Source organism: Carica papaya, chromosome 2, assembly GCF_054855325.1.
Source record: "Carica papaya isolate Zhongbai chromosome 2, ASM5485532v1, whole genome shotgun sequence".
NCBI lineage: Eukaryota > Viridiplantae > Streptophyta > Magnoliopsida > Brassicales > Caricaceae > Carica > Carica papaya.
The window spans coordinates 31,631,834-31,770,097 of record NC_142310.1 but is presented as its reverse complement, the minus strand read 5'-3'; the positions used below and the strand labels follow the sequence as shown (position 1 = coordinate 31,770,097).

Below are 138,264 nucleotides of genomic sequence, written 5' to 3'. Positions count from 1 at the left end.
GTCACGGAGGTAAAGGTAGGTAGAAAACACAAAAAGACCAATGGAGCATAATTTACAACAAATCCTTTTATCAATAATAAAACCTTTACCATCCACTTACCTCGGTGAAATTCATAAAACAATATACGAAAGTAATAACATTATCATCATCATGAAATCATATAAACTGTATAACATAATACTTATCACGCTTTTTGTAATTCAATCATTACACAACATATTTTTTCTCTTCTACCAGCCTACTAGTATCCGTGGGGATCCATAAGGGTCCCGCTACCCGTGAACCTTTAACATTTACAACCTGATTCCAGGGCCGTCCCCATACCCCGTCCGGTATGGGTGCCAAAACACATAAGGTCTCCATACCCCGTCCGGTATGAGAGACCACAATCCTGGTAGGGTTCCCTACGGACCCGATCCGTCCACCATCTCCCAGGATATCTAGTCAGGCTGATCACATTATACAATTATCAATTTATATAACCTTTCATTCCCCTTTTCCTCAGTCAGCATCATCAATTCACACACAAACAAGCAAAACAGTAATTTATGCCAAATAAGACAACACACAGCATCGGTTACTCAGTCATCCAACCCATAATCAATAAAACAGTAAAATATGCACATAAAACTATGAAATGAAAACATCAGACCTCATACTGCATTTAAAACTGTAAAATAAGCCAAATAACAATTAACTGACAAACACACTAGACTTGGGCTCCATTAGCGACCTTAAGCAATTTCACACATTCGTTGATTCAAGAAATATCGTTTTATCATTATTGAACTTTAATACCGTGATAGAAAATATGGTGAGGGGTCCTTACTTGTTTCGGGGTCCGAACACGGCTCCACAGTGCGCCTACAGACTGTTCCCAATTTTCCCTGAATTTTTCCCAGGGAACTGAAACGCACTACTGATACCTGCACGTGTCCCAAAAAATTCTAAATTAGACCCAGGGCCCCTTTCGGCCAATATCGCAATTCCGGCACGGCGGCTCTGCCGTGCTCCGGCGACGATTCGCCTCGGGTTGGCCATTTTCAGCAGTTTTCGGTCGAATTCGGCCACACTTGCATCGGTCCCTGCGATAAAACAACCCTAGGGCCCTCGGGGGGCCAAAAAATTACGAAAAATCGAAGCTTACCGGCGGCGGTGCTCTCGGGTGCGGTGACTCTCCGGCGAGGTTCGTGTTTTAGTGATTCGGCTCCGATCAACCTGTAGAGAAAAGAATGGTGATCACGGTGATATAAAAATTGTATCAAACGGAGGCCGGGAAGGACCTCATCGGAGGCAAAAATCGAGGAGGGGCGCAGCGGCGCCGCTGGGTTTCAACCGTATTTTTCGGCCGTTTGACCGGGATTTTGGCTCCGATTTGGCCACAGGGGAACTCAGCATTGAAAAACGAGTCGGGAGTATGAAATTTACCTCAATCGGCGGTAAAAAAACTCCCCGGTGCGGCGGCGGGTGGCGGCGGCTGGCTCCTCCAGCGTCTGGTTCGTCTTCTCCGGCGAGGGCAGGTGGCTAGGGTTTTTGTGGTCAGGTGTGGGAGTTCTATTTATACCCTTTTGCCTTTTGATCTCAGCCGTCCATTTTGATTAAATCTGGGCCGTCCATTTTTTATTGAATCTGGGCCGTCCGTGTGCGTGCATCTGGGCCGTCCGTGCGATTGCATCTGGGCCGTCCGTGCGCACGCTTGATCTGGGCCGTCCGTGCGCGCGGGAACGCATCTGGGCCGTCCGATCGCGCGCACGCGGATCGCCCACGTGGTCCGTTCCCTGGTCGACATGGTCTTGCCACGCGGCAGGTCCTGGTTGGCAAGGGCTGCTGACTGGGCCGCTGACGTGGCTGCTGACGTGGCATTTTTTAAAAATTAAATTTAATAAATAAAATTAATAATATAATAACAAAAATACTCAAATTGTTTGGGCGTTACATTCAAGGCGTGGATAATAACGGTAAGTTCTAAGTCATTGGTGGGGTAATTCTTCTTATGACTCTTCAACTGTCTGGACCCATAAGTTACGACTTTCCCATGCTACATCATAACATAATCCAACCCCAGGTAGGAGGCATCACTATACACTGTGTATCCACCTGTCCCACTCGGTAGAACCAACATGGGTGCAGTAGTTAACCGTTTCTTGAGTTATGTAAAGCTCTTTTCGCAATTCTTATTTCACTCAAACTTGATGTTCTTCTTTGTAAGCCAGGTCAATAGAGCAGTTAGACTAGAAAATTCTTCAACAAACCTGCGGTAATAACATGCCATTCTCATAAAACTACAAATCTCCTTAACCAAGGTCAATTTCTCCCAACCAAGTACTGCCTCAACTTTTTTGGAGATCACTGATACTCTATCCTGTGATATGATGTGCTTTACGAAAGTAGTTTGCTTGAGATAGAACTCATACTTACTCAATTTTGTATACAATTTTTTTCCCTGAGAATCTGCAAAACTTGAATCAGGTGGAAAGCGTGTTCCTCTTTGCTTTTTGAATATATTAGGATATCATCGATAAACACAATGATGAACTGATCTAGAAATCGTCTGAAAATTCTGTTCATCAAGTCCATAAAAATGGCTGGTGCATTGGTTAGTCCAAATGGCATGACAAAGAACTCATAATGTATGTACCTGGTTCTGAATACTGTCTTAGGGATGTCTTTTGCCTTAATCTTTACCCGATGGTAACCCGAACACAAGTCTATTTTGGAGAAGACCTGTGCACCTTTCAACTAGTCAAAAAAGTCATCAATCCGAGGGAGGAGGTACTTGTTATTGATCGTGACTCTGTTCAATCTCCTATAGTCAATATATAATCTTAACGTTCAATCTCCCTTCCTTCCAAATGTGACTCTAACACCCCAAGGACACACTATGTCATATGAGCCTACTATCTTGTAATTTATTGATCTGTTTCCTCAGTTCTATTATCTCAACACAACTCATGCGGTAGGAGACAACCGAAATAGGTTGGGTGCCAAGTTAAAGTTTTATGATGAACTCAATTTTTTTGTCCACTGACAGTCCGGGTAGTTCATTAGTAAATACATCCGAAAAGACTCGGACTACCAGAATCTCTTGAATGAAAACTTTTTTTTTTTAGGTTTGCCTAATATAGAGAAGACAACCTAGTTAAAGTAGTATATAATAAGGAAATTATCATGAATTAATAATATTTAAAACTTTTATTAATTTGTAAATGGCTCTTCATTAAGAGATTTAAATATAAGTTTATTGTGGAAATAATCTGCAGTTGTGTGATACACTGCTAACCAATTATTTTTTAGAATTATATCAAAGTCCCCCGTGTCAATTTCTATCAGGTATGCACTCAGTTTTTTATATATTATATCTATGATACAAGATTTACATATAACCTCCCTTAGTAGTGTCCTACTTCCAATTGTGGACATAAATAGTACATAATCAAGTCTCTCAGATAATACATTCAAGTTTTATACAAAAACATGTGAGACAAATGAATGTGAAACACCAATATCAATCAAAATATGTGCAAGGTGATTAAAGATAATGTATGTACCATGTATCACGTTCGGGTTAGCTTCAGCATCCTGCTGGCTGAGGTTGTAAACTATGTCCTAGATAGGAGGTCTGGCATGATTCTGATTCCGCAGGGACTCTCGTGTGTAGTGTTGAGCACTCCTACATATGCTGTAATGCCTAAGTTTAAATTTAATGTAAATTAAATTTATCTAAATGCAATTTTTTAATTTTTTTAATCTTATTTTGGAGTGAAAATGAAATAATTTTGATGGAGGATGAAATTGAAAATAATTTCAGAAAAAATATGTGGAAATTTGGGTTCTTAGAGTATTTTTGAAAAAAAAAGAGAAACTGGGAGTTAAAATGCAGTTTAGAGAAGTTCTACCACGTCAGATGCCCAGTCAGAAGGGTTGATGAATCAGGACGCACCGCAAGGCAGCAGACGCTGATGCGGTGCCACGCGGGCGATCCACGTGCCCATGATCGAATAGCCCAGATGTGTTCCCGATCGAACGGTTCAGATTAGATCGCGATAGACGGTCTAGATTGGATCGCGATAAAGGTCTAAATTCACTCCATATTTAATTACGATCGGACGAGGTTACACCAAACACGATGGACGGTCCAGATCAAAAGCGGATGGATATAAATAACCCTCATCCACACTAAACCCTAACCTTAGCCGCCAGACCGCCTCACCGGAGAAGAAGACCCGGCCGTCGAGAAGGAGACTGTCGTCACCCGCCGCTGCATTAGAGCCCTTTCCGACTGCCAAAAAAGGTAAAAACTTTCTATTTTACTTAGAATTTAATTTTAAACACACCCATGACCAAAGCAGAATAAAAGAACCAGTCAATTGATCGAAAAACGAGGAAAAAGTCCGGCAGCACCGCCGCAGGAAATTTCACAAAATGCCTCCAACGAGCCTCTTCCCGATTCCTGTTCTACGTAATTTTTCTACCATTGTGATCACTATTTCCTTCTCTATAGGTTAATTGGAGCAAAACACCTAACTGCAACGTGAGTCGGAGGAGCTGCCGTACCGGAGAGCCCCACCGCCGATGAGTTTCAGTTTTTTGGATTTTTTTGGCCAACCAAGGCCCTTTAAAGTATTTTCTCACAGGAATTGATGCAGAATCGGCTGAATTCGACTGAAAATGATCGAAAACAGCCGACCCGAGGTAAACCGCCGTGCGAGAATTTTGAAATTGGCCAAGTGGACCTTAAGACTTATTTTGGATTTGTTTGGGATATTTGTAGGTACTATTAGCGTGTTTTAATTCTCGAAGAAAAATTCAGAGAACCCAGGAACCGTCCGTAGGCGTAGTCGAACAGTGTAGCTTTTCAGACATCGAACTGAGTAAGGATCCATCACCTTATTCCCTATAATAGAATTGAAGTCTAAATAAATAATAATACGGTATTTTATGTAAATTTAGAAAATGTGCAAAATTAATTATGGATTACTAATGGAGCCAAAACTGAAAATTATATACTGTTATTTTGTTAATTGTTTTTACAGCTTAAATGCATGATAGTACCTTATTAATTGATTTTATGACTTTGAATGCATGTATGGTTTATTCTATGTGTTTACTGCTAAATTGAAAAAAAAAAATGAAGGTTAAACGGTAAAAAAAATTATGTGATTAAGTGAATAGGTGAAAGGACAGCCTTACTGGATATCCTGAGAGATGGTGGATGGACTGGGTATATATTGAACCCTACCATGAACGTTGTCTAATACCGGATGGGGTATGGAGACTTGATAATTTGGCGCTCATACTGGATGGGGTATAGAGACAGTCCACTTCACACTCATACCGGACGGGGTATTGAGGTTTGGTAACTTGGCGCTCATACCGGACAAGGCATGGGGACGACCTGTAATTGAGAATGTTAAAGAAAAAGGTTCACGTGTAGCGATGACATCCCCATGAACCCCTATGGATACCAGCAAACTGGTAAAAAATAGTGATAGTTATTGTTTGATTTCTTGATGACGGATACATATTTATAATATGTGCATATTATTGATTATACGTGAAATCATGATCTACATAATATTATTGTCTGCATAGGTTATTTTTATAAATCCCACTACAGTAATTGGACGGTAAATAATTTTATAATCGGTAAATGAATTTGCTAAATTTAGTGCTCCATTGGTGGTTTTTGATTTTCTACCAACCTTTACTTCTCTATCGGTGATATAGTGTGATATCCTTACTGGAATAGTGTAGGTCATCCTTTATTTAACCATTTTAGATCAAGAGGATCAAGTTCCAGAGCTTGATCTGCAAGAGAATTGCGAGTAAATGCTAGTTTTCTTTATTACATTTATTTCCTTATTTCTTGTATTTTTTTTTTTGAAAAGACTGAATTCCGTAGCACTGTTTGATTCTTTAAGTTATTGTGTAAGGAATGTAAACCTTGAACATTCATTACACTTCCGCACTTAAATTATAATTTATTTTTTTGATATTTTTGAGGTCCTTATATATGCGGCAGGTATTATTGAGACAATAGCAGGGTCAGTTACTATGATCTTTGCCACAGTGCTGGTAAGTCCTGCCGCATTCTGTTGTTGGAGCATGAGGAGGAGCTTGAGTCACTAGTTTAGGCATCTTATTCTACTGAACCGGTATAGTGGGTCTAGGATTTTCCATTGCTGGAGGGAAGATACAAAGGTTCCTCTCTACTAACTCTGCCTTGGCCAAAATGACTAAATAGGTGTTGAACTCAGATACGTACAGTTGTTATATGATCTTAGGATGAAGACCCCTCTCGAACTTCGTTGCCTTCCTGCCTTCATCCATCATACTCTCAAAAGAATACTGGCCCAGCTCTATAAACTTTTGGGTATACTCCGACACAGTCATATCACCTTGGAGTAGATGTGCAAATTACATTTCTTTCAATTTTTTGAGGTGTTTTAGGAGGTACTCTGCATTGAAGACCATCAGAAACTATTCCCAAGTGTACGGAATGGGTAGGGTGACATGCTTGAGCAGTGCTACCAGCGACCTACCTTTCCCACGAGCATGTAGGTAGCGAGTACAACCTTCTATTCAGGAACCACCCCAAGAGTTGCGAATGCATTTTCTGTCTCAACTAACCAATACTTAGCTTCTTTGAAAAATGATGCCTCTGCAAAGGTAGATGAGTTTAGTCTTTTATATATTTTAATGTAATTTGGGTCCATCATGGGTAGAACTGGGTCCCATGGAAGAGAGATTGGATTGTGCTGAGGAGGGACCAGGTGGCCTTATGGCGATGATAGATGATACAGTGGAAGTACCAAATTGTATTGTAGCGGTACCGAATAATACGATGGAGGAGCATAATTGAACCTGAATGGTTTCAGATCTTCCCACTACAAGGGTAGCTCAAACTGTGATAGCAGGAAAGTGTCAAGTAGCTCCCTCCTCTCCTCCCGGGCCTGCTGGGCAGTGATGAGTCTCTCCAGCATCTCAAAGAGTCGATCAACATCCTCTCAAAGCAAAAACCGTCCAAGGCTACTCGGTTTAGTAGGGGCCTTCCTCTCCTCATATTCTTGTACCTGTATTTCACAATAAAGAGTTAAGCAATAATTTATATTTGGTGTTTTTAAGTTTTTTGTATTATAAATGGTTCCAAGGAACGCGGCTCTGATACCAACTGTAAAAGCCTGAAACTCAAATAAAATAAACTTATATTTTAAATGCGGAAGCGAACAATAAAGTTAAGGTTTACATTCATTATACAGTAAATTGGGATACTTAATATAGATATGAGAATGTCTCTTCTATATTATTTCATAAAAAGACAAAAGATAATTAAAAAAAATAAATAGATATCATAGGGGTTAATTCCACTAGCACTTGAAGGGAGTCCGGGATGTGCACTACTCACAACCCTTTTACTGATCGAGATTTGGATTTTGGTTTTCTTAATTTGAAATGGTTAATAAAAGGGTGAGCTACACTAGCGCAGTAAGAATATCACACTAATTACTGATACAAAAAACTAAATGTTGGTAAAAAAAAAGAAAACAACTAACGAAACCCTTACTTTAAGTAAATACATTTCACTTTAAAACGTTTTATTCAATACTTACTGCTACGATTTTTTCCAAAATCAACCTATAAAGATAAATAACCAAATGATATTTCAATTTTATGTATAGGATCAGCAATTTTGTTCTTTTCTAACCTACTTACTGGGACCTCTAGGGTCCATAGGGATATCCCTCTACTCGTAAATTCAATATCAAGACTTGACAATTAACCCGACTGTTCCTATACCCTGTCTGGTAATGGCTGCTAAAAACACTATCGCCTTAATACCCCGTCCAGTATGAGGGTGTACCATATCTCTCAATACTATTCTGGTATATGATTTTTTAGCCATGTCCAACTAAGGTAATGTCTACGATTGGATTCTTTATATACCAGGTCCGTCTACTCTTTCCCAAGATTCCCAGTAAGCTTTCATTTATTTAGATTCTTATCATCCAAACAATCACCAAAGCATACCAACGTCTCATTTTATATTCATCGATTTATTTAAACAATATTTAAGCAAGTGATATAGTTTAATATAACCGAATAATCAGGTAACTAGATAATTAGATAAACAATGCAGGAGGAACCAAATAAACCAAATAATCGAGAAAACTATAAAAACTATCAATTTAAATACGCACAATATGATAGTAAGCAGTTTAGGCAGTACAGAAAAATAAACAGGGAATCAGAACAAATGTGAACTAAGTGATTTCAGCTTCACTAGTAACATATAATTATTTTTAGAATTTTTGTAATTTTTCACAATACACACAGTTATCGATTATTAATCCTTAATTTACCGTAACAAATAATAGGGTAAGGGATCCTCACCCAGATCAGTATTTCGAAATATCGTACTATCTACTACGCCTTCTAACGGGTCCTGGGTTTTCTAAATTTTTTCTACTGGAATCAAAATATCCGCTACGTACCTAAAAATACCCAAAAAATCTAAAATCGGTGTTAAAAACATTTCCAGCCATTTTTAAGGTTCCAGCACGGCGTCAACACCATGCTCCAGCGTTGGCTCGCCTCAGCCTAGCCGATTTTGGTCCGTTTTAGCCAGTTTTGGTGGGTTTTAATCGGTTTTGACCAGTTTTATACGTATCCTTATAGAAAAACACGTTAGGGGCCTCGATTGAACAAAAAATCAAAAGAAAATAAACCTACCGGCAAGGGGATCTCTAGGTGCGGCGACTTTGCTGGTTCTCCTTTACGGCTGAAGTTTCTCCTTTAGCAAACCTATACAGAAAAGGACGATGAATACAATAGTGGAAAAATTATGTTAAACGGGAAATGGGGGCTCATCGGAGGAGTTTTAGGGTTTCAGCTGCGGCGGCTTCGTCGGGTTTTGCTTGCAGTTTTCAGCTCACCCGCCATTCCTTTTGCTCCGATAGGGAAACTCGAAATCAAATTTCGAGTGGGAAGGGGAAAATTTTTCATTTTTTTTACGGTTGGCTGTGGCGCCGGTGCGACGACGTCCAGGGGTCGGTCTCCTTCTTCGGCGTCACATTCTTATTCTCCGGCAGGGCAGGTGCGGCTAAGGTTAGGGTTCCCTGAGACGCAATGTTTAAATACCCATCCTGCGTTAATCTTGGCCGTCCATCCGCGTCGATACGGAGCGAGAAAAGTCGTCTGATCGTTGCTTGTTTAGGCTGATTGCGTGAACGAATCTAGATTATTCATTGCGATTGATCTCATCCATCCAATCGCGCATAAAGAGGGAATGCATCTGACCCGTCCGTGCGCGCAGGACGTGATTGTGACTGTCGGATCGCCAGGCACGCAGATCACCCGCATAACACCGATGTGAGCGTATTTTGCCACACAGTATGCTCTAGTTCGCCGTGGCTGCTGACTATGCTGTCCCACTTGGCCAATTTTTTTTGGTTGTAATTTTACTCTATGTTTTCTAGTTTTCTTTCAAAAGTACATCATTTGTTCAAATTTCACCTATTTTTAAAAAAATTATTTTTAATTTCATTCATATTTTATTTTTCTCAATAATTTGAATAAAATAACATTAAAATAAATAAATTAAATTATTTATATAATTTTTATAAAAAATATATATATATCCTAAACTAATTTTTAAGTCCGGATATTACACAAGATCAAGAGATCAACAACAAGATTTATTCATAACATGTTACAATTTGAGGAAAGGGATGAAAGAGAGGAAAAATATTTTTGTGTATTGAGTTGATCATGAAGATATACCTCTAAATATAACACTCGGCTCATCACGCAGATAATTAACAAAGCCTAAGCAAGAGTACTAAATTAATTTATAAACTAACTAATTTTATTATTATTGTCAGTATGTCAACTACTATATGGCGAAAAAGATACGTTTTCTTTGAAAAAAGAAAACGACATGCCAACTTATATATTTCACTATCAATAGCAAAATGTTATTTAGTTAAAGAATAATTGATAAAATCGATTTGATACTTAAATTTTTTCTTTTAGAATTTTAGACTAATAAATTATCAAGCTGTGTGTTAGAACTTTTATGAAAAAAATGTTTGACGGGTTTAGAATTTTAAGCAAAAAAAATTTAGTGAAGTGGTTAGGTACGTTATTTCTTGTAAATCATTAATATATTAGTCCCCAGTTAATATTTTTTTAAAAAAAAATTGGATGAGAATAAGATTCGAACTCGAGTCATTAAATTCAGTGAAGAATTATTACATGTGAAATGTTGAATAGCTTTAAAGAAGTGATTTAATCGAAAGCTCAAAATGAAAAATCTCACAGGTTGGATATTTCGAATATTCCTCCCCCTCACCCCAACACACAGGCTCAAGTTGACATTAATACAGTCATCAGAACTGATCAGCAGTCGGCCGAAGATCTCTTTTAAAATAACCAATTAAATGATGGCCACCTTCTAACGCCGAACATTCCCTTCATCCATTACTTATAATATATGTATATACACACGCACACGCGCCTGCTGCATTCAACAGACGACTAAAACCACAAAAAAAGAAAAAAAATATCAAGAGGGCATGAAAGATACCAATCGATATAAATATACAAATGTATTGAGGTAGTCAGAAAGAGAAGGAAATATCATGATCCATGCGAAACAACTTGGAAGAATAACATCATAAATTAATGACGATGATGATGCAACATTGTAAAATTGAAATAATAAAATTATAAATTAATCTACCAAATAAAATTTATTAGCTTCCAATCACCAGCACAAAATTTAATTTTCATAATTAAATTAAGGATAAATTATATTTTTAAAAATTTATCATTCAATTAAATTTCTTAAAAATAATTAATTTGTTCTTGGAAAAAAAAAACAAAAAACAAAAATTCATTTTTGTCAAGAAGAATACTTTTGCTTCTGCTTGTGCGGCGGAGGGGTATGATGGGCCGTGTCAGTAGCCCCATGAATGAGAAAATTGTGAAACTACGTCGTTTTTGTCTTGGGTTTAATGAAAGACTCAATTGCCTCCAAATTCTGGAGTAGGTGGGCCCCGGCTCCTTTCACCCTATCGTATTTATTCTGGGTAGTTGAGATGTTTAATTGGAACTCATAAAATAAGTACGTCAAAGTGACACGTGGATGTCAAATAATTATTAGATATTTAAATGTCAATTGTCAATCGTTTCATGAACAAATTATTTGGTATTTAAGCAGTATTATATGTATATATTTAAAGGAGAATTATTAAATTCACAAGGCAAAATGCACCATTTACAAGAAAATTATAAGCTACAGAAAAGTCAAAATCCAAGGCTGTTAGTTTTAATTAAAACGAAAATGGTTACGACATCCGACCCGACCCATTTCAAATAAACCAAACAGGACTGACTATATATATAATCTTACCAAGGCCATCAAAAAAGGTATTTACTTTAGAAATAAAATACAGATTCGTTGTGTTAAGCTACGATTAAAAAAGTAATTAGAAGTTTGAAATTTTTAATTACTGCGACACAATATTACCTGCCCTGGAAAGCAAGTCGTTGGGCAGTTGGCATGTCTCCCCCCACTCTCAACCAGTCCTTTTATGTGTTATTTAACCCAATGCTCTTGCTAGAAAGTTGATGGTTGGATTTTGAGTGTTATTCCATTAAAAGAAATTATATTTTTTAAATAAGTTAATAAATTAGTTTTTAAAGTTTAATTATTGTTAAAATCATTTAAACATGAATTAATTATTTTAATTTTTTTGTTAAAAAATAAAATTAAGTTGAATGTTTATTAATTAATATCCAAGTTAAAGATTAATTTAATAATTTACTATAATTAAAAAAGAATGAACAGAAACTAAAAAGAAAATCTTGCTACGTGAAATTGATGTCAGAGAAAAAAAAAAAAAAACAATTCAAATAGTTTGTTCGGGTCGGCTCCGTATGTTGTACTGTAATGGCGACCTGGTCAGGGTCAGCAGCCCACCAAACGCCCAGTTCCCGTTTTCTATCTTTTTAAACTTCAACCACCTCCATCACTCTTTTCATCATTTCTTGTCTTTCTCAGGAATTCAACGTTGTCTCTGGTATGTGGCTCTCTCTTCCTCGGTTTCCTTTTGACTTAATCTTGTTTCTTTACACAGTTTAATTGGTTATGCTTCCGTGCTTCGACTGCTTGCTCTATTTCTTTTTAATTTTCATTTTTAATTCTCTGCAACCCCCTGTTTGATTCACTTCTCCTCTGTTTTCAACTTTCTGATGGTTTCTGTTGTTTCTTATTTTCCTTAGGTAATTTGGTGTTGTTCGCTCTTAGCACGGGTAGTGCTTGGAAGCATAAAAGGTTTGCAGTTTTGGTGACTTAATGCATTCTTAGGATGATTATATCAAGGATAGGGGCACTTGGAGTTGTCTTGGTTGTGTGGTTATGCTGGTCTTCACTGCTTACAGGTGCCGAAGACCATATTACTGACCCGGTTGAAGGTGATTTTGCTTCGCTTTGTTGCTCTCTGCCAATCTGTTATTTTTTCTCTACAAGGTTTTTTAGCAAATTTGTTTTCAGAGCAGGCTTAGATTCGCTCTGCTGGTTTGTCTTCCCACTAGTTTTTTTTTTTTTTTAATAACTCTAGACGTGGTTTTGACTATTCATCATGTGGATGTATAGAGTCATTTTAGTAAAAGGCTTTTACTTTGGTTCTCCTATTTATTCCAAACGGAAATATTAGGAGCTCACAGCATCATTGGTGTTTTTCATTCTTCATGTTTGTTTAAACTTTATTGCTATTTGTAAAAATTTGCAGTGAGAGTATTGCGGGCCATAAGGAAAAGTTTGATTGATCCCAATAAGAATTTGAATAATTGGAATCGTGGAGATCCTTGTACTTCAAATTGGACAGGAGTTTTATGCTCCAATACTACACTGGACGATGAGTATCTACATGTTATAGAATTGTACGTTTCCTGTAACACTAATAATGTCAATTATTTGAACATCCTGTTTTGCTTGTATTAGTTTTCTCTTGGATAGCTAAATACATTTTATGGTAGTTTAAGTTAGGTCCATAACAGGTGGATAGTATCTGCTTGGACTTTATTTGTTCTGAAATTTATTTTCTATTTTAGCATTTGTCGCTTAGATATTCTGATAGGATATAAAAAGTGGTGATGCGGTTATCAATAAAAAAATTATATTCTTCATAAGTTATTGGCCCGGCTGTTTCATTCATTTAGATATTCACGAACCTGCTGTTGCTCAAAAATCTATGTGCTTATATTCCTGTATACTGTAACAATTCTGCATTGTGTTAAATATCTTTTGTACCATCTAAACTCCCTTTCTTAAATCAGGCATTTGAATCAATAGCTTTCTTATGGTGCTTACTTGTTTTCCTTCCCAAAATTGTTAGTAAGATTCATTTCAACATTATTTGCAGGCAACTACTGAATATGAATCTTTCAGGAACCTTATCACCGGAGATTGGCCGCTTATCCCATCTGAAAATATTGTGAGGCACAATACATTGATGCTAATTGTTCTCTTATGATCTCCATACTTCAAAAGATTTTGGAAATATTTTTCTCCTCACCATTCTTGAGAATGTGTTTTTTTCCATATAGTGATATGTTTGTTCTTGAAACCAATATGTTGTTCTGTACCATGTGTTAAGGGATTTTATGTGGAACAAAATAAGCGGAAGCATACCAAAGGAGATTGGTAATCTTACATCTTTAGAACTTTTGTAAGTTCCTTGCCTCTTAGTTTATATACTCAATGTTCGTCTTTTCATTTTATAGTTTGATGTAGTGATGCAAATATGCTCCTTACTGTGCATCTTTAGGTGTCTAGCTTTCAAATAATATATATTTGTGTCTACTAACTAATGTTATAGATTTATGTATTTTGCTTGCCCATATTGTGGCATTATGAATGTGCACTTTATATGCTTTGCTGCTCAGTCTATATTACTTATGTTCCAGGCTATTGAATGGGAATCGGTTAACAGGGTTGTTGCCTGAGGAGCTTGGTAATCTTCTAAACTTGGATAGAATACAAGTTGACGAGAATCATATATCAGGATCAATACCTAAATCATTTGCAAATTTAAGTAAAGCAAAGCATTTGTGAGTGTGTTTCTTTTTCTACTTAGCAACATTAATTAGACTGGTATACTGTTTACATAATTATGTTATCTCTTCTTTTCCTCATTTGTGATATACTTTTTTTTTTCCTTTCATGAAGTCATATGAATAATAATTCAATTAGTGGGCAAATCCCACCCGAGCTCTCCAAATTACCCAAGCTTGTTCACTTGTAAGTTGTTCTTTTAGATGGGATTTAAGTGTTGATTCGAGAAATGAGACAGAGACCTTCTTTTGTACTGCTTTCTTTTATGGTTGCTGTTAACAAAATGAATTTCTGCAGCCTTCTTGATAACAACAATTTATCAGGGTTTCTTCCACCAGAGTTCTCGGAACTGCCGAGTTTACTTATCCTGTACGTTTCTTTCTTTGCTGGACCTTTTGGATTATGTAACATTTCTGATTCCCAATTCTAAGAGGAAGATGATACACGTGACTTTTAACCATGTGCCTTTCTTTTATTTCTTTGTTTTTTCCTTTTAACAGGCACATATACATTAGCTTTTACTATGTTTTACTATGTTCTTTTCATTATAATATATATTTCTTTTATTAGCACTTTCAGATTTTTTTTTTTAAATTTTTGAATAAAATATATATGGCTAAAATAATCTTATGTGACACTTCAACTATAAGTATTGTTTATACTTCTATGCAAATGTTTCATTCTTATTTTTTCACAATAAGTTATCTTTTCAACTGTATTCTGATAAAACTTGCAACTCTTTTGGTGCAAATAATCTAGTTATGTACTCAGTTTTATCTTTAATCTTGAAATAATTTATGTCTTCCCTGATAATAAGCTAAATGAGGGCAGTTGTATTTTGTTTGCTCTTGAAAGATTGGAATTAGAAAGAAATGCACTTCTATTGAGTTATTTGGAGTTAAGTTATGGTTTTACTGATCTGTTGGTTTATAGGCAGACATTTGGTGTAACACAGGTGTGGCTTGCTCGAATGGGGTTGGATACAATATCTTTCTTTTTGCTCTTATAAAAAGTAGAATGGACAGTACAAGGTATAAAAATGATGAAGACCTTGATTTATTCATAAAACAGCAGGTATATATATACACAATGACTAATGTCAAGAGTAATGATAATGGAGCAATTTTAGGTTACTATATTTGATATTAAATCAAGCTAATAATTAAATGAAAGTCTGTTGACTAATCAACTATGATTAAAATAGTTCTGTATTTGGTATATATACACAATGAAGATTTTTAGAGAAAAATAAATTACTAATTTTTATTTGTTATATTTTGTGTTTATACTTAAAAGATAAATGTAGAATAGTTATTTTTGTTCTATTTGGACTCTAATTTTAAGATATAATTATACTATTAGAACTGTAAGTAATATAGTATTTTACTTGACATGAAATCTTTATCAACACTTCCTCTGAAATTGGCGTAAATATATCATACATGTCCAACTTCCAAATTAGGTTCTGAAGAGACTTATTGCATATTTTTTTACTGAAAATGTCAGATACCTGGTTGCCAGAACATACATGATATAAGTATAGAGAGCCACCAACCACCTTCTCTTTCATGAAATGTTGATCAATTTTAATGTATTTTGTCATGTCATGTTGAATTAAATTATGAGCAATGTTAATGGCTGTTTTATTAGCACAAAACATGGATAGTTTCTCATCTTTAAGCAGTTTTAACTCCCTCATTAGCTTTTGCAAATATAGTAATTCACATACTTTTTGAGCCACTACTCTATATTCTGCCTCAGCACTGGAGCGGACAACCACGCTTGGTTTATTACTTTTCCATGTAACTAAGTTGCCTTCTACAAATGTGCAATAACCTATAGTTGATCTTCTATTATCTAGAGATTTAATTCAATCAATATCTGTAAATGCTTCTATTTTAAGATGACCATGTTTAGAAAAAAGCAAACCTTTTACTGGTGCAAATTTCATATATCATAATATGTAAAAAACAACATGTAAATGAGTTTCACGAGAATCATGCATGTACTGGCTCACAAGACTAACTGTGTATGCTCTATAAAGTCTGGTATGTGAAAGATAAATGAGTCGTCCAACTAGTCTCTAACATCTTCCTAAGTCAACTGATGTACCACTATCTACTTGTAATTTGTGGTTACTTTCAATAGATGATTTTATTGGCTTGCAACCCATCATTCCAGTCTCTTTTAATAAGTTTAGGATATATTTCATTTGAGAAATGAAGATCCCTTTATTGGATCTGATAATTTCAATTCTCAAGAAGTATTGCAATTTTCTTAAATCTTTTATTTCAAACTCTTGAGCAAAAAGTTCCTTCAACCGAAGTATCTCCTTTATGTCATCATCTCTAGTCACTATAATATCATCCACATAAGTAATGAAAAAAATGACCTTACCCTCACGATGTTTGATAAACAGGGTATGATCAAAATTGGTTTGTTGATATCCAAAAGAGATTATAATTCTTTTAAACCGTTCAAACTATGCTCTTGAAGAATGTTTCAATCCGTATAAGGTATTTTTTAATTGGCAAACTTTTTTTGCGTCCTTTCATCTTTAAATTCAGATAGAATTTTCATGTACACCTCTTCCTCTAAATCTCCATGGAGAAATATATTTTTTATATAAAATTGCTGTAAATCCCAATCAAAAATAGCTGCACAAGACAAAAGTATTCTAATTGTGTTCATTTTTGCAACATGTGCAAATGTCTCCTGATAGTCAGTCTCATAGGTTTGGGTAAATCCTTTAGCCACCAATCTAGTTTTGTACCTTTTGATCGATCCATCTGCTTTGTGTTTTAAGGTAAACACCTACTTGCAACCAACTATCTTCTTTCCCTGTGGAGGTGAAATAAGTTCTCATGTTTCATTCTTTATTAATGCTCTCATTTCTTCAATTATGACTTTTTTCCGTTTGGGATCTCCTAGAACTTCTCTCCAGTCGTGTGGAATAGACATAGAAAAAACAGATAAAATAAAAACTCCATAGGAGGGAGATAGAGAGTCATAGGAAACAAAGTTAGATATAAGATGTTTAGTGCAAGTTCTCGTTCCCTTTCTAATAGTAATAGGTTTATCTGATAAATTACAAGAGAAAGATAACTCATCAGTATTTTCTAAAATCATATAAGATTCTTAACTTGGAACAGACTGCATGATAGTTTTTTCAGACTTCTCTCTCCTTGAATACTTTTCAAATTTGGTTTATCTAGACATCCAATATTATATTCTTGATTAAAACTTTCTGCAATAGAATTCTCCCTCTGAATATAATTCTAAATTGTTACCTAATTAGGTATCACTTCTTCCTTCTCACTCTTCTCCTAAAGAGGTGTTGGGTTTAAGTTAAAGTAAAACTTATTTTCTCTAATGGTAACATTCATAGTTAAAAAGTATTTTTTACATGGTGGATGATAACACTTGTAGCTTTTTTGGATAGAAAAATATCAAACAAATACACACTTAAGAGATTTAGGTTCTAACTTACCTCCATTTCTATCATGAATAAAACACACACATTCAAACACTAGTGATCGAATTATCTTCAGTATATGTCTGTTTTTTCTTTTAGTAATTCCATTTTGTTCACTGGTGTAGGCACAATTTATATGATGAATTATCCCATTTGACTTCAGGTAGACACGGAATCTACTATCCATATATTATGTACCATTGTCAGTTCGCAGAATCTTAATTTTAATACCAAACTGTATACATATCATTTTATGGAATGATTGAAAACATGAAAGTATAACACCTTATGCTTTTAACAGATAAATCCATGTTAATGTAGTACAACAGTCAATAAAAGTAACAAACCATCTATGACCAGAAAGAGAGATATTCTGAGTAGGTCCCCACACATAAGAGTGAATAGTCATAAAAGCATCAGTACTTCTGTTATTACTTAAATGATAAAAGCTTATCTTATGTTTAGTAAGTTCGCATGCATCACAAAATAAAAACGTTATAGAAGTTATTTTAAATAATTTAAGATATAATTTTTCTAAAATAAAAAAAAGAAAGATGTCCCAATCGTCAGTGCATTGTAGTATCTCTATATTGACTTCTTTATTTTCAATGGTTGCTTGATTCTAATTAAATTCATATGTTTATTCAAGACATATAAGCCATCTTGCAGTTTACCAGTGTCAATTCTCTTCCTAATTTGAAGATTTTGAAAAATGCAATGATTAGGAAAAAATTTAATTTTACAGTTGAGATTTTTAATTGACACTAATAGATAAAAAATTGTTAAAAAAATTAGACACATGTAAAATTGAAGAGTGTAATAGTAGAAGTACAAGTAATAGAACCTGTTCCTAACACAGACGTGTATAACCCATTTGCTATACGGATATTATCCCCTTCAGTGCATGAATAATAAGTTAAGAATTATTTAGAAGAGTCTGTCATGTGTTTGTTAGTTTCAGAGTGTATAATCCAATTATTAGGAGTGGAATATGATAGAGATGACCAATACCTGATTTTACCATATTTGATGTGCCAATAGTTGATGAAGCGTTAAGTTGACTCATAAGACGCTTCAAGTTTTGAATTTCTTATGTGGAAAATGCTCCAATGGATGGTGAATCAAGTACTTCACTGGTTTCAACAAAATTTATTTGAACTCTTGCAGTTCTACCTCTAGTTCTTCTCCGACCTCTAATTGGTCTTCTATGCAACTTCCAATAAGTTTTCCTAGTATGTTTTGACTTGCTATAATAGTTACATTTCCGTATATACCTGGATTGATCAGACTAAGCAATTTCTCAACTGGTGCAGTGTGAAGTATGACATTTCTTTTACTTTCTTCTTATTAGACATAAATATAAGTTTATTCTAATGAGGGAAAATGATCTTTACCAAGAACCTGAACCCATATTTGATCATATTCGGTATTCACACCAGGTAAGAAATCATAAATCCGCTCTCTTTCTATCAGTTTCTGAAATTTGACTGCATCGATAGGACAATCTGCTTGGAAATGTTAATAGTAATCTAACTCCTGCAATAATACATTTAGTTCAGAAAAATATTGAGAAATAGTCATATTTTCTTATTTTGTGCCATGAACTTTATTCCATAGTTCATAAATCTGAGTGTCATTACTCATCTGTGAATATGTAAGAAATGCTGCATTTCATATCTTTTCGACAGTGTTAAGTAACAGATATATTCTGGTAATAAGAAACATGATATTTCTTCTACTTTATTCTTACTCGACATAAGCATAAGTTTGTTTTAATGAGGGAAAATGATTTTTACCAAGCAGCTGAACCCGTATTTGACCATATTCGGTGTTCACACTAGGTAAGAAATTATAAATCCGCTTTCTTTATATCAATTTCTGAAATTTGACTGTATCGGCAGGACAATCTACTTGAAAATGTTGATAGGAATCTAACTCCTGCCATAATATATTCAGTTCAGAAAAATATTGAGAAATAGTCATATCTCCTTATTTTGTGGCATGAACTTTATTCCGTAGTTCATAATTCTGTGCGTCATTATCCATCTGTAAATATGTAAGAGATGTTGCATTCTATATCTTTTTAGCAGTATTAAGTAACAGATATGTTCTGCTCATATGAGGTTGCATGAAATTAATGAGTCATGACATTATCAAGAAGATCTCAGAGTCTCATCTATTATATTTTAAAGTAGCAACATTTGATTTTTTCATTTCATCAGTAATATAACCCTGCAATTCTTTAAATTTGATGAACAATAAATAAGATCTTGACCAAATGAGATAATTAGTTTCATTAAGTTTTACGGGACTAATTTGTAATGAAAAATTATCAAAACTAGTAACACTCACATTTTTTTCTTCTGTTATCTTGTAATGTTAAAAATAATGAGAAAAATACGCAATAAGAAAAGATGAACTTCCTAATATGTACCAAAATAGCCAAAAAATGGCCAGAAAGCGGAAAAAAAGCCAAAAAATCTAGAAATATATCTGGCTCGGTGGCAGCTCAGACGCAGGTAGCTCCGCTTAGGCGCGGAATGACCAGAATAAGTCGGTCTGGCGTGCAGAATGGCGAGATTGGATGTCCCTGTGCGCAGAAAGTTTGAGCGGGGTAGCGCGCAAGAGGTTTAGACGAGTTGCCTCAAGGTGCGGTTCAGGGGATCGGCTGAATGTGTGCAGCCGCATGAAATTCGGAATTTGGACGCGCAATGCGTGCTGGATCGCGTGTGAAACGCCAAAAAAGAGGCGGATCTTGGTGTGCGATGGCCATACGACACGATTCCAGCCGGAATGAGGTTATTTTTGACGGCACGTGGGGTTCACCCGCTTCCACTACTGGCGGCGCATGTGGCTTGCGCGACAGAGATTCCTCCGGTCTGGTGCCAGTGAACGGCGGCTCTGTCTTGGTGTTGGTGGGATTGGGTTTTTTGATAGGTGAGTACCAACTCAGCCTATTTTGCTATTTTAGAGTTTTGAGAAAACTTTAAAATTAAAATTCTAAAATTAGTCTTATTTTGACTCTAATATCATGAAGATTTTTAGAAAAAAATAAATTAATAATTTTTATTTCTTATGTTTTATTTTTACACTTAAAAGATATATATAGAGTAATTATTCTTATTTTAGTTGGATTTTAATTCTAAACTAATAATTATATTATTAGAACTCTAACTAATATAGTATTTTATTTAGTATAAAATCCTTATCAACGCTAATCAACTATAATTGAGACAGTTCAGCATTTGGTATATATACACAATGACTATTGTCAAGAGTAATGATGTGGAGATGATGGATTTTGATCATCGGGAGATTAAAGGAAATGAGAACTTGAGACAAGAGGCCCATAATTACTTCTATAACATGTACAGAGAGGAGTCATTTGGTGGTCAAAATTTGATGGTATTTCTTTCAGCACCCTTGATGAGTTGAGTTGGAAGACATTGGAAAATGACTTTACCGAAGAGGAGATCTATGAGGCTCTAAAACAGTGCAAGAATGACAAGACTCCTAGACCAGATGGTTTCAATGTGGGTTTCCTATAAAAGTTCTGGTACTTGATGAAAGACGATATAAAGGAGCTTCTTAAGGAAATGCATGAGGCAGATACTTTTGTGAAAGCTCTCAACTCAACTTTTCTAGTAGGTTATTGCCAAGGTGGAAGAGGCGAGGAATATTAAGGACTTTCAGCTTATTAGTTTAGTGGGATGTGTGTATATTCTTATTACTAAAGTGCTTGCAAGAGGTTGTCAAGAGTGTTGGGTAAAGTGGTTGGCACCTACCAGTATACATTCATTGAAGGAAGACAGATTGTGAATGCAGTCTTGATTGCTAATGAGATTTGGACAGTATTTTAATATGAAAAAAATATATGATCATGTTAGTTGAGATTTCATTGATTATATGCTTGCTATGATAGATTTTGGAGTGAAGTGGTGAAAATGGATCAAGGTGTGCATTTTTTTTTTGGTGGGATATGTGTATAATCTTATTGCTAAAGAACTTACTATGATGGATTGCTAATGAGGTTGTGGACAATATTCTAATATGAAAAAATATATGATCACGTTAGTTGAGATTTCATTGATTGTATGATTGCTATGATGGATTTTAGAGTGAAGTGGTGAAAATGGATCAAGGTGTGTATTTTTTTTCCTTTGCAGTCCTGGTGAATTGGGGACTTTTGAAGTTGTTTAAAACTTTCAGAAGTATCCGATAAAGAGATCTTTTATCCCCTTTCTTGTTTTTCATTGTTATAGAAACTTTAATAAATTGTTATTACACGTTAGAGAGTTGGAACTATTGAAATGCCTCATAGTTGGCAAGGGAGAGACAGTTAAGGAGATCTCTCATCTATTTTTAACTAATGATAACTAGGTGTTTTGTCAAGATGAAGTTTCTTTGTTAAACCTCCAATGCATATGTCAGGATATTAAGGGTAAAAAAAAGAGAAACAATAAAATGGGTAAATTAATTTTTTGCATGTATCAATTAGGGTTATGATTAGAGTTAATGTTTCCACTGTATTGATTCCGGCTGTGATAATAGCTGTTTTGATTGCTTATAGTTTATAAAAAATTCAATTTTTATGTTATAATCAATTAAGGAAAGAATAAGAATAAATTCATAGATTTCTCTTTCTATTTCTCTTCTATTTTTCTCTTATTCTTTCTTCTCTCTTCTCTCTTTCTTTCTTTTTTAAGATCAGACAATTATGTCAAATGCGATAAGGTGGTATCAGAGGTAGAAAATCCCGAGATGATCACTGTGAAGGAGGTCGACATGAAACTCTTCGCGTTAATGGATGAAATGCGTCAACAATTCAGCTTGATCCTGGATCTGCTCCGTGGTAGATCTGTCGACTGGATAGAAGAAAGGCAGACACGTCTAGAGGTCGAGATTCACAAAGGCGGATGCCTTTTGCCTCAATTGAAAGACAGCTAGCTATACCCCGAAAGATACGATGCCGACAGCTCAAGAGGTCGCACCTGATGGCCAATCAACGCCTTTTCCGCATGATGAAGAAGAAGACAAGATTTGAGATTCAGATAAAAAAATAAACTCTAAAATCGGTTCAGTTATTTAACTAGCCTAAACAATACAAACCAAATCAAGTTCCCTAACTTATCTGATTCGAGCTGGTACAGTCAACATTTTGAACCGAACCAGTTCTCTTGCTCCTCTCTTCTTTCTGTCTCAAACAACAGCGACCAAGAATGAAAACCCTAGAGGTCTTTGCCTCGTCCTCCTCGGTCAACTAGGTAGAAAGAGTTACCTCTTGTAACCTCTGCTTGGGTTCCGCCTTCATTCACACGAGGTAAAGATGGAAACTTGTAGGTCTCTTGTTCTTCAAATGGGTTCTAATATGGAAAAGAAGATGCAGAAGGAGAAGCGGAAGAAGAAGAGGTTACTACAATGACACGATTAGACTAACTGGCAATGGCTGCGTCGGTAATGTGGATAGGCCAATATGTGAAAATTTGATTTCATGGAGTGGAAGCAATAGAAAGCTGCTCAAAAAATATATATATATATATATACATTTATACATAATTAAAAAAAAATGATTTTCTGGGGAGTAGAAGCAATAGAAAATTGCTTCAGAAAAAAAAGATATATACATATATAATAATTAGCATATATATATAATCGCTTTAAGATATATATATATATAAAAAGGAACAAAACTTGCTTTAAAAATTATATATATCTATATATTTAATAATAATAATAATAAGGTATATTTTAACCTTGGGGACAAGGTTGATACTGAAAGGGAAAGTATTGTCCAGATATTAAGGGTAAAAAAGAGAAAAATAATAAAATGGGTAAATTAGTTCTTTGCATGTATCAATTAGGGTTAGGGTTGGAGTTAGAGTTAATATTTCTGCTACATTGATTCCGACCGTGATAGTGGTTGCTTTAATTTCTTAGAGTATATAAAAGACTCAATTTTTATGTTATAATCAATTAAAAAAAGAATAAGAATAAATTCACAGATTTTCCTCTCTATTTCTCTTCTATTTTTCTCTTCTTCTCTCTTCTCTCTTTCTTTCTTTCTCAAGATTAGAGAGCCATGTCAAAGGTTTCTGACAGCACCCTGCTGTATGTTCAAGCCATGTCAGGTGTGAATATTAATTTAGCAAAATCTGGACTAGTATTAATAGTGACAGATTGGCAAAAGTGATGGGATGTAAGGATGTCAAACTACCAATGAAATATTTAAGGCTTTCTTTGGATGCTACAACAAGGATATAAGGACGTAAGATCCAATTGTGACGAAATTTAAGGGAAGACTATACGGATGGAAGAGAAGTTTATCTGAAGGAGGTAGACTGACTCCCATAAAAAGCACTTTGTCCAATCTCTCGGTGTATCATACATCCCTAGTGAGAATGCATGCAAGTATTGTCAAGAAAGTGGAAGCTATGCAATGAAAATTCATGTGAGGTGATTCTGAAGAAAAAAAAATATCACTTGGTGGTCTTTAATGTAACTAAGAAACCTTTGAGTGAAGAAGGATCGAGTTGGAGATCAATTTTGGAGATGAATAAGGCTTTACAATAGAAATGGTTGTGGTGATTCATGAGGGAGAGAGATGCTTTGTGAAAGAGGATTATTGGGGTGAAGTTTGGCATGATAGAGAGAGGATTGTTCGTGAGAGTTGTGGCTTCTCCCCACGAGAGAGGGTTGGTGGATAAAAATGTACGAGGGTAAAGAGGGATTTCAGAGGTGTGTGCAATAGAGAGAGGGAGATGGGAGTAGAATTGGCTTTTGTTTAGATAGGTGGCTTGGAGATAGAACATTAAAATATAGTTTTTTAGAGATTTATGCCATAAGTTGTTACAAAGATATGCAATTTAGAAGGCTTATGGTAGTGATGAAGGTAGAAGTAATTGACATGTGGAAGTCACACAGAATCTTAATGATTGGAAAATTGATCAATGTGAAGCTCTATTGGATACTTTGGATTCAATCATGTTGATTGAAGAAGTTGACAAGTCAATGTGGACTCTTAATGCAATGGGAAGCTTTATGGTAAGATTTTTCTATAGATACTTGACCAAGAAAGTGACGCGGGGACCTCTAGGATAAAAAATATCTTGATCATGAAATCACTATACATTAGCATGCAGAAACTTAGCTTTTTAAGAAACTCTCCCTATTTGAACCACATTTAGCAATTTGAATGCAAATCAAGGATACTGAGAATTAAAAAGGAATAGAAAAGATGTCACGGTTTACCCGATAAGTTAATTCCGATTCTCCAATTTAATAGAATGGTTGAAGCAATATCCTTTGAATAACACTCACTATCAAATTAGTAATTTAGAAAGAAACAAACTAAATTTTTGTTCTGAATTCTCTAAGTTGTTTACAGCCTAATGGTGATGTCTTTATATAAACTCGAACACTTGAATTAAACTCAAACTCTATCTCACTCTAAACTTATCCTAATCTTAGGATTAAATACACTTAAAATAATTAATAAAATAATAGTCTATCATAATCTTGAATTTAAAATAATAATTAAACATTTTTAAAATAATACTCAAACACTTTAAAATAATAGAATATTACTTCAAGATAAGCTTGCCTTTGAATTATCCCATGTGATGAAATTCTTCTTCTTGTTGCAAAAAGGATAAAAACATGTGAGAAAATAAAGGAAGGAGTTTCCTTCTCGGATTCCACCTCTTCCCGCACAGATAAGGATCTTCTTCGGGATTGGGCTTGCCGCGTGGTCATCTTTCTTTAGAACTCTTCTCGTTGGCTTGTTTGGGTTCTTCATCCTTATCTTTAGCTGCACTCTCTTGTCCAAAAGGACTCTATAACTCGGCCAACAAGAAGGACTTGAATGAGGCGTTCCCTCATATGTGGTAGAATCCTGTGTGTTTGGGTCCCACTCATGCCCATGTCCTTGCCTGCACATGTGAGCTAGGATGCTCACATGCGCGGCATGTGATTGTGTGGTCCTCCCTTGGGCCTTAATACCTTATGGCCAAATGGGCCAAAGCCCCTTTATTTTAGGCCAAAACTTGGCCTTTCTTTTTGCTCGCGATCCGCCAAGCCCATGACATATTCTTCGGGTTTTTCTTTGAACAAATTTGGGCCTTTTTTTATGAAAGTCCGAATTAGGAAAGTGTTTAGAGGTGTAGGTGCTTTCCTCTTTAAAACAATCCATTTTAGGAAACAAAAAGAATCCGGATCTGCTTGCCTGTTTGGAATGGAACCCGTGGGAGTTCTTACAAGAAAGGGATTCTCCTTTTTCGCGGGCTTGCACCCGCACACTGTGCGGCGAGCATGCATGATGTCTTTGCACTTGTGCGCGCACGGCTCTTGTGCTGTATGATATGCGTTGTGTGCACTGCATGTCTTTCCCGTGTGGGCAAATGCCCGCGGATTGCATTCCCGCGGGATTTTGGTTTCTCCTAAGAGTCCTGCTTCAAGCGGGATTGTTGTGCTTTCCATAGTTGTCTTTTGTTGCTATCCATGCTCACATTGGAAAGAGCCTATAAATATGAGCTTTTCATTCAAACAAATCTAGAAGATGGAACCTCCACCAAAAATTACATTTTTTGCTCGGGAAGCAGGTTGGGGATGCATTTTGATGATTGATAAGCTTAACAGGGTTGTGACATAAATAGGTAGTGCCAGCATTATCACAGTAAATTGTAGATGTGGTAGATTGTGAAAAGTGGTTCTTGGACTAGATATTGAAGCCAATTTAATTTAGTAATAGTGGTAGCCACAGTGCGATATTCAATCTCAGTAGAAGAACGAGTAACAACGTGTTGCTTCTTTGATGACCAACTGACGGGATTGGCACCAAGAAAGTTGTAGTGAAGGGGCTGTCATCTGCATTACTAGCCTGGTCAGCATCAAATAAGACATAAAGCATCATAGATGAGAAGTATCAAAGTAAAAGACCATGATTAATGGTTTGGTTTAGGTAGCAAAGGACGTGTTTAGCAGAAGACGAATGAGTGGCAGTAGGACCATGCATGAATTGAGATAAACAGTTCACTGCATAAGAGGTGTTTAGCTACTATATAAAAGACATTGTTTCTACACAAAAAAAGGAAGAAACCCTAACACCTAGTTTGGATCGTGGAGAAAATCATGTTTACTTCAACTTCCAATGGCAGTAAACGGTATCCAGCTGGAAAATTTGGGATAAATTTTAAAACCAACGAATTGGTGGTATGTGACCGGCATGTTACTTTTTTTCCCTTATACCCCTATATAATATACTTAATTTTATTTTTATCCTCATAAATTATTATTTATTTTATTAAATAAAAAAATTTAATTTGATTATGTGTAATAATTATTTATTTAAATATAAATGTAATTATACTGGTAAACAATTTATTTTTTCCATTAGATACTTATATACCATTTACTATTACATAAAATAAGTTTGGGTAAATTAGTAATTTAACTGAAAATACAACCATACCATCCTATCATTCAAACAAAAATATGCCATTAACATACATTAATATACAATCATCCAAACATAAAACTTTTTTTCCATTCTCATCCTCTGTCTGGTGAAGGACAAATGTTGAAGGACACCAATGACTTGCCTGTATTTTGAAGGATTTGTGGCAGGTGAGCCATCTTGTAAGCACAATTTCTCTATGGTCGAGAGGCCTTTGAACTTCCTTGCCATCACTCATGTTATGCTTGTGAAGCAAGTTGACAAAACAATTACGTTGGGAGAGAATAACGCCATCATTGGTATCTAATGCTTCTATACCAAGGAAGAAGTTAGAGTCACCAAGGTCCATGAGGGAAAACTGATGAGCTAAAGACTGAATAACTTCATTGATCAAACTTGTGTTATTCCTGGTGATTATGATATTGTCAACATAGATTAGGAGAAAAAAAAGTGTCTTGCCAGAAGAGAGAATGAAAAGATAATGTCTGATTGAGAGTTGATAAAGCCACAAGAGAGGAGAAATTGTTTTAGCTCAGTATACCAGGTTCTTGGAGCTTGACAAAGGCCATAAGTAGCCTTCTACAGTCGGCAGGCATGATCAAGAAATTGACGATGAATGAAGCCTGGTGGTTGCTGTGTGTAGACTTCCGCAAACGGCTGACATGAAGAAAAGCGTTGTTGACATCTAATTGATGAAGTGGCCATAAAAATTGGGTGGCAATGGACAAAATCACACGAACTGTTGTGGGCTTGATGACCTGACTAAAAGTAGAGTGGAAACAATACCAGGTCGCTAAGTGAAGCACTTATCAACTAAGTGGGCCTTGTAACGACCAATCCTCCGATTGGGTTTGCACTTCATTCTGTAAATCCATTTGTAACCAACTATGTTTTGTCTATTAGAAGCAGGATTGGGTTTGCACTTCATTCTGTAAATCCATTTGTAACCAACTATGTTTTGTCTATTAGAAGCAGGAACTAATCCCATGTGTGATTATTTACATGGGCATTAAATTCATCTCTCATGGCAGAATGCTAATGAGCATGTTTTGTGGCTTTACTGTGTGTAGGGGTTCAAGAGGTCCTAAAACAGGAAGATAGTCAAAAATATTTTTAGGTTTGTATATGTTATTTTGGGACATTGTAATAATGGTGGGACCAGGAGATGGAGGGCTTACTACACTGAAGGAGATGAGTGTGAAGTTGTACTATTTAAGGCTATAGACGAGGAACCTGATGGAGTGGAGACAGGTAGTCGAGAAGTTGATGAAGTAGATAGCACTGGAGCTGTAGGTATTATAGGATAAGGAGATGGTGAAATTGGAGCATTAGGTGGTAAAACATTCGGGCTTGGTGACGAGACAGGAGTAGCTGCAGAAAAGTCAGGTAGAAGTGGTAACTTCTGTGACTTGAGGAGCTTGTAAGAATAGAGATTGAAAGGAAAATAAAATTTCAAGAAAGACAATATGGCAGGAGAGATATATACATGAGGTGTTGGGGTCGAGACATTGATAACAATGATGAGAGGTGGAATAGTCTAGAATAACACATGGTTGGGATTTAGGGTCTAATTTATGGCATTTGTGTGGTTTAAGCCAAGGGTGGCAGAGACACCCAAACACCTTGAATGTTAGGTAGTTTAGATTGTCAGGAAAAGAGTTTCAAAGGGAGATTTTTGCTGAAGAATAGGGGTTGGCATGCGACTTATGAGGTAAACAGCAGTTTGACCAGCTCCCGTCCAAAACTTGAGGGCAATTGAGGCCTAACACTTGAGAGTAAGAGCAGTTTCAAGGATATGACGATGCCTTCTTTCTGCAGTGGCAACATGTGGAGGTGTGTAAGGGGAGAATAAAGATGTTGAATGCCATGTTGACAGAGAAAATGATTAAGCCTTGATATTCTCTTCCTCCATTAGAGTATAGAGTGATAACGGGAAGTTGAAAATATTTCTTAACAAGAGTGTTTAAATTGCTCAAATACACTTGTAGTGTCATATTTTTGTCTAAAAGGGTATAGCCATGTGTATTTGGTAAAGTGGTCCACGAAGATGGCATAATATTTGAAATGAACAAAGGATGTAATGAGAGCAGGACTCCATACGTTTGTGTAGAGCAATTCAAGTGGTTGTAAGCTGTGAAGCGAAGACATACCAAATGATAACTTATGACTTTTATTGCAAAAGCAACAGTTACATAAACTCAAGGCAGTCTTTTGAGAGATAGGTAAATGAAATTTAGCATCCTTTTTATTTGGGTGACCTAAACCTTGATGCCAAAAAGATATAGCTGGATGTAATGTGGTGTTGCGGGTAGGTACATGATGAGTTTGAATGTGAGGAAAGAAAGATGCTTGATCAGATGATGGACACTTGTAGAGGTTCCCATTGCTCCAGCCACTGATGAACATTGCCCCCATTCTCAAATCCTTCACCACAAGGTAAGAAGTAAAGAATTCACTAGAAGTGTCAATACTTTTACAAAATTGTGAAACTAAGAGAAGATTTCTGGTGATGTGAGGTGCACACAAAATATTGTTAAGTGCAAATGAATTATTAGAGGTATTAAGCACGATGGAACCTGTATGTATGATAGGATTGTTGTTACCATTACCAACATGAATATCATCGCTGCTATTGTACTCAGAATGAGTAGCTAGGTTCTGGAAATTCAGAGGTCATGTGATGGAAGCTCCAGAAATCATGAGCCAACTTTTATTTGTTGTTGATGGAGTTCAAATAGAGAGGGGGCTTGAGGCTCAAATATCACCATTGACCTGCATTCATTGGCTGAGTAACCAAACTTGTTAGAGATCTGACATTGGATTTTACCTCCATTTAGGCTTGATGGAGATGGAAGTCAATTGGGATTGATGCCTTGGTTTTCTGGATTGTAATGCCCTTGCTGATTATGGGTACTTACTGTCCACCATTTAGGAAAAGTACTTCTTGTTTTGTTATTATTGTAGTTTCCTCCTTTGGATTTGTTAGAGTTGGTGAAATGCTGATTATATTATGTTGTGATGTTGATTGGTTCCTTCTTGCCGGCTTTATGTTTTAAGAATGTTTCATGGTCAACAAGTGTATCAAATAGTTCTTCGTCTGTTATTGGAATGTAACGGGCACGTATAGCAGCACTGATCTCCTTGTGCTTAGGTTCAAGGCCTGTGAGGATTGTTATCACCATTTCATCATTCACTAAGAGGAGATCCAGCCAGCAAGTTCATGGGCAATGGTTTGGATTTCTCTTTAAGTATTCGGCCACAGGTTTGGAGTTTTTTACCATGTTGGGTAGAGTTGTATGTAGGCCATAGATTCTGGTTTTTGATTTGTTGGCATATGGAGTAAAGAGATTGTCCCAGACTTGTTTGCAGTTTCTGCAGTTGCCATCATGTGGGCGCTTGTGCCATCAACTGAGGCCATGATAGGATTTTGAAGAAGGCTGTCTTGTCCCTCCATACCTTATACTCTGGTGAGTTTTAATTCTGTAGGACACGGATATGAGGCATCAATATAACCCGTTAGGTTGTATCCATGAACCAAGGTGATGATTTGCACTCTCCATGTTGGGTATGTATTGTTGCCTGTGAGTTTGAGTGGGATTTCAAGGCAATATTGAAGGTTATCAAGAAGTTGGCTTGAGATTATTTCCTGCTATGTGATATTGGTATTTTGGAATTCTGCAGCAGAGTTTTCTGCCACTGTAGGAATAGTTCAAGTTATGCTTGTTGGTTTTTTTTTTAACTCTGATACCATATAAAGGTATTGAAAATGATGAAGACCTTATTTTTTTCATAAACAGCATATATATTCACAATGACTATTTTCAAGAGTAATGATGATGGAGCAACTTTGGGTTCTATATTTGGTGCAAAATCAAGCTAATAATTAAATGAAAATCTGTCGACTAATCAACTATGATTAAAATAGATTGTGGGATTGTAACTTTTATAGATTGTTGACTAATCAACTGTGATTGGGGCATATTATATGGGATTGGAGCTGATATAGATTGTTTACTAATCAACTGTAATTGCGGCTGATTATGTGAGATTGGGGCTGATGATCTATTAGACAGAACTCTCTGGTAGAGCTCCATAGTTTTTCTAATCAATTCATGAGGCTTTTCATACCATCCAACCTGTACATTACTACTGTAAATATCATTCTCCTAAAAGTAAAAAGTATAAATGTTTCATGGAAGAATTTTGAAACTCTTGAAGGGGAACTTGTTGAAGCTAGTACTTGGATATAAAAAGGATTTTTAGAAGAATAGGAAATTGTATAATCTGAAGAGCTGGTTAGGGATACGATAATTTTAATGCTAATCTAATGTTGCAATGGTAAACGGAGTATTCCCAGGAACTAGACATTGTCGTGTTTTAATTTTACCATCTATTATCATTCTGATGGATGGTGAAGTCGACACGATACGGAAATACCAGCTAAAGTTCTGAACTGATTTTGGCTATTCAAGGAAATTTAGCATCTATTCTGATAACAAAATGTCCTGCTTCGCGGCCAGTAGATTATGTAGAATTGAATGGTTGTTCAAGTAAACTTTTGTTTGCATCAGTATAATTACTGAAACGGTTATGGTTAAAACTCAAATGTGATGCCAAACATTGGAATTCAACAGTGGGATGACTGTATGACTGGCAATTGTTGTTTGTAACTTGCTAAGGATGGAAACAATGATACTTTAATGGTCACTATATGTTCCAAGAAAAATAATGTTAAGGTAGAGCGAAGTAATAGAGATATATAGGATATGCTAAATGTGATGCTTAAAAGATGCTATATGTATAGTTGACAGTCATCTTTGCTAAAAATTCTCTTTGAGATTACATAATTTGTTTTCGTAGGTTACATTTTGTGATTATGTAATTACCTTTTCTCTACATATTTTTTTCATTTGTTTTTCTGTTTTCCACAGTCAACTGGATAACAACCACTTTGATGGTGCGACAATCCCAGCTTCATATGGAAACATGTCTACATTGCTGAAATTGTAAGTGCTTAAGAATTATTCATATATTTGCAACTAGGTCTTGGAGGCAGAGATATGGATTATAGAGTGACTTGCTGCTCCTATCATGTGTTTAATATTTCATGTGCGAAACACTAAAATCTGGTCCTTGAAAGTTGAAGCATGATATTCCATTTAGAGAGAGAGTACAGGAACAGTAAGATGTGGTGGAAAATGGGCATGGTTATTAATTACCTTAGAACTATTTTTTTTGAGTTGTTACTACTTGGAAGAAAAGAATCCATACAAAACATTCTCAAACCAATTCAGCTGGTTTGTATATTCAGTCCAGTTTTGCCATATTTTCCATACACCTTCAATTGTTTACTATTACTGGAATTATATTTATCAGTAGTTCAAATCTGAGCTGTTAAGGATTTTACAAAGTTTTTGATCTTAAAACCAGACAACTCTTTCTTTTTGCGTTTTCAGGAGTCTGAGGAACTGCAGCTTGGAGGGAGAGATCCCTGACATGAGCAGGATACCGAAGCTCGGTTATCTGTGAGTTTATATACTGAATGCTCCTTCATAAAATCATTTGACAGGATTGGATTTTTAATTGGATTTTGAATGTTTCTCTTTTAGCTATTATTTATAATCTATAGTGCATGATTTCAGAGACCTCAGTTTAAACAAGCTCAATGGATCTATACCTCCAGGCAGGCTTTCTGATAAAATCACAACTGTGTAAGAACTGCAAACTTCTTCTTTCTGCATTTCTTGCTTTACTCTGAACTCCTTGTCTTTTACAGTTTCTTTGACCTCTGATATTTACCATCAATTCATATGTGCAGCAACTTATCCAACAATAGTCTTACCGGAAATCTTCCTGCCAGCTTATCTGGTCTTTCTCACCTTCAAAACTTGTGAGCACTTTTTGGGCTTCTTTTTTGACGAGTCCTATGGTTTACCGATGTTTCTGTAAATTAAATGATTTAAGATAATAACAAAGCTGATTAAATTCAATGTTATGTATGAATGTCTTTGTTCATCTGCTTCCTCCTCCTAATTGCAGGTTACTGGCAAATAACAAATTGAGGGGCCCTATCATGTCTAGCATTTGGCAGAACAGGACATTGAAAGCAAATGAGACTTTCACCTTGTAAGACTTTTGAAGATAAATTATCAAATTTTCATTGACAGTGTGTGCACATTGATATTCAGGTTCTCGAGCATATAATCAAGGAACAGTTTATTCTCTTTGTTGTTTTAGGCTCATTTGTAATTTGATATATAGGTTGTTAGAAACAGAGTTTATAATTAATGTAATTCCTTGTCTTGTTGTACTCAGTGATTTGTGGCCTTTTGGTGTTGCAGGGATTTGGAAAACAATATGATTTCAAATATTTCAGGGAGTTCCAGTGTCCCTCAAAATGTCACTCTTCGGTTTGCTTCTATCCTTGTTTCTTGTGACTTCTAAACAAAATGTGAATCTGCCTACTGTTTTGTTATCTAAAATGAAATACGTTTTACAGTTCTGTTTACTTCCAAAAAAAGATACAATATTTGTTGCCAGCTTTATCTATTATGGTTGAACTCAAGTTACATTATGTAATGATGCTCATGGTTCTTTCATCACTATTATCTTAATTTCAGGCTTCGAGGCAATCCTTTATGCTCAAATGCAAATTCAGTGCATTTTTGTGGATTACAAATAGAGAAAGAAAATGCTAGTCACAGAACAGATTCTACTGATGGTTGTCCCCCAGATGCATGTCCCCCATCTTTCGAATTCTCCCCAGGATCTCCTGTACCTTGTCTTTGTTTTGCTCCTTTGCCTGTTGGATATAGATTGAAAAGTCCTGGATTCTCAAGTTTTGGTCCATATAAAAAGACATTTGAAGAGTTCTTAACCTCTGGTCTCAATCTGCATATTGATCAGATGCACATCGATTCCTTCCAATGGGAAAAAGGACCTCGACTAAGAATGTACTTGAAATTTTTTCCTTTACATGATCCTAACATCAGCAGTTCTCGTATCTTCAACAAGAGTGAGGTTCAACGAATTAGGCGGTTATTTATGGGATGGAATATTCATGATAGTGAAATATTTGGTCCCTATGAACTTCTAAACTTCACTCTGTCAGATGTTTACAAGGATGGTTTGTTCTCTAAACTTATCTTTTATATTTCTTGACAAAACTTTATGAGTGAGACTAAAAGCATATATCAATTTACTGATATGTTTTTCCTTCCCACCCTAAATGGAACATAAAGTTCAACGCCAGAATGTTACTCCCCTCCCCTGCTTTCTTCTACCTCCAGTTTTCACAAAGAAATAGTTACTTTAGGATGGCCATGATATATTTCGCACATTAATGAATTAGAAAACCTGCTGACTTTTCCTCCGTTATCAGCAGTTGAAGTTTGTCTTCACTTGTTTGCTTAAAATTTTTGGCTGAGACATTTACATGGATAGGTTCTAAGATTCCTCCTCGTATTGAAAAATGTGTTTAATTTCCTCTCTGGTCAGTAAAATTATATGCCTAAAATGCTTTGTGCTAGAAAAATAGTTTACAAAAAAATGGTAATCATGCTTGGGACTGTATTGCACACACATAAATGGTAATCATGTTTCTGGCCACGTTAATTTATTGTTGATTAACCTTGCTTTCAAGATGTTTTAGTCCAAGCACACGTGGTATCACTGCAGTGGCACTAAAAATCCTGTCTGTCAATTACTTTATCAGAGAGAATTGCCCTGTTCACTTTCTTGTCACTTTAAGATGATTTGATGTGTAAGAAAATTATTAAGCAGCTATCCTTTACTCAGCCAAAAGCAAAAGCTTTAAGCTGATGATAGTGTTACTTGATGATCCATTCACAGATGAGATATGAGCTGATTATCTCACCTTTTCTCGTCCATGTTTTGGAGATACATGATGATATTTCAATATAATTTCATGTATCTGTTTGATGTATATGATTTCCATACTACCTTAAATTATTTACACTTGCTGCTCTTGTGGATGTCAGTGTTTCCAAATTCAACATTCAATCTTAATAAGGGTGCACTAGCTGGGATAATACTTGGAGCTATTGCTTGTGCTGTCACATTATCTGCAATTGTCTCACTTATTATCTCAAGGTTCTACTTGAGAAGCCACCATGTACTTTCTAAACGAAAACAATGTGAGTATCTCAGAACATTGGAGATAAGATGCTCAGAGTGATACATCTACATCTAATGTTCCAGTGTGCTTTAACATTTCTCCCATATTTACATACAGCATCTAGGATCTCTGTTAAAATCGATGGAGTTAAGAGTTTCACTTACAGAGAAATGGCACTGGCTACAAACAATTTTAACAGCTCTGCCCAAGTTGGCCAAGGAGGTTATGGCAAAGTTTACAAAGGCATCTTGGCCAATGGCATGGTTGTTGCCATTAAAAGAGCACAAGAGGGCTCATTGCAGGGTGAAAAAGAGTTCCTGACGGAAATTGAGTTGTTGTCAAGATTGCATCACAGAAACCTTGTTTCTTTGATTGGTTATTGTGATGAAGAAGGTGAACAGGTGCTTCTTTTCTTCCCTTGCTAGCAATTAAATGCCCATAAGAATTATAATTCCTTTCTGGTAAGAGGTGTATGTAATCAGACAAAAAGATTTCAGAAAGCACTAAAGGACAAAGATGGAAGATGTGAATAATCTGGACAGCTGATTTCAACAATATTACATAAATAAAATATGAGATGCAAGAACTGAGATGTGACTTGGGTGTATGGATTCTTAATTTCTGTTAAAGGCCCCTGAAGGAGGATGTAGTTATGGTTTGTTAGGGAAGAGGGTAAAGATTCATTAAGAGAGGACTCTTTGATCTCTTAATGGTAAGGACTCATTAAGAGATAACTCTTTTGATCTATTTTTTAAGGGCCTGTTTAGAGAGAACACTTTGATATCTGATTTCAGGAAAGAAACTTGCATTTCTCAACGACAATTTCTGTTTTTTTTTTTTCATTACACAATTTTAGAGACAAGATAAATCTTATGGATAACTCCCAAACTGCCCTCAGACTGTCTGGTAACCTCTTCCATGTCTAAGAAAAAATAAAAAACTTACAGTTTAACCCAGAAATGACTAGGAAGTGTAGAAAATAAATCCTAGCAGAAAGTATCTAGGAACTGCAGAAAACTTAATCTACTCTTTTCATCTTGTCTCTATTTGTAAATCTTTTATAGACCAACTAAAATCCACTACTAACTTCATAATAAAATCTTTCTTTTAGCAGCATGTACTCTTGGTTAAAAAGATCATCTACCATGCTATGGTATTCTTAGAAACTACTAGTTGGATACTTATTTCTAGTTGTTGTGCATGCAGATGTTGGTGTATGAGTTTATGCCAAGTGGCACCCTGAGAGATCGTCTTTCTGGTATACTCTTGGTATTTGTCCTGTTAAGTTCATTTTTTAATCATCATATTGCCTTATTGTTTAGCAGGAAGAACAAACAAAACAACTTATTGTTCCTTTTTCTTAGTCTCATATGTAAATATAAATCTGAGGTTCTCATGGATATCAATAACCTTGCTTGGAAAATCTTTTTCTTGTTTGTTTCTTCTTTCCTTTTGGTGTTTCTTTTATGTAGGACATAATCATGATACTATAATTATATAAATGAGTTTCATGAGCTTACTTTCGTGGTTAATGTATATGCTGTCACAGCTAAGTCTAAAGAACCTCTGAATTTTGAGATGAGAATGAGAATTGCCTTGGGTTCGGCAAAGGGTATCCTCTACCTACATACAGAGGCTGATCCACCAATATTCCACAGAGATATTAAGGCTAGCAACATATTACTGAATTCTAAGTTCACTGCAAAAGTTGCTGATTTTGGCCTTTCAAGACTTGCCCCAGTTCCCAATATTGAAGGGTCTGTACCTGGTCATATATCCACAGTTGTGAAGGGGACACCGGTAAGGCTTTTATGGCATTTATATTCCCAAAATAATAATAGGCTTCATGAAGAAATTGGTTGTTTATGATATTTAGTCATGCAAAGAGCCTCGACTTTAAATTTCAGTATCCATCTTGTTCTGCCATCAGTCTTTTCCATGGTGGCTCAAGCTTTTTATTTGTACTAGTTTTATTTCTTATGGATGTAAAGCTTACTGCCGATATGACTAGTTTTAAAATGTTAAAAGAATTCACAAAAGAAATTCTATTCAAGTAACATAGATATAGCGGAATATGTTTCTCTGCCCAAAGCCATTCTTTTGTAGTAGCTGCATGTTTCAAAACTTGAAATCTTACTCTCTCACTAAAGTGGGAGAGAACTCCTAGTCTATTGCCCAGGGTTTGAGAAAGCCATTTGGTTTGGTGGCCTGTTACTCCCCTTCAGAGTCCGGTGGCTTGCTTAGGTTCTAATGCATTATCTATCACCTTGCCCTGAGGGTTCTCCCTCAAGTAATGGGCTATTAACCAAGAAAAGTTAACATTTAGATCTTCCTTTTCTCTTTGCAGGGTTACCTTGATCCGGAGTACTTCTTAACTCATAAATTGACAGACAAAAGTGATGTCTATAGCCTTGGAGTTGTATTTCTAGAGCTTCTGACTGGGATGCACCCAATCTCGCATGGCAAAAACATAGTTCGAGAGGTGAACGAAACATATTATCAGCTCCTATTAGTTAAATTTCATCCTATCCACATTTTGCTTAAGCTACATTTCACTTGAGTGTTGTTACATCCACATTTTCAATAGGATATTGTTAGATAAAAAAGTGAAGAATGATTGAACCATTGTCACTGCAATCTGCATCATTTGACTTACCTTATTGTCCTCCTTAGTTAAAAAAAAAAAAAGAGGTGCTTTTTCTTTTTCTTCTTCCTCCTTGTCCTTCTTCCCTTCGACACACTTTCTTTTGGGTGCACATGGATACGAATGTTTGTGGGAGTCTGGTTATATGCTGCATGCGATCAGTATCCCAATCATCTTAAATTGAGTCTGATCTTATTTGTGTTTATATATGTTGATGAACTTCAGGTTAATGTTGCATATCAAACCGGTATGATCTTCTCGGTCATTGACAGTCGAATGGGCTGTTATCCCTCTGAATGCGTGGAAAGGTTTGTAAATTTAGCCCTGAACTGTTGCCAAGAAGAAACCAATGCAAGACCTTCAATGGCAGAGGTGGTCCGGGAACTTGAAGATATATGGTTCATGATGCCTGAGTCTGACAGCAAAACGGAAGAATCAGTAGACACCGAGTCTGGAAATATTGTAACTCCACCATCATCATCTGTGATGAAGAATCCTTATCTCTCAACTGATGTCTCTGGTAGTGACCTTGTTAGTGACGTAATTCCCTCCATAAGACCTAGATGAAGAAATACTATGAGACCCAAAAAAAAATAAGAGTTGCTGACTTCTAATACAAACTATAGTTTTGTTAGATAATTAGAACTTACATATCCCTTGTTGAGGATGTAGATTCGAGTTTGTTGGCTGTTGGTTCTTATCATATAGTAACTAATAAAAACATAAAATATTTGTATAGTTTTTTTTTTATTATAAAAAAATAATATGTACTAGTAACAAAGTTGTAAGATATTGTGTTGTTTTAACACGAAATACTATTGTACATATAAATATTATCAATTTAGTGTATTAATTTGAATAAAATTAGTCAAGTGATTAAAAAGAAATGAAAGAAAAAAAAAATAAAAGGAAAGCAAAATATTTATTTCTATTTAAATGAGTAGAAATTCGTTAATATTTTAAAATTTATCCTATTTCTGTTTATAACAAAAAATAATAATTAATTATAAAAAGTTGTTAACACCTCTTGATAATACAATAATTACATATGTAAAAATAAAGAATGAAATTATAATTATTTAAAATTAATAAAAATTTTGAGAATGAAAAATTCTAAGTGTACAAATGTGACTGTTATGATTTTTTAATACAATAAAATATTATTTGATTTTTAAAAAAAATGTAAATAATTGTTAATGAGAATTTTATGATTTGCAGAGCATTCCAGTAAATAAATTTATAAAATATACAATTTATATATATATGTTAAGAATTTCAATAATTATGTAAATTTAGTAATGAAATTTATCTTTTAGCGCCAAAAGTGGAAATCGGACCGGGTTTATTAAAGTTTTAGAAATTGGACCGGGTCGTCTTTTAGAAGGGCCTAGAACTTACAACTTCAAAATTTATGGGCCCATCAACAAAACGCACACGCAATCGCATACGCGCAAACGTTTTAGGGTTTCCCGTCTATATATACGCCAGCCTCTCTGGTCATTTCTCCTCATTTAGGGTTTGTTTACAGAGTCTCCGGTTCAGAAGAACGCGGCGTCATGGGACGAAGTAAGTTTTATGAATGCAATTCCTGCTTGCTTCTATCATTCTATCTGTTTTGTTTGGATGATCTTTCATATGTTTCTTACTCTTGTGTTATCTCATGGAGCGAGATGACGAATCTCGAGCTAATGCATTTTTGTTAACATATTTTTGTGATTTGAATCGTTTGTTAAGGGTCCAAACTATTTCAGGTTTTATTGTTATGATTATTATGATTATTATTGTTATTATCATTGTGCGTACCTTTCCTCTTATGTTTGATGTCCGAATGGGAGTTTAACCCTGGAAAGCTCCATGCCTTTTACCAACTTTAATTGGGATACGCTTTGACGACTTATGAACCTTTTTGTTTCTGAGATATAAGAAGTCATTTGAATTGATATGGAAGTGTCTATAACTGGCTGATGACTTCATCCTTTCATTAAATTTTATATCTAAACGGTTGTCGTGGTATTTGTAGGACCTGCAAGGTGCTATCGCCAAATTAAGAATAAGCCCTACCCCAAATCGCGGTACTGTCGCGGTGTTCCTGATCCCAAGATCAGGATCTATGATGTGGGTATGAAGAAGAAGGGTGTGGACGAATTCCCTTTCTGTGTTCATTTGGTTTCATGGGAGAAGGAAAACGTGTCCAGTGAAGCCCTCGAGGCCGCACGTATTGCCTGCAACAAGTACATGGCCAAGTATGCTGGAAAGGATGCCTTCCATTTGAGGGTCCGAGTCCATCCTTTCCATGTTCTGCGTATCAACAAAATGTTGTCTTGTGCTGGGGCTGACAGGCTCCAGACTGGCATGAGGGGGGCTTTTGGCAAGCCACAGGGAACTTGTGCCAGGGTTGCTATTGGCCAGGTTCTTCTGTCTGTTCGCTGCAAGGATAGTAACAGCCACCACGCTCAGGAGGCACTTCGCCGTGCAAAGTTCAAATTTCCTGGTCGTCAAAAGATTATTGTCAGCAGGAAGTGGTATGTTGACATGTTTATATGTTCGTGTGAATATGTTCAAAGTATTAGAAGATTGTTAATTTAATGTGTCACTTTGCATTTCCTGACATAGAAATTTTTGTGGGTTAAGAAATATAACTTAGGTGGTGTTTCTATAACTTGTATGTTTTTGGACTTTGAAACTATTGTTTTTAATATCGATGTCTAAAGGCTATAAAGTTAGGACGCATAATTAATGGTTACAGTAATTGATGTTATGAGCTTGTTCTTAATGTAATATTCTCCTGTAACATTCTGCTGTGCAAAGTTAGAGTTTCATGGTGTCCAAAAGATTGTCATCAGCTGGAAGTGGTCTGTTGATACACCTATATGCATGTATGGATATGCTCAAGATGATAAAAGATTGTTAATTTAATGTGTGTTACTGTGTTTTTTTTGACATTGAAATTTTTATGGGTTAAGAAATATAACTTAGGTGGAGTTTCTGTAAGTAGAATGTTTCTGAACTTTGAAACTATTGTTTTTAAAATCAATATCTAAAGGCTAGAAAGTTGGGACGGATAATTAATGGTTTCATTAATCTATGTTTTGAGCTTGTTCTTAATGTAACATTCTCCTGTCTTTTGTTTGTCTCTGCCATGAATGATATCTCTTAATTTTTCTCTATAAATAGGTAATTTGTCTGGTTAGTTTCCTTAGAATGAGAGAGTGTTTTCCCTTTGCCTAGTACTAGTTTTATGTTAGTTGATGATAATGGCTGTGTTGGATGGTTTCACTCTAATTCCTTTTTCTTAATTTTCCTTTTCATTTTGTTCTCCTGATTATAAGAAAAGTAATTTGTTCATACACAAGTTTGTATGTTGAATCTGTTATCTGAGTCTAGTATTGGTGAAGGTCACCATTTCTTTCCAAGTTCTTGTCTCATGATGATGATAAATGTTTATTTGTTTTCAGGGGATTTACCAAATTCAGCCGCTCTGATTATTTGAAATATAAGTCAGAGAACAGGATTGTCCCCGATGGTGTTAATGCTAAGGTTTGTATTTCATAGTTCAACTTTGTGTTTTGTAATTTACTTAAAGCAATTGATCAGCATTTTTGCTTTGGCTGATGGGCGAGTTTTGTTTTCACTTTCTTGATTTAGCAGTTTGAACAACCAGGACTAACTATATAAAGTTGTTTATGCAGCTTCTTGGATGCCATGGACCCTTGGCAAATCGTGAACCTGGAAGGGCATTTTTGCCAGCTACAGCTTAAATGTGATGGATCAGAATCATAGATGTTATAGTCATCTGTAGCCTTGGAAGGATTTATTTTGTTGATCAGCGTTTTTTGTTTTGTGTTTGAGAACTACCTATCACCCAAGTCATTGAATACTAGTACTACATCTGTTAAGAGATTTTTCTGAATTGTTAATTTTTCGTTCTTAATTCTTATGGTTTTGAGTAACTATGTGGTATCTTTTAAATTTATGTTTATGCTTTTATTTGAGCTCCTGATTCCAAAGTGTCCGCCCATAGTCGTCTGAGTTACAGTAAATTTCATGGATTGCTGCTTCATCCCGAAAAATGAATGGGCTATTGATATTTAGGTTATATTTTCGTAATCTTAATTCCTGGATTGAAGGTTCTATTTTGATCACTGCAGGACTGATAATCTGAAACATATTTCTGAAAGTTGCTTGATAATAATAATACAAGGATTGCATATTAGCCCTCGTGTATGCATATTTCTAACAAACCACTTGAATTGCCAAAGCATCCTAACTATTTTGAGACCTGGTCTTTCAGGTCGAGTATTCTTATCATTGAAGAGTGTGTAGTTTTATTTTTTTCTATCCAGGAGCAGGGTTGTCTTAAGCACATTTTCATAGTTCTGATTTTTGACTAAATTGTTTATTAATAGTCAGAAAAACAATACAAATCCGTAGAAACTATATTTCCTAGTCAATTAACAGAGCTGTTTGGATTGTTCAATGGTTGTAATAAACTTTTTACGGGATAAACAAAGAAATTTTAGTCATCACTAAATCAGTTGATGATAATCATGGAAAGCATAAAACAATAGTTTCAAGAAAAGTAATATTATCTTTAATTCTCTTGAATTTACGATCTTGCAGCAGTCAAAAACTAAAAACTTCTACATATAATTGTTCCTGAAGAACGAGTTTCAATATAATTTCTGTCGTTGAGAGAGAGAGAATGCCTTCTTCAAGGTTTAACAATTTCCAACTGTGGTTGCTATTAAATATTTGGGGAAGGCCCTGCCAGAGACTAATACAACGTACTTTCTTCATTTCTATGATCTTTTTTGTAAATATCGGGGAGCTGGTTTTCTTCTGGGCTTAAAAGCAACAGTAGCATTCTTGCCCAGACCTAATCCTTTCTTAGTTGATTCACTGCCATTTTCAGGAACAAATTCTTTCTTTTCCTTTAGATCATCAATCAACAATTCTCCTTCAGTTACTTCTACATTTCTTCGTTTGCACTTTTGATTCTTTTTAAGGATTGTAGGTTGCTCTGCCTTCTCTGTCTGATCCGACTCCAAGTCAGGTTTTATGGCCGGCATCTTTCTCTTTCTGGCATGAGTGGCCGGTTCTTGATCAGTGCTGCTAAGTGGGACAATTGTGGTATGTAGTTGACTTGAAAGCAACGATACTCTAAATATGTAAATCTGCAGTGATGTCACACATCTAGTTATCTGGTTTGTTCAAGTTTTGAGCAAGTGAAGAACACAAGACAAGATTAGCATAAAGGTTCACTGTAAACTAGATCACATGAGTGAACTCAGGAAATGGCAGAGAAACAAATCGAGTAAACCGTTGTAACTTTGATTATATTAAAGTTGTATGTAAACGGTGGGTGAATGCTTTTACCTTTACACAAGTAACATTACTGGCGTAGACATACCTTAAATCTGTTTGATTCAATCAATTCAAACACCAGTCCGTCACCATCGTCTAACTTATGTTCCAAAGCAAAGGCCCTCCAGCCACCACTAAGCCCGGTCCTTCTACCAATGTAGATAGCATCAAATTCTTTGCCATCTTCATCCTCTAATACCATATCCACTGTTGATTTTGGAAGAAAATCCACGCAGAACTTTGTTGGTAGTCCCTTGCAATTATAACACATCAAGTATCCTCTCTATCAGAGAATTAAGCCAGAATTTGCAGTGAACTTAACCAAGAAAAAGAATCGAAGTGATACAAGAAGAGTTGAAGACAGAAGAGAAAATGGAAATAGCAGAGAGAAACAATATAGAGAATTTAGAAAGAGAAATATATATTTAACAAAGAGAGAGAAAAGTAGAAAAGAAAGGAGAAAGCAGAGATAATTCTAATTTATCCAGATGATTCATTCCACCTTAATGGCCCTTGCATGTGACCAAGCCAAACTAACTACTCAACTAACTGGTTACCAGATATGAATACGTTTCCCCTAAAAGTCACACTGTCCTCAAGATGGACAATGAATTTATAGATCCTACTAGTCAAACTAGAAGCCGTTGTCCATTTCATGCGGCAGCAAGTTCTTATATGACTGCCATTATGCGTATAGGAGGATTACAAGTTATGTTGATGAGCATTTGTTTCACTTTGCTCAGTTCTTAATCTGATATTTTCTCCAAAGCACTAACTTGTTTGGCAACTTCTTCAAGTCTCTTTGACTCTTCAGCTCTTACGTTTCCAGAGACCAACATGGTCCCAGTACTATGACTCTCATACAAGTGATGCGGTAAGATTTGGAGGTACAAGAACAAAGGGAAACATTATAGAGAGAGAGAGAGAGAGAGAGAGAGAGAGATTACATTGAGAATCCAGAAAGAGAGAGATCAATTTAACAGAAGCATAGAGAAGAGACGGCAGAGAGGTTTCTGATTTCATTCACTAATGCCCTACAAGATGGTTAGTTTCTCTTTAATAGCCCTAGCCTGTACCTAAGCTAACTAACCACCTAATTGTTTCCCACATATCAGAGAGCATCTTAAGTTATGAAGTCCATATTCCTAAATGCACTTGTTTCCATGTAACTTACCAACCAAAAGCAGCTATAAACATGAGACCGAACCATTGATTTGGTAAAAGATGGATTTCCCGATTGGAGACTGCTTTTGAAATCGTCTGCAACCTTTAAAGCTTGAGCCCTCTCTTCAAAAGAAGCAGTTCTACACTCATCCAGGGGCCGGGCAATATAGCTGAAAAACGTGAAGAATTGCAGCTAACATCCACAGACGGCAAACCTAATTCTAATGCTTGAAAAAAAAACAGTAAACTCCACCTTGCCCATGACGATGTACTTGATCTTGACCTCCGCGAACATGGAAGTTCTACGTCCAACTGAGGTGGAAGCAACAAAAAAAAATTACAAAATCAATTAGCAACAGGAGTTTTAACAACTCCCCACAAGAAAAGATCCACAGCGGTGCCTATTATTCATTAGACAATTTTACCACAATAACAAACAAGCATTTATCACTCTTGGTAAGCAGAAAATAGAACTAGTCAATCATCAGAAAGAAGAAAACCAAAACACCCGATAACATCACCTGTTATTTACATTTAAGTACCCAGTGGAGGGCATGGATACTTACATCCTCCCGATAAGAAGGAACGGGGTTTCGGGCACGGGAAGACCGCCTTGATTCCATGGCATAGACTGTCTTTTGTTTGGGTTTTGAAAGACGTTGCTGGAAAATGATACAAGAACATACAACCAAGATAAGTAAACTAATTCAGCATCTAAATGAACAAGACGGGAATCGCCAAGCTTTGGCATTTTTTCTTGTTGGGATAAATAAAATTATACCGGAGACTTCTTCTCCGGGTTAGAAAGCTGTTGCAAGCTCTTTGAAATCTTCGCAATTCCCAAATCCTGGAGTCAAATAAACAGCCCAAGTGAACAGCATATGTTCGTAAAGATAAATATGATAAAAGCCACAAGAGACTTGTCCTAACTGACCTCGAATCTCTTCCTATTTTCCTCCAGTCGTTGTTTCCGAATCTCTTCATAACTGTTGGTGATGCAGTTGTCTGCCATATCTGGAGTATGGAGCGAACCAAGAGTGGCGAGAAGAAGAGAGAGGGATAGAATCGGTAAGAGGCAGAAAGACAGAATCCTTATGGTGAAGAAAGAGGAAGTCGGTTTCACTTTCAACTTATTGGCATGTTGTATGAAACCCACTTCGTGTATCTGTATATATATTTATATAAACCGCCGTAACTAATAGAGTAGGGAAGGAGAAAATCAATGCACAGAAATAGAATCAGAAACAAGTACCAGTAAGGTATGAAAAAATGATTTCTTACGCTACTAACAATAAGGGCCCCCCTAATCTAGTACAACAGATACAACCAGGTAGGAGAAGCTGCAGCGGGGTGCAATTTCAAAAGCGATTACAGTGCAGAGTTTTGAAGGAATAGAAGAAAAAAGGAAACATTGTTGGGACGAAGAAGAATGGGTACTCACCTCTAATGAAGTAGCAACTGGCAAAGCTTCACTACGACAGGAGATGGCGCCCTTTACAATTTCGAATTTCTTCCTCGATGCGCAGCTGACTGCCGAGCTCATCATGGTACGACACCGTTTGATTTATTTATTTATTTTACCAAGGATAAATATGCTCATTAGCAATTGAGGATTTTTACTTTCAATTTAATTTAAATGATTTAGTTGAGCATCAAGCCATCGTATTTTTGGGTAAATAAATCCTTATTCATGGAGTAAATTGCATTTTCCCAGTAAATAATTGTTGTTAATTAATAGGTCAATAATCAAAGAGTATTTTTTGTAATAAAATAAAATCAAAAAATATTTTTTATTACATTTTAAATTAAGAATACATTAAATCACCCATCTTTTGTACGGCTAAATACAAAGACATGATAAAAGGATGCACCAAATCTTTACCTGAATTTACGCCAGAAATTACCGGGTCTCTTTATTTCCAGCAACACAACATCTAGTTTATCTATAAATGGAAAGATCAAACAAATCTTTCCTGACCAGCAGTTTAATATTCCAGAACATAACTCTCTGCCTTGTCTCAGTTTAATATTTCAGTATCAGAAATCTTAAAACTTATAATGCTTGATCCTCCTAACAAGACAACAAAGCTTTCTAATCCTGTTGGTAATGGAATTGCAATCCATTTGAAAATGTTGTATCAAACCCAATGGTGAATAAATAACACATTTGGAACTCAAAATATTTTGTAATTTGCGAGGCAACTAGTTACAGGCCAATTCCGAGCACGGGCCAGATTATGAATCAACAACTGCTTTTACAATTCACTGTTGTGTAATCCAAAGTCACTGACTTTAGACATCAACTTTCAACTTCGGGCATGAAAATGATAAAACACAGACATCTGACCATCAAATCTCGGATAAACCCACAATAGTTTAAACAAAGATTAGCAACAAATTTAAATTTCTTTTGTCCTACGGAAGAAACAGTATCAATATTTTGATGATCACAAGTTTAGTTGATCAAGTAACACAGATTATTTGCATGTAGAAGAAAGAAAAATATAAACTCCAAAACAAAAATAGACAGCTCTTGGCTACAAGGCATTGCCTTAATATCGATGAGCCAACTTCTCCTTTTCCTTGTAGTTCTGGACATACCTGCAGCAATTAGAAGACAAAAACAGTCAGAGAGAGAAGTTTATCTTAAATCATCATTGAGACTCTTGTAAGGACAAGTAATAAATGATAGCAGATGAATCTTCAAAATCTCTTATTACTGATTTGGTCTACTTCAAGTCCTATCCCATTAAAATTTAATCAGTAATGTTATGTGTAAAATGGATACATGTTCTAGTAAAAAAATAGTAATCAAACTGAACCAAATGATGCATTAATGATTTTTCAGTTTTGCACAGTCATGAATCATCCGCCAGTTTCCTTCAATCAAACTCCAAAGAAACCTACATTTCCCCTCTTTCACTTGAATTAAAGGCTAAAGTTTGATACCACTGGATCCATTAAAAAAACTGAGATGACAGTTCAATAATTTGCTTTCTTTTTACTTGATAGCTCAAATTTGGTTAGTGTCAACCTAAAAATTTATATGATTTCCCACTGAGATATCAAAAAAGTCATAAACTTAATCATAGACTGTTCTAGAAAAGAGAATTAATAAAAGACATAAAAAATAGTAATCTGTTTACAGGTTCTATAGTTGGTGAAAAATGCAATAACCATCAAGCAACTGTCTCATTCAGGCAACAAGCTTCAGGAGAGATGGTATGCTTTGCCTCTTTTTGGGGCACACAGGTTTAGGTAATTCCTTTATCCATGCTTCCACGAAATTGAAATGCTATTTGTGTTGACACAATTTGTTTTCCTTTTGGTTTTTTTTCCTCTCTTTCTAAACCGCAGTTTTGTTTTCTATTTTTGACAAACTTTGTTCATTAAAAAGAAAAGAAGTATTCTGCCAGTGCTCCTGAAATTTTGCTACTTCATTTCCTGTTCACATGGCATCCGTAAAACAACAGTTACTCAGACCCATGTATATGCAAGGAGTGGATGTGAAATTGCAGCTATATTAAGATGTACAAGTAAAACCTTCCTATGACATTAGGATATACAAGGAAAACCCTCATGTTGGAAATCACTTGCTTAACAAGCAGCCGCATGAAAATTGATCGTCTTGGCATCCTCTCTTTTTCACAATCTTCTTAACAAGCAGGAAACAGGAAAATGAAGACATAGAGGAAAAGTCCTATAGATTACATATATAAAACTGCTACTCAGCACCATTTTTATTTTCAAACAAAAATTTTCCTATAACCAATAGAACATAAAGCAGTAAAAAAATTTCCTATAATCAATACAACATAAAGCAATAAACAGTCAAGGGCGGATAGTATAGATCGAATCGGAGAAAAACCAAAACGAGGGTTTAGAGCTCTAGATCCGTAAGAAAAATACGAACCAATAATCAGACAAGAAAGAAACTAAAAACGAAAATTTATCGGAAAAGAAGCAAAAAAGAAAGTCTTACGTGTATGTGCCGATAAGGGGACCAAGAAGGAGAGTGGCGCTAATCCAGTTGTCAGAGACCTTGTGGCTGATCTTACTGGGAAGATCCTTCCAAAGGCCGGGCATCACCTTCTGCTGGAAAGGAGACAGAGCGTACACCACGGCCTTCATCCTCACCGGCTGCTTCCCCATCTTGGATTTTACTGACTTTGATTGCCTTTCTTCTTCTTCTTCTTCTTTTTCTTCTTCTTCGAGTTCCCCCTCGCGTTGTTTCTGGAACCAAACCCTCGTGTCTAATTCGTCAAAGTTCAATATATTGGGCTCTCCATTCACTTAGGCCAGCCATCCAGCCCAATTCCCATAACCTTGGCCCAATCTTTTTTAGTTAAAATCATAAAATTTTATATAAATATATCAAATAGCATTAATAAAATAATTAAAAATAAGAACTTGTAATATTTTATTATGAATTCATAAAAAAAAAAAAAGTAAAAGAAAATTTTATTTAAAGATAGTAATATTTTTTCATAAGTATAAAATACTTGAATTTTAATGAAATTTATCGTTTTATAAGATCATTTTTACATATTTTGTAAATTTTTTAGTTAGTAGTTCGATTAGAATATAAAATTATTTTCATTAATAATAAAGTATGTAATATGAATACTTATTTATTTTTTGAAAACACGATCCCAATATTTTGTTTATCAAATTTAATTCTACTATTACTTAGGTTGATTTTGTTCTCAGTTTTTAAAATTTTGTCCTATTTATTCATCACCTACTTGTCTTTCTTCGTATTGATAATATAATCACAATGGGTGATGATTATACTTATATTTTTTTTCAGAATTATAATAATATTTTGATTAATGAAGATCTTGGTTCCCTTAATTATTTTTTAAAACTTAAAGTTGTGTTTAATAATTATTAGTATTCTCTTTTAAACCTAATTTGCTTTCTCTTGTGGGTACCATAATCAACAGAAGTCTCTTTACTCCCTTATAGCCCTATTAATTATCCTACCCTATAAGTGTGACTGGGAGCCTTGTATCTTTTATTGTAATTCGATGTGACATCGCATTAATAAATTAATTTAAGATTTCGTTATATTTATGTCACTCTTCTACAAATTTTAAATTATTTAAGTACGATTAAATGAATTTTTTTTTTAATATAGTCTCTATTAATGATATTTACTTATTATAGTGTTGATTGGGTAAAACATTATACTATTACTCTATGACTATTGACACAATAAAAAATAAGCTATATAGTTTGCTCTAATATAAAATTTAATTATTCTAAATAACAAATATCATTTCTGTATTACTTTGACAATTTGGGGGAGTACCTTACTACTATTACATTGTGTTTAGTTGAAACAAGTTTTATACTTATTCAATTACTAAATTTTAGTTATTTGCTATATACACGATAATTATAATTTGTACATCTAATGCATAAATAAATTAATTTCTTTTTTATCTTCATTTTTATAAGCATTGATTTTGCATTGTCACATGCCAATGAACAAATCACATAAACAGTTAATTTTGAATTGGATATGAGATTTTGAAATTAATTGTTACATTCGTTCGAATTAAATGACATTTCAATTGTGTTTTTATTCTTATTTTATAAAATTAAAATTTAAATGAGACTTAATATTATTATATAATTCTTGATTGTTCTAATAAATTATTTCGTAAATAAATAACAACTTATAGCACAGTAAATAAAAACCAATAATACAAATTATTAATCGTTAACATCAAGTATCAGATAATGAAAATATCACATACATAATGCACAGACACAATAAGCATTGTGACGAACACAATCAACTCAAAATATGTCTGGCAGAAAGACAAAGATCAGCCCTTTCATCCAGCAGATTCCCGCTGGGAACGAACACAAGATGCCGACTTGGAATTAGTCATTCAAACCCCTCCAATTGACATATATTTCATTTCACTACCAACAAAGAGTTTTTATGTTCCCACAAAGAAAAGATCAAAGGTTGATTACAGAACAAATTTAGAATAACCCCTACTTTTACTACTGCAACCAACTACATTCACAAAAGCTTGTAATAAATGAATTTATCTTTAGTCTCGTGTTAACACTCATGCAACTCAATCGAAGCTCATCGTGCCATGTTACCTACCTGGCCTCTCTTTATAGCTGTACAGATTACAAAGAGCTGATAAATAGCTAATAGTCATCTGGAAATGCATATCATTATTGACCTGTTTTGGCACGCTTCATCCCGATGGAATTAAAAGGAGATATGCTCCCACTTGGTCCCGGGCTCTCCTCTCTTATATTGGAGTTGAGCATAGCTAGTTCTCTCAACTGCTGCCTCTTGTATATGTCCTGTGATTCATCCTGCAATTCGAAAGATGGAAAATCATGAGTACCAGTGGCCATCAGGTATGGGAAAATATTGATAGATTGAGCATGTAATTGAAACAAATATCCTCTGAAAGCTTAGAATCATGAATGATAATGAGGAAAAATCAATATGGTAGAATCAATACCACAGGCTTGAGCAATTCTCCGATGATTTCCTGAGCTTGTCGCAATCGAATATCAACGATATCGACTGGGAATTCAGCCTCAATTAAGATGTGGAGCGGTTCACTCAGATGCTCATAGCCTGGGCGTCCCATCAAAGATTCCTCCTTGAGAAACAAATAAGGGTGAACGCAACCAAAATTGTCAGGGAGGCAATAACATATTACAGCAATATGGAACAAAGATTTGATACTCAAACATACTGCAAAATTTGAATGAGAAAAGCATGTTTTGCAATTGAAATCCCCAATCACTTCCATGTTAATAGTTAATTCAACATGTTCTTGGATTGAGCATATTCAGTCAACATATGGGACAATAACTCAAAACTTCTTACCTTTTCCGAGTCTTTTATTGAACCTTTTCCTCTAATGTAGATACGACACCCTGTAGTAGCTTCCACCCTCTTCAGTGAGTTGCCTCTGGGTCCTAGGAGCCGACCAACAAAATTGAACTAAAAGTTCCAGAGCAAAACATGAAAATTTAGTTCTTCTAAGTTCTACACGAATAACAAAACTTGAAATAGCATTTTTTTGCTAAAGATAAAATTATAGAGAAACTAGAAACTCAATTCAAACTAAGCAAATCAACCTAAAGTTACACATAAAGCTCACATTTGGGAAAGTATCCACAGGAATCTCAAGCCGCAGTATTTTCTTCATGACATGTGAACTTGGACTCAGCGTTGCTGCTTGCCAATCCATGGTCAAGCCCTGTTGTCCTCCTACTCTCTGTTACACAATGAATTTATGGTCTTACTAGCATGAGCACCAGAGAGCATCTTTACAGAAGAACACCAATAAAAGAGAAGGGAAATGAAACACATATTCAACAGAGTAAAATGAGTAAAGGAGATAATGCAAACCTCTTTTGAACCTAAACATATCTATGTTAAGTGTCTCAATGTGCGAAATACAAAGCAAGTTAAAACAAAGGGGAAGTAGAACACATGAATGGGGACAAAAACATGATTGTCCTCATAAAGCTGCAATAGATCCAAATTTCTTGAGGGCACAATTTATAATATAATGGAAAATACATTGTTAGGTTTCCTAGGAAAATTAACTAAACTTTTTCCATCTTCACGTCTGGATCTATTTTGATCAATCTCAATGACAGGCCAAATAACCTGCAGTGAACTTTATATTAACATGGAAAGATCCAGATTAAAGACTAAATATAAATGGGTAAGTAGCCTCTCCATACCACCCAGGCAACCCAACTCCTTATGAGGAAAAAAAAAAAATCACCCATCAGTCTCAGCCAAAATTGTGAACTCTATAATGGCAAAATATATTTATTTCCAGTTACAATCAAGATTCCAATTTTCAAGATCAGTAGAATGCTACATTTAGTTTCAGATATTACATTTGAAGAACCATTCTCCAGTACATCTATCAGTTCTTTGAACTTTGGCTACCTCACTTTAACATTTGGTGGTTAAGATGGAGCTTTGTGCCATAACTTGGTTCAAAGTCATGGCACCTGAGGACATTTATGGAGTCTATTAGCAGGTATACTCTGATCTATGAACGCAACCTGGAGCACAAAATTTCAATAAAATCAAGTGTAAGCCTATTCAATATTTGAGCTGCTTCTTGAACCCCATTCAATGGCCAAGCTTTTAGCCTTTGTCAATGGCTGTAGATGGCATTGAATACAGATTATAGTGTCAACCCCTCTTCTGACAGGCATCTCTACGCAGTGCGCAGGAATAGTTCATCCGCACTTGTAAGCATAAATCTTCCAGGGAAAGCATTGTCAAAACAAGAATGGCATGCAGATTAAGATACATACAAAAGTGAAATTCAGATATGGAATGTGCATAGACATAATTACCTCACGTAGCAGGCCATTCCAGCCATTGAAGCTCAGTCCTCGATTAATTGACATCATTTCTGAGGAGATCATCGGGCCAGGAGTAGGACTTCCACGCTGCAATCGGTCTAAATCACAAAACCCTTGAGGACTCATTGCAGATACCCGGAGGATTTCTGAACAAAAATTTCTCCATCAGTACTGTCACATAAAATTGGTGCATACACTACACAGGGCATACATGAAGTTGTAAAATTACTAGTGACGTAATAGAAGGATACAACTTGAAGAAATCAACTTGTACCATGTGTTCAATGAGGTTGCATTTATATCTTATACCTACTCTTTAGTGGGCGTCAAAGACATCCAACCAAAGTCTTTTGGGTTGAAAATTGGCAAGACATATGCGAATTGATATCAACTGCCATTGTCAGGCTTAATATCTGTTTCAGACGAATGAAACATGACCTCTAGTTGCCAACTTGCCATATCCTAATATTGTTTGATGTTTTTCTCTTTTTCTTCAATTCATTTCCCAAAATTCATTAATAGAAACCATTTATAGTTTTCATTGAATAATTCAAAAGGCAGCAAGATGAGCTTATTTAAATCCAGAATTCACTAAAACGCAATTCAAAGTGCCCTCTCTAAGACTTGAAGACGGCAATATAGAAAAATTAATACAAACAACTACCAAGCCAATGGGGAATTCGATTTTTTTTTTTTTAACAAAAAAATGAAGAAGGCAAAAGATATAACCTTGATTGAGGAGCCGGCTGCATATGGGGAGGACTTGTACAAAAGGCCCGAGCTTTTGATACTCTGCTAATAGCTCTGACAAATACTGCCCACTACAGATAACCAAAAAAAGGAAACAAAACAAAAACCCAGCAACAAAATCAGACAAAAGAAAAGAATCATCAGAAGTAAAATTTGTTTGAAAGTTATATAAGGCATACCTCTCAGCATCAGGGGTGGTTCTTATTTGTGGGGATAGAGCTCTCGAAGGGGAGAAATTATGTGTATACAAACCAGACATGAGTTATATTAACACAACAAGAAGAACCCAGAAAAATAAAAAGAAAAGTTTTCTCAAGGGAATCAAATCAAACCAACTGCCTCGAAAGAAGCAAAGGAAAAACTGATCGCTTCCAAAGAAGAAGAAGAAGAAGAAGAAGAAATGGAGAGTGATTGGCTTTTCGTTTTATTTCTTAAATAAATTAAAAATATATATAATTTGTAGAGATGAAAGTAATAAATGGTAGGGGTGAATGAGCAAAAGGCTTAAATGGTGCCTTACTCAAACCTGCCGTCTATACTTTTATGTGATGTTGGTAGGAGAAGAAAGAGAAGTTAGAAAACCTGAAAGACGACCAGCCAAAAACAAAAACAGATACTCCCCTTTTTCTTTTATTAATATTTATTTATTAATTTACTATACTTTTCAATTATATGCATAATTATTATAATTTTATATGGTGTAAAGATTTTTAGATTGACACCCTGATTCTAGCAGAAACAATGCCATTTTTGCGCTAACCATCCACCACTCGCAAATCAACGCGTGCGTTATTCCGCCGTTATATTTTGGAGAGATATTCCCCCACGCTCCTCTCCATGGGTGAGTATCGATTTTTTTGAATATTCGCATCCGTTACGGTAAGACCGCAGCAGAGGATCTAATCTCTCCAAACATCAGAATTCAATGTACTGCAGCATTTCACTGAAATTAATTAAATGTTTATATAACTTAAATTCATAGAATGAAATTACTTAATATTTTGTAAAAGGTAATACATTGAAACAATTGATTTGAACATTTTATATAAACCACCTATATTAATTAGTCATTAATAAAATCTTAAGAAAAAACAAGTATGTATTTATAATAATTCCATAATAATCACCATATTAGTTTATATTTATTATTAATTAATTATTTATTTATTTATTTAACACCTACCAAAATGAAAAGGTTCGAGTTAGCTGCTGGGGAAAGCTGGCGGCTTTCCAGTTGGACCTCATTGATCGCCGCTTCTAACTCCTCCTTTCCCTACCACAATATTTGACATGATTTAATTTTTGTTGTCACATGAAATTAATATATATATATACAATATATTATGCGTAGTATTTATATACATTATATTGTAGGTATAGGTAGATATAATTTTGTATATATATACATACACTGAAAGAGAGTAGTGAGATTAAATGGGTTTAGGGAGAGAAGGTGTGTGGCGTGATTATAATAATTGGGAGCGACGTTGTGATCCACACATTGCTGTCTCCGATCTAATGTGCACTGCTCTGTACATTTCGTGGGAATCCTATGCCAATTTTTCTATTTTTTTTTTTCATTATATTCCATATATATTATATACACACATGCAATAGATGAAAAAAAAATAATAATAATAAAGGATAAAGAATTTTGGACACTACCCTACAACATTTATACAATGTGGGAGCATTGCATATATAGTTCTCGGGACATGACAATGAGTGTATGTATAGTTCTCCCACATTTGTATAGTTCTTGCTAACATGAACATGAGTATTTAGATGTGGTTCAAATATATATATATATAACACATATTCTGATTATAAAGAATCTATAAGTTAATTTTCTTTTAAAGAATTTTTAGCAAGTATATTTGAATAGTCTTTCTTAACAATAGAATTTTAGAAACCTCTCTTAATTATCTTCTTTTGGAATTTATGAATTCTTGTAATATAATTATACTATAAGTGTAGTAAACTGATAAACATTAATAAATTATGTTCAGAACACGAACACAAATAATTAAGATTGGAGAAAATATATGCATTTTTTTGAGATACTAAATAATTTGTTCATAACACATTTGCTTTTTTAATCTTAAAACATATTCAAAAGTTACCTAAAATTAAACAATTTTTCTATTGATTATCATAAAATAAAGTTTATTGAAATTAAATACATATATAATATGTATGCATTTAAGTATAATTTTCTGTATTACTTAAGAAAAACACAATTCCATCACGGTTTTGGCCTCTGCCTTCTTATATCTATGCTCAGCGTCATAATCATTGTTGACTTTTTTTAAAGAACGCTTGAATGTTGACCTTGACCATTGAAAACGACACTTTGCCTAGCTATGATCTTAACATAGTAATGATTTCTTTGCAAAGCTCTGTAATGTTTTATTACAATTACACACACACACATATATATATATATATATGCTTACCTTCTGATTAATGGTATAATTAGAGAATTAATACTTGATTTTCGAAAAAATTATCAGGAGCATAAATAAGTAAAAAAAATTCCATTATAATTAATAGAAATAAACTTTGTGTTCTAAAATTTCCCAACGACAATTTAAGATGAACCAATAATTAAAACACTCGATAACGTTAATTAAGTGGTTTAAAAAATAATTTTCACTTTGATAATTCGCGTGACAATAATTTTACTGCTAAAATAAAATAATTAATATATATATATATATATAATGAGTCCAAGTATAGTGGACCCCATTTTATGATTAGCAAATTCAAAGACATACCGACACTATGCTTGCTACAACCTTTCCGGAGAAAAATTATTACATGATTGACTGACTTCCTTCTTGTTCAAAATGACATATACATATTACCATATGTAAGTTAATAATTTTAAAAATTTTATTAATTAAGTGATAATACACATTAATAATATTATAAAAATGTATTATATACCCGGAAAGGTCATTTTAATTAACCCATAATTTGGATTAAAAAAATCCATACACGATCCTAACAGTTGAAAAGACTTTCGAGTACTGGATCCAAACCCAGATCATCAAAAGCTACCTGATGGGAAGTTCCAGTTAAGGGTTTAACTTGTGGTGTGTAGAGCTGACGGTCGGAAGAAATATCTAGCAGGTGAGTAGGTAAACCTTAAATAACAGTTACGGACGTTGAGTCAGAATTTGGACGTCGATGTATATAGATATATATCGTTTGTTAAAAAGGTTTGAAAAAATGCAGGGAGTTTGATGGGAAAGAAATTGATGATAATAATTGAGGTGAGGGTGAAACGTGGTTGGTTGGTTTCAATGAATTGTCACCCGAAGAATGATCGTCAATTCATTATTGCCAACCATATAATGCTGATCACAGTTCTGGTCCCATATGATGTTGCTGCTTTGAAATCACATCAATGATCAAAATCTATTTTTGAATAATTTTATAATTTCTGCAACAACGGGTTGATCCTAATAAAATAAAGTAATTGAGATTCACGTGGAGGAAAAAATAATAATAATAATAACTAGTGGGATAAAGCTTTGTTATAATCACTCTGTTTCCCCAGTGGACTCACGGCTCTCTTTCATTCTCCTCCTCCATAAACTTGCACGGCAGTTTATACTTCCAGTGTCTTGAAGCCTGTTTTAACCTATATATGAATTTACGTAACTTACAAATCAGCTTTATATTACAAGAAACCTTCCTCTTTCCTTCAGTAGCTGAGTGGTAAATTCATGTAAACCTCCTCAAAGGGATCACAATTAAAGAAATCATTACCATCCAGTAAAGTAAAAGATCGAAACTAGAAAAACCAAGTTAAGACAGAGGATCTTCTAACTGAATATTTATAGATTCTTGATTATGGAATAGAAAAACATTTTCTTAAAAAAAATCAATCCCTGCAAATTCACATGCTATGAATGTATATTTTTGTCAAGAACCGTGTATCTTCTGTAGGGGTTATCATGATTTTATTACACATGCATTCTCAAATTCTGTTTCATTCATGTAAGGTTTAATTTGAATTTCCATGGTCATATGCTTGAAATGTTAACAGTATGGTTTTAGGTTTGGGTGAGAACATGTCCATTATGCAGGGCTTTGGTCAAATTAATAGGCATCAACTTGTACTGTGAGGCTTTCCCAAATAAAAAAAAAAAAAAAAAGTCATACAGTAATGTTCCATTAGCTTGTTTTTCCAGTTATTTTGAAAGACATTCTACTTCCCCAACATACAAGATTATCAGGAGCCTTTGACATGTACTCCAGTGAGGATTAGGTAAGAAAATCCAGAAGGTTTACAGAAGATAACCCAGAGTGAAAGAATAGAGAGATACAAAAGAGAATTAAGAAAGAAGATACGGAGAAAATTCTGCAAATTCACTAAGAACCGTTGAATTTTGATAGATTCGAATTTAGTAGACTTCATATGCATGAGGACCACGCTACAACTCCCACATATCCTTCCACGTGAAATTTTTGAAAAAAATATATATATATATATATAATGAAATCTTATCAAAACAGCTATAGCAGAATGGAAATGGACTAACTAAATTGCAGTATGGTAACCATTTATTTTCATACGTTCTCTGTCAAACCTGGACAACCAGCCACATCATATTCCCTTTGCTTGGCGCTCATAGACCAAAAGAGGCTTGGATCCCTTGCTCCCGATATCATCTACTCAGTTTTTCTCGTGAGTTATGACAAAGATCTTCCAGGTTGAAACTATAAGGCATTTCATATTCCAATCCTTTTACATATGTTCATATCCTCTAATAAAATGAATAAATAATGCAATAAAATTATTGTTCTATTAGCTAAGATCATATTGAAAATCCCAAATAACAAACTGAGCAAGTATTTTTATCCTGATCATCAACACTGCTTCACAAACTATAGAAGAGAGTAAAGAGCAACAAGAATCGGCCAGATAAATTACAGTTTCAAACATCATATTCTATCGGGACAGTGAAACAAATAAATAAATGAACTTTCGTCTCTATGGCTATCATATTGACATACATAATAAGAAAAAAGTAAACCTAATCAGGTGTAATATTATATGTCTACTTAATCAGGTATAATATTATATGTCTAAATGACGAACCCAAGGGCTTCAAATACACAATGGAAGATACAAGTAGTGCCATATCAGCCAAGGAGACCTTTGCCCAAAAAACAATACCCCAAAAAATAAAGGACAATACCGTATATTGCAACAAACATTTGGTGGTGGTAAGGCATGATATGGTATAATGCCACTCAAACAGAAGGATCCGGATGTTTTTTTGCATCCTGTGCACTCATTCCTGGAAGATACAAACTTGGTTTAGCAGAATTTTGAGAAACTTCAGCAGGTTCGGGAAAAACCAAGGGATGAGGAGAGGCCTCTGGGGTTGCTAGAAAACCTCTGTCGTTTGACACTTCAGGAGGTAGTGAAGAGGACAGGGATAGAGATGTAGTTGGAATTAAGTGTGGATTAGAAACCGTGGATACCTTAATAGGGTAAACTTCAGTGACTTCTTCAGTGCCCTCATCCAAGTATACAACATCCTGCATCGTGAGCTGGTGGAATTCAACAACCTCTCTTAGGAAGCGATTCTCACGTGCATAGATTGAATTCTCATGTGCCAATCGGGCCTTCTCTGCTAAGAGTGTTTCCAGTTGAAGCCGTATCTGAAATAGAAACTAGGGAATCAGAATATATAATTGGTGGAAGGGGGTAAGTTTCAAGGTGCTTCATTCGTCTTTCCAAAAAGACACGTAAAACTTGGTCAATGCAGTGATAATTACATAGAAGATTGCAGACTATCCAACAGGATGTCTTTTAGATTGTAAATCTCAGTCTAAAGATCCTTTTAATAGGGGATCAAAAAAGAATCCTGATTGGAATGAGAATTTGCACATTCCAAGCCACCCCACTACGGTGGGGCTTGGACTGGGGATTGAATAAAATAGATTTTGGGTTTTGGATATCTTAAGCTGCTGACCTGCCCCACATATATATACACTTAACGATGATATCTAGAAAATTTCAAATATTAAACATGTATATATATTTTCTGTTACGTTTTCATATTTATTTTTATATACTTATTTTTTCATAGAGACAACTAGGGAAAATGACAAGGGACAGAGAAGTGAGTTTCAGAACAATGTGGAGCAAAAAAATTTCCATCCTGAACTAGGGAGAGATCAATGACCAGTGAATACTAATTCATAGCACGGAGGCAGAGATGGAAAAACCAAACATCTATCCTGAACTCACTTAGTTTATTACCATAGCTAATGCCTAATCCTTGAAAAGAGAAAAACAATGTGAAAAAGAACTAGACATTTTTCATTCCCAGATTTTCTCCAGAACATTAGTAAAGGGACACAGTAAAAAACGGGTACTTGGGAGAAGGTAAGAAAGGAAAGAAATGCATACAAGATCATCATCTTCTTGGTGGTCTCCCCTATCACGACTCTCTCTGAGGATTTTATTTTCTTCCTCCAGCTGAGCACATCGCTGCTTCGAAAAAGCTAGATCAGCTTTCACAGTCTTTAACTCTCTCAGAAGGAGCTTTGCTTTGGCAGCCATAGCCATTGCAACCTGTTGCACAATAAATGACACAGATCATACGTCTAATCTTAAAGGATGAATTTATCATTTCAAAGGATCCTTATAAGAGACAATGACTTCCTTCTCCATCCAAAACTATCTTACTGGGATAAAAAATAACCTTAAATCTTGTTCCTTAGATCCTTGTACACATGTTTGTCTTGGCACTTCAACTAATGGAAAGCATAAATGTACATACTGGAATCAGACTTTCCCAGATGATATGATAAGAATAGAAGACCAAATGTGCAATATCCCTCTCTGTGTCAAAAATTTTACTAAGAGCAGTAATAATAAGAAAACTATGAGCAGGAAGATACAATTATTCATACTTCCATGGAAATATAAGTATTGTGAAAATGAAAAAAGATAACAACTGAGAAAGAACAGCTTTTAGGAGAAACTGCCAAATGTATTTAAAAATAAAATAGAGAAAGGTAAAGATATGCAACAATTTAAACCACAAGTGATAAAATTTAATGCAATATATCCTTGAAATAAGACAAATGATAATAATGCATACTAAACTTATGAGTATCTTTGCATTAAAGAATTATATGTCTTAACACCCATAAACTTGGAGCCTGACAAAGAATTCATCCAAAGTCCAGTTCAAGAAACTAAGAAGCTTGGTTTTAGGTCAGTCAGGAATTTCTAGTCAATCTTTAGGTGCTGAAAACTTCAAAACAGAATATAATACCAAACATGATAAGCCTACGACAAAGACAGTCACAGTTGTCTTCGGGAACCATTGTTGTCTGTGTATTCAACAAGAAGCCATCTAGTAGAAAGGCTAGTAAGCTTTTAAAAGGGGGAGGTTGCAGGAGTAAAGAAAGCCCACACAAGCAAAGGCAAACATGCCTCCCCCATAAGAACCAACGAAATAAAGTTGCCACCTTACGTCGCGTGATGCCTTCAATTGGATTTCCAAATCAGTTTGCATCTGAGTTTGGCCTTGATTCTGCATTTGGGATTGTTTTCCTTCCTGATTCTGCGCCCGAGAGTTGCTAGATTTTTTCCTAATATGCTTACGGGTCCCTTCAATAATGCCCGCAGTCCTGTTTTCCACAATTGTGAGACCCTCCTGAAAAAGTTAAGCAAAGGAGTGTACTGACAGGTTACTGACCTGAATGAAGGCATGAGACAAAGATGAATAAAATCAGAAACTAAGAGTTTGCACATATGAAGAACAGAATGATCATGAAGAATTGCATGAAGAGAAATCAATATCATCATGGTGATTATGAAAATAATAAATCATTTCAATCCCTACTAAAAGCCCCCAGTTCTCTTGCCAAATATTGGAGGGAAAACAAAATTTAACACTTATACTGCCGAGGAAACCAGAAAAAAAGGAAAACTCTTGTTATTTTACCTCAACAGCAGTACCAATAGTGCCACCTATATAATTTATAGACGATGTGATTGCCTCTAGGCCCTTCTGCAATGTAGGATTATCTGCCCTGCGGTGACTATCTTTGTTTTTGTATGCATTCTGGAACTGCAAATAGGAAACAAAATAATATATAGGATTGCCTCTTAAAGGTATACAACTATCTGATAATGAAACAAAGCAACGAGTCTCCTTCTTTTGAAAAGCAAAATTCAATTCCCACCTCCGCCCCTGCTGTTGTGGATGGCATGGGTTTATTTGAATTTGATATTACAGGTGATTCAGATTGTTGGTTAGGGTTATCATCGTCCAAAATAGCTTTAGCTTTTCTAGCCAGCACACCCCAAAATCCTTGTTTGGGTTCATTCAAATTTTTCATGGAGGTATACTCGTGCGGCTTCGAATCCTACATTCGCAAGCACAACCTTAGAGCAAAACAACCCAAGAAACCAGATGTATATACAAAGGGAACACAACAAATTAGTAGAAAATTTATAAAGAAATTGAGCTAGAATGGACCTTGAGGGTAGTAGAGGGAGAAGGGAAGGTGGGAGGACGAGATGAGGAGTACGCGGAGGAGAAAGAGGAGTCTCTGTAAGCGGACGATGCTCTTATAGCTTTAGCCGCCAGCGAAGGCGAAGAAGATGAGGAAGAAGAAGAAGAACGCCCATCTTCATCGATAAAAACGTCACCCTCGAAATCTGCAGCTGATTGCTCCTCGAATCTGGATGTTAACCCTTGCTGCCTCCTCCTATACGCCATCTTTCCCACCACCAATTCACGTCGAAGCCCAAAATAACTCCTTTTTTTTTTTTTTGTAATGAATTTCCCTGTTTCTCCCCTCTCGTTGGTTTCTCTATTGAATCAGTCGACAGGGACTGATGCTGGGGTGGGGTAACAAGGGGTTTAAGGGTACAACTTGGAGTTGATTCCCATTAATTTCTTCATCCTGGTTCTTGCTGCTAGAGCACTGGTTCCTTCCTCTCGATCTCCTGATCTGTGTCTCCAAAAGGGTGGTCAACGCTGCTACGTGAAAATCATTGAACTATGGTTTACACGGACAGACAGAAGTAGAACAGTAGGACATTTGGGGCTAGGAGAAAATGGGTTTCAACCTTCATGGACTTGTTCTTAAGCCCATGTCTGAAATAAAAAATTGATGCCATCCCAAAATAATGATAATAATAACAATAAAACATAAAGATGGACTTCATTCAATTTTAAGTGAATTTCATGTTAATTTTTATCTTATCCTACTTAATATTTTAAAAATTAGTTTTTACCATTACCACATGAAAGTTGAATAAAGTTTATTAACTTTACTAATGCTTTAAAACATATTAAAAAATCTTTTATATCTACATATATTATATATTGTACTTCTATTTTATAAAAAAAAAAAAATATTATAATTCTTAATCTATTTCTATTATCATTGTTATTATTTTTTTATTAATTATTAATCTTATTATTTTAATCAACATAATTATTATTTTTATTATTGGCGTCACTATTACAACTATCAATACCACGTTATAATTATCATGTGTTATTTTTTTTATAGAAAGTACTTATAATATTTTAATTACCTTCTTCTAGATATGAAATACAATATTATAAAACAAATAGGAGGATAATCATCTTACTAAAGAAAGGGGTCTAAGAAAAAGAGATTTATTCTAACAAATAAAGACATAAATAACTTATAAATTTTCTTATTAAGATATAAAAGATATAATTACATAAAAATATAATTAAAAATATTGTTAAAAAAATTTTATTTAAATTAATAACATCCGCATATCACAACTTAAAATATAAAAAATTTGAAAAAAAAAAAACAAAACAAAACAAACTTAAACACTATTTGTGCATCATTTTCAACATGGCAATCGGGGTAACTATCTTCAAACCATAAATCAAAGTCCGTAATTTTTAATACCTTTATCACAGCACAATTTTTAAACTTTTATTGCACATGTAAAAATCATTATGACAATAAATACGTAAATTAGTGCAATTTGAATTAAGGAATCAAGCAATAATACTTAACTTTGAAGTCAACTTGCAATTTAATAAGGTTAGTTAACTCACCTAATTTTCGTTGAATATAAACTAACGTAACACGAGACTCAATTTGTCTAATTAAGTGACACAATTATATTTTATAGACTATATTTTTTGAAAAATCATTATAAATTTTTTTTTTTGAATTTTTGTGTTGCATGATTTAGATAAAAAATAATCATTCATTAAATTTTGTAAAGTAGATCTTCTTAGTATAAGAGAATTGAAATACAAAAAATAGTCATGATAAAAATAACGTTAAAATAGATGATATTCGAATAAAAAAGATATCAAATCTAATAAAAATAATATCTTATACAGTAAGTAAAACCTTAATCAAAAAATATATTATACAATATCCAATCAAGTATTTAACTTTATGTGATATTAAGCTAATTTACAGTTTTTCTAATAAATTAACGTAATTATTATTACTGAATACAAATTATCTAGTATATATATCATATTTGACCACACCATATGGTAATGGGTTCAACTATGGTAATCCTTTTAAAATAGTAGATATAATAAAATTTAGAAAAATATACTTAGGAGTTTAGAAAATTCTCCTTTAGCAGGTAGGTATGACAATTTGTTAGAATATGATAAGTCTTATAATAATATTTACATTTCACAGTAGAAAAACTACATAAATATTGACTCATACAATATTTTATTATTTAAAAAAATCATAATAAATTTAAGCTTGACTTTTTGTAATTTGAAAAATTTTAATTTAACACACTATAGTTTTTTTCTTCATTAATTCATAGTTTAGATGTCATTGAAATTAGCTAACTAACCTCTTCAAAGAATGCTTCTTTTTATTCTCTTTGCTTTTCTATGATAATGAAATAATAAGTTTTAACTAATGTTTTGAATTACGAGATAATAAATTATTTAAAAAAATACAAAATCTCAAACCGTCAAAAATTTAAACTAATTTTTTTTAAAAAAAATTACGAGAGATAATTTATTAAAATAGAGTTTTAAGTTATAATCCTAGTAAAAACTTTTCAATTGAAGGGCAATAATAGCTAAAAATATAAACAGTAAAAATATAAGCTTAAAGTTCATAATTAACTCTTAAAAGGAAAAAGGAAGAACGTAAATGGACGTGTATGAGATATAAGTTGGAGGATTAGAAGATTTGAAGTTATTTTTCATATAAAATATGTTTTGAAGAATTATTATATCATCTAAATGTCTTAAGTTTATAAGATTTTTGATTTGGAATGGGAGCGGTGGGTGGGGGGCTATCCCGCCTCTTTCTCAGACAAACAAACATGGGGCAGCTCTATCAACAGGCTCAAACTCTATTATTTTGATGTGTGTATGTACATATACAAACACACACACACACACACACACACTCATTTCTCTATATCTATTCTATATACTTGATGTTTAAAACCTTGTCTTTCTTTTTAATGTGATGATGTATGAAATAATCCACATGTATAAAGGTAGGTCTTAGTTTGCAGGAACACCAACACTCATTTCTAGCAAATAGCAAACAAATTTAACCTTTTCTCCTTGTCTTAAGGCTTTGATGTTTTAGGATACACAGCCCTTGCTCCCCCAATATCCACTCAATAATAATTAACAGCCCTTACGATGCTACTTTATTTTATAAAAACCAACCCTATAATGTTTCTCACATCAAACCAATATAATTCTTTGTGTGTTAATAAATTTTCTCAATCTCATCCTCCTAAACTCATGATCAGACCAATTCTACGGCTACTTTGGTTATGTATTTGTCACTTATACTTAACAGTTACTGTTTCAAGCTATTCTCAATTATTAGTGAACCCCTTAAAAATTTTATAATATTTCCAATAATTTAAAATATTAGTGTTCATTTATCTTCTAATTTTATATATTTTATTATATGTAACTATTACTTAATTTTTCTATTTTACTTTCAACTTATAAATCAATAAATATAAAATTGACAGTAAATATATTACAGATTATAATTAAGAAACATCTTCTTTTTATAAGTACTATTAATCTTATTTTTAAATTAATAAAATTAGTTTTTTTTTTTTTAAAGGAATTAGTACTATAAAAATAATTTAAATAATTAATAATTTATTATTTTAATATTTACTTTTAATTTTATAAATCATATTGAAATTAAATATAATATTAAAAACATTTTTTTAGTAATAAATATTACAAATCCCATACTGTTTTTGTCTTAAAATTACTTTATTAGTACCCATTAATTCCGAAACTCTTTTTGGAACTCACAGAATAATATAAGTAGCTGAACCGATTAATTAACTACTTTAATTACGTGTTTAGAAAGTAGAGAAATAAAAATGTGAGTACACCAAAAAGAGAGGGTATTAATGGGATTTAATTAGACAATGGCGTCACAAGCTCCATCCAGAATATCTCCAACAGTAGTGTCAGTCAGTAGCCTCAAACCCTGTGTATAAATAGGTTCAAGAAAGAAACGCAGGCCGCAGTGGTAGGGACGACTACAGAAGACTGCCACTGGAACCTAATGGTGAATGGTCAAACGATACCCACTTGCTTCCAACCCCTCTAATCCTTTCTTTCTTTTCACTCTACTGTACATTTCTACATACACATATACATACATACATGTGTATGTATATGATTTACAGTAGCAGACGTCTTCACTACTACTCAATTACTTCATTCATTGAAAGAGTGAGGAGAGAGAGAGAGAGAGAGAGAGAGAGAGCAGTTTGTTACCCAAAGAAATAAACGTTCCCTGGTTACTGGATTGCAGCGTCTCTCCCGTAAAAAGAAAAAGAAAATCCCGCTTTTACTTGTCTTTCTCTTTATATATGCCTCTTAAGCTTTACCAGATTGATCGTAGAGAAATATTCAATCGCTTTCCCTTCTCTGACTCTCACAAAAGACAGCGACAACCTCCTCTCTCCCTACTTTATTACTCTTTCTCTTCCGTGATTTGTGCACATCCCCTTTCCACTTTTCATTTTTATTTTTCTTCAATATTTCCTTTTCTCTTTATTAATTACCTTACTCTTATTCCGCTGCTTTTTTAGTATTCCCCCTTATTTTCTTGCTTTTTAATCCTTTTCGTATACATATATATACATACATGTATATATCTGCTTGTGTGTGTATATGAGACTAGTGCAACGTCTGATCGGTTTTTCAAAGCGATGTTTTGGGTTTGCCGATTTTTGGAGCTTTATCATCGGATGGAGACTAATCCCTTGGATAAACCCCGTAAGTAAAGCTTTCAGTTCTGGTTTAGTACTCCGGCTATCGTAATATTTTTTAAAGGTTTTTGAAGATTTCAAAATGCTAAAGTTGTTTCCACGTTTGGATGATGTTTACTCTATTTGCCTTGTTTGAGGTTTCCCACCCCATCTCTGTGTCAGATTTCTAACAAACAGTAGCGTTTAATCTTTAGTGAGAGCGTACGGTTTAAAGGAAATGAGTGATGTTGATGCATGATCTTAGATTTCATTTCTGCTAAATTGGTAATATAATTTTTGGATTTAATGAATGTCTATTTGTAGGTTGTTTCTCTGGGTTATCTAAATTCTTTTCTAAAGTGGGTTGTCTTCTATTTTAGGAATTGAGAAGTCTAATTAATTTTTTCACCGATTTCATGTTTTGAGATGAGTAAAAAGGTTTTGAACTTAGGGTTAGGGTTCATGGATCAAGCGTAAAGATATTGAAGTTTCATATCTATTTTGTTTCTTTTTCTTTTTTTAATCTTTGCTTGAAATATGCTTGACTTCAGCAGTAAAGAATCATCTGTTGAATTATTTCCGGATCGTTGTATAGAATACATTTTTCTTTAGATGCAAATTATGTAAAACAAGTCTTTTATTGTAAATTTCTTATATTATTTATATACCATTTTTCGTCGACAATATATAATGTTTAATGTGTATATATACCAGGTGTATGTTCAATAACAGCATAAGTGAGCTTCCTCCAGTCCACTCATGGATGAGTTAAGGGTTTGGATTAGCTGCCGACTCATTCATTCAGACACAGTAGAAATTAAGGGACCGGATCTTTTACTGCTGTGAATGTGTGAATGATGCGGGAGATAATTTCATCTTCTTCTTGTCTGTGCTTGGACTGAAGGGAGCTCCCTTTTACTGTTTTAATTTCCTCGTTTTACAAATTCTAGTTCATCAATTTCCATCCGTTTAACATCCTGCATCAAATTAATTTCGATTCACATTCTTTTTGATGTCAATACCAGTTAATTTAATTTTTCTGCTCATGCAAGCAAACATTTCTTAGATATTATCATTCTATAATTGCTCATTATCAAAATCCTGTCTGTTCTTGTGATAACCTTTTTCTCGTTCCCTTAGAGAAGTCAGAGTGATTCAAACATACCCTTTTCAGCGTGAAAACTAGAAAGTTAATTATCAACAGGTGCACGTAGTAATTTGGAATTATTTACTATAATGAGCTGGCTGGTCCTAAATATATACACGGACTCACAGACACATACACACCCATACACACCCAGATTTGATTGTGGAGTTTGAGTTGTCATCCTCTTAATTTCAATTCATGGGATATCATGTGTTGCGTATATACATATATGTACATATGTGGTTGTTTGCCAAAGAATTATATAGACTGTTCAAGTTACTGGTTATATAATTACAGGTAGTATTAATTAGATCTTGGATTCCTTTTTTTCTTGGCATCAAAGTTTAATTAATGCTTTTGTCTATGTCACATAGCTAGTATCTGATGATCCCCTTCTATCTCCCTTCATTTACAGTATATGTATATATAAGTTCCTTGTTGATTTACCGCTACAGTGGTTGGAAATTCAATTACAAATAGAGATATGGGTTCACATAGCTTTGACCTTTTTAAGCGCCTTAGTACAAGAGATGTATACATGTGAGTAAATGTGTATGAGTTGGAGAGGAAGAGGGTATAGATATGTATATGTATATGTATATATAAGAATGCATGTGACATACATGTGTGGCGTTAGGTAGGACAGATTATAATTAAAGGAAAAAGGAAAGAAAGGATATGTGGTGGTATGTTCTGTGCTCACGACTACTCATGAGTCAAGTGCAGGTTCCATAATATGCATAAATTGGGTAATAAAATCATGTGTTGTGTTTGTGAATGAAGCTCTTAGATTTTAGCTCAACTTTTCCAACCAACAATTTTCCATGATTATCTTTTGTCCTCTCACATCTTCCCTGTCCTTTCTCTGCACCTTTACCAGGAAGTGATTATGGTACCTCTCTGGAATATACATATGTATCTGTACACGCATATAAAACTTCTCTCTAATACATATCACGTATTTTTTATTTATGTAATTTGAGGGTACTTTTTGCAAATTAATGTGTAACTATCTACACTTCATTGAACATTAGTTAGCAATAGTTTTATCTTTACTTTCTCAGCAATACTCTACTAGCTAGCTGGGTTTTGGTTGGGATCAGACAGAGGGTGTAAAATTCTAGTGCATGATCTTATATATGGAGGTAATCGTGTATATGCAATCATGATTAATTTGTATAAATCCAAACACATTAGGGTTGACTATTTATTAATTATGTCAAGATTAACCTAGCTACAAATTTTAAATACAATTTGGTTATAATTAATTAAATAGGTTACTGTAGTTTGATCCATGTAATGGGTGTTTGTTAGATGAGCTGAAAGTATATGTTTTCTTTCACGAACCATTCTTTCATCAATTATGTATTGTTAATATCTATGGAAATTATGTATTGTGAATACCAAATTTCTTGTGGTTGTTTCAAGTAGTAGCCCAAAACATAAAATAGTTAATTTAGATTAATTTGAGACTTAAAAATAGTTTCCTTGTATAATTTTCTTCTAAAGAAAATTTATATATTTTGCTAGTTAAATGAAATATATTCTGTAATTATAACACAGAAATACACATTATGTAGCACATAGAATGTATGGGGAGAGGGTTGTCCAAATGTAATAATTGATGATGTGAATGTAAATTATATAGAGGGGACCGCAATGGCTTTATTCTATCCCAATAATATTCATATATTCCATTCCAATAATAATAATCATATGTATAGTAGTACCAGATATAGAGGTAGGTAGTAAACCCCATGTATGCCTACGAGTATAGAAGACCACAGTGGAAATTAGGAAGAAGAAGCTTTCTCCTTCATTCATTAATGGGTCTGGGCTGGGTCTTCTGTAGCTGAGAAATCCTGAAAGGAGTACTGCAAACCGGCTGTAGCTGTACCAAAAGGTGACATCTTAAATAAATTTTCATAATTTATTTTCTCTTTGTTTTTTATTTGGAAGGAAAACCAAAAAAAATGAAAAAGAGAAAAAGAAGAGGTTCACACTAAAACTAAATCCTTCAAATGCAGATCAGAAGCTGCCATGGAAATCTGGTTCAGGTCAAGAGCGGGCGGAGGAGAGGAGGAAGGTAGGGGAAAAGAAGAAGAAGAAGAAGAAAAAGGAAAAAAGGTGGTAACTGGGCACATGATAAGTAAGTTGATTGTCTTTATTCGTTTGTTCAGGTATCACATGCATTTAAATATATTGCAGAAGTCTAGTTTCACAACATAAATTATATAATAAATTATATATATATATGTGTATATATCTCTCTATCTATCATCCTATATGTCTGTATTGTTGTGTATTGTCTAGTCTACTATTTATGCTTGTTGCTTTGCTTGGAACTTGAAGCTACTCCTTTAACCTTTTAGTTTCTTGGCCTACGTGAACCCTATTGTCTCTTTTGTATATACTTAATTTAGCCCATTTTTCTCATCAGTTTTTATTTTTATTTCCTTCTAATAAACATCTGGTGTATAAATTATAATAATAAAAAACAATCAGTGGTGTATGTGTATATATATATATATATATATGAGCACTTCTCGAAAAGCACGACGTTCGTTTTTATTTTATAAAATATTATATATTAACATAGCAGTAATATATATATAGATCATGTTAAAAAGATCCAGATAAAAAAATAACATTGGGTAAAATAGATTATGTAGTGGTGGGTTTGCAGACTATGAGGTGATGTATAAATATAATCAACCATGTATATATATATATACACAATAATAATAATAATAATAATAATAATAATAGCTAGGGATTTAGGTTAAGACAGGTACACGTCAATGTATATAAAAAAAATTGTGTGTATATGTGTACGGTAATGGCTGCCACTTTGAATATGCCATGATGTACTACTTGTTTTTGTTGAATAATTATTTAAGTAATTAAAAATGCATGTTAGAGTGTGCATAAAGAAGAGATTTGATGAAGTGATTAAAGAATGGAGTTCCTTGAAAGGTTCAAGGATGCAAGTACAATCGAACTCCATTTTTAATTACTTCTCATTATTCTAAGCACACCACCACATGTGTTTTTGCTTATCTTTTTTTTTTTTTTTCCCTTTTTCCGTAGAGAAGGGAAGAGGGTTTGAGCTGCTGCTTTCAAAAGTCTTGCTTTTAATGTGTTTATTTATATTAATCGTTGCATATATATGTACGCACACAAACAATATAATATATGAGGGTTGCTTGTATTGTATTAATGTTGCGTTGCTTTAACATCTTTTCCAATGTCAAACCAGCTAGCATATTACATTATATATATATATATATATATACACACACACATCTTCAGCTTTGCTAACACACGTCCGTTCTTTTTTCTTTTCTTAGTCCTTTCCCTAAAAGAAACCCCTTGCCTGTGTGTGTGTGTGTGTGTATATATCATCCCTGGAAGGCATTTCTGTAAAAAGCTGGTTTCTTATTCTGTTTCTTGAAAGGAAATGTGAAGAAGTTGGCTGTAGAATAAATTTATCATGGGTGCATGTGTTTTATGAATCTAATTTCTTCTTTCTTCGTATGCTGAAGTAGTTTCAAATTATTAAACGCATGGAAGGATTTGATTCAGGAGTAGTGGCACTGATTGAATGTGTATAAAGGTTGTGATGGTAAGATTTTAAATACCCTTTTACTTGAAGATTTTTCTAAATTAAGGTTGTGATATTAAGATTGTCCTGAGCGAGTTTCCATTTTGAAGGTAAAAAGAACAAGAATTAAGAAATGGTTTTTTTTTTTTTTCCCCTTTTCATTATTGTTTAAGATCATCTGACGTACAGCATCCAAATATGTCTTTAGTCTCTCTCTCTCTCTCTCTCTCTCTCTATATATATATATATATATATATGCCACTCAAAGCTACTGTTTGGGTAATCGATATTTAGGTTTTCATGACTATATTTGTTAGATTTGATGTGTAAGTGTTGTCATAAGAATCTTCAGTCTTCTTTCTTGTCATTAATTATATTCATCTTTGAACATGAGCATCATGATCGTGCATTTCTTCTCTATATAAGAGAAGAAAGACTGTCAAGTGTTCTTTCATAATCTATACGTTGTTACATTTGTTTTTTTGTATTTTTCACAGTAAGATAGATTGATGAAAGTAATAATCAGCTAATTAGTAGAGAGATAGGAGTACTAATTATGTGTTATTTAGGGAGAATTCATCACGGTTTTGGGTATAACTTATATGTTGACTGATTAAGCAACGTTATGAGCAGCTTATAATATATATATATATATATTTTTTAAAAAAAGATGTGCCATATGGTATGGGTATGAGGTGTCACATATATGTTAAAAAATATAACATTATCATTTCAAGGGGACTATATAATATATCATTAAAGAGCTTTGCTCTAAAGACATATATGGGTGCTATGAACAAACAAGATAATTGGAAGATGCTCATCATCAGACACGACAAGGAAACACATTTTAGCTGATATTCCACAACCACGGCATATGTATGTATATAATATATTGTGTAAAGAAATATATTATATGGTCCTCTAAACTTGGGTCTCCGCCAAAGCTGTAAACATGATTTCATGTTTCAACTTGAGTATTAATATTCATTCTCAAGCACACATGTACATACACACACATAAATATAATTATATATATAATATATCTGCAATTCAGCGAATCCATCACCGTTGGAAGCTTGAGAATCTGTATGGAGTACTGATGGGCAGGAGTCCTGATATATAGAAATAATTAATTAAACATGAAGATGAAAGGAGGTGTGGGTGATGAAGTGGGGTTCATTGGGAAAGTGTTCTTCTTGTCTGCCTTGTTTTCTTGCTTTCTCAGACAAGCGAATCTTTTAATGCCCTTCCCCCCACAAATTAAATTATATCACATCTTCCTCATCCTCAAACATGGATGCTAGTTATCTTTCTCTCTCTTTTTCAATATAAAAAGTTATATAATGACAATAAATTATAATCCACTTAAGAGTCGCGACGTATATGTTGGCAGTTGATAACTTGTGGAGCTTTCTTTATTCATCTAATTTCTCTCTGTTATATTGATTGTACTTCAAGGGGTTTCTTTTTCTCTTTATTCTGTGTGATTCTTCATGCATGGATTGTCGTCATGCATATATTAAGGGCAGGGTTAATTACTGATAAGCTGTAAGAACGTTGAGAGATAGAGCCTGCAGCCATGGCCAGTGCCAGAGGGAGGCGGCCTCGCGACTCAGAATAATGTAATCAGCTTAATGAGGAGACTCGGGTCCAATAGGTTAATCAACCATCTCTGGAGATGAGTACGTTAGAGCCCATGAATGAACGTGGCTCGGATATTGGGTTTGAACCCAAATAAATTGGAATAGGATGAGCCAGCCCAGTGGATGGTTTTAGTCCGAGCAGGACCGGGTTCAATCTGCCAGCAATTGATGGGGTTTAAATAGTTCTTCTTTGCCATTGTCTCCATCTTTAGTTCTTAGAAGCTTTAGAAGGTTGTTATATTTTTATTTTTAACTTCAGTTTTGAGTGAAACGTAAAAAAAGATAATCGTTTAGAAGCGTTTTGACAAAAGTACGTCCAGAAAAATTATTTTGGAAAAATAGTAAGTATAAATCATAGTCCCTTTTATTTGTTTCAACACCAATATCAATGGCTGAATGTTGCATAATTACCCAAGAGAGTTCATAGGCTTTGTTGTTTATTGGAGAACACTTGTTTCAGATTTCTTCTCTCGTAAATAGCACACACAATTATATATATACATATATTATGTGTGTATATATATATATTTATATGCCTCAGACCTATAACTCGAAGATTGTTGGTCGGGTACCAACATGCATAGCTCAGAAAAGTTCACGTTCTTATATGAACAATAACAGTGATAATGAAAAAGCCGGCTTCATGACATAAACCATTTCAAGTTCTTGAATGATACTTTGGTTGAATTATTATAAATAATATTCATTTTATATATGTACTATATATATATTTACCTTTATAAAGAACTAGAGAGAGAGATTGAGAAACCCTGCACTTATATTATTCTCTTCACAGCTCTCGATAAAACAATAAGGTTAGAGCCTGAGCTCTAGTCAATCCTCAAAAATGGCTTATGGCTTTCAACTACTTGTATTATTATAAATTTACAATGAATTAGGTGGGAAAATTCTAGCCTAACAATGAAATGTGAATCTCGCATCTGAAACTGGATGGGCGAATGCAAAACATGATTCTTAATGCAATGTTACTAAAAAAATCGTTTCATGCTTCCAATTTGATCGCTGAATCAGTAGCATCTACAGTGGTATTCTGTTGCGTCCACAGTTGTGCATATCTGCCTGCCTTCATCAAGAGAGCCTCATGTGGTCCCTGTTCAACCACCTTCCCATTCTCCAGAACAATTATCTGAAACAACACTCCAAATATACAAAGAATGAGTACCAGGAATTAGTGAAGGAAAATCTCATGACATCACTGAGACGATTCATTTGAAAATAGTTTCTGGTTGTGAAATGAAGAACATGATTTCGAAGCAGTGTGAGGTGGAAACATTGAATCCAGAAAAGAGTCTATCGGAGATCTTTTATGCCTAACATAAGTTTATTCTTTTTATTACAGTTATTCTTTTTCTTACTTTTTTTCCTAAGGTAGGTTTGGGTGGGGATGAGGTGAAAAGCATTCAAGACTCCTGAAGATACTCTGAACTTAGCGACAAGGTTGCATACTAATTGCTAGCATGAATGTTTACCTCATCACACTGCATTGCAGTTGTTAGCCTGTGAGCAACGAAGATTGAAGTCCTGTTATTTGCCAGTGACTTCAATGCACTTAAAATCTCTGCTTCAGTTGTGCTGTCCAGTGCACTTGTGGCTTCATCACACAACCTGAGGAAACCGATGCAGTAAGAATCACATTCTGTTCATGGCCAAACAAAATTGGACACTTTGAGGATGAAAAGGAAAATATAGATTTTCTTTCCAAATGAAGTTAAAACTAAAGACAGTTCTGCTGAACAAAAATATGCTATGGTTATCACGTTACTTGACATGCTCAGAATTAAGAACTTATCAACTCTAATATAAATATGTTTAGGACCATAACAGATCCTTGATCTCGATTGTTAATTTTGGCTGGTCCATACATGACAGAAAGATTAAAAGAAAAACCTGCTCGAAACTTGAAACAGGAGTAGATAAATGCATTATTCCTCAAGAAAAAAGAAGGAATGGAATAAATGCATAGAAGTAGTTCTGGAGTAGTGCATTCAGATGAGATCCAATCATTTGACAATAATCCTGAACATGACAACGAGTCATGTTTTATGATGCATAAATTTACACCTTAAGATTATATTTCGCAAAGACAGCTATACCAATAAACTTATCATGTGACAGCCTTAACTAAATGACTGATTTGGTTCAACTTAAATTAAATGGATTCACCTTGAATCCACAAGGACCAAGAGAATTAGTAGTGTAGATACTGACATAATGAAATAAAACATAACAGAACATCCACCACACCTATATTTATAAGCTTTTAATGATAACAAATTAATAAGAAAAACCAAATGCCTATGAACTAGTAAAAATTTACATGTGTAGACTGTCAAAGAGATTAATTGGCAATTAATTAGCCACCAAATTTATGCAATTAATCAGTAGATATTATGCAGTTAATCAGCAGATTTGTTACAATTATGGCAGCAGATTATATGCAATTAACCAACATATATACTTACAGATTCTATGCAATTAATCAGCAGATTTCAGACAACTATAGTAGTAAATTATGCAATTAATTAGAAAACAGATTTTATGTCTAATTTTATGACTTATATATTTTTAATAATTTTAATTAGAATAGATTTATTTAGTTAATTTAAAGGCTGAAAATTAGCTTGTATGTATATATAATGATAATTCTCCTCCACAAAGGGCACACAAAAATTTTTCTACTTAAAATCTCTTAATTGTCATGGTAAAGAGCATAAATTCTAAATTTTTAAGTTTTTTTTTTCTTATTTCGAGTTTTAATCTTATTCTTATTCTTAGTATAATTTCTTATTCTTGTTTGTTCTTGATAAGTTCTCTCAGCATCATGCCCATAGACAAGTATGAGTTCATCTTGATTCGTTTTATTGGCAAAAACTATTCAGTCTGAGCATTTCACTTCAGAATTTTTAAAAGAAAAGATTTATGGGGTTATATTGATGGCAGTAAACCTGCCCGAGACAAAGATAAAGAAAAGGATGAGCATGCCAAGTAGGAGGTCAAGGATGCTCAAATTATGATATGGATTTTAGGATCTGTTGACTCGAATATCATCTTGAACCTCCAACCCTTCAAGACTGCAGCTGAGATGTGGACTTATCTAAAGAAACTCTACAGCCAAGACAACATTGCTCGAAGATTTCAGCTTGAACATGAATTAGCTACTCTTCAACAAAGCAGTCTCTCTATATTTGATTTTTATTATATTTTTATAAATTTTTGAGCTGAACATATTGATATAGTATATACTATCTCACCTCCTGAAGGTGTTATCTCTGTTCAATCTATTCATGAAACTACTAAAAAGGATTATTTTTTTATGAAACTTATATCCGAATTTGAAGGTACCATATCTAATCTTATTAACCGAGAACCTGTCCCCTCATTGTATATATGCCTCAATACTTTGTTTCGTGAGAAACAACGAATTCTCACTCAAACCACCATGGAACAACAAAGATCTACTTCTATTCCTGTAGCTTATGAAACACAAGGTAAGTCAAAAAGTAAAGAATTGAGCACAATTCAGTGTTTTTGTTGTAAGGAGTTTGGGCATTATATTTCAAATTGTTCAAAAAAATTATGTAACTATTGTAAAAAGGATGACCATATCATTACGAAATGTCTTATTTAACCTTCTAAAAAATTTGAAACAACATATATAATGTCTGTTAGTTTTTCTAGTACTAGTAATTTTATGAACATAGCACAGAGTGCTCTTGCTGTTCCTACTTCATCAGTAACTCCTGAAATAATTCAACAAATGATCATCTCTGCATTCTCTGCTTTAGGACTCTAAGGTAAATCTTTCTCAACATCATCTCCTTAGTACTTTGATTCTGCGGCCTCTAATAATATAACTAATAATCCTAATTTTTTTACCAATATAAAGAAATACTCTGAAAATATCAAGATTTATATAGCTGATGGAAACCCTTTACCTATCACAGCTACTTGTGACATTTCTTCTTCTTCTCTAACAAATGTTTTTGTCTCTCTTAATCTTACCAGTAATCTTATTTCTATCGATTAGTTGGTTGATCATAACTATAAAGTGGAATTTTCTAAATCCGGTTATATTGTGCAGGATCAACAATTAGGGAAGACGATTGCAAGGGAGCCTAAAGTAGGACATCTTTTTCCTCTCCCATTTTCTTTATCTTCATGTTTCTCTCCACCCATTATCACTTGTAATTCTACTCATGTTGATTATTGAGCATGTTATAAACGTCCGAGACATCCAAACTCTAATGTACTCCATGTTTTACTAAATTCTAATTTGCTTGGGAATAAAAACTCACAATCTCTTAATGTTATTCAATTTGATTGCAATTCTTGTAAGCTTGGCAAAATTAAAACTTTACTATTTCCCATTCACACACCAAATGCAGTTCGGCCTTTTGATTTGGTACATATTGATGTGTGGGGTATGACACCAGTTACTTCTCATGCTAATTATAAGTACTCTGTCACTTTTATTGATGATTATAGTCGTTTCATATGAATCTATTTTCTTCATTTTAGTAACGAAGTATTTTCTGTCTTCAAGCTTTTTCATGCACATATTTAAACCCAATTTTATGCTAAAATCAAAATCCTACACTCTGACCATAGGAGTGAGTACATGCCTCATTCTTTTCAGGAGTTTCTACAAACTAATGGAATAATTTCTCAACGATCTTGTCCTTCAACCCCACAACAAAATGGGGAGGCGGAGAGAAAGAATTGTCATCTTTTTGATGTTGTTCACACCTTTCTATTAGTCTTTTGTAACCTCTCGGTTTTGGTGTGAAACTCTCTTCACTGCTGTGCACCTCATCAACAGATTGCCCCATCCCTCATTGAACCATGTCTCTCCTTTTACTTGGTTATTTAGTTGCACTCCAAATTATTCTAATCTTCGTACTTTTGGTTATGTGTGTTTTGTACATCTTCCTATACATGAACACACAAAACTTATAGGTCAATTAGTTCAATATGCATTTTTAGGATATTCAGTATACCAGAAACGTTTTTTTTGTTATGATTATAATCTGTGTCGTATTCGAATATCTAAAAATGTGACATTTTTTAAAAATTAATATTTTTTTACTACTCACCATGATCATATTTTCTCCTTCATTTTCTGTTTTGCCATGATTTACTAACTCTTTTGCAGATTTTGTACCTTTTAAACCTCTCTTGGTGTATTAGCAACGCATGCCCAAAACGTCATATCAAACTTCTACACCTAACGGGCCCCCTCCAATGGATTCCTTGACAGTTGATTCTATTCCAACAGCCGCACCTGCTCCTCTTAGACGCAGTACTCGTGTTCATAGACCACCAGATAGGTATAGTTTTACCCCTTATTTTTCCTTAATAGCCACCTTGTCATCTATTCCTATTCCTTCCTCATATAAACAGGCAATGGAGCATGAGTGTTGGCACCAAGTTATTGAAGCAGAATTTTTGGCACTAGAAGAAATCCAAACTTGGGATGTTGTTTCACGTCCCCCATCTGTGAAACCTCTTAGAAGTTGTAACGCCCCGTTTTTTTTTTTTTTTATGGCGTAAACTACGACAATTCCACGGCCACATATGAACGCGTCATTCCAAATCCACTACAAACATAGAAACCTTACCGCAATCTATTATTCAGAATCACAGTAAACCTGCAACCCTATATGTAATATCACAGTGAAAAAGAATCTCACAGACTCCCAGCAGACACTCTATCTACCCTACTACTAGTTATTACACAATCAATTATGCCAAATAACGAAAGAATTATTGCCTTGTTCCTCTATCCATTGGGCTCGAAAATCAGCAACTCCGATCCCGACTCCTTCTCTACTTCATCTATAAATAATAAAGAGTGAGTATATACAACTCAGTACAGTAAAATTTAAGTTACAAGCATTATATACAACAATAGGGAATTCAGGAGTCCTATATGTACTCCACCTACTCAACCTAATACCTACCCTTGGTAATTTAAAAAAAGCATGCATGTTAATTGTAACCGCCCCTCGACGTCCTCTAATCGTACAAATACTCTCTCCCGTCAGTATCAGCGATCACCAATAAACCGCCTATCTCCCGACCCTTAATAGACCACACACACACAGATACCATTCTCACCCGTCACCAGTATCGGCGCCCACCAATAAACTACCTATCTCTCGACCCCTAATAGGCCACACACACATAGATTCCATTCTCACCCGTCACCAGTATCGGCGACCACCAATAAACCGCCTATTTCTCGACCCCTAATAGGCCATTCACACACAGATTCCATTCTCACCCGTCACTAGTATCGGCGACCACTAATAAACCGCCTATTCCTCGACCCCTAATAGGCCACACACACACATAGATTCCCTTCTCACACGTCACAAGTATTGGCGACCCCCAATAAACTGCCTATCCCTCGACCCCTAATAGGCCACACACACACCCAAATACCATTCTTTCGCGTCACCAATATCGGCGACCAAATTCCTTCCCGTCGGAGTCTCCCGACCATCACCACCATCGGCGATCAACTTACTTCTTCTAGGTAGCGACAACCAACATCGGCATCCCCCAATGCTACCAACCAAAAATAATATTATCCTGTCCTTACTCCACCTTATCTTGAAGCTCTCCTATACCTTTAACCTGTATACCTAAACCACACGCGTCTCCCCATAAGACACACACTAATACTTAACACACCCACACCAGTAACGTTCCCTTGCCAATTACCAAATTTACAATAGCTATACCAACCTATATACAACCCCTACCCTCACACCACTCAGCTACACCACTCATCCCCTCGCCCTACACAGCTACACCCACACACCTCTAGTTCAACACTTCAAACCCACGCTCTACGACCTTTCTTTCCTCCTCCCAAATTTTCTGCACCCACACACTATTTCCTCTCTTACACAAATCCACCTCACTCACCAAATCCCTTCCTCTCTCTCCCTCCATGGCCTATTTTAGATATTCCACTCTCAAATCCCGAAATCACCTCTCTCTCACGGACCTCACTCACACACCGCATTCCTCCCTCTCTCTCCTCCCGCAGACTTCTCCTCATACGTCCCCTAATACTCACACAAAATCCTCTCTCCCACACGGACCTCACTCACACACCACATTCCTTCCTCTCTCTCCTCCCGCGGTCCCCTCCATAAACCTCCATTCGTGCTCACACAAATCTCCTCCCTCTTACAAACCTCACTCACACGCCGCACACCTTCCTTTCACTCCTCCCGCGGCCTCCTCCGTAAGCCTCCATTCACGCTCATACACGATCTCCTTCCTCTCATGAACCTCACTTCCACACCGCACTCCTTCTTTTCTCTTCTCTCGAGGCCTAGCCTCCTCCATATGCCCCCGCTCATACTCTCCCTCATGGACCTCCCTCACGCGCCACATTCTTTCTTCTCTCTCCTTCCGTGGCTTCCTCCACACTTACTCACACAAAATCCTCTACCTACGGTCAAAATTTCAAACTACATCAACCACCGCATGAAACTTAAAGTTTACTGTACCTCCCGTCTCCATTTTCCTCTTTCCCTTGGCTTGCTCTGTCACCGTCCTCTGTCTCCTCCTCTCTCTCTCTTCTCGCTCCTCTCCGCCTCCCGTCTCCATTTTCCTCCTTCCCTTGGCTTGCTCTGTCACCGTTCTCTGTCTCCTCCTCTCTCTCTCTTCTCGCTCCTCTCCGCTCCGGCTCTTCTTTCTCTCTCTCGAACCTTTTCTTTCCCCCAATCTCTCTTCTCTCTTTTCTTTCCTTTCCTCCCTTTTCTTCTTTTTTCTTTTCTCTTTTCTTTTCTTTCCTCCTTTTTTTCCTTTCCTCTTTTCTCTTTTCTTTTCTCTCTTCCTGTCTGTCCATCTCAAAACGACATTGTTTCTTCCTTTTTTTTTTTTTTTCCAGTTACTACAGAAGTAACCTTGTGTTTTCCATAAAACTTCAATCTGATGGATCTATAAACCGTTACAAGGCTCGATTGGTAGTTCTTATCAACAAGCAAGAGTATGGTTTAGATTATGATGAGACCTTTGCACCAGTAGCCAAGATGACAACCGTGCGCACTCTACTAACCCTTGTTGCATTTCAATTGTGGTCTTTACATCAAATGGATGTTAAGGACACGTTTTTGCATGGTGATCTAAAGGAAGAAGTTTACATAAATTTTCTGCATGGTATGCCTACTCCCTCACCTAATGTTATTTGTAACTAAAACGTTTTTTATATGACTTGAAGCAGGCACCGTGGGTATAGTTTGAAAAATTTAGATCCGCTCTTCTTGGTTTTTCATTTACTCAAAATCAGTATGACTCTTCATTTTTTCATCAAAGAACATCTAAGCGCTTAGTTGTACTTCTTATTTATGTAGATGACATAGTTCATTGACTCTAATAAAAAAGGAATATATGAAATTCAAAATTTGTTACATTCTTCTTTTCATATGAAAAACCTTGGGCAGCTCGCCTACTTCTTGGGGTTAGAGGTGCATTATCGGACTCAAAGTATTTTTTTGAATCAACAAAAGTATATTCATGATCTGGTTAAATTAGTTGGTCTCACGAACACTACATCTACTGACACTTCTATGTAAATTAATGTCAAATATCAACATGATGAAGGGGAACTTCTTGAGAATCCTACTTTATATCGGAAGCTACTTGGTAATTTCATCTATCTAACCATCACCCGACTAGACTTTTTTATGCTGTCCACATCGTCATCAAGTTCATGCAAGCTCCTCGACATCTCCACTTATCAACAGTCCGTCGAATCATCAAGTACATCCATGACACTCCTAGTCACAGGTTATTCTTTCCTACTGGTTCTTCTCTTCAACTACAAGTCTATAGTGATGCTGATTGGGCAAGGTATTTAGACACTAGGAAATCTGCTACTGAATGATGTATGTTTTTTGGTGATGCCCTTATTTCTTGGAAATGTAAAAAACAAGACTCTGTATTCAAGTCTTACACTGAGGCAGAGTACCAAGCCATGTCTACCACATGCTCAAAGATCATTTGGTTGTGTGGTCTCCTTACAGAGATTGGTTTCTCACAAGTCCAACCTACTCCACTACACGCTGACGACATTAGTGCGATCCAAATTGCCGCCAACCCTGTCTATCATGAAATGATGAAACACATAAAAGTTGACTGTCATTCCATCCGGGAGGCATATGACCGTCAAGTTATTATTTTGCCACATATATCCACCACTTTACAGATTGCAGATCTCTTCACTAAATTTATGACACGTCAGCGTTATAACTTTCTTGTTAACAAATTGATACTTGTAGATTTACCAGCATCAATTTGAGGGGGGATATCAAAGGAATTAATTAACAATTAATTAGCCAACAAATTTTATGAAATTAATCAGCAGATATTATGCAATTAATTGATTTGTTACAATTATGACAACGGATTTTATTCAATTAACCAGCATATATGGCAGCAGATTTTATGTAATTAATCAACAGATTTCAGACAATTATGACAGCAAATTATGCAATTAATTAGCCAGTAGATTTTATATCTAATTTTATGACTTGTGTATTTTTAATATCTTTAATTAGAACATATTTGTTTATCTAATTTAGAGGCTAAAAATTCGTTTATATATTTGTATATATAATGAGAATTCTCCTCCATAAAGGACACACGAAAAAAAATTTCTACTCAAAATCTCTTAATTGTCATAGAAAAGTTCCATCAGAAAAAAGTAATATAATCCTTACAAAATAGCAGGAGCTTTCAAGAATGCACGAGCTAGTGCTACACGCTGTTTCTCACCTCCACTTAACTGCACAAAGAAGTCACTTAATGACTGATAATTCATGAGTCAACAGAATTGTAAAAGATAATGATAACTTTATCTCCTTCTATAATAGCTATTCAATAGAAAAAAGACCATAATTAATGAATACACAAGATTTCCAGTTATTTATGGCAAACATTTGCCGTTATACAAATTATTGTGTTTTTTTATGCATCAATTTACAACATTTTATTGCAATAGTCTGTGTGATCCATGTGGTTGATAATGTCATCCTCATCAACATTACTTCCTTGTCAAATGTAAACAAGTAACCCTTGTTTTATTCATCATTATCATGCCATATTGTTGTAGTTGAGATCTACCCCAAACGGAGCTATTCAAAAGTACCTTCAGTTAAGCTTATAGTTTGCTCCATTGAAGAATAATGAATATCAATTGAATCAGCTTCAAGATACCTAATTAGCATGGTTCAATTGTTCAATATCAAAGCATGACTCGGGAACTTGAACATTATAGTGCTCGTTTCATTTGGTCAAACCGGATCGAATAATACATTACATATTTTATTCATCTTGTTTCACATAAGATGTAAAATGAACTTATGGACTACTTTATAGTTTTATTTTATAATAAAACTTGCCAATATTTTGATTAAGTATTAGCATTTCAATGAAATATTAAGGTTATGTTTGGAACAAATACAAAATTTGTTTAGCATTCATTTATAACTCCACAGTTATTTCAATTAGAAGATTATGAAAGTCTTGTCCAAAATGATAAAAAACTTAGTTTAATTAGGAGAATGACAAAAAAATAGAGTGTATATGGAGTTCCACATAGAATTGAAAAAATAGATTCCAAATTTCATCATTGCTGACGAAATTTGGAATATATTGTTCCAGTTCCATATGGAATTCCATATAAACTCTATTTGATGAAATTTGGAATGTCATAGAATTCTAAATATACTCAATTTTTGTCATTCTAATATAATTTACATACTCTCCTACTTAAACTAAGTGTGGATTTACAGATGAATTCCACATCATTTATGAATACGTTCCAAATATAGCCCAAGACAACCTCATGCATCTGACTGTTCTGTATGGCTGAACCCCTAGTTGTAGGTTGTGACCATTAACCATTATCAACATGTAACAGTAATTTTATTATTTGCCTTTTTTCAGTATCAGATGTGTTAAATTGTATTCATTAATAGATTATTTTTAGAATGATCATTAGCATGGTTCATGATTAGATGCCATCATAATTTGCTTGCAACACAAAATCCAAAATCCAAACAGGTGACTCACCTTGAGTCCTCGTTCTCCGACCACAGTAGAATATTTATCAGGGAAATTCATAATAGTTTCATGAATTGCTGCTCGTCGAGCAGCATCATACACCTGAACAGAAAGAAATATTAGACTGAAAGAATTGGTATTGCCAGCTGTGATTTAAAATCAGAAGCTCTCACACCTCCTCTTTTGTAGCAGACAGACACCCATAGTGGATATTGTGAAATATTGTATCATTAAAAAGTACCTGCCAGTTGAGCAAAGTTTTTATGGATGTTGTAAATCAAACAGGGATTATTGAACTTACATTGGAGCAGAAGAGGATAGTTAACATGAGATTTCCTGTTAAAACTTACTGTATCCTGTGGCACAACACCAACAGACTTCCGAAGACTGTCCAGTGTTACTTCTCGTGTGTCTTGACCATCAATTCTAATCTGCCAAGAAGCAATTCACAGATCAATATTTGAGATAAGCAAGTCAAATAGAAAATACACAGATGCAGTCTCCAACAAAAATATACAATCTCCAGTATTATGGGCCTAAATGATTGATTTTGATGACAAACTTACTATATTGTATTAGTAATATTTGCAAGCTTATATTAAATTCAAAGTAACTTATTAGTATTAGGAGCACGTAATTCAAATGAAATGACATTTCTTAGTCGAGCAGATGGTTGAGTTTGAGTTCTACTTCTGATCCTGTCTTTAGAAAAATGATTTATTTTTTATAAACTAAGCTTTAAACCTATTAACTATGTTAAAGAAATATGTAGAAAGTGCTCTTAGTGGAAAAGAAAAATCAAACTTCAAGTGTTTAAGAGGACTGAAGTTTTCAAGAAATTTAAATCTGCGCCTCCAAACATTCAAGAAACATCATGAGTGCTCCAACAAATACCGAAGACTTTTTAGAAAGAAGATTTCCACAAGCCACAAGATTTCAAGAATAAAAATTATATCAAGTAATTTTTACTAGAAATACCAAAATATTGACCACATATAGAACTCCATGTGGAGATAGAACAATATATTTCAAGTTCCACCAAATGAATTTTGAAATCTACAGTTCCAATTCCACATAGAATTCTATATTTGATCACTTTTTATTATTTTAAGGAGTGTTTTCATCAATCTTCTAGTTAAAATAAGTGTAAATTTGTAAATGAATTCTATTAAAATTTTAGATTTATTCCAAATATAGAGTTAATTTTACATATAGAAAGACAAGAAAATAGATGTAAATATTTGCTTCTAAATCAACTATCTTATAAGCTGCGCATAAATATGTAGAAATGAAGAAATTACTAGTTCTTACACTTCCAGAATGAACATCAAAAAATCTGAAGAGCAATCTAAGGATGGTTGACTTTCCTGTAAACACATGAACTTAGAAATTAATAGTACCGCAAGGAGATTGAACACAAAGCATTCACCAATCCTAAAAGACTGGGCAACATATAAGCAACATAAGCAACCCCAAAAGCACTTCCTCAAAAGGTTGGCCAGGGTAAGTTTGTATTAAATATTTTCAACTTTGAAGATATGAAAAGATGGGGCCCTTAGTTTTTGTTCTACACATATAAATAGTCATTTCCAAGCAATCTTATTCATTTCATGAGTAGGTCAAATATCCATACATGAAAATCAGCCCAAGATACAAATAAAATCAAAAGAGATAATTTTTCTGAAGTCATGTATGAGAGAGAAGTCTTGAAAAAAAAAAGAAAAAGCCCACAAAAATTGAAAACTGAAGGATACTTACAGGGTAACAAATTACGAAATGATTCAATTGAGTGGTCATTTATTCCAAATTCTCAAGAGAGAAGACAATTTTTTTAGATTACGAAGGAAATATTATTAGAAGGCACCAAAAGGGTGCCTTCCAAAAACAAAATATTTACAGAACAAAGATAACAATAAATTGGAAGGCTATTAGCTATGTATTAGTTCATGAAATCTATCTTGTAGAAACCCAAGTTTGGCAGTATTAGTTCATGGTTGATCTTTTGTTTGTGGAAAGCACCCTTTGTTATAATAATAAATTGAAGACCTCAGGTTTCAAGAACTAATACTGCCAAACTAATACCGCCAAACTCGGATTTCCAAGATTTAGGTTTCATATAAAGCCTGTAATAGAACCCTTCAACTGCCTATTCAGCCTATTATCAACCATGAACTCGGATCCCATTAAAACATTGATGGTGGACATAGAATTTTTTCCATGATGGAAGTTGTCCATCCGACAGAAGAATTTAGTATTGCAGTCACCTTTTGTAATCCGCAATAACCCCCAATGTTTGCCTCCAAGCCACCTGCTCTATAAGCATCCAATCAGCCAACTCAACTTAGCCAATTGGTGTCATTGTCTTTCCCCAACTGTCAACCTAGCCTCCGTCTTTCTTTTACCCAAAATGTCAATCTGTCAACTCCTTCCTGACTGCAATCCCATTTTGAAGATAAAGCTCCAAGCTTTGATCTTGGTTTCAACAAAGGAAAGCTTATTAACAACTCTGAAACTAGCAAAGACCTCCATTTTCTTCTCCTCCCATCACCTATAACCATCACAGCGACTTATTCTCAAATCTCTAGGGAATTGGACCCCATCTAATAACTTTTAGGTCAAGACAAAAAGGATCATTATCAAATGTGATCCATAGGCAATAGATTTTGGATCATATCAGACATCCATTCTTCAAAATCTGGTGACACCAAAAAGCAATGAAAGGGGGACAAGCAAGCATCCTGTCTTAAATAAGACCACATATATTGGCCCCCACAACGGGGAGATCAATGAGCTTTAACCCATTGACCAACTCCCCAAACTCTTTGGTATTAATCTTTCGCTTCTTGTAATGGTGGTTCCTCTACCTTGCTTCCTCATCCTCCGACCAGCATAGTTCCTCAAGTGCTTTCCCCTTCTCCTCCTGCAAACTCAGCTCATAGGCCCTTATAAATTGCCAGCAACAACCGCCAATAGCTCTCTGCTTCAATACCTGCAAGGACCATCAGCTTCCTTGTGCCATCTGCATTCGTCTCCTAAATTCCAGATAACACCCCCTACTGGTTCATTTCAATCAAATTGAAAGAAAAAAGAACCATATCCTTACTCTTACGAGTTCCAAACCAAGTCTTATGGTCCCTTAACCAGAAAGACTTAAGGCTTCAAAATCCATCTAATTTCCAAGCTAAATACATAAAAAGAACCTTTTTCTTAGCTTTGTTCTAAATTATTCAGAGGATAGCCTCCACCTTCTCCCTCCAAACCAACATCAAAAGATTTTCTTTCTATCCCCAAGAACTACTTTGGTGATAGAAGAGGCATGGTTAAGGTCTAGTGAGCCAAGGAAAAGCAAAAGCGCAAACCTCAAGGCAAAGACAATTTTTTCTCTATAAAACTTGGAGATAAGGAGATTTTGTTATAAAGATTAGAGTGACAAATCCTGGTTGTTTTCTTCTTCAAAAGTTAGATTATAGAACATAATTTCAAGATTAATGTGTATTTCCTCCACAAATAAGGCTAAACAAATTTTATGTGTCGGAGTTTGACTGGGATTTCACAATCCTAATTCCGAAAAAGACAACTTTATTTTTGTAGTCAAACATTCTTTATTGTGCATAAACTAATTAGACTAGTAAAAGTATGAATAAAGGATTAGACACCACTAAACAATTTATTCTGACAGAAATAATGCAATCAAAATCAAGTTCTTGAACATTTGTTCTATGCAAAATGGGATAATTGAGCTAAATGACCAATTATCCAAAAACTTGAGCTTATATTAAAGAAACCACTTTAGTACATATGTCCCAATATACAATTCAAACCTATCCACTATGATAACTATTTAGACTAAATGAACACCTATAAATACAAGACCTGATCCCTTGAAAAATAAAAGGTACTCGTCCAAGATAATGCATTATAATCTGTAAAATTTAGACAAAATTTTCAAGTGGATAATAGACATAACTGAAATGTTTTCCATGATTTTATTGAACTGACCAGGAAAACTTCTTATGATATGCTCCTTCTGAATTTTGTGCGTGAATTGATAAGAAAACACTCTTCTAAAAGAATTAGTTAAATTAAGACATATGAGAAAGATATTTTTGCACCTTGCTCTGAGGAATAACAAACCATACACCAAGAACATTTTTAAGACAGGAAATTCACATGAATATAGCCTGTGATTCATCTTGGGGTTGTGCATGTAAACTGGCTTTTCTCAAGAGGTCAGAAAAAATAACTTTTTTTGCAGGTTGTCACAAAAAACATTTACTTCATATTATCTGCATATTTTCACATTCATACGAAGGAACACAAGTATGAGTAAGAAAAAAGGGAATATGAAAGGAAAAAAATAGTAAATAAAGATTTTCCACAATGAGCAATTACTATTTCCAATATGAAAAGGGATTTAGCACAGCTGCAGCAAACCAGTGAAAGTAAATAATCCAACCATGACAAAGCCTTACCACTGCCACTGGTCCCAACAATAGCCACACTCTTTCCTGCTGGTACAACAAAAGATACTCCGTCAAGAATCTTCCTCTCTGGCAGGTAACTGTCATCATACACCAAAGGCAGAGCATTAGAAATAAATCATCAGTAGAACTCATCCACCTCGAGAGAAAAGGACAATAGAAAAATGCATTAATTTTGACAAAGATGTTGCTAAGGTAAGTCTATTAGAAAATTAAGAGAATAGAAGATTGATGAGGGACAACCTAGGAGTTGATCCTAAATGATGTAGGATAAGATAAATTACAGAAACGTTTGGCAGGAAAACCTGAAGAACAGAAAGCAACTCAGAGGAAACAGGTTTAAGGACAAGAACAGAAGGGACAGAAGAAAGATAGAACAGAGAATAAAACACCTAGCAAATAATTCATAATTCAATCTTGTCTGGTTTAGTCTTTAGATAGGCTCTAAATACAATCTGAAGAATTTGAGAATAAGAAATAACTCCCCTTTTTTCTCTACTTTTATTCATCGATAATCAGCAACATTTTATAGGCAAAGGAATGAGGAAAAAGAAAAAAAACTAACAAACTTCCTAGTGGAAGGGAAAAAAGGCACAACCTGATAGTAACCATTTTGTTATATTGCCAGATTGTAAAAAACAGAAAAAAGAAAATACTGAAAATAATTCTACACTCCCCTTCAATCTAGGTTACATAAATGTTTAGTAAGCCTAAATTGGATATTAATTCGTTGAAGAGTCCTTTGGGAAGTGTTTTTGTTAAAATATCTGCAATTTGCTGATTAGTAAGAACGTGAAATATTGTAATGGTTTGATCTTCAATCTTCTCCCTGATGAAGTGCCTATCTATTTCAACGTGTTTAGTTCGATCATGATATACATGATTTTTAACTATGCTGATTGTTACTTTATTGTCGCACCATACTTTCATTGGAGTAGTAACCAAGAATTTCATTTCTATTAGAACTCTTTTTAACCAAATTCTCTCACATATTCCATGAGCAAGTGACCGAAATTCAGCTTCTGCGCTACTTCGTGACATAACAGATTGTTTCTTATTCCGCCAAGTGACTAAATTTCCCCAAACGTAAGTACAGTACCCAGACGTAGATCTTCTGTCAGTTATAAAACCCGCCCAATCAACATCTGTGTAGATTTTAATATTCCTATTCATTATTTTTTGGGAAAATAGTTCTTATCCTATAGTTTTCTTAAGATATTTTAAGATCCGATATACTATATTCATACGAACTTCAGTAGGTTGGTTCATGAATTGACTTGCAGTACTTACAGCAAAACTGATGTTAGGTCTAGTATGAGCAAGATAGATAAGTTTGCCCACAAGTCTCTGATATCTTTCTTTATCAACTGACTTGTCATTTTTAAATTCAACTTTTAGAGTTGTTTCCATGGGAGTTTTTGCTGGTTTACACCCGAGCATCCCTGTTTCTTTCAGCAAGTCAAAAACATATTTCTGTTGTGACAAAGATATCCCCTTTTTAGAACGAGCAAATTCCATTCTCAAAAAATACCTGAGTGCTCCAAGATCTTTTATCTCAAACTCCGTGACAAGAAAACTTTTGAATTTTTGCATTTTCTCTATGTTATCACCTATTAAAATAATATCATCGACATAGACAATTAGAATAGTTTTCTTATCAGAGGCACTGTTTTTGACAAACAAAGTATGATCAGACTGACATTGCTTATACCCCATATGTTTAACTGTTTTGGTAAATCTGTCAAACCAAGTTCTCGATATTGTTTTAGACCATAGATTGCCTTTTTGAGTTTGCATACCTTGTGAGTTTCATATGTGGTCTCAAGGTATGGAGGAACTTCCATATATACCTCTTCTTCTAAATTTCCATTGAAAAATGCATTCTTTACATCAAGTTGACAAAAAGACAAATCAAGATTAGAGGCAAGAGAGAGTAATATTCGTATAGTGTTGTGCTTAGCCACTGGGGCGAATGTCTCCTCATAGTCTATCCCGTAGGACTGAGTGAAGCCTTTACCTACTAGACAAGCTTTGTACCGATTCACACTTCTATCAAGATCGTGTTTTACAGTAAATACCCATTTGCACCCAATTTTATGTTCTCCCGGTGGAAGTTTTGTCAGTTCCCAACTCTTATTTTTTTCAAGGGCCCCAATCTCTTCTTGAATAGTATCTCTCCACACTGGCAATGTAAGGGCTTAATGAATGGTTTTAGCTTCAGTGGGGCTGCCATCAAGTTTGCTTACATATGTATGATACTTTGAAGACAAGTTGCTGAATAAAATGTAATCCTGTATAGAGTGTTTAGTACAAGATCGAGTTCCTTTCTGCAAATCAATAGGTAGCTCAGTATCATGATCAGTAGTAGTAACCGTGTCAGAAATTGTGCCTGAAAACTCATTACCTGATGTGTTCTTACTGCTTGGAACTTGAATAAACTCATGGCAATGTATAGTTGGTTTAGAATCTTTATTAACTGGAGTTTTGTGTCTCCTAATATATACACGCAACTCTTTGTTGATAGTAGTAGGTATAGGTTCAGGTTCAAACTCTTTGATATTGGTTTCAGGAAAATTTGATGAGCAGTCGGGAATAGTGAGGGGAGAAAAGGTGAGAGGTGATGTGCTTATATCCCATACTTGATATTCCTTATTAAGACTCTCCCCTTAAACATCAGTAGTGGGATAGAATGACTGATTTTCAAAAAAAGTAACATCCATAGTGTTGTAGAAACGACGGGTCTTGGAACAAAAATATTTGTATCCTTTTTGACTTTGTGAATATCCAACGAAAACATATTTAATGTCCCGTGGGTCAAGTTTACCCTTGAGGTGAGTATGAACATGAACATAGGTGGAACAACCAAAAACTTTATAGGGAAGGGTATGAAAAATATGAGAGTGCGGAAAGGCCCTGAGGAGGATATCATAGGGTGTTCGAAATGAGAGAGTTCGGGAAGGCATGCGGTTTATCAAGTGTGCATGGTGAGAACAACCTCTCTCCAAAGAAATTTTGGAATGTGGGTAGTGAACATGATGGATCAGGCTACTTCAAGAATGTGTCTATTTTTTCGTTCAACTATGCCATTTTGTTGTGGAGTATTGACACAGGAACTTTGATGGATAATGCTGTAATCAGAAAATATTGGCTCAAAATAGTTTCAAAATATTCACACCCATTGCCTGACCTCACTACTTGGATGTTGGTGTGAAATTGATTTTGAATTATAATGTGAAATTTTTTAAAAATTTGACCAACTTTAAATTTTTCTTTCATGAGAAAAATACAGATAATTTTAGTGTGATCATCAACAAAAAATACAAAATATTTTGTCCCTTTAATATTAGTGACCCGATAGGGACCCCCATATATCACTATAAATTAATGAAAAAAGTTTTGTGGGTTTGTAAACTGAACTGGAAAATAAATTTCGAATATATTTGGACAGCTGACATACTTCACATTAAAAGGAAGTTGGATTTTCATTTCGAAACAAAGCAGCAAATAGTTTTTTCAAGTACACGAACTTAGAATATCCTAAACGGTAATGTCATAACATGATAGGGCATTCCATATTTAAGTTGTTTACAGATTCAGAATTAGTACATACTGCATGATGAGTTTGTTTGTCTATTAAGAGAAGAGTTGTCAGCTTGCAGTAGATAAAGACCCGAATCCATACTAACATTGCCAATCGTCTTCCCCGAGTCCAAGTCTTGAAATTCACATAGTTTAGAGTTAAATGTAGCCACACAATTCAAGTCCTGTGATAATTTACTTACTGACAGGAGATTGCAATCCAAAATTGAAATATATAGCACAGAATACAAAATTAACTTGGGTATCAGTGTAATATTCCTGTTCCTTCGACCTAGGAGCTAGAGCCATCAGCAATTTTAACTGAGAATTTACTTTTATACTTATTATATTCCTTAAATAGTGAGATATCCCTAGTCATATGATCGGAAGCACCTGAGTCAATAATCCATATTCCCCTTTTTGTAGAATAAGTTGAGAAACTAGAAAAATTACCTTTGTGAGCTGTAGAAGTATTACTGAGAACCATATTGAGTAAAAACGTTTTTTGGAGGAGGCTGATTTGTTCCGGACTAAATAAGGAGCTTTCGGTAGAAACGGTTATAGCGGATTCCTCCTCTGTTGAGACAAAATTGTCCCGATGAATTTTCTCCATTTTCTGCTTTGGTGTTTTCTTCTTCTCAACTGATTCCTTCTCAGCTGGTTTCCCGTGAAGCTTCCAGCATCTTCCATGAATGTGTCCCGGCCTTTTACAGTATTCACATCATGGCCGTTCCTTTCGCTCAGTCACCCGACTTGTGAGAACAGTACCAATCTCGGGTGAGAGAGATATGCTTTCAGCAAGGTTAGAGTTGAGTTGCGAATCACCCATCATCACTTTCTTCCTGCTTTCTTCGCGTCGCACCTTAGAGAACACCTCTCTGATGTTCGGGAGAGGTTTGGTTCCAAGGATGCATCCTCTTACCTCGTTGAGGTTTTTGTTCAGTTCGAAAAGGAACATGAAGATTCGTCTCTGTTCCACGATGCTTCGGAATCTCTTGCCATCCTCTGGGCAGCTCCAAACATATTCCTCAAAAACATCAAGTTGTTGCCATTTTCGAGTAAGAAAATTGTAATATTGAGTTACTGTTTTCCCTCCTTGGCGCAGGTTGTGAAGGCTTGCTTTGATTTCGAAGATGACGGAAGTATTGTCGCGAGTGGAGTAGAACTCACGAGCTGCGACCCAGATATCGTGCGCAGTCTCATAAAGGAGAAAATTTTCGTCAATCTCAATGGTCATTGAGTTCAACAACCAAGACATAACAAGATTGTTCTCAACTTTCCATATCCGAGCATTTGGATCGTTCGCGGGAGGAGGTGAGAGCTCTCCAGTGAGGTATTCATCTCGGTCTTTCCCTTGGATGAACATTAACACCGAGGACGACCATTGTAGATAGTTACTGCCATTTAGTCGATGACCAGTAACGAAAGATGGAGTCTGATCAGCAAAAGCATGGCTGTCAGGCACCGGAAGGTGAGAGCCCAAAAGAACTTCGGGCGAAGAAGGGGTTTGCTCATCCATTGCCTATTGAATGCAAGAGGGATGCTAAAGAATTTGGATAAGACTTGCTCGGATACCATGAAGAATTTGAGAATAAGAAATAACTCCCATTTTTTCTCTACTTTTATTCATCGATAATCAGCAACATTTTATAAGCAAAGGAAGGAGGAAAAAGACAAAAAACTAATAAACTTCCCTAGTGGAAGGAAAAAAATGCACAACCTGACAGTAACTATTTTGTTATATTGTCAGGTTGTAAAAAACAGAAAAAAAAAAATACTGAAAATAATTCTACACAATCAAAATAAGAAACAGTAACAATAATAAAAATAAACAAAACATTTATAATCCTAAACTTGCCTCACAATTGATGTGAGACAACTTAGGAGTTTATCCCAGATGATCTGGAATAGGATAAGATGCAGGAATGTATGGTTGGGGAAATTGAATAATAAGAAGCAGTTAGGAAGAAATCAGAGTTTAAGGCAAATAACCACATGGGGGCAGCAGACAAAGAAAAATGTTACAGAAAAGAACATAGGGAGAGGAAAAACAGGGAACCTTAGCAAACAATTCTCAATTCAATCCTTGTCAGGTATTGCTCTAGGGTTAGTAGCCTTTTCTTAAAAACTAATAATGACCAAAATAAGAAACTATCGCAATTCTGAAAGATGAAATTAAAAGTTTCCAAATCCTAATAAAGTTCACAAGCTTATAAATTAATTAGTATTCCCTAAATAGCTTAAATAGTTTTAAAATACCAAATAATCATAATAATTACATAAATGCTTCCTATCACAAAGTATTTTGTGTTAACTTCTTCTCTTTCTGCATAAGAGAGTCAATACTCCTTTTTATTTATTTTATTTAGTAAGAAGCATGATGAGGCAAGGACATCAATGAGTGGAAAGCGGTAATAAGGAAGAGCTTACTGTGAAATAATTGACTAAGGGCTGTTCAAAAGACAACTGCGTGATCTGGTAATAGTGATTTTTTATAATGGTTTAGAATTTAGATTTGAATCACTAAGCTGTAACCTTGGGCTGTTTCTTGCATCACATGAATCCAACAAAATATAACAGTTCAGATTTACACAATACTAGAGTGGACAAGATTGAAGGGTAACTAATTACCTGAAGTGCACGTTATCAAATTGGATGCTTCCCCCATTCAGCTTGAGAGGCCTTGCATCCTCCTTGTTACTAATATCTGCCCTCTCCTGCAGATTTCACCAAAATAAGCATTGTGTTATAGGTTGCTGTACCAACGTAGCAGAAGTCATAGCAACAGGCATGATGGAAAAAAGATAATAATGCATCCATTCGAAACAAGTGGTATGAACTTCAGAGAAAAAGAGACAAAGATATTATGTTGGTTGCCACTTGTCAACATCTCTGGATTTCAATCGAGTAGAAATAACATCAATTTCACAATTCTTGTCATGACTTTAAACTGATAGAAACAACTGACATGAAGAAATCTAGTCTTTCAGCAATTGAATAAAGAATAACCTCCAGTAACTGAAACATGGACTTCATGTCAACAAGGCTTTGTATAGTCTCTCGATAAACACTGCCAAGAAAATTCAATGGAAGGGACAGCTGGAAGAGAAGCCCATTCACCATAACCTGAATTTCCAAATGTATGTGTTATGTGCTTGACAATGATTCAACCAATTTACTCAACAAAAAATGTTTTGACCTGGAAAGTTTTGTACCTTCTTGAGTCTTAACAGAGACAAAGACAAATGCAAGAATAGAACAAGTCTTAACAGATACCAAGACAGATACACGTAATATATATATATATATATATATGTGCACTTTTCCAGGTAAAAATGGCAAGAAAAATTTTTTACCAAATCACCAACAGTCATCTCGCCGTTAGTAATCCCGTATGAACACAAAACCATTGCTGTTGATAGTGCCGTACTAAATATGACATTTTGGCCAAAGTTCAGAAAAGCAAGACTTCTTTGTGTTTTTAAGGCAGCATCCTCATATCCTGGAAGCGACAATCATTACAATGATCAAATTGAGGGAAACAATATAAATATTCATATATACCAAGTACTAGTCAAAAGATATATTATGGAAGGCCACTCAGAAATATGTCAGAGATATGACTTTAAAATGGAACAATGGAGTCCTACAGCACCTAAAGAACTGCCAAAAAAGGATAAAAGTAGTGGATAAGACCAACTAAATTGATTCTTGCTCAGTCATCTGACATCATAAGTGCCAATTGTAAGAAGCACCATTAGAGAGAACAAGAAGGAAAGCCTCAAGGTGCTTGTCCAAGGCTGGAAGCACTCAAGCAGATAAAAGCGTCTATTAAGAGAACAATATAATTCACAGTGTAGAAGCATGCCCATGAGTAGCCTAACATGAAAATTATTGATTTATAAAAATGGAACCGACACATCAACCCACCCATATCATGTCTGAATATCAGTTGTGGCCACTCATTGAGTGCCTTCAACTGACGGTGCTTTGTAGATTGACCAGATGATTTGTATAAGCGAAAGCCTATATATAAGAAATTAATATTTGCAATATTCAAAGAACTTACTCTTCAAGAACTCATCATACTTTTGAGCTTCATAATCTTCATTGTTGAAATATTTAACAGTCTGAAATGAAAATGTGGTAATAATAAGAGCATTAGAAAATAATCACTGATCTAAACCAATAGACAAACAGAAAAGCTGCAAAAAAGAATATTATATCCTCACCTCGTAATTGATTAATGAATCAACAACCCTTGTACTTGCGTCGTTGTCGGCTTTGTTCATTGCTTTCCTAAACTTTGTTCTCCACTGGAAAAGACAGGAAAATATTAGGAGAAAGAGCTTAATGCCAAAATTCTCACCAAGCTAAGATAAAGGGAAGGGACAATACAATAAAAAGAACCCATTTGTTTCTGAAACCAAGTACCCCCTGTCCTGCATCCACTCAGGAAGAAAAACGATTTCTTAAAAGTACAAGCATAGAGAACTATAGCCTTTGGGAGTACAAGCTAAAACTGAGCACATTCTAGCAAACCAATGGAAGATGGCTTATAATACACTTATAATCAGTTATGTAGAAGAAAAGTATTGTGAAAAAGATTGATTAATCATTCTAAAAGTGGGGAGGCAATAATAAATAAAAGAGAAAATTTAGTGTACTAATTTAACTGATAACTTGTGTGGATAATATTGATACAGGGTCAGCAGAAGAGATAGTACCTGGGTCACAGTCAAGGTGAAAGCAACATATGCTGCAACAGAAAGTGATGTGATCCATGCGAATGGTGCTCCAAACTTGTATGCTAATATACCTGACACCATAGATATCTGGAGGATACATATTAAATATGTCGATTTTGTTCAGAAATGAGGAAGAACAGACACAATAACTGGAGAACACCATAGAGACAGAGTGCCTGTTGAATACTCTGCTTTCTATTGAGAAAAATGGTGTGCAGAAGAACAGAATCCAGTATCTTTATAAAACAAAAGTTCACTAGAAGTCAAGATATACCTCTAAGATGGTGGGAACAACGTTGAACACCATAGATGACAGGATAAAATTTATTGCACGGCTACCACGATCAATAATTCTGCTTAATGCACCTGTTTCTCGACTAGAAATACAGCAGGCAAGTAAGATTTTCTTTTAGATACAGAAGGCAAGTAAGATAAGGAACCACATGTACATAATGTGACTGTAAAACAGATGTTCCATGATAATTAGAAGCATGTGAGCCAGAGCTGTTTTCTTAAGAACACTCCATCATGTTTGAAAAGAATAACATGTTACAGAATATTAGCTAGTATACTGCTAAAACTTGACTTCATTTTTTTCGTTTTTGAGACATGAGACATCATTGCCCTTGAGCACCTAATCATGTTTCAAAAGAATGACATAGTACACAATATGGCCCAATGGCCGGATACATTAACCAAACTTGATTTTGAAGTACTCTCTCGTCGAAACATCATCCAATACCACCAGGATCGAGTAACAAGGTTAAATTAACAGGTACTGATCTACTGTAGAGATATAACATTGTTAAGACCTATCCTGAGATATACGATTTATATGTATCAAACATAACATGCTAGACCAGATATCCTGAAACTCTAAAGTAAACTGATTCTTTTGCATATGAAACTCCTAATAAGGTCTATGGGATCATGGATTCCACTATACATTGTCCATTACCCTAATCAGTATACACACCTTAAAATTATGCTTGAGCATTCAGGAGTTCACACAGGATATAGTTTGATTGCAATTAGTGATTTGCATACTTAGGAATAATATTTCATGCAGGCTAACTTACAAAAAATTAGCAGGAACAAAGAAATACCTGAGATGATACTGAAGATCAAGGTTATGCAAATGCGAGAACACCTGCAAAAAGCAAAAGTCCGTAAGTTGAATAAACTGGCATATGTAGGATCAGTTAGTGGAGGTCAGACTAGCAAGAAGTACAACATGAGATTTAGGCTGTGGCATACCTTTCTAGACACAGAGCGGATTGTTCGCAATGCTACCTTGGAGAAGACAGCCGTCCGAAGTTCTACAATATCCCAGATGCATCCAACAATTAGTTACTATGCGAATGAAAAAGAATTATTAGGACAATTCAATTGGGACTGAAAGAAGAGTCTGATTAACAATAGAGAGGGCCTACAAGAAGAAATCATGGATAAGACAGATAATAAAGAAATGATCGTGGAAGCTTATACTAAGCATGTAGTACCAATCAAAGCAATTACTTGATGTATTAGCATACCGTTGAAAGCAGAAGCCCCGACTCGCGCAACACCGTATCCAATAAGAACAGCAGGCGGGGTAGCAAAAAGTGCAACAAGAGTAGGATTAGCGGTGTTCAAAGCCGCAAGCGGGCCAACATTGGTGGCAGCAGCGGTCAACCAATCAACAGCAACCTTAAAGAGAAAGGGAACCTGAACATTCAAGACCTTAGCACCAACAAGCAGAGCCAAGGCAGTGACGACCCTGAGGCGAAACTCCAGGTTGTCTCTCATCCACAAATAACCAGCGAGAGTACGGAGGATTTTCATGTCGGCAACTTGTTGCTGGTCTGAAGACGTTTGAGCAAGAGAGGCCGAGGCTTTTTTGTTTTGCTTGGAGGATGTTGCATCGTCATTGGAAGTTGAAGATGAGAATAAGACGCGACCATTGAGCATCGAAGACTGAAAACCAGTTTGAATTATGAAAAAACAACACAATCAATCAAACCTGGAAATTTCTTTATCTGAAACAGAACAAATAATTAGTCAAAGTACATCATTTCCAGAAAACGCATAGAACAGACACAAGGACGAACTGTAAAGAGACAAACCGGTAGATGATATAGGGAGGAGGAAGAGGAAGAATTGGCGGGGTCTGAAAGGAACGCATTAATCTTGATATTGCGGCCACAGTTTGTCCCTATTTTGCTTAGTCTTGCAAAACTGAAGTATGCTCTGCTGGTATACAAGTCATCTTCGCCTCGATCTCCAAAGATGAAGCTGCTGCAGTTAAGAAGGTGTCTTCTTTCTCCTCCGCCACTCAGAGCTCGATTAGACTTGCAATCAAAAATATAATTATGGGGATGTTGATGGAGGTTATGGCGCAAGATTGTAAGGCCACGAGCCCTAAAGCCCCTGGAAGCCCCCAGCATCCTTCAAGTTATTGCTTTTCTATTGAAATCCGACCACTTCCTTTGAAATCAGATGGAAGAGATTCCGAACACTCGAAACCCAACTGATGTTTTGGGGAAAACCCAAAAATTTGAGGAGGGTCAAGTTGAAAGAAGGGGACAAATTGTCAAGTATCAGAGGAGTAGGACAAGACGATTCTATTACCAAAATAATACAAACCCAATAAAAAGAGACCAGCTCAAGTTCGTGATCTGTGTGCTCATTATGCTACAATAACCAGTTTTCGTTTCGAGCACTAGTTTTCCCTCTTGCATTCTACGTAATTGAAAGATTTTTTTCATCGAACAAGTAGCTTTCTTTATTAATTATTAATTTATTATTTTGTTTTGGTTTCTTTTCCTTCGTAAACAAGTACCTTTTTTTCCCTTTAATTCCGGACATACGCAGAGAAAATAGTAGAAAAATCATGACTTGAAGACCTCAAAGACAGTCCAAGCAATATGAAGGATGCACCACAACCATTGTTCAATATGTTTTCTTAACCGCACATCAAATGATTGCCTTCAATTCAAAACACCCAGAAAATGTGCACATTATAAATATATAACTCTATATATAACCACTCAAAATATATATATATATACATGTAGTCTGGTCACTGTGACATGATAAAGGACTGTTGGTTGGCACTTGGCACTTGCCACTTGTCAGTCGGCAGAGTTTCTTATCTCGTTTCTCCACCATTCAACTTTCATACTCGCTGCTTCCACAAAACAAGAAGCCCCCTCTCCATGTTCATTGTCTTCCACCTATTTCTTCATACTCTAGAGAGAGAGAAAGAAGAGAGAAAATGGCAGCTTTTGCAGGCTGCTTACAACATGGGGCACAGCCATCACTCCATCTTCAGCAGATCATGCAGCTACCACCCAGAAAAATGATGATGGTACTGGGAGGTAAATACAGTAAAACCACTTCCTCCTCCAGCAAAAGTGCTGGGAGGGTGAGGTGTAGTAGCGAGATAGGAATAGGAGACTTCATAGGAGGAGATTTGCTTAAGTTGGATCTTGGGCGTTGGCTATCAGACGTGGAAGAACACAGAGCCCTTGCCATATACACTCCACACGAAGGAGGGTATGAGGGTCGCTACTTCACTCGCCTCAGATACCAGGGCTACTACTTCCTTGACCTCACTGCTCGTGGCCTTGGTGATCCTGAAAACACACTCACCAAAGTCCATCCTGTTTGCCCCGTATGTTTTCCATTTACTACCTCTGGATAGTAATTCTCCTGTTTTTCTTATCACAATCATGCCGTTCTTCCTAGTGAATTCCATGTACACATGTTGTAGGCTCATGTAGGAAAACAGCCGATAGCACGTTGGTATTTCCCACCAGAAGTAGATTATAGGCTTGATGCACTGCCACCGGATGCTAAAGGACTCATTGTCTGGGTGATAGAAGCCAAGGTAATAACACTTGACATCCTCACTTATTTAGTTTGAGCTCTTCAAGCTGTTTGATTCGCAGAGGAGTAAGCCGAATGTACATTTTATTCTTTTCTGTCTCTATATTCCGCACAGGTTCTCTCCAAGTCAGAATTGCAGTTTCTAGCCTTGCTTCCCTCGCTGCGCCCTAAAGTCAGAGTCATTGCAGAATGTGGAAACTGGTAAAGCCAGTTACATAAACATGCTGAACACTCCTTTAGCTTTCTCTTCCACGGAACTATACTCATGTATATGTTAACAAGACAATGTTGTAACAACTTTCACTCACAGGAGAAAATTCATGTGGAAGCCACTCAAGGAAATTGCAGGTCTAACAACAGCAGAGGGACCATGATAACACGAAGCAAAGCAAGAAAGCAGAATATTTTCATCACCTTTGGCATCTGAAGCCTGAAGGAACTCCTACACGTACTGCAGGGAAGAAAGAAAAAGCTAATTCATTGAAAGTGATACAGATTTTTGTACAGATTTTCAATGTCCTCCTAGTTCTTTGAAAAGAAATATGGCTGCAGAAAAGAAAAAACTTAGCCATGAATTCCAAGCAATTATAGCTCTCTCATGAAACTGAAAAATATAATGAGTATAAAGCATTTAAATTACAAGGCAAATTCTGCACCAATTCAACAGAAAGAAGCTATGTTGTAAAAACTGTAAGCACCCTAATTTAGCTATACAGCACTAATCAATGCCCCTGAGCATTATGTCAGTAACAGTGACTCGGTGTATAATGGTACCTCAAACCCTATGTACAGCTTCTACTTTCAAGCCAGATAATAATTGCAAAACAGAATGAAAATCAAAATTTTCTTTTTCCACGTCCACTGGTGTCTAAATCAGCAAGCCTTGCTGATCGTCTGCTGGTGTCTAAATCAACTAGCCTTGCTGATGAAAGTGTTGGTAATGGTATAGATATACCAACAGACTCCGGAATATCAAGATTGACTTTCATGGATTGACTTGCCTTCGCACGGTTTGTATCATGCTCATTGTATTGCTTAACTTCAAGCCTAACTTTGTCGATCTGCTCAAAGAATACATTAAATGCAAGTAAATTACTAATTCTGATGGTCTACCAAAGAAAATTCCTAGATATTCTCACAATAAGAAAAACTGAAAAAAGTTAAACAAAATTACAAGTTCAATGTGATGCATGGATGAACGTGCATCAGCAAGCCTCTTTTGCAAATCCTCCAACTTTTTCCTTTGATATTCGTCATTCTCCATTTCATTTCCTCTCTCACCTAATTGCTTATACAAAACTGCAGAAAAAATAGTTCAACTACCTTGAAGTTTGAATTTCACTACTTCTGAGAAACTAAATCGAACCATATGAAGATTTAGTAACAGAACATTGAATGAATATAACTAAGGATGCAGATATTGGGCAAATGAGTACTTGATGTCAAAAGTAACTTCTGTTTTTCCTTTTTTTTCTTATTTTGATCTAGTTCTTTACTGGGGGATCTCGTGTTCTCTGGTGTGTACTTTCTTTTCTTCCCCCTTATAATATTTCTTTTCCATTTTTTTTAAAAAGCTAACCTTTGTTGCACTCAGGAATCCACCATTTTCATGATGATAAAGAGTATTAAAGCTACTGACCTGACAAAACTGAGAGAACCCAGATCTGAGTTGGGATGTCATAAAGCTTCTTGGCCAAGGTAAGAGAGGATCTCAAGATCTCTCTGGCTTGGACAGTATCATGCAAAGCAAGAGCCAAACTCCCAAGAATAGTCAAATACTGCGCAACAAGTTGAAGGTTCCCCATCTGGTTATGTGCAATCTGTAAGCCTTTGGCCAGTCGATTTCTGCAAACGAGCTCCTGACTTAGAAAGTAGAATAAGAAGGCAGATACAGACAGCTAGATAGTAATAAAGGAAAGAGAGGTTACTAGCAATATTGATTAAAAAAATTAACAGAACAAAAGCATATTATTTAGGAGGTATGACACATTTCACCTGTGAAAGACAAAGGATTGAGTTCGTCTAGACCAACATAATCAGGAGAGTTTTTTTTTTCTTTTTCCTTTTTTGATGGCCCCAAGGGGCTTCGTAAGAGTAGGACCCCTAGTCTCTCGGAAAAGAGAGAAGGACATAACCATCTCACCCATGGAGAGATGGTTTAATCATGACAAAATTTGAATATGAACTGAAAACCAACCTTGCCTCCTGCAGATCTTGTTGCCTCATCAGTAGAAGACCATATGCAAAAAGAATACTTGCTTCCTCTCGACCACCAACGAAAGAATCCTTCATTCTGTAAAGTGGTCCAATCAAATCAAGTGCCTAAATGCAAAGCACAAAGTCAATAACAGAACCAAAACCATCCAATAAAAAATATTGATAATATAACTTAAAAAGAAATTAATTATCAAGAATAAAGTCCCTTAATTGTGGGAGACACCACCTCTGAAGATGATTCAGCACCACCAATGCAGAAGTAAGAAACAGCCGCATATGCTTGGCACATAGCTTGTGTTGATTTTCTCTCTGTGAGCTGAAAATTAGAACATTTAGTCTCAGTTACAGAAAAACAAGCAGTTATTCAACAACAGACGCTGAATGTACATCCTACGCTTGATTAATATATTTGCAACACAGATTTAGGTACCAACATAACAGACTTTAGGCAATTAGCTAATAACAATCAATTAGCAGTATGGATCTTTTGAAAGCCAGGTGTGAAAAATAAGACAGTATACCTTGGCTGCTTCAGTATAATGATAGGCTGCTTCACTATAGCAGCCAACAGAATGTGAGTACTGTCCTCTGAGCATCTCAATGATGCTCTCACAAGCCTGTAAAATTGTTGGAAATCGTGCAAACCAATTTTTCATTTGCACCAACGCCTGCAAACTCATACACTGTTAATATCTTAAATTGATTACAGTAAGTGTGTAACAAATACAAATAATTTTTTATTTATCAAACAAATATGAGCAACTTTCAAGTTGCAGTTCTCAATTAAAAACAGACTTAGACTTGATATGGGAAAAAAAAATACAGAGAGAGAGGGGGGAACATTGTCTACAAAATGAAAGCATTGGACAACCATAAAACTCTTTTAAGTTTGACAGAGAAATTCATAATTGAACTAGAGGAGGACATTTTTAAGGTTAGTTCCTCATAAATTGTGCTAAAAAGTATGTGTTCGACAGCCAAAACAATTTTTTATTAGTAACTGTTTAGACAATGAGAGTATCTATTAGGTGTCTAACACAAAGCACCATGGCTGATTCTACTTCATGATTCCAGAATATAAAAATTGCCACCTCAGGTTTGGTAAAACCTACACATTACTCCCACAAGTTTTCAAACCTTAGAGAAACCTAATCTGAACCAAGTTTAATTGACAAAGGAATAAGATGAGCTAAACAGAAATTGAGCAATGACATAAATTCTCTATAAAAAGAAATATTCTTTTCATCCAATGACTTTCCAGAGACTGCTCCCTCTTGTCTTCCTCTCCTTTTTTCTCTCTTTGAACCCATTGGGAAAATAATGGATTTGTTTGAATTTGAAGTACTTAGCAACAAAATTCAGTTTTGAAACTAATTCCATTTTTCATTTCAAAATCAATTTAGTGTTGAACTTGAAGCACTTTTGCTTTTATCCAGGAATTTAACTGTTTCTAGGCTGAGGTGAAACTGGGATCTGGTCATGGGATGAGTTACAATCTCTGAAGTTAAGGACTCTTAAGTTTTGTTTAAAATTATACTTCTGCTTACTTTTATTGTTGTAGTTTGCATGAACATATAAAGGTAAGCCAAGGTACTTCCTTTCCTCTAGGTCTTGTTGATCCTATAGACCCTAATGCAATCTCTTATTACCTTAAAAATAGAATTTCCTATTCCAAAGTACTAATCAACTTCCTAAATAAAATCCCAAGCCAATAACATCTTTCCCTAACTAAGCTAAATTAGAATCCTCCTAACCTATTTAACATAAACATATTAATGTAAAAGAGCAGGATCCACTTTCTTCTTCTTCCTCTGGGTTCTGCCCCTGTTGCCTTGTTAGCTTTTTCTCTCTTGCCAATAAATGGGGCATAACATTATTTCCCTCTCTATTTAAAAAAAAAACATTATTTCCTTCTTCCAAAATCTACTAGTCCTTGCGGACCAAAAGATTGCAGTGACCAATAATTCCAGATCCCAGGAATCATGTCATTTTCCTCCGAACGCTCCAAGCAGGATAACATTTACAATGGCGTCTTCCAACATAAGATTCATCACAACAGTCACACAACCGTTTCATGTCTCTCTCCAACTCCACTTGAATCCATTGTTTACCCAATACTGACCTTGAAGAACTACGTGAGACGACCTATTGAAGAGCCTAGACCTCTTGTTGTTCATACAAATGCTCAAGGCTCATTACAGTGGTGAGAATAGGAGGCCTCTGTAATTCTGCTTTGATTCAAATGCGACGTATTAAACCAATCAAAAAGCTCCCACCTCTTTTAAAGCAAAAGAGGTCTGATCAGGCTAATAGTTGCGGAAAACATTTCTGAAAGCTTGACCAATTTACCCAACCAGCCGCTACGAACAGGAGGTCCAAAGGGAAGGTTGCAGTGGGATGTAAAGTCAGAAATGCCAGGTCAATCCTATTTCACTTTTTGGAACCATAATTGAGTGAATCCCTCAAAACGAAAGGAAGAAAACCCAAATTTTCCTCATCTGTTGTGCATTGATGTAAAAAAAAATGCTTGTAGCAGTTCAACCAGCCTAGTTGCTGGCATTGCCATCAAAGAATGGGAAATCTTATTTCGCAAACCGGCAATTGTACCACAATGTTTAGAGCTGTCATTGGAGCCCACAGGCTGCTTATTGCAGCGACTAGCGCAGCTGGTTTCACCAGCAACGTCTCTTCCTGTCTCAGAGGCAAAGAGCTCCCAAGAGCCTTGTGTCTGCAGTATCAACTCCTTTTGCCCATTTTCAACTCAATATGATTATCCTGGTATGTTTTGAGGATGACCCCAGGCCACGGCTGGAATTTCTGAAAACCATCCATGACCTTCTGATCTGATTCCACTTTGTTATGGTCCCGGCTTAGGATCTAGTCATGGGATGAGATATGTGAGAGTAGAGTTAGGGCTCGTTGGGGAGAACCCCTAATCTCAACATTAAAGGACTCTAAATTTCATTTAAAATTACATTTCTGACCAACTTTATTGCTGCAGTTTCATTCATATATATAGATAAGCCAATTTAATCTAAGTGATACCATAAAATAATAACCCAATCTCTTATTACTTTAAAAACAAAAATTCCCATGCTAAAGTTCCAGTCAACTAAATAAAATCCCCACCCAGTCACATTTTTCCAAATTAAGCTAAACTAGAAACATAAACTGAACTATTTAACATAAAAATATTTAACATGCAAGATAAAAGTCCGATTTCTTCTTCTTCCTCTGAGTTTTGCCCCTGCTCCCTCATTCATTTCTTGTCTTCTTGCTGATAATTGGGACATATCAACTAAAACTTATGCAACAGTGGGAAACTGAAATGACATTGGGGGTGAGGAGGGGACATTGAGTAACACATGTAATACAGTCGGGGGGGAAAACTGGAAAATGATTAGCAATTTCATTCCTCAAAGGAGAAAAAGAAAAGCAAAGTTGAGCAAGAATTGGGGGTATACAATCTACCTGTTGTGCTTCGACAAATTCAGAACGCGTGAGCTCCACAGCCACCTTGTTTTCAAGGAACTGCATTAGCAGCATTAGGTATACACCAGCCATCCAGATGGCTGAGTGCTGCAAATCCCCTTCTGCTCAAAAGAAAACTCAAGAGCAGTCACATACCTAACGTTGTGAATGATCGATAGATAATATTATTCTAGGCATCATCAGACATGATTCTAACCTCTTACATCGTCAGTGATTCCAAGGGTAATCAGTTCCTCTGCAAGAAAGATTATTTCTCAGGTCCACGATGTTGAATTAATAAAATCCAAAATGACTTAAAATGAAAATCATCCACTTCTCCTAGGTGATTATGAGCTGCAGCATAGAAAGATACAACCTCAAAAAATTCTATGCTAAGTTAAAAGGGAAAGTCAACACTAAGTTCAGACAAATCACAAGAATGCTTTTGACTTTCAGCCTATCTTTCTTTCACCATGCAATTTCTTCTGATCTAAAACAACTGGAAATCCATGATCAACTTGGGAAAAAAAGAAGCAGCTTTAAATGTGATTAAAGAAATGGAGCACCTGAGTAAACTGGACAGCGGAGTAGGGATGAAACTTAAATTCAGAGTTAAACCCAATTATGCAAAATAGGCAGATAGATAAATTGAACCAAATGCTATTATGTCTGAGCCAAAAGATTAACCTTGAATAATCTGCATTCCAGATTGAATCCGCTTAGCACACTCTTTAAAAAGCCCTTTAGGACGCCCAAATATGACCACCATAAGATCAACCAGTGCATAGACTGCACTTTTTGGTAGCCACTCGCCATCAATAGGAGGCGGTGCTAGTACAAGCTTCTCTGCCCATGCTCGCTTTGCATTTCCAAAATATGCAGGTTCCAGAATATCGTTGCTAGCGGGCGGAGTCAAATTCCTAAGGCGGTCCTGAATATGAGCTGATCTTGCGGAAAGTGCGTATCTCTCCTTGGAAGGTAGGTCAGACTGGGAGAGTCTTTGATTCAGGGAATTTAGTTCATCCATTAGTTGGTGTGCTTCCCTCATCTTTTGCAAGTCAGCCTTCATAGCAGCATCTAACTTGTCCACGTGCTGCTGAGCATTCTTGTAGTCACATATTCTTAGTCTATAGAAGATGTGCAGAAGCTCACTGTAGAAGAGCAAACCCGTGCATTGACCCCTCTAGACGGACAAAATGTAATATAAAGAGAGTAACTTATATGGCTAAAGAAGTCCACTGGTCAGCATATATGCAAACTAGAGTAAAAGAACGATGATAAAGATTATTCTTTTTTATTTTTTCCTGTTTTGAGAAAAAGATAAAAAACTAAATGGAGATTACTGGAGAAAAGAAACCCAAAGCAAATGGAGTAATGAAGAAGAAGTCAACTTACTCTGTCTGGAGGAATAGTTTGCCAGACCTCATCGCATTGATTAACAGCTCGCTCAACTAAATTATCATCAGTCCATTGCATGAGATGTACATGCAGCAATGAAGTTGCGAAGAACATCTGAACAGAATGAGAGAGGCAAAAGACAATCAAGGAGACATAGAGTCCAATAAAATAACAATATGGAATAAAACGTACAGTGAAGAGGGTTTTTTGTTCTCAATTACCTGCAACTCAGGATAAGAGATTTGAGTAGCACAAACAAACCCAGATTCCAAAGCGGAGATTGAAGAGCGGAAGTCTCCTTCGATGATCAAAGCATTGGCGAGCTGCGAATTGAAATTGCAAGCCCACAGCTTGACGGAAACACTTGAAAGAAACAAGGGGAATTAAAGGAAATGGCAGCAAATGAGAATTAGAAGAAGAAAATGAGAGATAGAGGGTAAGAGAGTACTCGTGGCCGGCAGAAGAAGCAAGGTCGAGAGCCTTGTAAAGAATCTGTTTCTGGGGAGGGATAGATCCGAGGAGATGGTAGCAGTGACTGAGCAAACTGAATGTTCTGAACTTGAGTTCAAAGCAAGAAGGAATGGACTTCAAAAGCAATTGAGAGCGCTCAAGATGGAACTTGGCGTGACTGATATTATGGGAATGACGGAGAAGAAGAGTGGCGATGCGAAGTCGAGTCTTGACCTCGATGATGGGAAAGAAAGAGACATTAGACTGGCAAATGGCTTCCAGACATTTCACGGCTTTCCCGATCTCCCCCTTCTTCTCGTTGTAGTCCGCCAGCCCCCACAGTCCTTCTGCTACTGCTTCCATGTTTTCAATTCCACTTCAATTTTCTCCTTTTTTTTTAATCGAATAAATAAACAAAAGTCCAGAACCAGATATTTCTGTCTCGGCGTGGAAAACCGTCGCGCAGACAGAGGGAGAAACGGAGCCGGAATCGGGTAAGAACAAAAACGGTGACGATCCGAATGAAGTTTGACGAAGACTAATAATATTTAAATATTGCGGTTTTCAGGAGGCACAAACTCCTCCGATAGATAAGGAAGAGTTTCGTATTTATGTTTTAACCCCAAAACAATTCTTATTTATCTTATTAATCCAAATAATAATAAAATTTGTATTTGTTCTCTTTTTTTTTTTTTGTTGTAATTACAGCTAGTCACCTAACATTACCCTAATAGGTAGAAATATTTTGCATAAACATCCTTATATTGAAGTTAATTCTCATTTTTTCCGAGTTTAATCTTTGAATTTATATAATTGTTTTAAACATAATTTGTTACTGAAATTTCTAATTAAAAAATCTGTTAGACAATATGATATTTTTATATAATGTGAAGTTTTTATTTTTTATGTAAAGTATAAATATAGTATATATATAATTAAATATTTATGATTTTTTTATTAATTATATAATATATAAAAAATTTAAAGAAATATTTTTTATGTAACAACTCCGAAAATTCTAAAAGAGATAAATTATAAATTTAGTGCGGAAGTGAAATAAATAGTTAGAGTTTACATTCTTTACATAATAACTGAAAGTACCAAATAGGATTTACGGGAATAATCTTTCTAAAAAAATAATTAATAACCAAAAAAATAAATTAAAAGTAAACAAACTGAATTTATTACTCGCAACCATCTTGTGGATCGGGCTATGGATCCTAGTTCTCTTGATCTGAAATGGTTAATGAAATAGTGAGTTATACTAACCCATTAAAAATATCACGCTACTCACCGATACAGAAATGAAGGTTGGTAGAAATCATAAAAATAATTAATGGAGCTCTTAATTTAGCAAATTTATTAATCATAAATAAAATTATTTACCACTTACTTACCGTAGCGAGATTCATAAAACTGACTCACAGAGTCAATAACATAACACATATCATAATTTTATTTACATTCAGTTGGAATAACAATTTCTTGTTTTATCAGCCTACTGGTATCCATTGAGGTCTATAGGAACATTCTCACTACGCGTGAACCCTTTCCTTTAGTATTTTCAATTAACGGGTCATCCTTATAACTCATCCAGTATGAACGCCAAATTACCAAATCTCGATACCCCGTCCAGTATTAGGGTGAAGCGGGCCGTCCCCATACTCCGTCTGATACGAGCGCCAAATTACCCAATCTCGATACCCCGTCCGGTATAAGGCAACGTTTACGCTAGGGTTCTCTATGTAGCCGATCCATCCACCATCTCCCAAGATATTCAATAAGGCTGCTGTTTCATCCATCCACTTAATCAAATAATTTCTCATTTACCTGTAATTTTCAGTTTTTCAATTCAACCATAATCCTATAAAACAAACAAAACATGCATCAAAAGAATACAATCGCATCCCAGTTTTTCAATTTAACTGTAATCATATAAGACAAGTAATACATTCATTCAAACTATAAAATCAATCAATCAGGTATTATCATGCATTCGAAACTGTAAAATCAAGCAATCGGTTAAACACAACAAATAATAGTAAATAACCAGTTCCGACTCCATTAATTACCTGTAATTAATTATGGATATTTTCTAAATTATACAAAATACCGTATTATTATTAATTAGACTTCAATTCTATAATAGGGAATAAGGTGAGGAACTCTTACTCAAATTAATTAAAACGCACATATACGAAAAATTGAAGATTGGTAAAAACTAGAAAAATAACAAATAGAGAAAGCTATTTATTCCATATTGTGTAACAAGTCTTTTTTGATAATGACTTATGAAAATTTATATTCATGCACTATTATTTATCACATATAAGATGACAAGAAATGATCATTTTACATTTTTATCTACTTACCGGTATCCCTGGGGGTCCATAAGGATGTCCTTCTACTCGTGAACCCAATATCTAATTAAATAATTAATTAGTCGTCCCCATATCCTGTTCAGTAATGAGCACCAAACATTCCACCACCTTAATATCTCGTCTGTTATGAAGGTGAACTATATCTCTCAAACTTTACTGGTAAGGAACTTCTTAGTCTTATCTAACTGAGGTAACGGTTACGATAGAGTTTCTTATGTACCGGGCCCATTCGCTCTTTCTTAGGTACCTAGCAAGTCTTTTCCATACAGATTTCCATCAGCATAACAATCAACTATGCAATAACCATATCTTATTTTATACTCATCGTTTACTTAAATAACAATATAGTTTAACACAACCAAATAACCAATAATTGATATACCGACACACAATACAAGGAAAACAGATAACTAAATAACCAAAAAAATTCTAAAAATTATCAATTGAGTTACGCACAATATAATATTAACCAAATATGGGCAATATAGAAAAATTAATAGGAAGTTGAAACGACCATGAACTAACTAGTTTCATCTCCACTAGTAACATGTAATTATTTTAAAAGTTTTCTAATTTTTCATAAAAACATACAATTATAAATTATTAAGCCTAAAACATAGAAAATGGTGAGAGATCCTTACCCGAATCGGTATCCGAAATACCGAACTTTCTACCGCGCCTACTAGCGGTCCCTGGGTTTCCTGAATTTTTCTGCGGAGATTAAAACACGCTTCACGTACCTAAAAATACCTCAAAAAATTCAAAATTGTTGTTAAAAATTCATTTAGACTAATTTTGGGGTTTCGGCCACCGTGCTCCAGCGACGACACCACCGCCCGCGGTAGTTTGCCTCAACATAGCCGTTTTCGGTCGGTTTTGGTTGGTCTCGGCTACCTTTATATATATCATTGCAAAAAAAAAAAATACGTTAATGGGCATCGGTTAGCCAAAAAAATTAAAAAACAGAAACCTACTGGTGGTGGGATTTTCTGGGTGTGGCGGCTTTGCTGGCTCACCTTCACGGCTGAATTTTTTTCTTCGGTCAACCTGTAAAAAATAGAACGATGAACACAACGGTAACAAAATCGTATGAAACGAAAAACGGGAAGAGGCTCATCGGAGGAGGTTACGGGTTTTACCTGCAGCGGCAACGCCGGACTTTACTCGTGATTTTCGGCTCACCCACCGTTCATTTTGCTCCGGGGTACTTGAAATTAAATTTTAAGCGGGTATGAAAATTTTTACCTTTTTTGGCGGTCGTAGGTGGTTCCAGTGCGGCGGTGGTCGGCTCCCTTCTCCGGCAGGAGGCTGGCAGATATGGTTTGGGTTCAGTGTGATGCGAAATATTTATACACATCTCGTGTTAATCTAGGCCTTCATCGTGTTTGATCTCGATCGTTCATTTACACTTAAAGAGGAAACGAATCTGAACCGTTCATTGCATTCGATCTCGACCGTCCAATCGTGTTTAAGGAGAAAATGAATCTAAACCGTTCATTGTGATTTGATCTCGATTGTTCGATCGCGTTTAAAGATAGAACAAATTTGGGTCATACACGCGTACATGATCGATCTTGAGTCATTCGATCGTGAGGCATGCGGATCGGCCGCGTGGCATCAACGTCAGTGTGTCTTACCATGTGGCGTACTCCGGTTCGTCGGGGTTGTTGACTGGACGATGCTACATGACAAAATTTTTTTTATTTGCACTATGACCTCCAGTTTTTTATTTTTCTTTAAAAAATATCATTCGAACCCAAATTTTTACAATTTTTTTCTTAAAATTGTTTTCAATTTCATCCATAACTTATCTTTTTCTATAAATTCAACAAAAATTAAAATTAATTAATTTAAAAGTAAATTTTTTATATATTTAAAATGTTAAAATTATTCTTAGGTAAAATTTCGAAATCAAGTATTACAAATAGTAATTTCTTAAGTGTCATTTATATTATAAAATAAATTATATTTATATTAATTACGAGCATTTTGCTGATTTTATATTTCACCAAAAAAAATAGAATAAACATATATAAACAGTTCACTTACACATGTGACAATAATTAAATTCTCTTTTTCTTATTACGTCTTCAAACATATGTATTATTATGTCTTGAAAAATTACATTGTATCTCATACATCTTTATGTTAATTTCTTGATCTTCTCCCGAAAATCAGAAAAAGGAAAAGTATGATTCCCAATTCACAATATTACATGTCAGTGATTATATAGGAAATCATATATGTTATTCGGGAGAACAAAAATTATATATATATATATATATATATATATAAACTGATAGAAAATTTGACAGAAAGGAGGCAGAGCAAAATGAACCTAAGAGTAAGTAGAAGGGAAATGTTTTTTATTCAATACAATACGTTTGCAGCTTACACAATATATATAGCCATCAGCAATGGTACCATAACAGAAGAAAACAAAAATGAAACAGAATGCAGGGCACAGGGAATACCGTAACAGAAGAAAACAAAAAAAAAAGCAGGAAAACATACAACAGGAGAACGTACCAGCACTGGTACGTGAGCAATGGACAAAAGAAAAAAAAATAAAAACGGTTACAATTAAATATATTAATTATTCTTAATACTCCCCTTCAAGATGGAAGGTACAGATTTATTGTGCCCATCTTGCTCAGTAAATTGGCGAATTGTGCAGGATGAAGGGCCTTTGTCATTAAATCTGCCAGTTGATTTCGAATGGATATGTGCATCGTCTTCACGGTACCATCTTGAATCTTCTCACGACCAAAATGACAATCAAGTTCAATGTATTTTGTTATTTCATGATACATTGGATTTGAAGCAATATGTAGAGCGGCTTGATTATCACAGTAAAGTAATGCAGGGCCGTGGTGTTGAACTTTTAAGTCACGCAACAGCTTCAGAGTCCAAACGATTTCGCAAGTAGTGTTGGCCATGGAGCGATATTCGGCTTCGGCAGATGACCGAGAAACGACTTGTTGTTTCTTTAATTTCTATGAGACTAATGAAGACCCAAGAAAAACACAAAAACCAGTGAGGGATCTTCTAGTATCCAGACATGTGCCCCAATCAGCATCAGAAAAGGCCTTAATTTGAATGACAGATGATGAAGGAAAGAAAAGACCTTGTCTAGGGGTTCTCTTGATGTACTGGAGAATCCGTAAGGCGGTTTGGAGGTGACTAGTTCTAGGAGCAGCCAGAAATTGACTTAATCTATTGACAGAGTAACATATGTCAGGGTGAGAGATGGTTAAATACAATAGTTTTCCAATTAATCACCGATAGCTGGTGATATCACTCAGGAGCTCGCCATCATCTTTAGACATTTTGATATTAGCATCCATAGGAATAAATGAGGGTTTACAACCAAGATATCCAGCCTCAGTTAAGAGATCCAATGCATATTTCCTTTGGCACAAGGTGATTCCTGTGTCATTTCTTGCAATTTCAAGTACAAGAAAATATCGGAGAGTTCCCAAATCTTTCGTTTTAAATTTTTGTTTGAGTGTACCTTTGAGTTCTCCGACAGCCTGATCATCATTACTGGCAATAAAAATATCGTCAACATACACCAACAATGCTAAGAAGGTTTTACCTTATTGTCTGACAAATAGAGAATGGTCACATTGTGACTGATAGAAGCCTTCTTGAAGCAATGTTCGTGAAAACTTATGAAACCACTGTCGGGAAGCTTGTTTCAACTTATAGATTGGCTTGTGGAGGCGGCAAACAGGTTGATGTGGAAAAGTCTCCCCCTCTCGAGGAGAATAGCCTGGAGGAATAGTCATACAAATTTCTTCGTGAAGGTCATCATGTAGAAAGGCGTTGGTGACGTTCAATTGAGTCAAGCACCAACCATGGATAACAGCAAGTGAAAGCAAAATCTTGACAGTAACCAATTTGGCAACAGGAGAAAAGGTGTCAAGAAAATCGATGCCAAATTGTTGTGTGTAGCCCTTAGCAACCATACGGGCTTTGTATCTTTCTATGGTCCCATCAGCTTGATATTTAATTTTGTAAACCCACTTGCAGTCAATTGGTTTCTTCCCAAGAGGGAGGGAAACAATGAACCAAGTGTTATTGTCCTCTAAGGCACTCAACTCCACATTCATAGCATTCATCCAAACATCAGACTGGTTAGCTTCATGAAAGTTGGTAGGTTCAGTGTGGGAGGAAATGACGCAAATAAAGTTGTGATATTGGGAGGTAAGTTTGGTATGAGTAAAGAACGAAGAAATAGGATAGAGTGCACGGGTATCTGTATGGTAGCAGTGATAGTCAGACAAATATGAGGGTGGTCGTGTTATACGTAGTGGGCGAGATGAGCGTGTTTGGGAGGATTCACGTTGTGAGCAAAGAGGTGTATCAAGATAATTTAAGGACTGTGTAGATGTATGGAGAGGAACCGGTAAAACACGATCGTGAAAGAAATCATTGTGAATGGGATCAGGTAATTGAGAGGAAAGAAACGGGAAGATATGTTCATGAAAAATGACGTTACGTGAGATAAAAATTTGGTTGCTCTCGATGTCGAGAAGTTTATATCCTTTGTAGCCCGAAGGATAACCGAGGAAGATACAAGCCCTGGAACGATGTGAAAATTTGTGGCGATGACTATCAAGAGTTGAGCAGTAATATAGATAATCCAAGGTACGCAAGTGATCATAGGAAGGTTTTTTTTGAGTTAACAGTTCGAATGGAGTTTTATTTGATAACAAGGGGGACGGTGTACAGTTAATTAGGTAAACGGCGGTCAAGATGCAATCGCCCCAATACACAAGGGGAATATGGGATTGAAACAGCAAAACACGAGCTACATTTAAAATGTGTTAATGTTTACGTTCAACGACAGAGTTTTGTTGGGGAGTCTCAACACAAGAATGGTAAGAAACAATGTCCTTCGATTTGAAAAAAGAATGAAAATTCAGCTCATGCGCATTGTCAGATCGCACAGATTTAATGGAAATATTATATTGTGTAAGTATAAGAGTATAAAATTCAGGGAGAATAGTAAAAACGTCGGACTTTTGACGAAGGAGATACACCCAAGTAGTTCTAGTGCAATCATCAACTATTGTGAGAAAATATTTGTACCCTACGACAGTGGGCGGAGAGAAGGGTCCCCAAATGTCAATGTGGATTAGATCAAATGAATTATCAGATAATCTATTGTTAGAAACGAAAGATAATTTACGTTGTTTAGCTAAATGACAAATCTTACAATGAGAAATATTCGAAGTTTGTAAGGAGTCATTAATATACTGAAGTTTTACATTGGAAGGATGACCTAATCTAAAGTGTCATAGGCTACTTTTAGAGTGAGTGGAAACATAATGAACAGCAGGAAAAGGAAAACATTTGGTAGTTAAGTAGTAGAGGTTGCCAATGCGTCTACCCTTCCCAATCAATAAGTCCCGAATGCGGTCCTGAATGACACAAGAATGAAGAGAAAAATCAATTGTGCAGTTGTGGGTGGTGGTCAACATGCTGACACTGACAAGATTAAAAGAAAAGTGAGGGACAAAGAGAACATCATGTAGAGTTAGGGTGTCGGTGAGTGGTGTACTTCCAACTTGATTGACTATCACTGAACTACCATTTGGTAAAGTGACTGGAATGGGATGCACAAGTTTAAGGTGTGTGAAAAATGTGGGTGTACAACAAATATGATGTGTGGCTCCAGAGTCAATGATCCAGTATTCAGAGGTAAGTGTGTGTGTGAAGTTGGAAAGACAAAAGGGTGTGTAGGATATACCTGCCGCGTGAGGGTCAAGGGTGGTATGACTTGTGGACAAAGATAGAGTGTCAGGCATGATGGCGGTGTTGGATTGGTGGAGGCGTGCACTTAGGTGAGCAATAATGTTCTGAATTTGCGATGTGCTTAAGTTATCGACAGAAGCAGTGGGATGAGATCCCAGTAAGCAGTTGTCGAGAGAGTTGAAAAAATTCTGCACTTGTCTTGTGGTCGGGTGCATGCTCGAGGAGGATGAAACTTCATGGGCCAAGGTATGGTTGGCTGAAAAGAACCTGGGCTTGGATTGAGGGCCAGGCGGGTTGAAAAAACTAGTTCCATGAATGGGCCGAGAGATAGCTGGTGGGTTACGGGCTTTGGGCCCGCGTTTGGGCAGACCCCTCATCAAAGACAGCTGGAGCATTGTGGGTCTGTTTTTGGGCCTGCACAGTTCCATCATTAAAACGTGTTTTGGGCTTGGGCTTGAGGCCCGGTGGGTATCCATGTAGGCGGTAACATCTGTCCACAGTGTGGCCCACAAGCCCACAGTGTGAACAAATGGGTCTCCTTCTTCCTTGAGTTAGGGCAACAGAGGGTGTGGAACCATGACCTGTTTCTGCGTGTGAGTCGAACCCGATTGCACGGTGTCGTTCCTCCTGCACCACCAATGAGAAGACTTTCAAAATGGATGGAGAGCATTCCATCATCAAAATTTGGGCTCTAACAGCAGCATAGGAGGGATTTAATCCCATTAAGAAAGTCATTATAAACTCTTGTTCCTAATAATCATTCCACGCCTTCATGTTTCCGCAGTGACAGCTTAGAACTGGTTGGAAGGTTTTGAGTTCATCCCAGATTGTTTTCATTCATGTGTAGTATGTGTTGATGTTGAGTGATCCTTGAGTAAGATTGTTCAAGCTCTGCTTCAATTGATAAATACGGGGTGCATTACTCTGCTGATAACGGAGCTGTAAATCGGTACAGATGGATTGTGCACTTCAATGATATAACAAGCTGTCAGCTATCTCCTTGGTGACAGCATTCAGCAACAAGAAACTACCATACTATTACAACGTGACCAAGCTGCGACATGGGGGTCGGTGCTGCTTGATTGATCATGGGTTCCGTCTATGAATCCCAACTTATTTTTAGCTGTTAGTGCTATCCTAATTGCTCTCTCCCATGTGTTGTACTTGTTCCCGTTGAGAAGATTGGATACCAAAACTAAACCGGGGTGGTCAGCGCTGTGACGGAAGAATGGATTTTGGAGGTCATCAGACTGATCTCTAGCCATTAGAGATCAAGTGTTTTGTAGCTCAACTACTGAGCAAAAAGATGTTGGTTAAAGGTTTAAGGCTCTGATACCATGATAGAAAATTTGACAGAAAGGAGGCAAAGCAAAATGAACCTAAGAGTAAGTAGAAGGGAAATGTTTTTTATTCAATACAATACGTTTGCAGCTTACATAATATATATAGCCATCAGCAATGACACCATAACAGAAGAAAACAAAAATGAAATAGAATGCAAGGCACAGGGAATACCGTAACAGAAGAAAACAAAAAAAAACAGGAAAACATACAGTAGGAGAACATACAAGCACTGGTACGTGGGCAATGGATAAAAGAAAAAAGAAATAAAAATGGTTACAATTAAATATATTAATTATTCTTAATATAAACTAACATATATTTCTGTGTGTGACAACTTGTAATTTTTCTTACTTATTACTTAAAAACATGGCGGCTTTAGCTAAGACAATGACCTTGTTGCTAGTCGCCATGGCTCTACATGGAGTCTTTCTTGGTGCCGTCTATAATGTTGGTGACTCTGCTGGCTGGACCATTGGCCATGTCGATTATCAAACTTGGGTTTCCAGCAAAAACTTTATTGTTGGCGATTCTCTTGGTATATATCTAATTTACTTTTATTTATTGGATTTTTTTTTCTCTAAATAAACAAGTTAATTTGTTTAGCATGTTTATTGATAAATATTATTTATATAAATATTGAAATATGAAAATTTATATTAAAAAAAATATTGTATGATACAGTATTTGATTACAACAATAAATTTCACAACGTGAAGCAAGTGAGCGAGCAAGATTTTGAGACATGCAACGCAACATCTCCAATCGCTACTCACACGACGGGATCCGACACTAAAAAAACTTGGCAACTATTACTTCTTGTGTGGTTTTCAAGGTCATTGTGAAGCTGGCCAGAGGATTCAACTCGTCGTTGGACAGCCACCAAGGCGTCCGATGCCTCCTACTCAACTTATTTCTGATGCTTCTGCATCTTCTGAATTCACTACCTTTTCTTTTGCTATTGCTTTCACCGCACTTGTAATTTTGTTTAATGATGGATTATTATTGGGATGTTTTTAACTTTCTATCTGTAGTTTTGCTAGTTAATTAGCATATTGTTAAATTTAATACCCTTTAATTGTTAAATTAATTTAACGTTTATCTTTTATTAAAATTATTAGTTAATATGAATTATTTATTACTTAAAAAATTAATAAATAATTTTACCTATTATTTAAAAAAATAAATAAATATTAAATTTAACGTATAAAAAATGATCCAACTAAAATGCGAATTCCATAACAACAGAAGACCATATTCTTCTAAACGGCCCCATTCTTTGAAATTTATACCATAAAGAAAATATGTCCCACCACAATTTTAAGGATTCATATTTGTTCACATATCGAATTCTCATATTATACGTTATAAGTTTTTCTTTTAAAGAATAATTTTTAGTAATATTATTTTTCTTCGTGAACAATAACTATCAAAACAATATGACAGAAACGAGCAAAAGTAATTGTTGTTGTATCTGAATTGCATGTTTTGGCAAAAATCCTTTCTACGGCTACGATATAGTATATATTCTTAAATCTGCTATAATGCTATAAATCTTAAATTAATTGACATGATCTCACGAAATTAAAGCAGTATATATAATTAGCTATGAGAATTCAAACTACAAAAACTTCTGGAGTGCAAAGGTTGTAGTGTACCATACTGATCAGTTCCATCTTGTTTAATTCTTTCTTTTAATCAAAGCTGGCTACTAGAGGGTTTGATTCGATTCTGGTTCTGGGTGAAATGGAGTTGCAGTTCCTTCTCTCGCTTCTCATTTTACTCGTCAATTTGGAGTTCCGGACCCATTTAGTTCATGAATGGGTTTGCTTGGTTTTGTGGTGTTGAGATCTCATTAACAATGATTACGAAATCTGGATTTTGATTTACAGAAGATAATCTTCGTTGGAGGTATTATTTCCTTTTTCCTCTTTTCTTTTTCACTGCTTGGATTACGAAATCTGAATTGTGTTGTTTGCATGTGCATTTTTTTCTTCATTTAAGAAACTTCCTTCTTTCTCTCTTCTTTTTTCTCCCTCTCTTGAGTGTCAAAGGATATGATGTGCAGTTTGAGAATTTCGTATTTTCGGTGAAGTCTATAACTTTAGAAAAGGCCTCAAAAGTTGAGGGCTAAATATGCCATTTAGCTCACACTGATAAGAGAAGAAAGAGACAGAATATTATAAAATTAGCGGTTGACCAACTAGTATTGGAATATCAAACTTCTGTAGATGATTATCGTATTCATGGCATTAACTTTCTCTTAGGCAACTCGGCAAATCACGAGTATTTGTCAATGCCATAAGAAAATTGGAGAAAAGAAACTTTTTTGAGTAACTTCAGGGAACTTTTGTATATGGGAGGCATGTTCTCTTTTTCATTTTTTTTAAAGATTTCAGACAAGGCTTATATGCTGACCTGAGCAATAACAAGCTAAAAACTAGTTAAATTCACTAACCGATTAGCTTAATATCTGCTAAATCCCCAAAATGGCTTATGATTCTTCACCTTCTTCTGGTTGCATTGCCTCTCAAAGAAGTAATGATGTGTTCATTAGTTTTAGAAGTGAAGACACTGGTGACAATTTTACTAGCCATCTCTATGCTGGTCTGTGTAGGAAAAAGATCCAAACCTTCATATGTAATAAACTCAAAACAGGAGATGGGATTTCTCCTGCAATATTGAAAGCAATTGAAACTTCTAAGCTCTCTGTCATCGTTTTCTCGAAAGAGTTTGCTTCTTCCAGGTGCTGCTTGGAAGAACTCCTAAAGATACTTGAGTGCAGGAAAGAAAAAGGACAGATTGTTATACCAGTCTTTTATCATGTAGATCCCTCTCATGTTCGCAACCAATCTGGCAGTTTTGGAGATGCATTTTCTGAAGCTGTAAAACATTTCAGTGAGCAGGAGGAGAGCTGGAGGTCTGCTTTAAAAGAAGCAGCAAATCTATCTGGTTGGGACTCATCAGTGGTTAGGTATCTCTTTTAACTTGCTCTTCCTATTGATTCAACTGATTAGAGTTTATCATGCTGAAAATACAACTTCTGAAATACCCTGTTGATGGTTGATATGCATGCAACTGGAGAATAATTTGCCATCCAACTTGAGCAAGCATGCAAGTATTGTTTAGAAGTCAGGTTTTCATGCTTCTTTCCTTTTTAAGTAGTTACTTGAGGTTTTTCTTCGTACTTTATGAATGGACCTTTCTCATTTTTAAAATATTATTCCATAAGCTTCATGAATCTGTGATGTTGTTGATCGAATTATCATCATATGCCAAAATGTCTCCTCAAACATGAAGCACATTCACTTTTTAAGTGCTTGGTCTGTTTCAGATTACTGCGATTAACTCCTCCATCTTGCAGGCCCGAATCTGTGCTTCTTGATGAAATTGTGAGTGACATTTTGAAGAAATTGAATCTTCTTTCCTCAAGTTTTCTGAAGGAAAGCTTGGTTGGGATATATCAACGAGTTAGTAAAGTTATTTCCTTATTATGCATTGGATCACCAGACTTTCGTATGGTAGGAATTTGGGGGATGGGTGGCATAGGTAAGACCACCATTGCTGAGGCAGTATTCAATCAAATTTCCAGTCATTTCGAGAGTTGTTATTTTCTGAATGATGTCCGGCAAGCAGAGAAGAGAGGTGACCTACCTCGTTTGAGAGATGAACTTCTTTCAAATGTCTTAAACGAAGAGAATTTATGTGTACGCACTCCCACTTTAGGGAGTGCTTTTATCAAGACTAGGCTACAGAGTCAAAGAGTGCTCATAGTTCTTGATGATGTGGATGATCTGGCACAATTAGAGTTTTTGTTTGGAGGGCTTGATAAATTTGGTCCAGGAAGTCGTGTAATTGTAACTACTAGGGATAAACAAGTACTAAATTCTTATGACATCGCAAACATATATGATGTAGAGAAGTTGAATGATCATGACGCCTTCCAGCTCTTTTGTCAATGTGCATTTAAACAAGATAATCCTTCTAAATCTTATACTGAGCTTTCAATGAAGGCTATAGACTATGCTCATGGAATTCCTCTGGCACTCAAAGTCTTAGGCTCCTATCTTCGTCATAAAAGTGAAGAACACTGGGAGAGTGCACTGAGGAAGCTGAAAATAGTTCCTAACCTAAAAATTCAGGAGGTACTGAAAATCAGTTATGATGCACTGGACAAAGAATCAAGTGATATATTTCTTGATATTGCTTGTTTCTTTAAAGCGCAGCTTAGAGATGATGTTGAAAGAATTCTAGGTGGCTGTTATGGTCATTCTGTCTTGTCAGGAATAGATCTTCTCGTTGATAAATCTCTCATAACTGTGTCAAACAAAAGGATAGAAATGCACGATTTGTTGCAAGAGATGGGTTGGTCTATTGTTCGCCAAGAATCTGACATAGAGCCTGGAAAAAGAAGCCGGTTGTGGACTCCCGAGGACATTTATCATGTATTGACAAAAAATACAGTAAGAACAAAGTGTCATAACATCATTTTTATCATTTGTAGTGTTTTCAGGAAAAATATCGCTTTTGCTGAACACTTACTTAAAAAGCTTAGAAGTAAACTATATTTTACCATTTATGCTTATGACAATCTCCAAATGTTGTTTATACAGGGGACTGAAACAATTAGAGGTCTATTCCTTGATGAATCAAAAGTAAAAGAGATGAAGTTAAGTCCAATGACTTTTTCAAAAATGTACAATCTTAAATTCCTCAAGATTTATCGTGGAAGCTGCCAAAAAAACTCCAAAGTGTGCCTTCCACGTGGACTTAAATTGCTTCCTGATGAGCTGAGGTATCTGTACTGGAATGCATTTCCATTAAAATCTCTGCCATGTAAGTTTTGTCCCGAGTACCTTGTGGAGCTTTATCTACCTTATAGCAAGATTAAGCAACTTTGGAATGGGGCGCAGGTATAATTTTCAATATTATGCCCTTTAACTAAAATAGCAGATTTCACAAGTAATTGAATTGTTAATTTTCTGAGTAGAAGACATTTAAATCAAGGTTCAGGAGAGTTGCTTTTTTGATATTATTCATTATCAGCTAGAATATAATATAAAAATAATAAGTTTTTGGACAACTGGTTATCCAAAGTAATTATTTAACTTCCATGAAACTTTTAAATGGTTAATCATGTCTTAGGTTTTGTCTGTTTAATAGAAGTATATTTTGTGATTCTAACATGTGTTCTTTTACAGGAACTTGTCAACTTGAAAAAGATATATCTTGCCGGGTGCAAGAACTTGATAGAATTACCAGACCTCTCATTAGCCACGAATATTAAGGATATGACTCTTAGGCACTGCAAAAGCATAGTTGAAATACCCTCATCCATTGGACATCTCAACGAACTTACCCATTTGGATTTGAGTGGTTGTATAAAGCTTAAGAGTTTACCAACAAACATCAACTTGAGATCTCTAGAATTCCTAAATTTATTTGGCTGCAGTAAAATGGCTACATTTCCAGAGATCTCAAGGAATATAAAATATTTGTACTTGAATGGAACTAGTGTAAAAGAAGTGCCATCATCGATTAAGCATATATCTAGCCTTATGGAATTGAATTTGTCAAACTGCACGAGGCTTGTGAATATTTCAAGCTCTATTCAGAATTTGAATCATCTCCAAGTCCTGAATCTGAATGGCTGCACAAATATCACAATGCTCCCAGAGATTTTAGAGAAAGTGGACGAGTCATATGAAGAAGGTCCGGCTTCTATTGGCTGTCTCTCCGCGCTTCACAAGTTGTGGTTGCATAAATGCACAAGGCTTAAGAGTCTCCCCTCTGACATTTTAAAGTTGAAATCTCTTGAATCTGTTGATGCTACTGAAACTTCTATAGAACAATTACCATCAATCTTGAAAGATTCAAGCCACCTAACATACTTATGCATTTCAGGATGCAATAGTCGAGAGCCAGTGCCTCTACACCTTACTTCTTTAATAGATTTCCAATTTTTGACAAGTCTAGAACTGAGCAATTTACATATAACGGAAATCCCTGAAGACATTAACTGCGTATTATCATTAGAAAGTTTAGATCTAAGCAGCAATGACTTTAAGAGCATACCTGGAAGCATCAAACAACTTTCTATGTTGAGATATCTTACATTAAGCAACTGCAATAGACTTCAATGGCTACCAGAGCTTCCTCAGAGTATAGCATCTTTACATGCTCATGATTGCTTGTCACTAGAAAGAATATTAGGTGAGCAAAAATTCCTTAGGATTGGAGGTGAGGGAGACTACATATTCAGTAATTGCTTCAAATTGGATCAAAATGAATACAAGACCATTGTAGCTAATGTACAGTTTAGAATTCAGCATCTGATGGAAAATGGCGAAGAAGATGAGGTCTCATTTCTTTTCTCTAATTAACTGTTTTATGGTTCCTTGCATATTATTGTAGTAACAAGTTACATACTAGACCAGAGCATCTCTGCTTTCTTCATAGATTGTTTCGTGATACTTTACAACATATTATCTTTATGGTATATAAACGAACCAACTTATGTGCATAGAATTCTTTCATTTCATTCTGAAAAAAATGCATTAATTTCTGACATCTTGTTGGCACAGTTTGGAGCAAGTCAAGTTGTTATCTGTTTACCAGGAAGTGAAATCTCAGACTGGTTCGACCATAAAAGCGACACATCTTCAATAACTATCCAGCTATCTCCCCATTGGTTCAATAGCAAGTTTTTTGGTTTTGCTCTCAGCATTGTGGCTGAATTTGAGGGCTACTTTGATGGGTCCAATTTAAGCATCATAGGTGATTACCATTTACAAAACAAAGATGGTGAGTGCTATGATCTCTGTTGCAGATTTAAACCATGGCCAAAATTTAGGGATCGACCTAAATTTGTTGAATCAGAGCATATGTTCCTTTTGTATGATACATCGATGTATATGGGGACAGCTGAAGAAAGTTTCATCACAGAAAGTTTTGATGAGAACTATGAAGAGGTTTCCTTTAAGTTCTCTATCGTAGAGAGTGGAGTTAAATCTTTAAGCTCTTGCAAGATCAAAAGCTGTGGGGTTCGTCTACTCTATTATCCAAAAGATTTTTGCAAACCAACAATGGAGGATCATAATGAAGTTGATAGTAAATCTGATGATGCATATTATCGGTATGATGACCCTGAAGAGGAAGAACTAGACACAGGGTTTGGAGATGAACTAGATGCTGAGGAAGATGAGGAAGCAGATATTGAAGATGAAAATGAGCTATATGATGACGAAGAAGAAATACTAAACACCAAGAAGGCAGATGCTGGGGAGCAAGAACAAGTAGACTCTGACGAGGGGGAAAAGTATCCTGCTCCAAAACGATTGAAAAGATCAAATTCATGGAGTTAGGGAGACGGGAGCAAAAGAAACACTTGGTATTCCTTGATCAATTCCATCTCTTGTGGATGATCTACTTTATAGTCTTGTAATCTGTTTATAACTTGTACTGACGTGATTACTTTCTTTGCGACACGTCTAATGGATTCCTATGTTAAATTACATAGAAGCTTTTTGGATCACATATGCACGTGTGTTTTAGTTTAAATTCTTATTATGATCACATCTTTGTAGCAAAACCTATTGATTCTTCAGGGATTCTTGCATGTATCTACGTATCTGCATAAGACAAACATTATCTCCTGTTTCCACAGACTTCAGATGATCATATTTCGACGGACAAAAGAGCTAATGATGACAAAAACCTGTGGCATGCAACAAAATGCCAGTCAGATATCGTTAAGCATGAAAGAAGGAAACTTTCAACAAAATAACGAAGGAAACATTTTTTATTAAATTCAATAATACCAAATAATTCTAAACCTCTATTTCCATTTTATTTTTTATATTCTCATCACTCATTTCTATTTAATAAAATTATGTTTAATTAACTTGAATTATTTTGAGGTATTTTTATTATTCGACCAAAAGCTTTTCCATTAGGGATCTCTTCCTTTTATCTATTTTACTTTGATTTGTTGATTTCTTTTTCATAAATATGTTAATTTATTTAGTGTTTTTGTTGATAAATATTGTTATATGAATATGGAAATATCAAAATTTATACTGAAAAAAATATTATATGGTCCTGTATTTGAGTATAACAATAAATTTGACGACCTGAAGCGAGTGAGCGAGCAAGATTTCAAGACATGCAAGGCGTCGTCTCCGATCACCAGTTACACGGCGGGATCAGACAGGATTACATTAAAAAAGCTTGGTAACTATTACTTCATGTGTGGTTTTCCAGGTCACTGTGAAGCTGACCAGAGGATTCAACTCACCATCGCATCACCACCAAGGCGCCCAATGCCTCCTACTCAACTTACTTCCGATGCTTCTGCATCTTCTAAGTCCACTATCATTTCTCTTGCTATTCTTTCACCACACTTGTAATTTTGTTGTATGATGGATTATTATTGGGCTGTTCTTAATTTTTTATCTTTAGTTTGCTGGGTAGTTAGCACATTTTTAAATTTAATACCCTTACAAAGCAAGGGAGAGCAATACTTTTGAGCTTTGAAAGATTCTTATTATTGCTACCATATGTTATATTGTTTATCTGCTATAACACTATGAATCTTAAATTAATTGAAATGATTTCAGGAAATTAAAACAATATATATAAGTAATTATGACAATTCAAACTACAAAAACTTCTGGAGTGTACCATACTGATTAATTCCATCCTGCTTAATTCTTTCTTATCATCAAAGCTAGCTACTAGAGGGTTTGGTTCGATTCTGGTTCCCGGCGAAATGGGCTTACACTTCCTTCTCTCGCTTCTAATTTTACTCGTCAATTTGGAGCTCCAGACCCATTTAGTTCATGAATCAAAGAAAAGGGTTTGTTTGGTTTTTGTGGTGTTGAGATCTATCAAGAATGATTATGAAGCTGCAATTCTGGATCTTTGATTACAGAAGATAATCTTTGTTGGAGGTATTAGTTCCTTTTTCCTCTATTCTTTTTCACTGTTTGTGTGTGCATTTTTCTTTTCATTTAAAATACTTCCTTCTCTCTTCTTTTTCCCCTTCTCTAGGTGTCAAAATATATGATGCTTTACAAATGGCTTCAAAAGGTGAGGGCTAAATATGCTATTTAGCCCAACTGATAAGAGAAGAAAGAGACAGAATATTATAAAATTAGCGGCGCTTACCAACTAGTATTGGAATGTCAACTTATGTAGATGATTATATTATTCATGGCATTAACTCTCTCTAGGTCAACACGGCAAATCAGCAGAATTTGTCAATGCCTTAAGAAAATTGGAGAAAAGCACCTTTTGAGCAACTTCAGGGAAATTTTGCATATGGGAGGCATGTTCCCTCTTTCATTTTTTTTATTAAGATTTCAGATAAAGCTTATATGTTGACCTGAGAAATAACAAGCTAAAGACTGGTTAAATTCAATAACTGATCAGCTTGATATCTGCTAAATCCCCAAAATGGCTAATGATTCTTCAACTTCTTTCAGATGCATGGCCTCTCAAAGAAGTAATGATGTGTTCATTAGTTTTAGAGGTGAAGACACTGGTGACAATTTTACTAGCCATCTCTATGCTGGTCTGTGTAGGAAAAAGATCCAAACCTTCATTTGTAATAAAATCAAGAGAGGAGATGAGATTTCCCGTGCAATATTGAAAACAATTGAAGCATCTAAGCTCGCTGTGATCGTTTTCTCAGAAGAGTATGCTTCTTCCAAATGCTGCTTGGAAGAACTCCTAAAGATACTTGAATGCAGAAAAGAAAAAGGACAGATTGTTGTACCAGTCTTTTATCATGTAGATCCCTCTCATGTTCGCAACCAATCTGGGAATTTTGGAGAAGCATTTTCTGAAGCTGTAAAACATTTCAGTGAGCAGGAGCAGAGCTGGAGGTCTGCTTTGAAAGAAGCAACAAATCTATCTGGTTGGGACTCGTCGATGGTTAGGTGTCTCTTTTAACTTGCTCTTCCTATTGATGCAAACTGATTAGAGTTTATCATGCTAAAATACTATGTATGAAATAGTTCATTGATGGTTATGCATGCAACTGGAGAATAATTTGTCATTCAATTTGAGCAAGCATGCAAATATTTTTTAGAAGTAAGAATTCCTGGTTTCATGCTTCTTTCCTTTTTAAGTAGTTACCCGAGGTTTTTCTTATTGCATACTTTTAGAGTGTACGTTTATCGTTTTTAAAATATCATTCTAAGTTTCATAAATCTGTGATGTTGTTGATCAAATTATCATCATATGCGAAAATGTCTCCTCAAACATGAAGCATATTCCCTTTTCAAGTCCTTGGTCTGTTTCAGATTACTGTGATTAACTCCTCCATCTTGCAGGCCTGAATCCATACTTGTTGATGAAATTGTGAGTGATATTTTGAAGAAATTGGATCTTGCTTCCTCAAGTGTTCTAAAGGAAAGCTTGGTTGGGATATATCCACGAGTCAGTAAAGTTATTTCTTTATTATGCATTGGATCACCAGATTTTCGTATGGTAGGAATTTGGGGGATGGGTGGCATTGGTAAGACCACCATTGCTGAGGCAGTATTTAACCGAATTTCAAGTCATTTTGAAAGTTGTTATTTCCTGAATAAACTCCGGGAAGCAGAGAAGAGAGGTGACCTCCCTCGTTTGAGAGACGAACTTCTTTCAAATGTCTTAAACGAAGAGAATTTACGTGTATGCACTCCCACTATAGGAAGTGCTTTTATCAAGAGTAGGCTCCAGAGTAAAAGAGTGCTCATAGTTCTTGATGATGTGGATGATCTGGCACAATTAGAATTTTTGTTTGGAGGGCTTGATAAATTAGGTCCAGGAAGTCGTGTAATCTTAACTACTAGGGATAAGCAAATATTAAATTCTTATGATATTGTGGACATATACGATGTAGAGAAGTTGAATGATCATCATGCCTTCGAGCTCTTTTGTCAACATGCATTTAAAAAAGATAATCCATCTAAATCTTATATTGAGCTTTCAATGAAGGTTATAGACTATGCTCATGGGATTCCTCTGGCGCTCAAAGTCTTAGGCTCCAATCTTTGTCATAAAAGTGAAGAACACTGGGAGAGTGCACTGAGGAAGCTGAAAAGAGTTCCTAACCTGAAAATTCAGGAGGTGCTGAAAATCAGTTATGATGCACTGGATAAAGATTTAAGCAATATATTTCTTGATATTGCATGTTTCTTTAAAGGGCAGCTTAGAGATGATGTTGAAAGAATTCTAGGTGGCTGTTATGGTCATTCTGTCTTGTCAGGAATAGATGTTCTCATCGATAAATCTCTCATAAGTGTTTCAAATAAAAGGATAGAAATGCATGATTTGTTGCAAGAGATGGGTTGGTCTGTTGTCCGCCAAGAATCTGAGATAGAGCCTGGAAAAAGAAGTCGGTTGTGGACTCCTGAGGATATCTATCATGTATTGACAAAAAATACAGTAAGAACAAAATATCTTAACATCATTCTTTATCATTTGTAGTTTTCCAGGAAAGAAATTCACTTTTGTTGAACACTTAAAAAGCTTAAACATAAACAATATTTTACCATCTATGCTTATAGCAATCTCCGAATGTTGTTATACAGGGGACTGAAACAATTAGAGGCATATTCCTTGATGAATCAAAAGTAAAAGAGATGAAGCTAAGCCCAATGATTTTTTCAAAAATGTATAATCTTAAATTCCTCAAGATTTATCATGAAAGCTACCAAAAAAACTCTAAAGTGTGCCTTCCACGTGGTCTTAAATTGCTTCCTGATGAGCTGAGGTATCTGTACTGGGATGCGTTTCCATTAAAATCTCTGCCATGTAAGTTTCGTCCAGAGTACCTTGTGGAACTTTATCTACCTTATAGCAAGATTAAGCAACTTTGGAGTGGAACCCAGGTATAATTTCGATATTATGCTTCTTTTAACAAAAATGGAAGATTTCACAAGTAATTGAATTGTTAATTTTCTGAGTAGAAGATATTTAAATCAAGGTTCAGGAAAGTAGCTTTTTTTATATTAGTAGTGAGAATATAATATAAAAATACTAAGTTTTTGGATATTTGGCCGTCCAAAGTAATTATTTAACTTCCATGAAACTTTTCTATGGTTAATCATGACTTAAGATTTGTTTGTTTAATAGAAATATATTTTGTGATTCTAATATACACTATCATTTTTTGTTTTTCCAAATTCTCTTACAGGAACTTGTCAACTTGGAAAAGATGTATCTTGCCGGGTGCAAGAATTTGATAGAATTACCAGACCTCTCATTAGCCACGAATATTAAGGATATGACTCTTAGGCACTGCAAAAGCATAGTTGAAATACCCTCATCCATTGGACATCTTAACAAACTTACCCATTTGGATTTGAGTGGCTGTATAAAGCTTAAGAGTCTACCAACAAACATCAACTTGAGATCTCTTGAATTCCTAAATTTATTTGGCTGCACTAAAATGGCTACGTTTCCAGAGATCTCAAGGAATATAAAATATTTATACTTGAATGGAACTGGAATAGAAGAAGTGCCATCATCGATTAAGCATATATCTAGCCTTTTGGAATTGAATTTGTCAAACTGCACGAGACTTGTGAATATTTCAAGCTCTATTCAGGGTTTGAATTGTCTCCAAGTCCTAAATCTGAATGGCTGCACAAATGTCATATTGCTTCCCGAAATTTCAGAGAAAGTGGACAATTCATATTTGAATATGACAAGCGAAGAAGATCCGGCTTCTATTGGTTGTCTCTCTGCACTTCGCGAGTTGTGGTTGCATAAATGCCCAAGGCTTAAGAGTCTCCCACCTTACATTTTAATGTTGAAGTCTCTTGAATCTCTTTATGCTACCGAAACTTCTATAGAACAATTACCATCAATCTTGAAAGACTCAAGCAACCTAACATACTTATGCATTTCAGGATGCGAAGGTCGAGAGCCAGTGCCTCTACACCTTACTTCTTTAATAGATTTCCAATTTTTGACAAGTCTAGAACTGAGCAATTTACATATAACAGAAATCCCTGAAGACATTGACTGCTTATTGTCATTAGAAAGTTTAGATCTAAGTAGCAATGACTTTAAGAGCATACCTGGAAGCATCAAACAACTTTCTATGTTGAGATATCTTACAATAAGCAACTGCAATAGACTTCAATTGCTACCAGAGCTTCCTCCGAGTGTAGCATCTTTACATGCACATGATTGCTCGTCACTAGAAAGAATATTAGGTGAGCAAAAATTCCTGAGGATTGGAGGTGAGGGGAGCTACATATTCAGTAATTGCTTCAAATTGAATCAAAATGAATACAAGACCATTGTGGCTAATGTACAGTTTAGAATTCAGCATCTGATGGAAAGTGATGAAGAAGATGAGGTCTCATATCTTTCTCTAATTCATTGTTTCATGCTTCCTTGCATGTTATTCTAGTTTATAAACAAGTTATATACTAGATCCAAGCATCTCTGCTTTCTTCACAGATTGTTTCATGATACTTTTACGACATATTATCTTATGGTATATAAATAACCAATCTACATGCATAGGATTCTTTCATTTCATTCTGAAAAATGCACTAATTTCTGACATCTTGTTGGCACAGTTTGGAACAAGTCAAGTTGCTATCTGTTTACCGGGAAGTGAAATTTCAGACTGGTTCAACCATAAAAGCAACACGTCTTCAATAACCATCCAGCTATCTCCCCATTGGTTCAATAGCAAGTTTTTTGGTTTTGCTCTCTGCATTGTGGCCGAATTTGATGGCTACTTTGATGGTTTCAATTTAAGCATCATATGTGATTATCATTTAGAAAACAAAGATGGTGAATGCTATGATCTCTGTTGCAGATTTAAACCATGGCCAAAATTTAGGGATCGGCCTAAATTTGTTGAGTCAGAGCATATGTTCTTTTTGTATGATACATCAATGTATATGAGGACAGCTGAAGAAAGTTTCAGCGAAGAAAGTTCCGATGAGAACTATGAAGAGGTTTCCTTTAAGTTCTCTATTGTAGAGAGTGGAGTTAAATCTTTAAGCTCTTACAAGGTCAAAAGCTGTGGGGTTCGTCTACTCTATGATGCAAGAGAATTTTGGGAATCACCAATGGACGATGATAATGAAGTTGATAGTATATCTGATGATGCATACTATGATTATTATGACTCTGAAGAGGAAGAACTAGACACAGAGTTTGAAGATGAACTAGATACTGAGGAAGATGAGGAAGCAGATATTGAAGATGAAGATGAGTTATATTATGATGAAGAAGAAATACTACACACTGAGAAGGTAGATGATGAAATAAACGCTGTGGAGCAAGAACAAGAACAAGTAGACTCTGATGAGGAGGAAAAGTATCCTGCTCCAAAACGATTGAAAAGATCAAATTCATGGAGTTAGGTGAGTTGAAGATAAAGAAACAATTGGTATTCCTTGATCAATTTCATCTCTTGCGGATGATTTACTTCATGCTGATGAATGTTGGAGGCAAAAGTGTTAGGATCCATAGATCCCAAACGGGTCCCCACAAAGAACCTAAGGTATCTTGATGGAGCATGACTGGGTCAACAACACGTGCACCCACAGAATCGGTCTCACTTATCCACCTCCAACGGAAGATCCGCTCCACTCCACAGCAGCAACCCCCCACAATGTCACTTACCCACTTTCAACTGAACAACTGCTCCACTCCACAACAACAACTCCCCACAACGGAAGTGACCACGATCCTTATCCTTTTATTTTTCATGCCGTAAATGTAAGACTTTATCATTATCATGTAATCACTTGTTGGCTATTTAAAGCCTGCAATTTTAAATGGAATGTCAAGTAAAAATTTCAACCCAAATTCTGGTTTCTTTCTCGCCTTAAGCAGAAAGTATTTTCTTGTTTTCTTCAAGCTTTGATTGGGACCAACATTGGTATCAGAGCAGGTTACTATGTCGACCAACAAGGAACGAATTCAGAATTTGGAGGTTGGCCTCGGAGGAGTGCAAGATCATTTAAGCCGAATGGAAATCGGAATGGTCGACCGATTTTGGGCGCTTGAAGAATCCATCCAACGATTGACCAACTCCATCGCATCTGGCAGAGAGGGCTCTAGTAGCTACCACCCCCTTCGTCCCAGCTTGCCTCCTGCCAACCACGACACAAATCCACAACTCGAAGAGAACAGCCGCAACCTATTCTATTCCAAACTCGCCAAGCTGGAGTTCCTGGTCTTCGCCGGGGGTGATCCGACTAAATGGTTGTGCCAGGTCGGCCAATTCTTCTCCTATCAAGGCACCACCGGGCAACACAAAGTGTCTCTTGCAGCCTACCACCTAGAAGGAGAGGCCAATCAGTGGTCGCAATGGCTGAACCAAAATTACAAAGAAGAGGGAAGAGAACTCACCTGGACCGGGTTTGAAGAGGAGCTGTGGATGTGGTTCGGGCCGACCGAGTTTGAAAACTTTGATGAGGCTCTAGCCCACATCCGTCAGACCGACCCAATCTGTGATTGCTAGAGGGAGTTCGAAAAATTGGGCAACAGAGTCCATGGGTGGCCTCAACGGGCCCTAGTTGGAGCCTTCATTGGTGGGCTCAAGCTCTAGATAGCAGATGGGATTTGGATGTTCAAGCCCAGGACACTCAGAGACGCCATGGGCTTGGCCCGAATGCGGGAAGAGTAGGTGGGTCGACAAAACCGACTGACCCGACCCGGGAGAGCCCAACGCACCCAACACCTATCATCCTTACCCGATCCTCTTCCGCGAACCCTAGCCGCCATGCTCGCAATGCCCAAGAGGCTCACCTGGAAAGAAATGCAATGACGGAGATCTCAAGGGTTGTGCTTTAACTGCGACGAGCGCATCACGGCTGGCCATCGTTGTCGCGAATCGCAGCTCCTGCTACTTAAAGGACGTGGCGAAGAAGATGAAGACGCAGATGGTCCCGAGCTTAAAATCTCCTTGCACGCTCTCACAGGTTGGACACCGGCTTGCACCATGCGAGTCGCCGCCACCATCGGACATCAGGAAGTAGTCGCTCTCATCGATAGTAGCTCCACGCACAATTTCATTTGTGAAAAGGTAGCAAGCCGATTACGGCTTCCAATCGTTCCAACAGCCCCGTTTTCAATGAATGTGGCCAACGGTAACACCTTGAAATACCAAGGACGGTTTGACAATGTTGCCCTGCAAATCCAAGGTACCCCCTTTTCACTTACACTCTTTTCTTTACCACTGACGGGGTTGGATGTTGTTTTGGGTGTCCAGTTGTTAGAAAACCTCAGCATCGTGACCTGCGATTGGAAGAGGTTCACAATGGCATTCCAATGGAACTGTCAGAAGCAGCTTCTGTGAGATCTTGATGCCCCTCCTATTCAGGCCGCTTCGCGAGAAGAGATCAACAAGAAAGCTAGTGAACGACTTGTATGCAGTTTGCTTGCTCTCCATCAGCACAGCCGATTCTGCCACTGCCAATCCAAAATTACAGAAGTTGTTGGCTGAGTTTTCGGGTCTTTTTCAGGAGCCCGATCGACTTCCCCCAGCTAGAGAAGTCTCACACCACATCAACCTCAAGGAAGGAAGTGAACCAGTCAATGTTCGACTATATCGATACGCGTATTTCCAAAAGGCCGAAATTGAAAAGCAAGTAGACGAGATGATTACTTCCGGGCTCATCTGACCCAGCTCTATTCCATTTTCATCCCCGGTTTTGTTAGTCAGAAAGAAAGACGACACTTGGAGGTTCTGCACCGACTACCAGGCACTCAACACAGTCACCATCAAGGACCGTTTTCCTATTCAAACGGTCGATGACATGTTAGATGAGCTATATGGTGCCACTCGCTTCACCAAATTGGATCTAACATTCAAATATTACCATATTAGAGTCCACCCCTGAGGATGTCCACAAAACAGCGTTCCAAACTCACAATGGCCACTACGAATATCTGGTAATGCCTTTCGGACTCTGCAATGCCCCATCTACCTTTCAAGCTATTATGAATGTCATATTTCAGCCATACTTACACAAATTTGTGTTAGTATTTTTTGATGATATTCTAGTATATAGCCTTGACTGGCAATCTCACCTAGTGCATGTGCGACAAGTCTTTGAACTTTTGAGGCAAAACAGGTTCTTTATCAAGCTCAAAAAATATGTGTTTGGCCAGCAAAAATTAGAATATTTGGGCCACATCATTACACCGAATGGGGTACAAGTTGATCAGAGTAAGATTCAAGTAATGTTAGATTGGCCAAGCCCGACCACTGTCACAGAACTCCGCAGATTTTTAGGGCTAATCGGCTACTACAGAAAATTTGTAAAAGATTATGGGCTCATTGCCAGGCAATTGACACAGCTCCTTAAAAAAGGGCAGTTTGAATGGAACGGCACAGCAAAGACAGCCTTCAAAAGCTTGAAGCAAGCCATGACCTCTACCCCCACACTGGCTCTACCTAACTTTAGTGAGCCATTAACCTTTGAGATTGATGCCTTCGGAATCAGGATAGGAGCAGTCCTCAGTCAACAAGGGAAACCCTAGCTTACTTAAGCAGAGCTTTGAGAGTTGCGAAGCACTCTTGGTCCACTTATGCCAAAGAAATGTTAGCCGTTGTTATTGCAGTACAGACTTGGAGATCATATCTGATGGGCAGAAAATTTTTTATTTAGACAGACCATTGCAGTCTCAAATACCTACTCAAATAGCGGATCACCACTCCAGAACAACAAATATGGATATCCAAACTATTTGGGTACGATTATGAGATCACATATAAGCCAGACAAAGAAAATGCAGCAGTAGATGCCTTCTCCAGAAACGTTATAGGGTTGTCCCTGGATGCCCTATTCATCCATCAGAATCAGATTTGGGATGACATCAGGAAAGAAACAGAAACACACCCCTATATGCAGAAGCTCAATAAACTGGCAGAAGAGCAAAAGGGTGGGTCTTATACCGCAAGAAATAAATTGATTTATTATAAGCATCGGGTTGTCCTACCCCTTCAGTCTCATCTGATATCACAACTTTTACAGTCTTACCATGATTCACCATTAGGGGGACATTCCGGACTCCTCTGCACCTACAAAAGATTGACACAGCAATTTCATTGGTTATTTATAAAAAATGTAGTTTAAGAGTATGTGTCCGCTTGTGAAACCTGTTAGAGAATAAAAACAGAGATACTAGTACTTGCAAATCTCCTCTAACCCTTACCCATTCCATGCCAAGTGTGGGAAGACATCACGATGGATTTTATAGAAGGCTTACCTCTCTCCAGTGGCAAGAGCACTATTCTGGTAGTAGTCGACCGCCTCAATAAATCTGCACATTTTCTAGCACTAGCTCACCCCTACACAGCTAGGACGGTGGCTGAGAAATTTGTAGAGGGAATAGTTAAGCTACATGGGATGCCCGGCACTATAGTCAGTGGTCGAGACCCGATATTCGTCAGTCACTTCTGGAAGGAATTTTTCAAAATGTTGGCACATAACTAAAAATGAGCTCAACTTACTACCCCCAGACGGATGGCCAATCCGAGGTAGTCAACCGATGTCTCGAATAGTACCTGAGATGTTTAGGTCACCAACGACCTAATAAATGAAGCTCACTGCTTTCATGGGCAGAATTTTGGTACAATACTACTTATCATGCCGCCATCAAAATGACTCCCTTTCAAGCTCTTTACGGGTGACCTCCCCCCGCCATACCGTACTATCATTCAGGGATGACTTCGGTCCACGAAGTAGATCAACAGTTACTGGGGCGAAATGAATTATTGCAACAACTGAAAACCAATCTCCATGCTGCCCAGAATAGCATGCAACATTATGCCAACACCAAGAGACGCCACTTGGAATTCTAGGAAGGAGACTGGGTTTTTCTCAAGTTACAACCCTACCGCCAATAGACTGTCTTCTGCTGGGCCCTTCAGAAATTGGCTTGTCAGTACTATGGACCTTACCAAGTTGAGAGACGCATTGGTCCAGTCGCCTATAAACTCAAATTACCGGCAGAGGCTCGTATTCACCCAGTTTTCAATATGTCCTTACTCAAAAAGCAAGTAGGCGAATCAGTTTTCACCATCAAGGATTTCCCCACTATTACCGAGGAAGGTACTATCTTATTCCACCCACATCAAATCCTGGACACACATTGGCTGAAAAAAGGCGGTAAATTTGTAGAACAAAGCTTGGTCCACTGGAAAAATCTGTCCACCGAAGATGCCACATGGGAAAACACTTCTGACATCATCACCCAATTTCCTGACCTTGAGGACTATGTCACTCAAAAAGGAGGGAGTGATGTTAGGATCCGTAGATCCCAAGGGGTCCCTACAAAGAACACAAAGTATCTTGATGGAACGTGACTGGGTCAACAACACGTGCACCCACAACGGAAGTGACTACGATCCTTATCTTTTTATTTTTCATGTCGTAAATGTAGGACTATATCATTATCATGTAATCGTTTATTGGCTATTTAAAGCCTGCAATTTTAGATGGAATGTCAAGTAAAAATTTCAACTCAGATTTTGGTTTCTTTCTCGCCTTAAGCAGAAAGTATTTTCCTGTTTTCTTCAAGCTTTGATTGGGACCAAACAAGAAGCTTGCTGTTTTTGTATTTATGATCAAAACTGAGAGAGAATAATACAGAAATTTAAATCTGAATCCGTGGGTCTGCAGTGAAAAAAAAAAAGAGCAAAAAAATGCAGAGAAAAATGCAGAAGAGAATACAGCAGAGTGAGAAACAGCTTCTAAAAAAGTGAACTCTGTATATTGTAGTAGTTCATCAGCCTTACATATATATAGCATTTTTAAGGGAAGATATTTTGCTAAAATACATACAAGCTGTCAGCAAAAAGGTCAAATAAAACACATCATTTTGTCAACCAAAACAAGCAAAAGTTGCTGATTTTCTTGCTTCAAAACATGCTTCCCCATTCCTTTCAACTATCACTTACTAAAGCAGAATAAAGAAAAAATAATCATAATTTCTTGACTTCAGCAATCACTGTTCAAGAAAAACTCAACTGCTAACATTCCTCCTTGAGTTTTCTTTTGAACAGCCCAAGTTTGGTTCTCAATTCTTAAACTATTCCCTTGGCAAAGCTTTAGTTAGGATGTCAGCAAGTTGTTCCTCTGATTTGCAATGCTCCAAATGGATCTCTTGATCTTCTCAGCTTTGTGCAAAAAATGAAACTTAATTTTTATATGCTTAGTCCTCCCATGTTGCACGAGAATCTCTCCAAGATATGACATAGCAAATTTTTTCATCATCAATTGTTTAAATCGCTGCACCAGCTGCTTGAGGTCAT

General features: G+C 35.7%; 12 protein-coding genes, 1 long non-coding RNA gene and 1 pseudogene across 16 annotated transcripts; 8 read left to right on the top strand and 6 right to left on the bottom strand.

The window, feature by feature from the left end:
- Nucleotides 1-11,931: 11,931 nt before the first annotated feature.
- On the top strand, nt 11,932-38,667 carry LOC110823709 (Leucine-rich repeat protein kinase family protein). Its single transcript, XM_088214087.1, has 21 exons — nt 11,932-12,084; nt 12,287-12,478; nt 12,796-12,946; nt 13,429-13,500; nt 13,663-13,734; nt 13,973-14,116; nt 14,235-14,306; nt 14,418-14,489; nt 31,978-32,052; nt 32,503-32,571; nt 32,689-32,757; nt 32,865-32,936; nt 33,086-33,172; nt 33,388-33,456; nt 33,667-34,172; nt 35,047-35,202; nt 35,301-35,584; nt 36,390-36,441; nt 36,733-36,983; nt 37,531-37,665; nt 38,053-38,667. The coding sequence occupies exons 2-21, from the start codon at nt 12,373-12,375 to the stop codon at nt 38,392-38,394; spliced, it is 2,856 nt and encodes a 951-aa protein (XP_088070213.1). The 5' UTR covers nt 11,932-12,084; nt 12,287-12,372; the 3' UTR covers nt 38,395-38,667.
- Nucleotides 38,668-39,244: 577 nt separating this feature from the next.
- LOC110823731 (large ribosomal subunit protein uL16) lies at nt 39,245-41,777 on the top strand. The gene is made up of 4 exons (XM_022054196.2): nt 39,245-39,393; nt 39,848-40,349; nt 41,283-41,364; nt 41,517-41,777. Exons 1-4 carry the CDS (start codon nt 39,384-39,386, stop codon nt 41,583-41,585), a joined length of 663 nt encoding a protein of 220 aa, XP_021909888.2. The 5' UTR covers nt 39,245-39,383; the 3' UTR covers nt 41,586-41,777.
- Nucleotides 41,778-42,329: 552 nt separating this feature from the next.
- Nucleotides 42,330-46,060, bottom strand: LOC110823777 (AP2/B3-like transcriptional factor family protein). Of its 3 annotated transcripts, none has more exons than XM_022054253.2 (8): nt 45,797-46,060; nt 45,290-45,520; nt 45,137-45,202; nt 44,922-45,017; nt 44,609-44,667; nt 44,366-44,525; nt 43,238-43,444; nt 42,330-43,001 (listed from the first exon to the last, which is right to left on the bottom strand). In XM_022054253.2, the coding sequence occupies exons 1-8, from the start codon at nt 45,899-45,901 to the stop codon at nt 42,627-42,629; spliced, it is 1,299 nt and encodes a 432-aa protein (XP_021909945.2). In that variant the 5' UTR covers nt 45,902-46,060; the 3' UTR covers nt 42,330-42,626. The 3 variants fall into 3 exon arrangements, with proteins under 3 accessions (XP_021909945.2, XP_088070211.1, XP_088070210.1); XM_088214085.1 differs by having other exon boundaries at nt 45,290-45,369; nt 45,797-45,913; XM_088214084.1 differs by having other exon boundaries at nt 45,290-45,550; nt 45,797-45,903.
- A 461-nt stretch (nt 46,061-46,521) lies between these two features.
- Nucleotides 46,522-48,617, bottom strand: LOC110823572 (cytochrome b-c1 complex subunit 8). The gene is made up of 2 exons (XM_022053971.2): nt 48,338-48,617; nt 46,522-46,956 (listed from the first exon to the last, which is right to left on the bottom strand). The coding sequence occupies exons 1-2, from the start codon at nt 48,505-48,507 to the stop codon at nt 46,908-46,910; spliced, it is 219 nt and encodes a 72-aa protein (XP_021909663.1). The 5' UTR covers nt 48,508-48,617; the 3' UTR covers nt 46,522-46,907.
- Nucleotides 48,618-50,338: 1,721 nt separating this feature from the next.
- On the bottom strand, nt 50,339-53,891 carry LOC110823861 (KH domain-containing protein At3g08620-like). The gene is made up of 7 exons (XM_022054354.2): nt 53,673-53,891; nt 53,473-53,564; nt 52,735-52,889; nt 51,510-51,626; nt 51,233-51,349; nt 50,859-51,002; nt 50,339-50,706 (listed from the first exon to the last, which is right to left on the bottom strand). The coding sequence occupies exons 1-7, from the start codon at nt 53,750-53,752 to the stop codon at nt 50,560-50,562; spliced, it is 852 nt and encodes a 283-aa protein (XP_021910046.2). The 5' UTR covers nt 53,753-53,891; the 3' UTR covers nt 50,339-50,559.
- Nucleotides 53,892-58,405: 4,514 nt separating this feature from the next.
- LOC110823835 (zinc finger CCCH domain protein) lies at nt 58,406-62,550 on the bottom strand. Its single transcript, XM_022054323.2, has 6 exons — nt 62,016-62,550; nt 61,720-61,902; nt 61,479-61,604; nt 61,005-61,187; nt 59,930-60,094; nt 58,406-59,175 (listed from the first exon to the last, which is right to left on the bottom strand). Exons 1-6 carry the CDS (start codon nt 62,256-62,258, stop codon nt 58,762-58,764), a joined length of 1,314 nt encoding a protein of 437 aa, XP_021910015.2. The 5' UTR covers nt 62,259-62,550; the 3' UTR covers nt 58,406-58,761.
- A 3,278-nt stretch (nt 62,551-65,828) lies between these two features.
- On the top strand, nt 65,829-71,667 carry LOC148268964 (uncharacterized). Its single transcript, XR_015817244.1, has 2 exons — nt 65,829-69,822; nt 69,947-71,667. It is a non-coding gene; the product is annotated as an uncharacterized LOC148268964 (long non-coding RNA).
- Nucleotides 71,668-73,929: 2,262 nt separating this feature from the next.
- Nucleotides 73,930-99,968, bottom strand: ABCB25 (ABC transporter of the mitochondrion 3). Of its 2 annotated transcripts, none has more exons than XM_022053985.2 (19): nt 99,189-99,926; nt 98,619-99,039; nt 98,341-98,402; nt 98,190-98,233; nt 97,358-97,460; nt 97,063-97,170; nt 96,568-96,651; nt 96,405-96,465; nt 95,692-95,837; nt 95,345-95,461; nt 94,967-95,052; nt 88,748-88,836; nt 85,587-85,642; nt 84,626-84,706; nt 84,451-84,516; nt 84,285-84,377; nt 82,931-82,995; nt 74,660-74,795; nt 73,930-74,316 (listed from the first exon to the last, which is right to left on the bottom strand). In XM_022053985.2, exons 1-19 carry the CDS (start codon nt 99,507-99,509, stop codon nt 74,173-74,175), a joined length of 2,283 nt encoding a protein of 760 aa, XP_021909677.1. In that variant the 5' UTR covers nt 99,510-99,926; the 3' UTR covers nt 73,930-74,172. The 2 variants fall into 2 exon arrangements, 1 of the variants encoding a protein (XP_021909677.1); XR_015817243.1 differs by lacking the exon at nt 73,930-74,316 and adding an exon at nt 83,359-83,426 and having other exon boundaries at nt 74,729-74,795; nt 99,189-99,968.
- Nucleotides 99,969-100,132: 164 nt separating this feature from the next.
- On the top strand, nt 100,133-101,538 carry NDHN (NADH dehydrogenase-like complex N). Its single transcript, XM_022053986.2, has 4 exons — nt 100,133-100,738; nt 100,838-100,954; nt 101,069-101,154; nt 101,264-101,538. Exons 1-4 carry the CDS (start codon nt 100,340-100,342, stop codon nt 101,325-101,327), a joined length of 666 nt encoding a protein of 221 aa, XP_021909678.1. The 5' UTR covers nt 100,133-100,339; the 3' UTR covers nt 101,328-101,538.
- Nucleotides 101,529-109,039, bottom strand: LOC110823672 (Tetratricopeptide repeat (TPR)-like superfamily protein). The gene is made up of 12 exons (XM_088214082.1): nt 108,488-109,039; nt 108,261-108,402; nt 108,037-108,153; nt 107,329-107,824; nt 106,859-106,897; nt 106,642-106,763; nt 103,692-103,838; nt 103,397-103,486; nt 103,151-103,275; nt 102,593-102,798; nt 102,128-102,252; nt 101,529-102,014 (listed from the first exon to the last, which is right to left on the bottom strand). Exons 1-12 carry the CDS (start codon nt 108,850-108,852, stop codon nt 101,790-101,792), a joined length of 2,199 nt encoding a protein of 732 aa, XP_088070208.1. The 5' UTR covers nt 108,853-109,039; the 3' UTR covers nt 101,529-101,789.
- A 9,340-nt stretch (nt 109,040-118,379) lies between these two features.
- LOC110823671 (mavicyanin pseudogene) lies at nt 118,380-118,994 on the top strand (annotated as a pseudogene).
- Nucleotides 118,995-119,912: 918 nt separating this feature from the next.
- Nucleotides 119,913-137,477, top strand: LOC110823624 (putative disease resistance protein At4g19520). Its single transcript, XM_088212275.1, has 12 exons — nt 119,913-120,948; nt 121,339-122,437; nt 122,588-122,887; nt 123,176-124,333; nt 124,559-125,335; nt 126,113-126,378; nt 127,208-127,302; nt 127,420-127,915; nt 128,312-129,410; nt 129,557-129,856; nt 130,162-131,334; nt 131,561-137,477. Exons 1-12 carry the CDS (start codon nt 120,464-120,466, stop codon nt 132,356-132,358), a joined length of 8,046 nt encoding a protein of 2,681 aa, XP_088068401.1. The 5' UTR covers nt 119,913-120,463; the 3' UTR covers nt 132,359-137,477.
- Nucleotides 132,507-137,477, top strand: LOC110823623 (uncharacterized). Its single transcript, XM_088214081.1, has 2 exons — nt 132,507-132,716; nt 132,892-137,477. Exons 1-2 carry the CDS (start codon nt 132,507-132,509, stop codon nt 133,462-133,464), a joined length of 783 nt encoding a protein of 260 aa, XP_088070207.1. The 3' UTR covers nt 133,465-137,477.
- LOC148268963 (uncharacterized) lies at nt 133,945-134,626 on the top strand. Its single transcript, XM_088212274.1, has 3 exons — nt 133,945-134,146; nt 134,215-134,281; nt 134,326-134,626. Exons 1-3 carry the CDS (start codon nt 133,945-133,947, stop codon nt 134,624-134,626), a joined length of 570 nt encoding a protein of 189 aa, XP_088068400.1.
- Nucleotides 137,478-138,264: the final 787 nt, after the last annotated feature.

Coding starts and splice junctions, on each gene's coding strand:
- LOC110823709 (XM_088214087.1), top strand. CDS start 12,373: ATGATTATATCAAGGATAGGGGCACTTGGAGTTGTCTTGGTTGTGTGG. Junction 14,117..14,234: donor TTAAGTAAAGCAAAGCATTT/GTGAGTGTGTTT, acceptor CCTTTCATGAAG/TCATATGAATAATAATTCAA. Junction 35,585..36,389: donor GTGATGAAGAAGGTGAACAG/GTGCTTCTTTTC, acceptor TTGTGCATGCAG/ATGTTGGTGTATGAGTTTAT.
- LOC110823861 (XM_022054354.2), bottom strand. CDS start 53,752: ATGTCTGGTTTGTATACACATAATTTCTCCCCTTCGAGAGCTCTATCC. Junction 53,565..53,672: donor ACCACCCCTGATGCTGAGAG/GTATGCCTTATA, acceptor GGTTATCTGTAG/TGGGCAGTATTTGTCAGAGC. Junction 51,003..51,232: donor CAATAAAAGACTCGGAAAAG/GTAAGAAGTTTT, acceptor TTGTTTCTCAAG/GAGGAATCTTTGATGGGACG.
- LOC110823777 (XM_022054253.2), bottom strand. CDS start 45,901: ATGATGAGCTCGGCAGTCAGCTGCGCATCGAGGAAGAAATTCGAAATT. Junction 45,203..45,289: donor AAAATAGGAAGAGATTCGAG/GTCAGTTAGGAC, acceptor ATTTGACTCCAG/GATTTGGGAATTGCGAAGAT. Junction 43,445..44,365: donor TTTATAGCTGCTTTTGGTTG/GTAAGTTACATG, acceptor TATAATTGCAAG/GGACTACCAACAAAGTTCTG.
- LOC110823572 (XM_022053971.2), bottom strand. CDS start 48,507: ATGGGGAAGCAGCCGGTGAGGATGAAGGCCGTGGTGTACGCTCTGTCT. Junction 46,957..48,337: donor CCCCTTATCGGCACATACAC/GTAAGACTTTCT, acceptor TAATTGCTGCAG/GTATGTCCAGAACTACAAGG.
- LOC110823672 (XM_088214082.1), bottom strand. CDS start 108,852: ATGGAAGCAGTAGCAGAAGGACTGTGGGGGCTGGCGGACTACAACGAG. Junction 107,825..108,036: donor AAACTATTCCTCCAGACAGA/GTAAGTTGACTT, acceptor TTGTCCGTCTAG/AGGGGTCAATGCACGGGTTT. Junction 103,839..106,641: donor AATTTGTCGAAGCACAACAG/GTAGATTGTATA, acceptor ATGAGTTTGCAG/GCGTTGGTGCAAATGAAAAA.
- LOC110823624 (XM_088212275.1), top strand. CDS start 120,464: ATGGCTTATGATTCTTCACCTTCTTCTGGTTGCATTGCCTCTCAAAGA. Junction 125,336..126,112: donor AAAGATCAAATTCATGGAGT/TAGGGAGACGGG, acceptor GACGACCTGAAG/CGAGTGAGCGAGCAAGATTT. Junction 131,335..131,560: donor AAAGTGATGAAGAAGATGAG/GTCTCATATCTT, acceptor TTGTTGGCACAG/TTTGGAACAAGTCAAGTTGC.
- ABCB25 (XM_022053985.2), bottom strand. CDS start 99,509: ATGCTGGGGGCTTCCAGGGGCTTTAGGGCTCGTGGCCTTACAATCTTG. Junction 96,652..97,062: donor TCACCTTGACTGTGACCCAG/GTACTATCTCTT, acceptor TGTCTTTTCCAG/TGGAGAACAAAGTTTAGGAA. Junction 82,996..84,284: donor TCGGAGAACGAGGACTCAAG/GTGAGTCACCTG, acceptor TTCTTTGTGCAG/TTAAGTGGAGGTGAGAAACA.
- LOC110823835 (XM_022054323.2), bottom strand. CDS start 62,258: ATGGCGTATAGGAGGAGGCAGCAAGGGTTAACATCCAGATTCGAGGAG. Junction 60,095..61,004: donor AATTGAAGGCATCACGCGAC/GTAAGGTGGCAA, acceptor ATTGTGCAACAG/GTTGCAATGGCTATGGCTGC. Junction 59,176..59,929: donor ACCAAGAAGATGATGATCTT/GTATGCATTTCT, acceptor TTTCTATTTCAG/ATACGGCTTCAACTGGAAAC.
- LOC110823623 (XM_088214081.1), top strand. CDS start 132,507: ATGGAGCATGACTGGGTCAACAACACGTGCACCCACAGAATCGGTCTC. Junction 132,717..132,891: donor TTATTTTTCATGCCGTAAAT/GTAAGACTTTAT, acceptor GTATCAGAGCAG/GTTACTATGTCGACCAACAA.
- LOC110823731 (XM_022054196.2), top strand. Junction 40,350..41,282: donor ATTATTGTCAGCAGGAAGTG/GTATGTTGACAT, acceptor ATTTGTTTTCAG/GGGATTTACCAAATTCAGCC. Junction 41,365..41,516: donor CCGATGGTGTTAATGCTAAG/GTTTGTATTTCA, acceptor TTGTTTATGCAG/CTTCTTGGATGCCATGGACC.
- LOC148268963 (XM_088212274.1), top strand. CDS start 133,945: ATGCGAGTCGCCGCCACCATCGGACATCAGGAAGTAGTCGCTCTCATC. Junction 134,147..134,214: donor TGTTGCCCTGCAAATCCAAG/GTACCCCCTTTT, acceptor TTGGGTGTCCAG/TTGTTAGAAAACCTCAGCAT. Junction 134,282..134,325: donor AATGGCATTCCAATGGAACT/GTCAGAAGCAGC, acceptor CCTCCTATTCAG/GCCGCTTCGCGAGAAGAGAT.
- NDHN (XM_022053986.2), top strand. CDS start 100,340: ATGGCAGCTTTTGCAGGCTGCTTACAACATGGGGCACAGCCATCACTC. Junction 100,955..101,068: donor TCTGGGTGATAGAAGCCAAG/GTAATAACACTT, acceptor TATTCCGCACAG/GTTCTCTCCAAGTCAGAATT. Junction 101,155..101,263: donor ATTGCAGAATGTGGAAACTG/GTAAAGCCAGTT, acceptor TTTCACTCACAG/GAGAAAATTCATGTGGAAGC.